Source organism: Staurois parvus, unplaced genomic scaffold (genome assembly GCF_062004578.1).
Source record: "Staurois parvus isolate SC_StPar_1 unplaced genomic scaffold, SC_StPar_1.0 ptg000670l, whole genome shotgun sequence".
Taxonomy (NCBI): Eukaryota; Metazoa; Chordata; class Amphibia; order Anura; family Ranidae; genus Staurois; species Staurois parvus.
This window is the reverse complement of record NW_028318466.1, coordinates 2956924-3101102: the sequence shown is the minus strand read 5'-3', so window position 1 is coordinate 3101102 and position 144179 is coordinate 2956924. Positions and strand designations below refer to the sequence as shown.

Sequence of the window (144179 nt, the reverse complement as noted above, 5' to 3'; positions counted from 1 at the left end):
AATATTCAATTTTTTTTAATTGGTTCATTAACACTCTAATATCATCATATTAACTCCCAATGTCAGTAACAAGCTGGCTGTGTATGATGAGAAGCCAGAATTAAAGGCTAAGATTCTATAGTGAACTTTCCAGATTCCTAAATTTGCACACCTCTTTAATGAAGAAAGCAGAAAGGAAGAAAGTCGCAGTAAAATGAGGACCTGTTGAAATTTAGAGGGTTCATTTACTATTCTGATCTGTGGGCACCTCTTTCATAACATGTTGATTCTGAGCACGGCTTACACAGTCAGAGAACTGAAAGCTGTCATTCCATGGTGAAAGCCGAGTTAGGTTTCCTCCTTTAAACCTACTTAGCTATGCCATGCTGAACAGGAGGTATGGTAAGTCCCAGGAGCCATGCTTGGTGACCAAGACATGGACAGACAATAGTACTACTACTACTCAGCTGCATCTGTTTTCATGTTTTACATCATCATATATAATGATCTTTCTATGTGCTCTTCTGTTTCCTCCAGCTGCATAGATGAATGGTTTGAAGTAAACAGATCTTGTCCGGAGCATCCATCGGACTAGAGCTTGAATGACTCATATGATAGGTAAATTGCTAATAAATGATGGCCTTTTTGTGAATCTGACGTGAGGGATGTTTCCCTGAATGTATACACAATAATAACAGCTTTTGTAATGCTTGTTGTATAAAGACATAGCCTCCTGCAGAAAAAGCATGTTTCTTTACCCCACATCCCAACACCCCAACTCTACCTACCTCCGTCACTATATACAGTGATGCGTCAGGGTGCCCACTCCTCTCAGTTCACCTCCTAGGCCAGTGGTCGGCAAGCCGCGGCTCGCGAGCCACATGCGGCTCTTTACACACTTCAATGCGGCTCTTCTGTGTGCCGGGCGCCCGCTCCCCTCCCTCCTCTCGGGCGGCCGCCCCAAAAGTCAGGACTCTGCAGCTAGGCCAGCAATGGGCAAACTACGGCCCGGCGGACCTTTTAATCCGGCCCGCGGAGCGTGGCAAACATTGGCTGTCAGGATGTAGGCGGGGCAGCGTGACGAACTCCTCTCCTCTCACAGTCCGCCCTGAAGACCGGAACGGCGCGGGAACACGGCGAGAGGAACGCGCGGAGCAAAGGTAAGTGAATTGACACAATATGGGGAATGAATTACTATAGGGGGGATGAATTACTATATGGGGGATGAATTACTATATGGGGGATGAATTACTATATGGGGGATGAATTACTATATGGGGGATGAATTACTATGTGGGGGATGAATTACTATGTGGGGGATGAATTACTATGGGGGATGAATTACTATATGGGGGATGTATTTTCAGTTTTAAAAATGTGGCTCTCAAAATAAATTTCAATCGTGGTTTTGGCGAGATTTGGCTCAGTTGAAAAAAAAGGTTGCCCACCACTGTCCTAGGCAAATTTCATCTCCACATGCAGCAGATTGCCTATGTTGGAATGTATACCTTAATGGAGTTCCTATTGAACTGTTTTGTCCCTTGGGGCTTCTGTACATTTGTGCCCTGTTGGCATTTTTAATTGTTCCTTTTATTAAGGCTGAACTCCAGGCAAACCACTAAATAAATAGGTAAATACATATATGAGAGCTGTTCTATCCATCTAGTCCTGAGATTTACACAGCTCTGCTATACAGCACAGTCAGCCTTGAGACTTGACTTTCTTAATGGTAACCAGTTGGCCTAAAATAATGCATGCCCAATGGTAAAACACAGCAATACTGTGGTGGCACGGGGGGGCTTCATGCAGATCTCCAGAGCCAGGTTTGAGGTCCGATGAACCATAGTAAAACACGTTCCTGAACAGATTAAAAACAAACGTTGAAATATTTTGTAATTGCCTTACCCGCAGATTTCTATGTGCAGTGAAATAGGTACTTGCAGCTTTTTTCCTAGTTGTACTGGGTATCACTAGGCAGTGTTGGTGCTGGCACAGTGTTATTGGGGATGCCCTGGCTTTGCCTGTTTTACAGGAGAGTGGCTATAAAAGGGTCTGATAAATGGGGGACAGAGAGAGGGGGGTGAGAGAGAGGGGGGCTCCCCTATCCCTCTGCCCATTCTACACCAGGAGACCCCCCCCCCCTAAAATTACATCAGGATATTCCCCCCCAAAAAATGTATACTGTATTCTGAAAATCCTATCAGCAGGTTTCCCTGAGCACTACATCAGCCTTGGTTAAGGAGTCAGTGTGCAGTCATGTAAACTAATATTATGGACTCTCACCTTCCTACTGCTTGCTGGCTCCATCACCAGATGCGTGTAGTGAGGCATGACAGCCTGCGACCCTGACCTGCTCTGCCACTACATTAGATATGAGCTACTTCTGGGATCAGGGGCCGCCGCTGCCACCTTCTTCCCTCACCATCACTGGTAGTTCCCTCTTGGTTGGGTCTCTCATGTTTCTCCCTCCTCCTCCTCTGCTCCCATCCTGGACTTTCCTCACCCACCTACCAGGCCCCCCTCTGAGCCACATTCCTGTTTTGAATAATGTGTCTGAATAATGTGTCCACCTGAAACCCAGACAGACCTAAATATACTGCCCTTGTGTGGCTCTTCTCATGGGGCCCCCTACTGACCCTGGGCCCTTGGGCAGTCCGCCAATGTTGCAGGGGTGCACTTTAAGATTGCATGGACCACCATTTAAAAAACTGTTGACCTTTTTGTGGGATCTGCAACTGATCACTTTAAAGTGGTTGTAAAAGATAAAGGTTTTTTAAAACTTTTTTACCTTAAAGCGATTATAACATGTTTGTTATTTTACAATAACAAACCTTTAGTCTTACCTATTGTGTGCCATGGTTTTGCACAGTGAAACCTCGATCCTCCTCTTCTCGGGTTCCCTGCTGGTGATCCTGGCCCCTCATTTCTGTTGGGTGACCCCATAGCAAGAAGCTTGCTGTGGGGGCACCTGAGCAGGGTGTTCCCAAGCCTCTGCGCCGTGTGTCCATTCACACACAGAGCCGTGGCGGGGCTCCGCCCCCCCCCCTCTCTCTCTCTCCTCATTGGCTGACTGGCTCCCGCTTGCTGTCTCAGCCAGTGAGGAGGCAGATACCCAGAACTGCTTAGGCTGTTGTGCACATTGATGGATTGGGATGGAGCTCAGGTAAGTAATGAGGGGGCTGGGGTGATGCTGCACACAGAAGGTTTTTTTACCTTCATTCATAGAATACATGACATTAAAAAACCTTGAGCCTTTACATCCACTTTAATGTATTCTATTCATTGGGGTAAAACACCTTCTGCATGCAGCTCACAGCCCCCCCTTATACTTACCATAGCCTGATCTCGATCTCTGCATGAGAGCAGAAGCTTTTTCCTCTCTCCCCCTCTTCGTTGGCTCAGAGGAAGATTAGGACTTTAAAGCTAAATTTCAGTCTGCAAAACAATAGCTCATTTAATCGTATTTTCTGTTACTAGATTACCGCGGTCTTCTGGGTTGAATGACAACCAGTGTCATTCATCCCACCTCCTCTTAGCCCAGGCTGTCATAGCCCTGCCCCTAGACCCCAAGTACTGCTGCACTGAAAATTACTCACATTTCATTGTGTAAGCTCCACTGAAGGAGAAAACGTAGGACTGGTGACATTATCAAACTGGCCAGAAGACCTTCAGAACAAAACACACAGAACAGAAAAGCTAAATATATTGTTAGATATTTCAATTTGTATTACCCGCATGGATAGGATCACATACAGTACATATAAATGAGCTATCACAACATTTTTGAATATGACCTATTTTAGGTTTATTGCTCCATCAAATCTTTATTGTCTCTCTTTCTTTCTTCTTCTAGCTTTATTTCCCTGCTTGTATAAATGGAGTGACCTGAGGAGCGGACATCTACAGAGGCTATCCTAGGAGGAAGCTTGCGTAGGTCTCACCGCCTTAGACCTTTGTGATGTTGGGACTCAAGATTCAGCAATGATGAATGAAGACAATTTCTTCAAAGTTCTGTGTGCCAAACATTCTCCATAAGGACACACACACAGGGATTTTCAAAATGCTGCACAAAAAACACATTTGTGCCCTGCCATTCCTAATGATGAACATTACATAATCTAGGCCAAAGTCAACTTCAGTCTCCGCATTCATTTTCTAACATGCTTCTAGCCGGGAGCCAATAGAACTTTTTCTTAAGAAGATTCATCTGTAGGATCTTGGACTAGACTGGGATGAGGACATCTCTAAGAAATATTTTTTTTCTTTTAATCTTGATATATATATATTTTTTTCTTTTTAGATGCCAAATTGAAATCAAAACAGTTTATGGTTTTACGGTACAGATCCAGTTTTTGTACTTCGAAAAAAGATAATGTGAAGTTGTACAAGTGTTTCTGCTTCAGTAGTGTAAGAGTTCCCACATCTACCATTTTCTGGTGTCCGTTCAGTGTGTGAATACATGGACAGCCACCGAATGCCTCAACAGAACATATCTTCTTAATGATTAACCCTTTCATCTCAGAGCACCTTATCTGGGAACCATGGCCTGTGACTGAGCGGTGATGTCAGGATTTGACTTGTATAAATGTTTTTCGTTTTTTTTTCACAATCAGTCAGGGAACATAAGCCATCAAAGTGCCATTAAACACGAAGCAGTTGGTCTGTTTACACCAGTTGGCAAAATACAGTATGTAAAACATACATACAAACTCTTAATAGTGAAGCTGTAGGATTAGTAGATGTATTTTAAACTGATTTTGTTTTGTTTGAGGCTGTTGTATTCTGTAACAGTTGACTACTATTTCATGTGACGGTGTCTAAGCCAGGGGTGTAAAACTGGCGGCTCTCCAGCTGTTGCGAAACTACAAGTCCCATCATGCTTTTGGGAGTCATACTTGTAACTGTCAGTCTTGCAATGCCTCATGGGACGTGTAGTTTGGCAACAGCTGGAGGGCTGCCAGTTTGACACCGGTGGTCTAAGCAATGAACATTCAAACATTGACATATACTTAACAAGCAGCATTTGAGCTTTTTATCAAGCCATTTGTGATCATTTTAGCTGTAGGCATTGTGGAGTTATTCATCTTCAAAGTTCATAGCAGAAGCACTGAAGTCAATTCTAGTTTGGTTTCTCAACTCGAACTTTGAGGATGAATTACTCCACTGTGCCTGCAGATAATAAGATATGTGGGGCTTGTTATAAAGCCTGTTTACTACTTGTTAAAATATGTTCAACGCCCACAAGTTCACTTTAACAACGTCAGAATTTTGAGCCCTGACATCCTTGCTCTTAAAAATTGTTTTAAATATATCATATCTTCCTCCTTGTTTTTATGTGAATATCATGATCACACCGCCCCTAGAGGTATACAATAGTTAGCCCTACAGGGGAAGCAATACAGTACCACTTTGTTCAGCATAATTCCGAATAATAAATGTTTCAAGAAGAAGAGGAGAGAATGGTTCTAGACACTTGAGGCTAGAGCACTCCTGTGGAGATAGAAATTTTCCAGCATCCTCTCATAACTTCTCCATGCTATATACTCAAGAATTGGTAAACAATAACCATATGATTAATGGCTGAGTGATTTGTTCAGTTTTATCTTCAACATATACAGGTGATCAATTTTCGTATAATTTTGTTCAGATCTCCACAGAAAGCAATGTTGAGGGAAAGAAAGGCTCAAGTATGCTTGAGTGATCAGAAGTGGTTGTGTGAGTCTTTGTCATTAAGATAAGTCGAAATCAGCTTTTCAAGGGAAACATTAAAGAAAAGATTGATTGATTGAATTTAATCACCTAATCACCTTTATAAAACCATAGATTAGAATAAAAATGGAAATTGGAATAGATAAATATGGAAATCTATATTCTGCAGCATTAGTTGTGGGATCTACATGTCAGCATTGCAGAGCATCAGGATGCTTATTAATAAAATCTAGCGAAAGGGAAACTGAATTACCAGAAACAATCTCTATTTCCAATATGATTATCCCATAGTGTAGGTTAAAAAACCCAACCCCAGTCTGATCGATAAGGGCAACACATCCACCCCTTAGACAAATTGTTTTTCAAAACAACTGCAAAGTGCATCAACCTCAACACAAAGTGCGGCCAAGGAAGATTTCTCCTATTCAACTTTCAAATGTAGATTCCTGTAATATAAAGGGATAAAAATGGGTATTAAATTTCAATTGTAGAACAATACATTGACTTGTTTTCAATTTAGCACTGCAACTTTATGTACAAGCCCAATACCCCAAGTGGCTTTGCTAAAATCCTGCCAACAGCAAAAATGAAATCACTTTTAGTTTGGCTATACAGGTGGTAAAAGCTTATTCCTGATTGGTTGCTGCTGGTTACAGAGGTTCACTGCTTTATACACCTTTAAATTAAAGTTACTGTGTGGCATGATGATTGGAGCAATTTATTATGTAGTGTAATACTGAACCACTCCCCATGATGACACTGCAGGCTGTCCTAGGCCATGGTTTGACTAGACCAGGGGTAGGCAACCTGAGAGCCGCAGGACTACAAGTTTCATCATGCCTCTGCAAGTCATAGCTGTAACTGCCAGTTTTGTAATCTTTGTAATGCCTCATGGGAAATGTAGTTGCACAACAGCTAGAGAGCCACAGGTTGCCTACCACTGGACTAGACAGTCCTCTGTGACTTCATCCATTAAGATCAGGTTGGTGTCATTGACCTACTCCAACCAGTTATAACGCATGATTGCGTCAGATGTCCTTTATTTGAAAAATAAAAACTAGGGTGGACTTGACCATCTTTGCACCATATCTGCAATCCATTTTGAACAAAAAACACAGCTGAAACATACATTTTGCCAGGTTATGAGCACTAGGTGCTCTTTTTTTTAGGCTCCATGCACACTGGCTTAAAACAAACACTGCTCCTAGAGGCATTTTTTTTTATCTCCGTATTTAGAGGCAGGGAAAAAACCCTTCTGTTTTGCATTTTGTAGAGCGTTTTTCTGGAAGAAATAAAAAATGCTAAATGTTAGTACAAAAAAACCCCTCAAAAGTAGTGTGTTTTTTTCCTGCCAAGGGCACTGTCGTTTGCTTAAGCCAGTGTCCATGGAGCTTTCGGTTGTGAATTACAATAATCCTGCAGTGAAGGTTACAAATTTATTCTTCTCCTTTAGAGTTTTTCAGGAATTTGTGGATGGGTGTTGGTTCTTTGTCGTATACAACTGCATTGTGAGCATGAGTCTTGTTGGTGCCTAGAATCTGTAGAAGCAGAATGTTTTCCGGAAAATACACCCTTTCCTTCTTTTCGACTGACGTTAGTGTTTTGATTGGAGTTTAACCTTTTTGCTTTCAACTGAAAAACAAAATGTTCCTTCTTTGTTTACTGAACAGTCTATTGCCAGTGAAGTAGCTGCTAATTTACGTAATTGACGTAATGGCATCAGTCAGCTTGCTTTTAAAAAGCAGCGATTTCATTGTGTTGTAACTTTCCCAGTCCTGTTTGTTGCACCAGCAATTCTCGGCAGCTGGGTGTTCTGTGGTGGAGCTGTATTGCTTTTCATGTACCAGAATATGAAGCAAAGTGATTCTTATACCTTCTCAAAATGTGACCATAAATGCTAAAGATAAATCCTCAATATTATTATTCAGGATTTATATAGCGCTAACAGTTTGCTCAGCGCTTTACAATATAACGGGAGACAATACAGTTCAATACAAGAGGTTAGGAAGGCCCTGCTCCAATACTAATCTATCTCCATAATATAACTAAAAATATATATTTTTGGAATTTAATACATAGCAGAAATATCCTGTTGCTTGCAGTGTACTATACCGTCTTTTGCAGGAACTATCAAGATATTTTTTCACTAAATAATGTAGCATCTCTGAACCAGAGACAACAGCCTGTACTGATTAACCATACTGTCTCTGAACAACAAAGTAATTAGTGTATCATTACAAGTCGAAAGGTTGTTTTTATAAAACCCAATATATGTTTGTCACATTATACAAAACCAGTTAGAGCAAAATGCACGAGCTCATTACTGCATCATACAGTTGGTTTGATTTTAAGGTGATGCAGAGAGTAGTGATAAGGTGCCAAGTGCAATGACCAACAGCAACCAATCCAATCTATTGTAGACCATTTTGAAGGATAAATATATATGTTTTTATTTACCAAGCCCTAAAATGAAACTTTGTGTTCCCTGTGGGGGACAAAGCAACAAGTTCACTTAAATTCCTCCCTCCCCAGAAGCACACATTTACCTTCCCATTCACTCCCCTGTAGTTCTCTTTAGCTGTCAAGAGTGAAGAGAGAAAAACCTGTGGGAGCTCCAAGTCACAAATGGAACTTGTAGAGCATTGAGGACTATGTCCAACTCCATGTGACAGCAGTGGGACAACCAACCATCATTGCTGTCACGTGGGTGAAAGGGAAGTCACAAGCCTCCTAATACCTGGAATTACCATGGGTCTCTCTTTACTCTTGACAACCAACTGGTGTAGGGAAGGGAAGATGAATATGTGCTGCTGGGGATGTTTGTTCCCTTGCCCTGCATGAACACAGCACATGTCAGCATTTGTGATCACGGTTTCATTACTTTTGTTGTTGTGGGGCTATCTAGAATTTTGGTTTGGGCTCTGAATGTCCCATCATTTTTTTTGAAGAGTACATTTTTATTGTGTTAAGGCTACAATGATGTAAGAGTGCAAAAGGTGCCAACAATCAACACTCAAAAGTACATCACAATGTTACATAAATGTTTTTGATGTTGCTATACAGTAACCAGCTAAACTAGACCTAGTAATATTGTCATGTGAGAGGTTAGTGGGCCATTAGGACTGTCAGGAGTGGCATCCCAAGAAAAAGTAATAGAGCCTAAGGAGTGGACGTCCTATTTCTATTATGGCCAGTCATAAAAACAATGGACTGGCAACTCAACAAAAATGCTGGTGTTACAATTATGGTGTGAAGTATGTCCAGCCTTGATCAGTAAAGTTTCAGTTTCTCTGCAATATATAGACATCCTGCAGCTCTTTAAAAAGTCAAAGCAGTTTAGAAATCTTACAGTGCCCTTGGACTAAGCAGCATTTGGTCACATGTAAATGACCTCATATTTATTACGATATCTCAAAGATCTGCATTTGCTGGCACATTTCTAGTAAGTCTTGTGACTTAACTCCCATAGATACAGAGATATGACTATAGCACTGGCTCGGAAAACAAAGATTTACAGCTTCCAATGTATTTGGTGTGTTTACAGAAATTAGATATAAGAAAACTACTGCCTTAATAGTTAGTTAGACATATAAAACAATGTACTTTGTTGAAATCGTTTTGTAATGAAAGTGTAATAAACTAGCAAAAATATTTGAGTTGCTATAAGGAGATATTAGAGAAGTCTGCTTTTGCCTAAATCTTACAATACTTTAATGCAATAATTTCTTGCCTTGCAGCTGTAGTAGTTTAAAATGGCAGTTTAAGTACATCACTGCTTTGTAATGATGTGACTCTGGTCAATTTAACCGCTGACAATGCCGAGCCATATAATGCCTCTAAGCCATCTAGTTTCATAGTGCCACGGCTTGGCAAAAGGAGAGCTCCATTTTAGTATATTACTAGTAAACTGTTGACCCTGAGGCCCTGGTTTACCAATTGAACATATGAAGGCTTCATTATTTACTATTTTTCAATCTTTCCATGTTGGTTAAAGTGAAATCTCCCATTTACCTGGAAGCCTTCTCTCCCTTAGTGCACTGAAGTCTGACCATAACAATACAGAAGTTCTAATAAGAGAGTGTTCAAGCATGGACTGTTGAGTAGCATTTTCTGGAATTACCATGTAATTATTTTATGACCCCCAAAATGTGTTTCTGAATAAAACTTTACTGAAAATAGTTTTAACAACCTGCAAACCCCCAAAAAATGTTTTTGTTACCCCAATTAGCACTGTAAATAGTAACCTATGGTAAGAGCTCCACACCAGATTTCACCAGCAGGTGGCATGCTTTTGCAGTCTGAAAATGATAGATTTGAGTTTGTAAAACCAAAAAAATGTGAAAGATTGGAAAATTGAACACTGGTTTTTCCAGGTTTCCTGGAGCTGCATTGGCCAATTTTTTTTAACAAAAGATATTTTTTAAGCAAAACATATCTTTATCAACAAGTAACCAAAATATTTTACCTTCCATTGTCAATCAAACTTTGTAATCCCAAGGGGGAGAGTAGACATCTCCAAGTGAATCTGTCCATTGTAAGCTGCTGGATGTGATTTTGTAATACAAAATAGACACTGCTCAAAAAAATTAAAGGAACACTTTTTAAGCAGAGTATAGCATCAAGTCAAACTCCTTGTGGGATATTGATCTAGTCAGTTAAGTAGCAGAGGGGTTGTTAATTTCATTAACACCAAAGCAGCTGAAACTGATTAACAACAGGTGCATTAGATGGGCAACAATGAGATGACTCCCGAAACAGGAATGGTTTTACAGGTGGAGGCCACTGACATTTTTTTTCCCCACTCACCCTTTCTGTTTTTCACTAGTTTTGCATTTGGCTAGGGTCAGTGTCACTAATTGTAGCATGAGGCGATACCTGGACCATACAGAGGTTACACAGGCAGTCCAACTCCTCCAGAATGGCACATCAATACATGCCATTGCCAGAAGGTTTGCTGTGTTTCCCAGCACAGTCTCAAGAGCATGGAGGAGATTCCAGGAGACAGGCAGTTACTCTAAGACAGGGCTGTAGTAGGTCCTTAACCCATTAGCAGGACTGGTATCTGCTTCTTTGTGCAAGGTGGAACAGGATGAGCACTGGCAGAGCCCTACAAAATGACCTCCAGCAGGCCACTGGTGTGAATGTCTCAGGCCACCCACATGAAGTCTATTTCTGATTGTTTGGTCAGAGGGCCCGACGTCCTCTAGTGGGCCCTGTGCTCACTGCCCAGCACCATAGAGCTTGATTGGCATTTGCCATTGAACACCAGAATTGGCAGGTCCGCCACTGGCACCTGTGCTTTGCACAGATAAGAGCAGATTCACCCTGAGCACATGTGACAGATGTGAAAGGGTGTGAATAAGCCGTGGAGAACGTTGTGCTGCCTGTAACATTGTTCAGCATGACCGTTTTGGTGTTGGGTCAGTGATGGTCTGGGGAGGCATATCCATGGAGGGATGCACAGACCTCTTAAGGCTAGACAATGGCTCCCTGACGGGCATTAGGTATCGGGATGAAATCCTCAGACCCACTGTCAGACCCTACGCTGGTGCAATGGGTCCTGGGTTCCTCCTGGTGCACGACAATGCCCGGCTTCATGTGGCAAGAGTATGCAGGCAGTTCCTGGAGGATGAAGGAATTGATACCATTGAATGACCCTCAAGCTCGCGTGACCTAATTCCAATAGAACACCTCTGGGATATCATATTCCATCCAGCGCCACCAGGTTGCACCTCAGACTGTCCAGGAGCTCAGTGATGCCCTGGTCCAGATCTGGGGGGAAATATACCAGGACGCCATCTGTCGTCTCATTAGGAGTATGCCCCGATGTTGTCAGGAATGCATACAAGCATGTGGGGGCCATACAAACTACTGAGGACCATTTTCCTGCAATGAAATTTCAGCAAAATGCACTAGCCTGCTGCATAATTTTTTCACTTTGATTTTCAGGGTGTCTTTGATGGAAATGAAAATGATCAATCTACAGAGGACTGAATTCAAACGATGGGGCATCCTTACGTTCCTAACACATTACCCAATCCATATCAGTATAGATATCCAGCATGATATTTTTCCCCATTGAGATCTGATGTGTTTTCAAAGTGTTCCTTTAATTTCTTTGAGCAATGTAGTTATGGATGGGAAACCGACATACTGCAAAACATGCATACCATTGTGAAAGGGAACTGCTATTTCTTGTCAATTCTGCTATCATTACCCTTCTTTCATACATCCAGGAAAACATTTAAAAGCCATAGAAGCAATCCATATTGCTGATTACTAAAAAAATGTCTTTCTAAAGATTAATTTCACACAAAAATGTGTGTTCATTACTTTGAATATGAAGAGCAAGAATTAGGTTTTGCCCCTTTCATTCACTCCCCAAGGATCTTTTTAATCCACTTGCTCCTCTAAATGCTGTTCAGTATGGCGCTTTTTTCAGTGCAGGGACGACATAGGGCTATTACTATATCCTTTCAATACCATCCAATGCTCATACTAAGCCAGAATAAATGCAAATACACCTCAGTGCACTGCAACACATGTAATATAACACGCGCTAGCTTCCACTGTGCTGAAAAAAGTAGGGTGTGTTTTTTTGGATAGTGGACACATGTTGAGGGCCCATTGAAAATACCCTGGCACTCTCAACACAATCTGCAAGTGTGAATGAGGCCTTTGCTTAGGATGGATGCACAACAATGCATTTTTCGCCCACTGTGTTTTCTATGGGAGTCAACAGAAATGCATCAAAACATGTCCATGCGAATTAACTTTTGTTAATGCACTTTTATATTGAACATCAATGCACGTCATAACACACACTGCTTGTCATGATATTCATTTTAATGCATGCATTGACATTCTTTTTGATGCATTTTCATTGATTTCAATGGAAAATGTATTGAGAAAAAGTGCAATGGTGTGATAAGTTTATTGTAAAAAAATGTGCATTTACTATTTTTTGGTTTTTTTTTGAGGATCCTGGAAAGCATTGCACCAGTGATCATAGCTCGCTGGTTCCATGTAGGTCTCCTGCAGACTTGTCAAGTGTGTGGAGATCTTCAACTCAGGAGTAACCTAGAGATTTACTGAAACTTTGTCATTAACACAAAATATTAAACTAACAGTACCTGCAAAAGAAGAGACTGATCACTTACCTTTTCTACTCCCTGTGCCACCAGATTTCCACAGTTCAAAAGAGATACTCTGATGAGAATTTGACTTTATTGGCAGTGTGGATATTCTGTGTCCCCTTACAGCATTCAGTGGTTCCTCCTGTTGACTCCAGATTCACTACTGTGCCTTGTATTGATATGGAGTTTGAAGGTAGGGACCACTGAGCGCTGCAGGGAACCAAGGAGAGCTACACTCCTAAAGTTGACGGGAGGGACCACTGAGCGCTGCAGGGAACCAAGGAGAGCTACACTCCTGAAGTTGACGGGAGGGACCACTGAGCGCTGCAGGGAACCAAGGAGAGCTACACTCCTGAAGTTGACGGGAGGGACCACTGAGCGCTGCAGGGAACCAAGGAGAGCTACACTCCTGAAGTTGACGGGAGGGACCACTGAGCGCTGCAGGGAACCAAGGAGAGCTACACTCCTGAAGTTGACGGGAGGGACCACAGAGCTCTGCAGGGAACCAAGGAGAGCTACACTCCTGAAGTTGACGGGAGGGACCACTGAGCGCTGCAGGGAACCAAGGAGAGCTACCTACCTGAAGTGTCTGTTCCCCAACTGACTTCAGTGATTGATTTCCCTTAAACAACACTGCCCATCAGTTTAAAGGTTTAAAAAAAAAAAACATTCCCGGAATCCCAGAAATGCTAACTCATATTTGCTTGTGCTTTCAGCCAAACTGTGTAGCCATCAAATGACTGGTGTCATAGCTAATCACATGTTCAGCAACATGGCAGTTGCAGATCAAACAAAGGCTAAGATGGTAGCCTCTTTGGCTGAAAATGATAGGAGGGTTTAGTTCCACTTTAAGATCATGCATTTTGTAGCTGCTGGAGCACACTCTGCTCCAAAGCTATTGGGTCATTTTATTCTTAGCTCCTCAGCATCCCCCAATCACTAAAATATTGGCATTGAGTGGACTTCTTAAATACGTTCGTTAAAATGTGATGTATCCCTGTTAGCATTGAAGACATTAACTTTCAGTAGATCCATGGAAAAAAAAGACTAAATGGGGATCAGTTGTCATGGGTCATGTTTTTTTGGACCAGGTTCTCCGATGACATCCATACCCAGGTGTATGCAGAGCAAAGAGGATGTTCTAAGTGTGCCATTGCAAAACCACCAATTGGAATTCAACCTTCATTGACCAAACTCCAGTAAGCTGAACTCTTTTGCTATAGGTTACTTCAGTCTAACACCTTTACACCTCTTTGCACTGCATTGTAGAATATGTTGGATGTTGTTGATACAATGGCCGTTGCATCTTGCACAGAGCAGTCTACAAATGTTTTTTATTTTCTTTAAATAATTTCCTTGAAGTACAGCAATTTAAATGGTGACATGAAATGCTGGTTTCTTTCGTCACTTATGAAGAACAGGCGCACTTTACAACTCAGGGATGAAAGGGTTAATGCAGTCGTGTGTCCTTTGTGTTACAATTTCTGAACAATAAATTCAGCACCATACTGTTGCAGCTATGCAATTCTTTTTTGTTTTTAGAATAAATGTTCAATTTTTTAAAGTGGTAAATTCATTTTAATTTACGGGTAATCAATATCAGCCTTTATGGTACACAAAGTATGCTGTAACTAATGTGTTGTAAAGATGCTATTGTTGTACGTGAATACAGTGGAAGTAAAGGAAACCTGTTTACCAAAAAAAAAAAAAAAATCTGAGTCTGTTAAAGGAAATGCTGACATGTTTTTCCATTAAGCTCATGTCTGTAATGCTTTTTAATTCGATGCAAATGTGTGCATACCACATTTACTGAAATATAGACTAGGGAAGGATTACAACACCTGGAAACTCATTTTTTTTTTGCTGTCTATGTCTTGTTTTTCACTTCCCGTCCTGATGATTCAACAAGAAGTGAGAGGAATTCCCTCTACCGTTGTCATTGGAAGATATATTCTGACTTCAGGTTCTGGTGACAACTGTAACACGTGGGATTTCCCATCACTTTCTGTCGCAGTAATTATTAATATTATTATACAGTATATAGCGCCAAAGGGTTTGCTCACCACTGTACAATAGCAAGGGGGACAGAACATGAGACAAAACAGTAACAGTACAATACACGAGGGGTTCGAGGGCCCTGTTCTTTCGAGCTCACAATCTAGGAGGTATAATGATCACCAGTAAAAGCAGAGAGTGAATCTCTGCAGTGGTGACACAGACATGAGAGGGGTTGTGTAATCACTTCATACTCCAAAACAGGGGTCTCCAAACAAGTGGGTCCAAAAAATTGTTTTAAATGCCCCCCCCTTATATCCAGGTGTGCCCATGAGAGACCCCCTCTTACATCTAGGAGTGTCCAGCATAGTCCCCCCCCCCCCCCCGTATATCCTTGTCTACCCAGTAGGGCCTCCACCAAAACTTTCAGGGGGTCAAGCAGCAGGACAGTGGCTGGGAGGATGGACGAAGAAAGTCTGTTCCTGTAAATGCTGGGGGTGGAACAACAAATCATTAAAGTGATTGTAAAACCTTATACCCAGTGAAATGAGTGACCTCAGGTGATACACAATGATAAAACGAGTCTCCCTACATAAGTTGTACATGTTTATTTGCAGTCTTCTCTACATCCGTTCAAACTGCAAAATTGATAACGTTTATCTGAGTTTTCAGAAAATGGGGAGGAGAGCTGAAATTACACACTGCAGAACTTAATGAGGAGAGCTCTGAGAGCTGATTGGAGGCAATGCACACAGGATCACGTTTCCCACAGCACACAGTAACAGAGCTGAGGCTGTCAGTCGCAGGCTGTGTGCTGGAGATCCCTCCCCATCACCATTTTTCTCTAGGTATTAGGAAAACCTGTCAGGAGTGATTCATTCTGATAGCAGAGGAACAAAGCAGCAGACAGAAATTATACTTAGTGCTCTTAATTGAGACACACTATAGGAGGGATAAGCTTTGTTCATATTTCATGTCTGAGATTTAGAAACACTTTAATTGCTATGTTTTATCAACCAACCATGGCAGAGGGAGGGGGTGCATATCTGTTCTGGGGAATGGCTGGCTGGTACTAGACGTCAGTCCCTGTATTATGATACACAGACCAGCACATCACTGCTAGCAAGGTGGGTTATTCATGGCCAGTTAAAATCTTGTAGCATGCTGGCTGTGGTTCCCGGGCTAGTTTGGAGACCCCTGCTCTCAATCAAACAAAAAAAATGCTGGACTCCTGTCTGTTATTTTTTCCTGAAAATGTGTTAATACTTTACTTTTCATCTCTCATTAAAGGCAGTGGGAGAAACCTGCTTGCTGCACCAGAGTGCTCAGTAGTGTACAGCGGGTCTTTAAAATCACATTTATAAGCAGGGCCGAATTTACATCTCAGGAGCCTATAGGCAGAGAATTCTGAAGCCCCCCAGGGTGAACGGGGTGCGATTCTGATGCGGTGCCCAATTCACACAGAAAACGCTGCAAATTCAGTATGAACCCAGCCTAATTTGACAACAATTCACAACTTAATATGCCACACCTCCCATCCTGTTCCTGGAATAGCAGTGTCTTCCATAATGCACTCCATGGTGTTTCAAGCTATGATCATTGTACTAAAGATAATCGCCGGAGGCGTCCAACAGCCTATCAATGTGCAGCATAGGCTTGCTTGTCACACCTATCAATCCCAGCTGCAGAAATCTGTAGATTCTTACCTCTGGGTTCGCAGAGTGGCTGAACACCCATGCAAATGCAGCTTTACCAAATCAATTATAGACCTGTTAGTTTAACTTCTATAGTTGGGAAGATACTGGAGAGTTTAATAAAAGGCCACATAGAAGTTCTTGCTGGAAAAAAAATAAGCAACAGACAGCATGGATTCATGAAAGAGAAGTTGTCATACAAATCTGATTTCTTTTTATGAGGGGGTGAGCAAAACCTTGGACAGAGGGGTGGTGGTGGACGTGGTATACTTGGTTTTGCAAAGCATTTGATACAGTTCCCCACACACGGCTAATGTGTAAGGTAAAGTCTATGGGCTTGGAAAGATCTGTATGTAAATGGATAGAAAACTGGCTAAAAGATCGTGTTCAGAGAGTAGTGGGTAATGATTCATACTCTGAATGGTCTGGGGTTGTCAGTGGTGTACCCCAAGGTTCAGTGTTGGGACCCTTACTTTTTAATATATTTATAAATGATATAGGGTCTGGGATTATAAATCCCATTTCAGTCTTTGCCGCTGACACCAAGCTGTGCAGTGGAATAACATCCTTACAGGATGTCCTCAATTTACAAGCCGACCTCAATGCACTGTTTAATTGGGCAACTATGTGGCAAATGAAGTTTAATGTTGATAAATGTAATGTTATGCACTTGGGGGCTAAGACTATGCATGCATCATACATACTAGGGGGGGGGTACAACTGGGGGAATCAATGGTGAAGAAGGATCTGGGAGTTCTGGTAGATCACAAGCCTAATAATGGCATGCAATGCCAAGCTGCGGTTTCTAAAGCAAGCAAAATCCTCTCTTGTTTTATAAGAGGTATAGACTCCAGAGAGAGATATCATATTACCCCTGTACATATCATTAGTAAAACCTCATCTGGAATATGCAGTTCAGTTTTGGACACCAATTCACAAAAAGAACATTGGGGAACTGGAGAAAGTGCAGAGAAGGGCAACCAAAGGCATGGAAGAGATCAGCGATGAGGAAAGATTAGAGGAACTGAATTATTCTCTCTTGAGAAGAGGAGATTAAGGGGGGATATGATCAACATGTATAAATACATCAGTGGTTCATGTAGTGAACTCGGTGTAGAGTTATTCACCCTGAGGTCATCATAGAGGACAAGGGGGCACTCTTTACATCTGGAGGAAAAGAAATTTAATCTCCAAAACACAGAAAGGTTTCTTCACAGTGAGAGCTGTGAAAATGTGGAATAGACTCCCTCAAGAGTTGGTTCTGGCCAGCTCAGTGGATTGCTTTAAAAAAGGCCTGGATTCTTTCTTCGATACAAAGAATATAACTGGATACTAACATTTTTAGGGAAAGTTGATCCAGGGAATATCCGATTGCCTCTCGGGGGATCAGGAAAGAATTTGTTTTTCCCAGCAGGTGCAAATTAGATCATGCTTTGCTGGGTTTTTTTTGTCTTCCTCTGGATCAACTGTGCGTAGAGGATTAAAACTTTTTTTTTCTTTCTATGGTTGAACTTTCGTCTTTTTTCAGCCAGACTAACTATGTAGCTTAAGGAAATTCTGTAAACTGAAAAAAACACAAAAGCATAGCATACTATGTTAAAGATTAAAACTCAAAGGCTCATGCATGAAAAGTATGCCATACATAGCAACCAATCAAATCCTTATATCTTGGGGGGGTTGTACCCTGCACTGCAGAAATGACATTTGGAAGGTAACAAAAAATGTTATTGTTGGTGCACATTCTGTCCATAAACCCCCTATGTCATTTACCTTTACAGGAGTCTTCTGTGGCCTACATGTTTTTCTGATGACTTGCTATCAAACTCTTCCACAACCTTACCTTGGCCGATGGCAGACTACACATATAGGCCCAACAGCCTAAATGCTGTGCAGATTCAGGCTCTGTCTGTGTATTGCTCATCCTGGTTTTGCCCCTCTCAGAGATCGGTTCATCTGCAAGTGGCCAAAAAAACCCCAACAATGTGTGTTCCCACATGTATGATGGGCATGTCTTCTTCCTATTAGGCACTTTCTATTAAGGGTGGAGTTGGCTTTATTTGTACAGGAGGTAAGGTGATATGCCTAAGTGGTAAATCGTTTAGATCTATAGCAAAGTCATAAAAAAAAAAAAGAAGTAATAGTCACTATTAGCAAGAAGTGGTACATAAAAACGTAGTTATTACTTAAAGTAGTAAACCACAAAAAAAACCACCAGAAGCCCTCCAGCAGAGCACTGTTTCTACTCCCCGGGGCTTCCAGCTGCACCCGGTCTCCCTTCCGGGTTTGTGGCCTCTGGCCATTTGACTGGCCAAGCTACGATGATGTTGTTCCCACACATGTGCATTGGAGCCAGAGCTGCGGCCCGGCTCTCTCAATGGATGGTACGCCGTCCACTGAGCGCGTAGTGTGCATGCGCCAGTGACATCACTAAAGTAAATATCTCTTAAATAGTGCACGTTTAGGAGATATTTACTGGACCTACGGGTAAACCTTATTATAGGCTTACCTGTAAGTACAAAAGAAAAAAATTACTTTATTACCACTTTAAAATACTCTGTACTGAGACAATGAGAACCAAACCTGAATATAGGCTTTATAGCAGGCACCTTAATGTGTCTGCTCCTACTCAGGGGCATATTTACCACGAGGCAAACAAGGCGTTTGCAATGGGTGGAATTTTTCAGGGGGAGGTGACGTCCCCCGAAAGAAGGGTCACACGTGAGGATGGGGACCCGGTGGGGCACTGCATGAGCTCCGCTCACCCCACATGGGATCCGAACAAGGCTGTGGGCTGCTGGGGGGTGGCAGAGCCTGACTGTCGTTCCCAGGGATGTCCAGATAACTGGCTGAGCTCACCTGGGCATTCCTAATCATGGCTCCAGCTATGAAGATGAGTGCTGTAAGAACTCTCATTGGGGAATGGGGGCGCACAATTTTTGTGTTGCCTATGGCAGCACAAAACCTAAATAACACCACTACTCCTACCCTAACTGTACTATGCTCGCTCCAACACTGATTCTCTGGGACTAGATCTGGCAAATGCAGCTTTGCCTATAGCAGCTCTTCTTCCCTTAAGGCAATAACAAGGACCAGAAAGAAAGAAATGCACGTGGTGCTCAATCCAATCCTAATTCACGGAATCATTTAGCCCCCAAAAAACAGATGAGCACTATCCCTTCCACTGGCACCAAAGACAGGGCACTATTCCTCCCACTGACACCAACAATGGAGCACTATTCCTCCCACTGACATCAATTATGAGGTACTATTACTTCCACTGACACCAGTAATGGGGTACCATTCCTCCCACTGACACCAACAATGAAGCACTATTTCTCCCACTGACACAAACGATGAGACACTATTCCTCCCACTGACACCAATGATGGGGCACTTTTCCTCCCACTGATACCAATGATGGGACACTAGTCCTCCCACTGACACAAATGATCGGGCACTATTCCTCCCACTGACACCAACAGTGGGGCACGATTCCTCCCACTGACACCAATGATGTGGCACCATTCCTCCCAGTGACAGCAATGATGGGACACTATTCCTCCCACAGACACCAATTATGTAAATTTTTTTACCCCCATTTAGTAAACCAAGCCCATGGCATTTGCTTTGCTTGCTTTTATCTGGCCCTTGGAGGCACTATCCCTTCCACTGACACCAAAGACAGGACACTATTCCTCCCACTGACACCAACAATGTGGCACTATTCCTCCCACTGACATCAATTATGGGGTACTATTCCTTCCACTGACATCAGTAATGGGGTACCATTCCTCCCACTGACACCAATGATGGTATACTATTCCTCCCACTGACACCAATGATGGGGCACTATTCCTCCCACTGACACCAATGATGGTATACTATTCCTCCCACTGACACCAATGATGGGATACTATTCCTCTCACGGACACCAATGATGGGGCACTATTCATCCCACCGACACCAATGATTGGGCACTATTCCTCCCACCGACACCAATGATTGGGCACTATTCCTCCCACCGACACCAATGATGGGACGTTATTCCTCCCACCGACACCAATGATGGGACACTATTTCTCCCACTGAAACCAATTATGTAAAATTTTTTAACCCCTATTTAGTAAACCAAGCCCATGGCATTTTCTTCTCCCACTGGCCACAGTCCGCCCCCCTATAGATTGAAGGGCAGTAAACTGGCCCTTTGTTTCAAAAGTGTGGAGACTCCTGTGTAAGAATATACACAACATCAAAACTCACTCTGTCATTGCTAGTTTTAAGTCCTGGTTGAAAGGAGGGGCCACCTGGTAAAAGGTCTGGTCAAAGGCAGTATCTAGGCATGATGGGACAGAATAGGAATCAGATTGGCACTTGGACTGCGCAGCAAGAAAGGATGCCCAAACAATTGCTTATATTAAATGAGAATGGTAATTAACTGTACAGACGAAAGTAACTGGGAGGCTTTCAGACATAGGGGGAAAAAAAGGCTCATGAACAGAACGCATTACAAAAACAGAGTTAAAAGGGTCTTGGGTGTGGTACAGACAATGTCCCAGAAAAGCATGGCGCTGACAAAGTCTCAGGAAACTGTGGCATTGGCAAAGTCTCGGAGGAACACGGCACTGGCAAAGGCTTAGGTGATCGCGGCAATGGCTAAGCCTATGAAGAGTGTGGAGGACCAGTCTTAAATTCAAGCTCAACACATTCTTACCCTGAAAAGACTGCTTTCATAATTGAAGAGACCATCTCACACACAGGTGGGATCAGACTCAGAGGAGGTAGTAACACATACTGGAAATATAGTTTTAAATTTAGAGACTTTTTCAGGCACAAAAAGAGGCTGACTTGGGCCTTTGCAGCTAAAGAGGGTAGCAGTTTGGGGGTAAAAGCACAGCTTATCCGCAGAGACTTAACACCCAACCCCCTTCCCCAACCATTATTTGTGAACAAGCCTTTAAAACAAATATGTAAATATCCACAAAAATATATATATTATTCTAACATTCATGTACTTCATCTAGTGGGAATTGATTCTAATGTCACATGAAAGTGTGCTCACAATAACAAGGAAGGGTAAGTAGAGCCACAAAAACCACAGGCTGGTATTTCACAACAAAATTTCAAAAGGCTGCAGAAGACTGTATGAAAGCATGCCTTCGTTACTGGAACCAGACAAAAAAAGGGAACCATCAATGACAGGTGACACGTGCTCTGTATGTCCCAAGTTAACATTGATTGTATCCATCTATTTCATTGCTTGATGTCAATTTAGAGGAATCTTGTATCAGAGTATTATGAAAGCTGCCATTTCTGACCTGAAAATGCTACTTGTCTAGAGGTCTCTGGTTTCAGGACTTTTCTGCCAACTACCTATAAGCATGCAGCCAGTGAATTCAGATCTCCTGATCACTACATTTGTTCCCAGAAGCGATTCAGAGAGCAGTAAAGCCAATATGGCAGGATAACAGAGGTCAACAACCTATCAGCATGGCTTTCCTTTAAAGCCCAATTCTACCTCTATGTATTTTATACTTTTTCTTTAATACTTTAATGTTTTCCAAGGCTTCAGGTTGGTCACGTAAGGAGGTGGATTCTCTTCCTATTCTCCGGTGCTAGGTAGTCCTTGTTGCAAACAGCCAGCGCCACTCTGTGCACCATTACATTGTGAATGCAGGGAGCCATGATGGCCACCTTAGGGGGCTGGTAATCAACTAGGAAGACCAAGGACATCTAGCAGCAGATAAAAATTACTTTGGAGGGGCGAGTGCTGGAAAGGTAAGTAGTATAGTCTGAGCTACATTTTTTTTTTACAAATCAACTGGGGCATTTAAAAAACAACAAAACGAAAACAACAGAATCAGGCTTAAAAATAAATAGATGCTTTGCTTTTTATCAGAAGTATCTGCAAATTTAACATACAAAATAGACTGATGTGGAAAAATGCAGCATATTTGCAATTTTCTGCAGCGCACTGGATGGCACCACTTGTGGATGACACACACTGGATGGCATCACTCCTGGATGGTACACACTGGATGGCACCACTCCTGGATGGTACACACTGGATGTCACCACTCCTGGATGGTAGATACTGTATGACACCACTTGTGGATGACACCACTCCTGTATGGCACCCACTGGATGGTACATACTGGATGGCACCACTTCTGTATGGCACCATGCCGCTGTGCAGAAACATGAAGTGACACTTCAAATAAAGGTAAAAATAATGAATGTGATGCACTAAAAATGAGCATTGCACTGCTCCCTGCAGTAGCAGACACTGACGGTGGCTTGTGAAACACTATGTTTTACCATGCGGGTTAGTATAAACCTAACCAAAGGACCTGTTCACACCACTTGCTGTATGGAACTGCACCACATAGAAACGACCCTGTAGAGGTATTCTTAATGGCATCTCCACCTATGAAGCAAACGTGTGAGTTTGCAGCTACCAAAATGCATGTTATCTCAGTACCAAGCAATTTGGTGCAGAGTGATTTAAAAAAAAAAAAAAAAACTGTGTATAGAGTAGTTTTTGTGCATTTTCCTGCATTTGCCAGCCTATTAATATTTATGAAAACATTAATGAAATAAATCAATTAAACATTGAAAGATGTAATGTTGTGAGGTTGCTTTGGTGTCTAATGGCTTGGACAGCTTGCAGTCATCGAGGATGCAAGTCAGGACATTCTATAGCAGACGATCATGGAAGCTCAGGATTAAACCAAGTTGCTTAAATTTAATAAAATCTGTATTTTAGAATAACAGACAGATTCCTGACCTCGTTCCTATTGAAATGCTGTGTGATCTATTTATTAGAGGTACTTACAGTTGTGTTCAAAATAATAGCAGTCAGACATCACTAACCTGATCAATCACTGTTTTTGGTAGAAATGATATTTCTACATGGCAAATAATTTACTAGCAGGTGTAGTAGAGTAATAGAAATCCAACAGACCCAACAGTCATGACATGCATGCTTCTGATTCTGTGTAATTGAAAGGGGCATGTTCAAAATAATAGCAGTGTGGAGTTCTATTAGTGAGGTCATTCATTCTTTGAAAAACAGGTGGCAATTATTGCCCTTATTTAAGGAAGGAAGGCAGCAAATATTGTACATGCTGGTTACAGTGCATTTCTCTCTGAAATTCTGAAGAAAATGGGTCGTTCCAGACATTGTTCAGAAGAACAGCGTACCTTGATTAAAAAGTTGATTGGAGAGGGGAAAACATAAAAAAAGTGCAGAAAATGATAGGCTGCTCAACTAAATTGATTGCAAATGCTTTAAAATGGCAACCAAAACCTGAAAGACGTGGAAGAAAGTGAAAAACTACCATTCGAATGGATAAAAGAATAGCCAAAATGGCAAGGACTCAGCCAACAATCAGCTCCAGGAAGATCAAAGAAGGTCTAAAGTTACCTGTGAGTGCTGTTACAATTAGAAGACGCCTATGTGAAGCCAAGCTATCTGCAAGAAGCCCCCGCAAAGTCCCACTGTTGAAAAAAAAGACACGTGCTGAAGAGTTTACAATTTGTCAAAGAGCACATTGATTGGCCTAAAGAGAAATGGCGCAACATTTTGTGGACTGATGAAAGTAAGATTGTTCTTTTTGGGTCTAGTGGCCGGAGACAGTTTGTCAGACGACCCCCAAACACTGAATTCAAGCCACAGTACACTGTGAAGACAGTGAAGCATGGTTGGGCAAGCATCATGATATGGGGATGTTTCTCATACTACAGTGTTGGGCCTATTTATCGCATACCAGGGATCATGGATCAGTTTGAATACATCAGAATACTTGAAGAGGTCATGCTGCCTTATGCTGAAGAGGAAATGCCCTTGAAATGGGTGTTCCAACAAGACAACGACCCCAAACACACCAGTAAATGTGCAACATCTTGGTTCCAGACCAACAAGATTGACGTGATGGAGTGGCCAGCCCAATCCCCGGATCTTAATCCAATAGAAAACTTGTGCGGTGACATCAAAAATGCAGTTTCTGAGGCAAAACCAAGAAATAGAGAAGAACTGTGGAATGTAGTCCAATCATCCTGGGCTGGAATACCTGTTCACAGGTGCCAGAAGTTGGTTGACTCCATGCAACACAGATGTACAGCAGTTCTCAGAAACAGTGCTTATACAACTAAATATTCATTAAGTGATTCAAAGGAAAGCAAAATCTTCAAACATTTTTCAGTTTATATAGTGAATGTTTGAGTTTGTAAAGAAGAATACAAACACTGTTATATTTTTGAACAGTCTAATATTGTTTTCTTCAATTTTTTTTTTTTAAGAGGAACAACACAAATTTGATCTATTTTTCTTCATGTTTTGCTTTGGAATAGAATGTGTAGTGTTCCCAATGCATTTGTGTGTATGGAAATAAAAGCTATTAGAAGGATTTTGAGCTTTATTCACTTTTTTCAACACACTGCTATTATTTTGAACACAACTGTATATAGCACTGACAATTTACACAACACTTTACATCTATATTGTACATTCACATCAGTCCCTACCCTTAAGGAGTTTACAATCTAAGGTCCCTAACATCTATACATACTAGGGCCAGTTTGGACAGGATCCAGTTAACCCTTTGAGGACCGTAAGGTTTTGGAACGCCAAAAGAATCAATTTTTTTGTTTTTAAAGTTCGTATACAGTTGCTGTAACTAAGCCATTTCATGAAATAATTGGCAAAAAGCTAGATCCATTTGTTGTTTGTTGATAAGAACTAATATTTTGACTCAAACCAAAAAAAAAAAAAAAGAGTTTTAAGTTCTTAATCAGATGATACACGCAATTACAAACATGGAACAAATACGTCCCTTGGTCCTCAAAGGGTTAAACCTATCAGCATGTCTTTGGAGTGTGGGAATAAACCCACGCAGGCACAGAGAGAACATGCAAACTCCAGGCAGTCATGGTTGGGATTCAAACCACCAACCCTAGGGTTGCTAGGCAGAAGTGCTAACCACTTAGCCACTGTGCTGCCAAATCTGAAGCAAGACATTGAAAAAAGACCTCCCAAAAATAATCATGAACCAACAATTGTATATAGTAATGGAGGAAATACTTTCTAACCCCAGTGCAGTGTGTAACCAGCAGCTACAGGAAGCATTTGGTTATTAGCAGAAAAGTCTAGTTCCATTGGTTTGTAAACATAAGTGGAGTTATAGTGTTTGGCACCATGATTTTGGCACATAAAATAATTGACGCAAGACTTAGAGCAAATCGAGTTGTTAATCAAGTACCCAACAGTTCAGAATACAGATATAAGTTAAGCATCAGCTGACCATTTTTGAGGTTAGAGTATGGCTCACTTGGTTAAGTTTACGGGTCAAGAGATAGGGACATGTTAAGTACTAAGAGTTCTTTCTAAAGAGACCTGAATCTGGAAGATTTGCCCAGACAAGTCAAGGAGAGGACAAAGGATAGTCACCAATATTTCTGAGGGGTTCCCTGCAGCTAATCCTTACCCTATTACTGTGTTAACATGCCTTACTGTGCACTCTCTGTGTAGAGGAGCAGGCATTTGCTTCTTCATATCAAAAAATGCCCCCTTGATGTTGGTTGATCCAATAACTGGTGTGGAAATATTTAAGAACCAGCAATGGTTCCAGCATTGAGGAAGCACAGATCACAGAATAAAGATGTAAGGAGATAAATGCAGTGCAGGTGCTCGGGAAAAGATTCCACTTCAGCAATCAGCAGTGACGTCTACCCATTAGTGTCGGTGGTCAGGCACTATGGCTCTGTGTTCCTAACTATAGCAGCTCCCTTTCCCATAAGGCAAGCAGGCCTACTGGTACTCCCCCTAGTTGCCCCCAGGTCTTATGCACAATGCCTGGCTACAATGCCAGGGCAGGAGCGAGTCAAGTACAGCAAACAGATACTTGGGGTTGGCAGTCAGGCAAAGTGGTCTACTGGCAATCCAGATTCAGTGCAGGCAACATTCAGAGAGTAGTCAGGGTCAAATACATGATAAAATGGCAGGCAGAGTTCAGAAAGTAGCCTGAAGTCCAATCTGAGGTTGATAACAAGGAAATCCAAAGTAGCTGGTAGAGCGGGGAACGGGCAAAGGTAAAGGTTAAGGCATTGAAACAAGGCAGGTAAATAGGGAGCTTGAAGCACATGTTACAAACACTATCGCAAGCATGACAATAAGGGCTTGGCACGCTTAAAACATGTTTGGATTCTACCCAGAGGCTGTGTCTGCAGCAATCACCCTGCAAGTGGACAGTCAGACAAGGAGAGTACAGCTTAGCTAAAGCTGGATGCTGGAATGAGACCAGCAGTTGCCACAGAACAGGAGAATTCCACGCTCCTGACAGCAGCACATTAGTGACAATACTGGTTAAAATCTGGTGAGACTGGAAATCAAAGGAATCAGAGCATCACACTGAGACTAGTTAGATATTGCTCTGCACCTGGCTTTCTCATTCTAAAGTTTCACAATTGTCATAGTCACCTGACCCTACTACTCATATGTCAGTTGTGATACTTTGCATTCTACTCTTGTTTTTATTAGTACTCCGGCACCTGTTATCTGATTAAAACATGTAAAGGAGCTTGAACCTTGAACTTCTGGCTTGGAAAGAAAATATTAGTCATGTGAGATGTCATATTAAACTGCCAAAAAGTACATTTTGGTTTTTTTTGTTGTTGTTGTATTTGTTATAAGTTCTATCAGTTTTTGGTTGCATTTTATCTGAAAAGGTGATTGCATTCAGAACTATACCTCACTGGTATTGCCTGCTGTAATGTCTGCGCAAATAAACACAATAATCTAGCTTGGAACAGAAATAATGTTGATATATCAACCCTACCTGGACTGTGATCAGGTGGATTCAGATATCCTTTTTGCCTCTATACTCTGGACACCAGACACATATTTTACCTTCAGCTCATGGCTCATGTCAGTAACCTTCAGTAAAATTCAGGGATGGAGGTAATAGTACATATGGGAAGAGGAGGGGGTCAAAAATTATAAAAGCACTTTCTTTCAAAGTATATTATGTTAACCCCTTGACGCTGACGTAACACAAATATGGGGCCTCACAGAATTGAGCTTTTTTCCATGGGGCTGCATACTTGCGTACCTGTCTTTGTGCTGGGAGCGCGCCGCACGGCGCGATCCCAGCACAAAGACTGCGGTGTCAATGAGAGCACCGGGTCCCGTTCTAACAATTGGGACCCGGGACTCTCGATTCCAGATCACATGATCGCTGTGATAGCCTCTGATTGGCTATCACAGTGATTAGTCACTGTACAGCCTGGCACCCTTGTTTTTTCTCTCTCTCTATCAATGGAGAAGAGATATACATTGTATCTCTCTAACTCCTGGCATAGAGAGAAAAAAATGTTTGTAAAAAAAAAATAAAGATAAATAAATATTAAAAAATAAAAGAAAAAATACCTAGATCAAGGTTTAATCTAGTTCACTGCCAGGGTAAGTGTTTGGGACCAGGGCAGGGTCAAGGTCAAAAGGTCAGGGTCAAAGGTCAGGATTTTTTTTTTTTATAAATTGGTGTCAGTGTCAATGTGTTTTAGGTATATAAAAAAAAAAAAAAGACAAAAACACAATGTGCACTATTGTTTCTGAGCTGTACTACGGGTACAAACAACAAACACACATATATGATATCGCTGCGATCGTCAAGAGCTGGAGAATTTATTTTGGGTTGTTCTTTGGAGGTAGGTTATGGTAGTAACAAGAAACACACAGCTAAATGAAAAAAAAATATTTTTTTTTTCTATTTTGGGCCAGTTTTCCTTTGATAATAATAATAATAATAATAATAATAAAAAAAAATCTAGGAGATATCCATTACCATTTACCACCAAATGAAAGCCCAATTTGTCCTGAAAAAAAACAAGGTATAATCCACCTGGATGTACAAAGTAGTTGTGATATGTATGGTTTTACGAACACATGTCAACGTTGCAAAATTGTACTTAGGCATTTAGATTTGTTTTACCCTTAGGTGTGAAGGGGTTAAGCTGGTCATACACTATGAAATTTGCCTTACATGCTTTATGAGAAATTGAAGAAGATGGATAAATATTTTTGAAACTAATTGCGGTAGCATACTATCTGATGCTGCCCTGTTTAGATATTGTGACAACCACCGACAGCGGCTGTAAAAATACAATAGAAGCAGTGCGAGATTATCCATCTATGCTGTATAGTGTGGATGGAAAGTTTTTTTAAAGATTTTTTTCATTCAGACCACAGGCTGAATAAAAAAAAAAACAAGAGCATATGTGCAGCTTCAGGGTAAGTTTAGTTTGTTTGTGTTAAATAATATTGTCTCCTGAAACTTTTAAGTTTATTTTTTTTATTCAGTAATATTATCATTTACTGCTTTGCACAAGCCCTCATTCTTTGTATTGGTTTTATATCGCATTTTCCGGCATATAAGACGACCCCCTACTTTTCCTGTTAAAATATAGGGTTTGGGCTACAGTTGTGTCCAAAATTATTCAACCCCCACTGAAATTGAGTGTTTTGGCCAGTTTGACATTGCTTTTGATCATTCAGTCATCTTGCTTACATTTACATTAAAGAGGCACTTGTAGGTCAGACAAATATAACATAACAGTTATAATGAAATAACCACAAATGTCTTTTCTGTGCTCACAGCATTATCAGTTTTATTCAACCCCCAAGTGACATTCAATCTTAGTACTTAGTACAGCATCCTTTTACAGTTATAACAGCTTTTAAACGTGAAGCATAGCTTGACACAAGTGTCTTGCAGCGATCTACGGGTATCTTCGCCCATTCTTCATGGGCAAAGGCCTCCAGTTCAGTCACATTCTTAGGCTTGCGCACTGCAACTGCTTTCTTTAAGTCCCACCAGAGGTTCTCAATCGGATTTAAGTCTGGTGACTGCGATGGCCACTCCAAAATGTTCCAGCCTTTCCTCTGCAACCATGCTCTAGTGGACTTGGAGGTATGCTTGGGATCATTGTCCTGTTGAAAGGTCCAACGTCTCCCAAGCCTCAGGTGTGTGACGGACTGCATCACGTTTCCATCCAATATCTCCTGGTACTGAAGAGAATTCATGGTACCTTGCACACGCTGAAGCTTCCCTGTACCTGCAGAAGCAAAACAGCCCCAAAGCATGATTGACCCTCCACCATGCTTCACAGTAGGCAAGGTGTTCTTTTCATCATAGGCCTTGTTCTTCCTCCTCCAAACATAGCGTTGATCCATGGGCCCAAACAGTTCTAATTTTGTTTCATCAGTCCACAGAACACTATCCCACAACTTTTGTGGTTTGTCCACATGGCTTTTGGCATACTGCAGTCGACTCTTCTTATTCTTTGGAGACAGCAAGGGGGTACGCCTGGGAGTTCTGGCACGGAGGCCTTCATTACGCAGTGTGCGTCTTATTGTCTGGGCTGAAACTTCTGTACCCACATCTGACAAATCTTTTCTCAGTTCCTCAGCAGTCACACGGGGACTTCTCTCCACTCTACGCTTCAGGTAGCGCACAGCAGTCGAAGTCAGCATCTTCTTTCTGCCACGACCAGGTAGCGTTTCAACAGTGCCCTTTGCCTTGAATTTGCGAATGATGCTTCCTAAGGTGTCTCTTGGTATGTTTAACATCTTTGCAATCTTCTTATAGCCATTGCCCTTCCTGTGAAGAGAAATCACCTCTTCTCTTGTCTTCCTGGACCATTCTCTTGCCTTCACCATGTTTGTAACCACACCAGTAAATGTCTAGAAGGAGCTGAGTATCACAGTCATTTTAAAGCTGCCTAATTGGTGCTTATTATGCTTGATTGCTGCTCGGTGACATCCACAGGTGTTTTCAATACCTGATGGAAAGCACCTGTATGAACCTCTGTTCTTCAGAGTGGTAGTCTTTAAGGGGTTGAATAATTGTGGCAATGAAGAAACCACATAAGAACCATTTACTACTGTATTACATAAACAATTGATGTCATTTTAGTTGCATTTGGGTAGTTACAACGTCCTTGTAGGATTTGATTCTGAATACAATTCCAAATGTACACTATAGTCCCTAAACCCCTTTACAGCATTGGGGGTTGAATAATTTTGGACACAACTGTATACTCGCCGTATAAGACTACCCCATGTCACTGCCCCCGCAAATGTCACTGTCCTCCCATGTCAGGCTCCCCCATGTCACTGTCCTCTCCATGTCAGCGGCCCCCCTCTTGTCACTGTCCTCCCCCATGTCACTGTGCTCCCCATGTCACTGCCCCCCCCCCAATGTCACTGTCCTCCCCATGTCAGGCCCCATGTCACTGACCCCCCCACGTCACTGTCTTCCCCATGGCAGCCCCCCCCCCACGTCACTGTCCTCCCCATGTCAGGCCCCCCCATGTCACTGTCCTCTCCATGTCAGTGCCCCCCCCTCATGGCACTGTCCTCCCCATGTCACTGCCCCCCCCCAATGTCACTGTCCTCCCCATGTCAGACCCCACCATGTCACTGACCCCCCCACATCACTGTCCTCCCCATGGCAGCCCCCCCACTGTCCTCCCATGTCACAGCCCCCCGTGTCACTGACCCCACCACGTCACTGTCCTCCCCATGTCAGGCCCTCCCCCCACATGTCACTGTCCTCCCCATGTCACTATCCTCCCCATGACATCCCCCCCCCCCCCACATGTCACTGTCATCCCATGTCAGTCCCTTCCCCCCCATGCCACTGGCTTCCCACATGTCACTGTCCTCCGCATGTCATTCCCTCCCCATATGTCACTGCCCCCCCACGTTATGGCCACCCATGTCACTGACCCCCCCACATGTTAAGTGTCCTCCCCATGTCACAGCCCCCCCATGTAACTGTCCTCTCTCCGATCGATGATGCTCCCCAATACGCATCTTTGATCCATCTTGCTGGAGCATCGGCGGCGGCTAGTGATCTGTGGGATCAGCGGTGTGTTTAAGTGTGATCAGCGGTGCAGCAGAAAAGGGGTTAACTGTGTCAGCTTGATGATGTTGTTGATCGGCGATCAGCTTCTTATGCCTAAAACTGTGACATGCGCAGTTGCTTCAAGCGCGACAGATCTTCACGGGAGACAGATCTTGCCGCTACACCGGCTCGGACGTACCGGTAAGTTTAGCCAATCAAAGTGCTCTGTTACAGGGGCGCTCAGGGTTGGTCGTGGGGAATGGTCGGCATCTCCAGATCCTCATGCTGTAGAGGGGCAGATGGAAGGTCCTGATGGTGCAGCTGATCAGACATCGGTCATCCCATCTTCCAGCTCGGCGTCGTCCGTCTCTTCCAGTTCAGCGTCCTCGTCTTCCTCCTCCGATACTGGCTTTTAATACGACACCCGGCGTATAAAACGACCCCCGACTTTTGGGAAGATTTTCATGGGTTAAAAAGTCGTCTTATATGCTGGAAAATACGGTATTTTATGCCTATAACAATACAAATAATTATGTTCTCAGTGATATTTAATTACCTTTACATCCTCATTTTCATAAATCTTCCCTTTGCCGTGCTCTCTTGGTTCATCCCACTCTTTTAAATGTAGCTATTGCCATGAAAGATCAAGGGGATACAAGGGGAAAGGAAAGCCTACTGTATGTCTAGAGATCAGCGCACCTACTGTATGAGCTAACTCAGCTTTCAGTGAAAACAGGGAAGTCTTTTTTTAAATAAAATACTAAAGTCATCCACATAACACCACAATCTGAACTGTAGATACAAAAAAATTAGATAGGTTAAATGAAAACAGCTTGACATTTTTTTTGTAAATAAGGTATACAATTAAATAAATATTAGCACATGAGAAATAGGGTTGTGGAGATTGGACTTACATTTTAAAGTGCAAGTCCTGGTACACCACTTCAGGCTGGCCCCTTATGCAAGTACAGCTACATAAAACATTAAAAATAAGTGTCTATACTGTTTAAAATCCAGTAAAATACTGTCTCACCCTTCTCTGCACATGCTCAGTTGCTCTCCATTTTAAGGCACTGCTGAATCTGTAGAGGCCGATCTGCTAACAACTTTGAAGCGGAATTAAACCCTCATATCCTTTACAACCAAGGAAGCTACTTCTGTTGATCTGCAACTGCCATGGTGCTGCACATGTGATCAGTTATAACACCAGTCATTTGCTGGTTTGAAAGTGTGGCTGAGAGCACAAGCAAATGTGGCAGATAGCATTCCAGAAATGTTTTTTAAAACCGTTAAATCAATGGGTTTAGTTCCACTTCTGATTTACTTCTGTTCAGGGGCTCTGGGCTTCAGCAAAATGGCAGCCTCCAGCAAGAAGAAACAGGAACAATTCAGGAGGCAATTTACGGCACACACTAATTTTTGGTAGAATAATTATTAATGTGGAATGTGTGTTCCTTGCTAAACAACATTTTTTTTATCAAGTTGTTATGGGTAAAGTTCCACTTTAAGATTGGTCAAGCAAAATAAATAACTTTAATTTACATTCTTTAACCAGATATGACCTACACTATGGGTCATTAATGATAAACAGTACAGCATGGCAGAATCTTAAAAGTCAAAAGGACAGCAAGTTAAAGGGATCTTAAATTCAAAGAAAACATGACTCAGCTCTAGAATGTGTGTCCTTTTTACTGAGAAAGTTAACTTCCTCTTTACAAGACAGAAAGACAAGACAAAGCCTATAACAAATTATTGGACTTTGGAAGGTACAATTAACCATATTCTAGGAACAAAGCAGAAATATTCCCAGACTATTGAAAACAAAAAACATAACCATATTTTAAATAGTTATTTTCTACATAAAATATACAGTATATGTAAAAACCAATAAATAATATAACAAAGTATATACAAAGTTCTATAAAAGTATAATGAAAAAACATTTTTATTGCTATGTTTTATATATCACAGTATAAGTTCATGAGTGTATGTATGTGTATATCTATCTATATTTAAAATTTGACTTGCCTATTGACCTGGAAAACAACCTTTAACAAGATTCTGCCAGGCATCTGTGGATTAACCCATTTAGTATTTCAAAAACTGTCCAATCGGCTCACACATATATATATATAACCTTTGAGATTAGGAATGTACGGTCTGGAAATGTATGGTCTGGTAGGTAACATTTTTGTTCACCAGCTAGCTAAGGTCATCTTACGATCATTGAAGGGCCATTCACCCAAAGTTGATATTTCAGTTTTTGGTAGATGTTGGAGTTTTACCACCTATTTCCAAAATTTTTTAGGAATTCTAGTGATTGGATATCCGCACGTGAGTTCTTGGGTCTGCACACCTGCCATGTCCTATATGAGTGGAGTTTGGTTCTTTTTGCTGAATTATTTATTTTATAGTATGCAGCATAAAGTACTGGGGCACTCAAACGTGGGCAGGAACACCTAGGTTCACAGGAACAGATAGCAGAAAAATCTCACTGTTGGAATATCTAAGAAATATAAAAAGCCCCGGGGTTGACTCAGCTCACCAGGCTTCACCTAGTACTAATACATAACTTTTGAACAGATTGAGCCTTCAACTGTCAGTCCATAATACAGCTTTCTCAGTGCCCAAGCCTAGTGTGGGTGATAAAGTGTCCATAAACAAAACTGAAATTCACCATTTCCAGAATCAGTCAAGTCAGAATATGCAGCTCAGTGAAGAATACCAATAGACTGTCTAATGATCGTTAGATGCACCTTTTCTTTGCTCTTTTTTGATTTGAACAGCTGTCAGAGCTTGTTTTTTTACACACACACACACACACACACTATTAGGCCCCTTTCAGATGGGATGGACTCCGTCAAGTGGATCCCCGTTGAGCAGGCGTATGACAGCTCTGTGTCCACTCCGCTATGCAGAGTGGACACAGACACAGCCCGCTGTTCTCTATGAGGCGGTTGGATGGAAATGGACCACCTGTCCATTTCCATCCGACTGTCATCCAATCTGATCCGCCGGACGGATTGGGAACGGATCCCCATCTGTCTGTTTTTAGTGAACAGGATCGAATCAGATGCTGGCGGGTGTCAGCAGACACGTCTGCTGACACCCGCCGGTCCATAGAGAGCTATGGATGGCCCAATCGGGTCCGCCTGATAAATTGACAGGCAGATCTAATGGAACCATCAGTGTGAAAGGGGCCTTAGATTCTCAATTTACCACATCCCTCTGCACTTTCCTAGATACTGGCAAAGTTAACAAGAAGCATCTAAGGCTATAGCAGCAAACAACCTGGGAAAATAAATTAGCCTACTGTCTGACGCTGAAGCATCCTCATCTGTTTCCTGCTAATAAAATTATCTCCTAAATGAAAAGAAAATTATAACTATGCCCACACAAAAGAATGTAGCAAATTTCACATTGCTGCAATCCGTCTCCATAAAAAGAGCAAAGGAAACAAGATGATATCACATGAAATTCCATATTCACACACCTGTGTTCTCTTTAGATCTACTGGCATGACATTTCATGACTGATGATAGTGAACATTTCTGACCTCTATTCGTAATGAAGCTGTACCTTTGTTCCTGATTTCCACTAATCACCTATGGATGGTGGATACATTGCTAATCTATTTTCAATTTGCTGCATTATTGCAAATATGATCATCTACCGGTATACTTAACTCTTCTTGGGTACAAAGGTTTTTAAAGCTTAAGACCCTGTACACACCTGTGCAATTTAGGTGTATTGCAATAAAAACAATCCTGCTTGCTGCATCTTCATGAAAATGCATGTTATATGTAGTGAAATGGTAAAACACCTAAAACATGTAAAATGCACCTAAAACACAGAGCACAGATACGAACTAGGCCTAAATGCCCAGACCAAGTTTAGCAGTGTAGTTACGTGAAAATAACTCTAACACTAATGTTCCTGCACAGGGGGTATGAGAATTATGAACACACACAGTTGCACACTCTAATTAACCTTGCAGCAGAGAACTTAACCTTCTCAAGACAAGAGACATTTTACATTTGGCGTAAAAAAAAAAAAAAAAAAAAGTATTTTGGTCATGAAGATATTAAATGAAAATTGTACTGAGAGAATAAGGAAGGTGTCATTTGTCTCACTACAAAAAATGAGCTAAATGAAACCAGTGCACCAGCAAAACAGCCAGTTTAGCATTTTCAGAAGGAAAGAGCAGACATTTCCAGTTTACTTCAAGGTAAAATATACCTTTTGGCAACTGAGCACAACTCTCAGCCACTAAGTGACCTATTTTAATTACTTGTATTCCTGACGAAGCTCTGTTTTTTGGAGCAAAACATGTAGTTTCTTTTTTTCTTTCCGTTGAGAGCACTTTTTGAATGCACATGGTATTCACTCTTCTCCCCCCTTTTTTGGAGTGGTCTGTACTGCGCTTTATAGTGCATCATTTGCATTCCTCAAGATACTGAGCTATTTTTGACTGGATATGGTGATATATGGGACTTGTCCATTAGAGGCTGATATTAAGGCCTGTATGAGTGTACCAGTATTACAGATCTGTAGCAAGACAGATTATACTATCCAATTAGTTCTGTCCATGGGGTAACTTTATCTCCTTAATACAGATTATATATTCCATCTGATAGGCTTATGATCAAACTACAGTGTCTTCTTTATGGCGTAACTTCATCTAAAACAATATGGCATTTCATCTGGTCTGGTGTTATTAGCCATTTGGATGTAAGGTAAATCATTTTAATGGTATCCAGTCATACTGTTATGCACAGTACATTCCACTCCAACAGGCATTTATTGCAGCTTAGCATACATTTTATATATATTTGAATAAAGGTTATATTTCAGATTCATCATTATTTAAGTTATATTTAGATGCACCAGATGGTGAGTAGGGACACGCACACTTGTCCGGAACAGATCTAAAATATACTAAAGGTTTTACAGTTATAAATTTCAGAAAATGTACATGGTCATATGCGTAGATACTCTGGTGTAGTGTAGTGTGTAAACTGAACTCATAGGCCTTGAAGTCCCTTTGTTTACTTCTAACTCTAGTGGTGGAAAGTCAAGTTTTCTTAGATGAAAATGTGATAATCTTTGCCTGATTCTTCAGGGAATAGCTGTATGCCTGCGCACACACACCCCAACCTCCCCAGATATCCACTTGTCTACTTGAATTGAATTTTCCCAGCCAATAAGATTACTACTGTTTTTGCTTGATATGATAAGGCAGCACCAGCAGTGTCTGTTCAGTGCTATCCCCCTCTCTGTCAGAGGAATGAACACACATAATCACGATTACAAATCGACAAAGATCTTTTGGTAGTAACATTGTGCCTACTCATGTATGTGTGCAGCTTGAAGGGAACCTGCTTCAAAATTAAAGTAATACTGCCACCAAATCAATAAATTAGGCCATTTCTCCCTAAGCCTGTCTCTGAAATACCCCTTCAGAAGGCTGATTACAAGGTAAGTTAAATGTAACAGTCCTGGGCTCAGTGGTCCAGCTTCTTATCTCTGCACCCTCTTGAAGATGATGTACTAAAGATCTTGAAGCGCACTGGTCAATTAATGCGTATTCTTGAGTTTCTTTGAAAAGGTTCATTTTCATTTTCACCTGGTGTCAGTGGGTTGCCTTGTAAACTTAAACAGAAAAAAAAACATTAAAGGCCTGATTTACCATTATTTCTAGACATTACACAAATGATTCCAAATAAATGTTTTTTTAAATATTTATAGCTGCCAGTACTGCTTAAATATTAAGCCAATCTCCCTGCAACTTAAATGTTAAAAGAAAACAACCTGAGCTTCTGCAGGATCCAGGTTTTCATGTTATCAGCAACCCTTTGGGAAGCCCTTTCTTCTTGCTTCCCTCTCTTCTGCCAGTGGTGGACAGACAGCTTCAGCATGGAAGGGCCTTATATTACACCCTTTGTAAGACCTACCTTCTGCTTCCCAAAAGGTTTTGAAACTAACAGCCACAAATACATGCATCTATACTACTACCTAAAGGAGAATTGGACACTGGTAAACTAAAAAAACTGCAGCATGTGTTGCTCAATGCACTCCAGGATATCCTATTTTCTTTCTTTTTCCATTGACACAGACACAGGAAGTCTTAAAACTTTGGTAAGTCCATTTAGGGTTGGGCAACAGAGCAAACAATCAATAAAGGGCACCACATAACAGGAAACTGGGGACTGCCTAAATCTCAAAGAGCCGCCAAAAGAATCTGCTGCCTGCAGCTGGCTAGGGTTGCCACCTCATCCCTTTAAAACCGAACACATATTAATTACACAGGTCCTTAGGCTAATTTAATGCACATAAGACACAAAGTGAGTTTAATTACCACCTTAATCAGCCACAGAACCTGTGTAATTAATATGTGTTCGGTTTTAAAGGGATGAGGTGGCAACCCTACAGCTGGCGCAAGATGAGACAAGCATCCCCTTCATAGAACTTAGAGAATATATAAACAGAAAACCAAATGACAGACAAGTCTGGGAAACAGTTGCCTCATTCCAAAAAGCCTAGAAGAAGCTCACAAACCTAGTGGAATACACCTTAACAGGTAAGGAGAACATCTAGGGTTGGTCCGAAAAGATGTCACTCCAAAGGGAATGTAGATCAAACTTTTCTTACAAGAAAACTTTAGCCATAGTGGTAAAAACAAGGTGAATGGCTTTCAGTAAGCCACCACAATTGAAACTCAGTGCTACAGCCATCTGCATTAAACCTTTTAGAAATGGAGGTCCAACAGCAACGGTGTTAAAGTAGTTGTAAAGGCTCAAGGTTTTTCACCTTTATGCATTCTTTTACCAAAGATTTTATTAAGCATGTTGAAAGAAACATACAAACCATGACAAATCATATGATACAAAGCGACAACAAACAATAGAGGATATGGAAACATCATATAACAAAGAAATACACATATAAGGCAGAGGGCCCTAAGGCCCACAACCACATTCAGAAATATAAAAGATACATTTAAAGAAGGCAGCAACAAAAACCACACACACACACGGCAATATTGTCCCTGAGAATCATATATTTGTTAGATAACAATAACAAATGATAAACAATTGATCTAATATAAACAAACCATATGTTGATCCAGAGAGGGCCAAGGGGTCAAAAAACTCCCCAGACCCCCCCAATCCATAGAAAACAGGAAAACAAAAAGGAAGGGGGGAGAGCCGGGAGACAGGATCCCGACATAAAGGGAATGGAGAGGCGAAACCCCACACATCATAGGTTAGTGCGTCTCATGGTAAAATGAGAAACCGGATGATAATCCACCCACGGTTGCCAAACAGAGAGAAACTTATCATGCTTATCCTCCAACACCGCCATCAATTTTTCATTGATAAAGAAGCCTTGGATCCTGGACCTGACCTCCTCAAATTGTAGAGTAGGGGACTTCCAAGAACCGGCAATAGTCTGTTTAGTAGCCATAAAAAAAAATTGACCAGAGAGCAGGGTCTGCAAGGTAGGCCACGAAGTGGCTTAAAAAGTAAGGCCTCAATAGGATCTTTTTTAAGGTTAATGGATGTAACTGAATAAATAAGATTATAAGCTCTAGTCCACAAGCGGTGGGCCACTGGACAGGTCCACCAAATGTGGAGCATCGTACCCTCTAGAAAGCAGCCCCAAAAACATTGAGAGTCAGAATCTGGTATAAATTTAGCTAATTGAGATGAAGCAAAATACCAATCTCGAAATTACTTTATAGGAGTTCTCCAATGCCGGTATGTTACGATAGCATCGGGAAACCCTTTGGCACATAGACCCCCAATCCTCAGCAGAAATTTCCGCCTGAAGCTCCACATTCCATTGCGCACAGTAAGCAGGTAGAAGTTCAGCCATATGATTCCGGATTGATAAATAAATTTCAGATTGGGCATCTTTAGTGGAAGCCAACGCCTTACAAAGCGATTTAAAACCAGAAAAGGTGCGGGGGGAATCCAGTCTACGAATCAAAGGTAGAACAAAATGACGTAATTGCAGATAACGAAATAACTCTGAAGGAGGAATAGCATGACTCTCTCGAAGCAGCGCAAACGTACGCATACCCCGACCCATGATTAACGAGTGAACTGTCATGAAACCATGAGTTATCCACCAATGAAAGACCATCTTATCAGAGTCCCCAAGGGGAAAAAGCAGACAGTCGAATAATTGTAAAAGAGGTAAATGCGGGGAAACTAGACCCGCCGAATACTTACACGAGTTTCAAATTTTTAAAGAGTGAGTCAGGACAGGATTCAACAGTTTAGGCCACGAGGACTGAGGAAGCCAGGGCAAGGCTGAAGGCAAAAGGGGATGTGTCCCCAAAGTATCTATCAGTGCCCACAAGGGTAAGTCCTTGAGAGAAAAAAAGCTGAATAAGGGGAGTAACTTGGGCAGCAATATAGTAATGATGAACATTCGGAAGACCAAGACCACCCTGAATACGTGGGCAGTAAAGCAACTGTTGAGACAAATGAGGATGTCCGAAGCCCATACAAAGCGTAAAATTTGGAGTTGTAAGATACAGAGTATATGGGGTGGAATCCAAACAGGGAGCACCTGAAAAGGATAAAGTAGCTCGGGAAGATAAATAATTTTAATCGCTTGAGCCCTACCAAACCAGGATAACGACATGGACTGCCAAGAAGAGAGCAACTGGGTTAGCTGAGAAAGAGAAGGAATATTCGCTTGATACAACAAATCATAAGAAGATGTAAGTTTGACTCCCAAATAAGGAAAAGAGAAGGTCCACTGAAATGGAAATTGGGATTGAAGATGTGTCACAAGCGGTTGGGGAAGGGAAACATTCATAGCCACTGACTTAGTAGGATTTACATGTAATCCCAAGACATGAGCGAAACCAGTCAGAAGCGACAAGAGATTGGGGAGAGAAACAAGTGGTGAAAAAAGATACATTGGAATATCGTCCGCAAAAATGGCAATCTGATGATGCAAACCTGCCAACTCGAGACCCAAAATGTCCGGATGAAGCCGAATGCCAACAGCGAGGGGTTCAAGGGCCATGATGAAAAGAAAAGGAGACAAGGGACAACCTTGACACGTACCACCCTTAATTGGAAACCGAAAAGATTCAACCCCATGATAACAGCCCGTAGCGGACGGGATACTATAAAGTCAAATCCATTGCAGAAAATAATTTCCCACACCCCACCTCTGCAAGGGCCCTCTGTAAATAAGTCCAGGAAAGAGTATGAAAAGCTTTAGTCATATCCAAAGACAGAAACATAAGACCGTATTAGAGCAAAATTACTAATTAAAATAGAGCGTCGAATATTATCGGCCACCTGGTGCCGAGGCACAAAACCCTCTTGATCCTTATCAATTAAGGTAGGGATTAACACATTCAATCTATTAGCCAGAGTTTTAGTCAGAATTTTCACATCCACATTCAACAGAGAAATAGGGCGATAGTTCGACCATGATTGCTGATCTTTTCCCGGTTTAGGAATCATCACAATCTGAGCCTATAGCATTTCCGAAGTCAGCTGACCATCCCATTTAAGCTGATTGAATACCTGGGCCAAAACAGGAACTACAACATTGCAAATTTTTTATAAAAGAGAGCCATAAAACCATCTGGGCCAGCACGCTTATACACTTTCAATGATTGAATCGTCTGCCGAAGTTCGTCCTGTGTAATATCAGCGTCCAGCATGTCCCTCTGATCGTCTGTTATATGAGGTAAAGGAGTCTCCCAAAGGAACGTGTCAATGACATCAGCTGGGGCATCCCCTGAGCCAGCATAAAGTTTCGAAAGATGAGGAGAACCTCATCCACAATATGCCTGGGATTAGAGGTTCTCAGACACTTCCTAGTTTTCAGAGTATAATGATGTTGTCGAGGGGCAAACAATCGTAACTTATTAGCTACCATAGTCCCTATTTTGCTTCCATTCGCATAAAACATCTGACGAGACCATCTCAAATGGTGCTCAGACTCGTCAGACAAAGACTGAGGCCTGTGCTAAGAAGATCCGCCTTCCGTCGGAGCTCAGCCTTGGAGACCATAATTCTTTCAAGCTCACATTCCAAAGTCTGCTGATGATGGTCCCCTTCTTTACGCCGCCTGGAAGCCAATTGTATGATATGGCCCCTAATAACCACTTTATACGCTTCTCAAAGAGTAACAGACAAAGAGACTGTACCCAAATTATTCCGAAAGTAATCCAAGGAATGGATCCGAACATCCTTAACACCCCATATCTCAGCAATGATTGGGAGGGGTCGCCCGCCCCCATTAGCTGGCCTCTTGTAACAACAGAGACAGAGAACCAATTATGTTTCTAGGCTGAGACTGTGAGCCCTCCGACCCATCCAGAGAAGGACACAGTCAGAAGGCCAAAAGTCAACCAACGCATACCCAATTGGGCTCAATGCAACCATCAACTCGGAGGCCCCCCAAACAAATAAACCAATATAACATCACCCGAACCAACCCAATTGAGGGCTTTGACCTGAATAGAGAGAAAGGGAAAGAAAAAAAAAAACACAGAAAAACCAACCTCGCCAATCACCACTCCCTCCCCCACTCTCCCAGTACCTGCACAAAATCAAAGGAGTAGGCCCACCCAGCTGCCAAACTTCCAAAAAGAGGCCACTGGGACAGCAAAAAGAGAAACAAACCAACAACAAAAGGACATGCAGGTCAGCCCGTTCCAACCAGTTGGAAGTTCTGAGAATGAAGCCGGGCCATGGCTTGGGATCTTCTGTCAGCTTCTCGATTGGAAGACTCTCTCGGGCTGCGAAGTAATCTAGGTAGATGTGCTGATGATTTCGTTGAAGAAGTCTGCAAAGTAGAGTAGGGATCTAGGAGATTAAGCTCTGCCAGACAGCGTTTAAGATCAGGTGGATTATATGATTGTCCTGAAGAATTTGAGATATGGCTTCATAGATCTCCTCTTCAAGATAGTAGTTTGGGAGAGTTCAGAGTAAATCTGACAGGGGTGACTCTAAAACGAAAGGGCCTTCATTTCTCTAGCCATTCGCATCACCTGTTCCTTCGTTTTATAATAATGAAATTTCAAGATGATGTCCCGAGGTGAGCCTGCAGGTGGTCTGCGGCCTAAGGACCTATGTATCCTATCTATCTCCAAACGACCCACCGGAACATCAGGGATCAGTTCTTGAAATAAGGATAACATCGAGCCATTGAAATCTGTAAGAGTGTCACGCAGGCCCATCATACAAATATTACTGCAACAAGCTCTATTCTCCGCCTCTTCGAGTTGATTCTTAAGAGAATGTAATTCTGCTTGTAGATTTTCTATATCACCCTCATGGCCATCCAGAACTGTAGTAACATCATCCACTCTGTGTTCTAGAAGAGCAGCCCTCTCACCCACATTTCTAAGTTCTTTGAGTAAATCTTCTGATAATTTGCGAAAGATCTCGCCAATATCGTCCCGAACAATGCCTAGAATCTTACCAAACAGATCCGAATCTTGATCTGTACGGGATGGCTGCGAGGCAGAGGGGAACTGTAAAGAGCTGTCAACTGAATCCTTTGTTTCTCCTAATGAATGCCTCGTGATCTCATCTGCAGGGGGGCTGACGCCATCTTGGATAGGAGCCGGCGCTGCATCTTAGGATCAGCCTGCTGCTTGGACTGGACCTAATGTGGAAGAGCCATGGCCACCGTTCACTCCCTCACACACTCCAAAACCCACGGGGACTCGGTAGGCTCCTTCTAGCTGGAGGGAGAGGAGGCAGAGTGTCCAGGATGAGCAGAGCTAGCTCAAATCGCGGCCATCTGGGGCTGCTCTGCGCATGCACCACCCACCTTCATGCATTCTATGCATGAAGGTAAAAAACCCTCTGTATGCAGCAGCCCCCCCCCACTCCCATACCTGTCTGAGCCCCACCTCGATCCAGTGATGTGCACAAGAGCCTCAAGGGTCTCTCCCTCCTTATTGGCTGAGATGATCAAGAACACACAGAGCAGCAGCACAGATAACGGACTCATAGAGCTGCAGCTCTGGAGCGAACTTGCTCTTGTGCACCCATAGCAAGCTGCTTGCCGCGGGGGCACTTGGCAGGAGGGAGGGGCCAGGAGTGCTGGCGGGAGACCCAACAAGAGGAGGATCTGTGCTACTCTGTGCAAAATCACTGCACAGAGCAGGTAAATATAACATATTTGTTATTTTTAAAAAAGCTGCCTTTACAATCACTTTAAATCCCTTTTAAGAGCAAAACATTGCTGCCTTATGGGCCTTAAAACTGAGTTAGTTTCAGTCAATTGAGTAATAGTAGTACACTGTTGCTCCTCAGAGGTAAGCTCATTTGACAAAGAGAATCAGAGTCTCTGCAGCCAACGGCTCAGACATCACTATGGCCACAGGCAAAATACATGCAGAATCTACTGAAAAGGGCTCGGAAGCATGCCTAGGGCCTCTGTGATCAGAGTCAGCAAATCAGTAAAATGTCATTAAACCAGTTATATGAGTCAGTAATATGGACCATTAAATCCTGCATGACCATAATAAAAACCTCAGACAAGACAGCAAAGTACCCAGCTACACCCGACAGAACTAAAGAGTACTTTCAAGACAGAAGAGACTCTAATCGCAGTGGACAAATGGCTCCAGGCTGAAGATGTCAGAACCATCAGTAGGCGAACTGCAATCAACCCCATCCTTATGGTGGAAACACAAACTAATAAGGGAAAAATATCACCAATTAAGACCTGAACACAAGAGGCTGGAGGGTGATATAACCAGAGTAAACCCAAAACTGAAACAACAGATATGGTGGAGTTGCCATTTAATGCCATCTGCAATACCGGTATTTACAGCAATGCAAACTTTTCAATTTCAATAGCCAGTCTAGAACTTTAAGTACTGAATTCATAGCTTATTTTTATATAGTTTATACTTCTTTTCACATAAATAGTAACTTTTGGTCATTCTTCTTGCATAAGTTATTACATTGAGTCATGACTTAGCTACACCCAGCAGGATGACAGTAACCAGGGAAATGACTCCTGGTCTATTGAGAATATTCATATCTACGATAGGAGTTCACTGCCCACAAACACACAACAGTTTGACTCTTACCAAATCTCCTCCAGGCTAGTGTTATCATCTAGAGCTTCAGTTAACAGATTGGCTCCATGATTTGTGATGCTGTTTTTTTGTAGCCTGTAAACAGCAGAAAGGTAAAGTTTACCTCGCAACAACAAAGAATTAAATCAGCAAAAAATTAGAAGCTATGCAAAATGCAGTAACTATCAGACGTTTTGCATAAGACAATGCAATATGCAACATACAGCAATAGGCCATGCAATCAACTTAGAAATCATCTCTTACATGAGGTGACTACAGCAAAGGATATCTACAGAGTACTGCACATCTACAGTGAAGGAAATAAGTATTTGCTCCCCTGCTGATTTTGAATTTGCCCACTCACAAAGAAATGATCAGTCTAAAAATCGAATGGTAGGTGTATTGTAACACTGAGACAGAATAGCAACAAAAATTCAAAAGAAATGCATGTCTAACAAATTATGCACTGATTTGCATGTTCATGAGGGAAATAAGTATTTGATTCCCTTCACAAAATATGACTTAGTACTTGGTGGCAAATCCCTTGTTGGCAATCACAGAGGTCAGACGTTTCCTGTAGTTGGCCCCCAGGTTTGCACACATCTCAGGAGGGATTTTGGCCCACTCCTCTTGGCAGATCCTCTCCAAGTGGTGGCTGATGCCTACCATTCGATTTTTAGACTGATCATTTCTTTGTGAGTGGGCAAACATTCAAAATCAGCAGAGGATCAAATACTTATTTCCTTCACTGTATGTCCTCATTTCCAGACAGTCACTTTTCTCCTCCCTGTTTACTGTGCTGACAACACTGCACTGAAAATCTGACTTTTTTATTTACAGCAGTTTTAACTAGTTTAGAACCCTGGGTGTGACACACATACCCAAAAAACATCCCCAAAGTACACAGGGTCTGTGTAGTATGTCCAGTCCTTCTGTCCTGCTGCCATGTCCCTAGGAGATGCTGTCAGGAGTTGATGTACATACAACAGTTCTAGAAGCTGCTGCTATAAAAATAAAAAAAAAAGGCCGCCTGACACCATTGGCTTGATTTACTAAAGGAAAAGACTGATTACATTGCAAGGGAAGTTGCACTTTGCACAGGAATTTTCCCAAGAGCTTAGTGAATGAGTTGAAGCTCTGCTGACTTCCATCATCCAATCATGTGCAAGCAAAATGTGTTTTTTACTTGCCTAACATGTGATTGGGTATTCTTTGCAAACTGGAATCTCAAAAACAAAGATTCCCATCTCACTTACCAGCTAGCATGCAACAAAACCAACTTGACCCTAATTCAAGTTAAAAACAAGGGATTTAAGCTGCAGTGGCTAAGTCAAGTCACCCCAATGTACTGAGGTCCTAACTCTATAATTTTTAGAGTCCCAAGTTGGAAATCACAAACGTGTGCGACTGCACCCTTTGTTTTTAACATGAATTGTTGGACAGGGTCAATCTGGTTTTGTAGCAGGCTGGCAAGTGAGCTGGGAATTTTTGTTTTTTATGTGCGTTGCTCTTCCATGTGCTCCTTGCTACAAAGGCTAATAAGGTTGGGGTGATTGCCTTGTGTTTGTATAGAAAGTGAAATTTCACCACATTTACAAAGCTCTGGGTCAAATTTCCTTGCAATGTAAACAGACTATTTTCCTTTGGTAAATTAACCCAGGTATTTATCAATACTGCTTGGGCATGAAATAGAGAGATACAAAGTATCACCTACTTTTGTAGAAATTTTGTTTCATTCATCTGCAGAACACAGGGATGAGCCAAGAGACTTTCTACATAAAGTTGGCTTCTGCTCTACAACTACAGCTGGCCCAGGGTGCTCGGGTTTTCTACATCCATTTCTACATTGGACTTTTAGTATATGGACTTTCATGGACTAACGATTACATAATCCATGCGCCTTTATTTCCAATTGCATTAGATCAAAGGGATGAGCTTCAATCTGCTGATGCGTTCAGTTAAAGCAATGATAACAAGTGAAAAAAAAGTTTTTTTGTTAAATAAAAAGTGTCTCCATTTAAATAGAACTTTAGGCAACACTGTTTTTTCATTTTGGATAGAACAGTGTTTCTCAACCATTTTTCAGTCAAGGCAGCCTTTAATATTATGCACAATCTTGAGGCACCCCATTCTAAAATGTAAAAAACAACTACGGCAACATCCACACACATAGGACACCCAATGTTAGAGGCGATTTATTCTTCCAAAGCGAATAAAGCTTTGTACACTGGTAATGACTAGTATTCCTATGTTTCCCTTCTCCCTCACTCTGCTAATGTGACCCCAGTGTGTTGGAGTGTGGCAAACAAGACTGCTGTGCAGGCACCCTACATCTTCCTTATCAAAGAGTGAAAACAGGTGGCGCACACACCTAGTGCATTATCCAAGGTTTATTGTAGGAGTGAAATAATAAAAACATACTCACAGACGAAGCATGTATCTAAAAAGCATAGAAAAAGGAGGCATCAACAGCGAGGCTCTTACTTTCCATTCATCATACATCAGCATCAGAGGTTGGTCATCAGCTCTGAGGAAAGGGATTCGTCCCCGAAACGCGTCAGCCATTTGACCGCACTAACAGTGAGAACACCTTGCCTGCCGTTGTGGCCATTGTCATTTTTCTATGCTTTTTAGATACATGCTTCGTATGTGAGTATGTTTTTATTATTTCACTCCTACAATAAACCTTGGATAATGCACTAGGTGTGTGCGCCACCTGTTTTCTCTCTATCCAGTGGCTGATTTCCCCGTCTGAGGAGGGCTGCACCCCTGAAGCATTTCCTTCGGTTGTCGCTGTCCTGGTACCCTTGGCTTCCCTTTTGGCTGTGCATATCCTGAGGCGCTGGAGAGTACATAAGATATCTTCCTTATCAAACAATGATGTAATTGGTTGTTATGACACCGTCAGCTGGAAGGTTGTAATGGTGCACAATGAAAACCTTTTATCTAAAATGGCGTTTATATGATTTTTTGGCAATTTTTAGGCATTTTGCCAAGGCACCCTTGAAGAACCCTGAAGGTATCCTGGTTGAAAAAAACTGGGAAAGAGCAAGGGAGGGTTATAACCCTGTCGGATATTTTTGCCATTTGTGTCCCATTGCGGAGATTTACCTTCACTTCCTGTCCCATAGCCAAAGCAGGAAGTGAGAGGAAATCCCTGCAAATTACGGGAATTCCTTAATTTGAAACTAGTGACCCCATTTTTCCCTCTATTACTTAATTGGGGACAACCCAAAATTTGGGATTTTCTTTTACTTTCACTTTCAATGATAATGGTAAATAGGACAAAGAGAGGGTGAATCTCTCTAATGGGGGCACAGACAGCAATCCTAATCCCTCTCCACTCTATCCAAAACTGAAAAACATCAGCACAAGAGTTACAGTTAGTATATGTCCCTTGTGCCGATTCTTCTTTCAAGAGAAATCTTCACCCATCCCCCCTCACCTCCACCACTGTAATATGCGGTGGGGGTTACTATAACTAAGGGGATTTCAGGAGCTCACATGAGAGCTTGACTATGACTGCCTTTTTCTGTCAGATCCTCCATTCATAGAAGCTGCACTATGACTTTTATAAATGACACAGAATCTATGAAGGGGAAATGATAAGATGACCGATAGCTCTGCCCCCCTCCATTCATAGATCCTATGTCATTCAAAGAAGATATACGATGAGAGCTACGACAGCCCTTACCCAGCTGTATTATCCTCTGCCAAACCAGAACATTACGGCAGTGTGGGTGGGGCATGTTGGGTGGATACGACAAAGATTCTTGTAAAAGAAAAAGAATCATCACAAGGGATACAGCATACTAAGTTATGCCCTTTATGATGATATTTTTGTTTTTCATTTTAGCTACACTTAAGTTTAAAACTCTTATTAACCCTTACCCAATCAGTGCTAATTAGCTCCTTCTTCCCCTTTGCCCTTCAACTATTTTCCCGCTATTATTTTTTTTTTTTTATTTCTACTTTATTAACCATTAATATGTCAACTTTTTTCCATTTTTGTTTTGTTTGTTATTTTCTTTAATATTACATTTAAAAAGTGCAACATTTGTAAAAGTATTTCATTTGTAAAATAAAACATGGTGCACATAACACTTTGCAATGGTTTGTACCATAATCATAATTTTTGTGTAAATTTAAAAAGGACAAATTATAGCTCAAAGTTTTGCATATTATTTTTAATAGTAGTATTGCACAGAACAGCCCCGAACTTCCTCTTCTGGGGTCATACGCCAGCGCTCTAGGCTCTTCTACTTTTGTGTGTCAGCACACGTGTGGGGTTGCTCCCAAAGCAGACTGTGTGTGTTCATTGACACACACAGCGTCCCGCTCCTGGCTCCTTCCTCACTGGATATGACTAACAGCAGCAGGAACTGTTGCTCTCAGCCAAGCCTGTGAGTGAGCAGAAAGGGGAGAGAGCCACTGAAGACGACCAAGCTCTGGATCAATACAGGTCTCAAGTAAAAATTTGGTAGGGGGAAGACACAGCTCTTGAAATGTTTTTCTACCTTAATGCATAGAATGCATTAAGTTAAGATAAAAAAACTTATGATTTTAGAGCCACTTAAAATGTTACTAAACCCACAACAGTAAAATCAGTCTGTATATGCAGTAAAGCATGCTTGTTATACTCACTGTGGAACCTAAGGGGTTAATCACAGGGCAGCATAGTCGCTAAATGGTTAGCACTTCCGCCTGGCAGTACTAGGGGTCATAGGTTCGAATCCCAACCACAGCACTGCATGTTCTCCCTGTGCCTGTGTGGGTTTCCTCCGGGTACTACGGTTTCCTCCCACTCTCCAAAGACATGCTGGTAGGTTAATTGGATCCTGTCTAAATTGGCCCTAGTATGTGTATGTATAAATGTAAGTTAGGAACCTTAGATCATACGCCCCTTGAGGGTTAGGGACTGATGTGACTATACAATATATATGTAAACCACTGCGTAAATTGCTGGCGCTATATAAGCACCTGAAATAAAAATAAAATAATCCTCTGTGCTGTGTAAAAACACTGTTTGAAACGGACGTCTCTGATCCTCCCCTTCTTTCAGTATCCCCCGCTTATCTCCTGATAAGACATATTGTGTGCAGTCACTCTGCACATGCTTAGTTTGGTGTGTATTGCTAGAGAGGTTTTTTTTTTTTTTCTTAGGAGGGTACATGTGATCAGCACAGGGCCAATCAGCACTGTCCAGACAGAGGTCAGGGATTCTGCATCCTCCTAGAGCAGAATGAAAACTCCTCCTACAAGCTTTAACATGTGCTCAGCTGGACACTGATAGAAGTCACAAGACTGTTCTAACTGATAATGAGAAAAGGTAATTAGTGGTTTATATTTCTGAAAATAATTGCACTTCTGTGCAATTCTGTGTTCTGTGTACTGTGGGAAACCAGATATAGTAAATGCAGGGTCCTGGGTTTAGTAACACTTTAAAGCTCGTAAGTGGAAACATGTTGTTGAGTGGTACCCTGGGGACAGGATCTGTGCTGACTCCAGTATATGAGTGGAGCACTTGGAGGGTTGGGGTGGTGCACTTTCCCTTGACTCCACCACCTCTAATGTTGTTTGATGCCTTACCACAAATTTCGAAGTGTCTTGTTCACTCTTAGCATTTGAGCAAAATGTTCAGCTACCTCATCAGTGAATTGGTTCTGCATAATCCTAAAACAAAGAGGATATGTGAAATGCCAACAACAAGTGAAATTGGGAACACAAGATCTTCTACAGTAAAACACCAAAAAAAAGTACATTCCATGATCAGTGTTTGTGTTAGAGCTGCTTTGCCCAGATAAATGTAAAGCTGCTCAATGATTTTGACTCAAAAAAAAGAAAAATACATAGTCCAGTTAAAGGAATTCTATAGTCACAGCATACACTTTAATTTTATAACATCAGCACTGTAATTGCAATACAAACCAAACTTATTTTTGACAATCCAACGTAAGCTTACGTAAAACAATTTTTCTGCCTGTGTGCTGCAAGTCAGCTGGCCGTCTTTTTTTCTCAACTTCTTGGATTCCCTGTATACTTTGTAGTTTCTCCTTTGCTCATTCCTTTGGTTTACTTTACTTTCCAAGTACTGCATATCCAATAGTACACTGCTGCCTGCAAGCAGCGATTCCTCTAACTCCACCTCCTGAAACCCCTCCTCTCAGCAAATTTTGTAGATCATAAGGCAGGCTCTGTGAATGCTGTGACACAGCAGTGCCTACTCACAGGGCATAGTAGACATGTGTCATGGAATTTAAAGTGGTTGTGAATTTTTAAACTTGAAATATGAAGAATATCCCGCTATAGTGTGTACTCTGTGCAGAGCAGACCTGTCAGTATATCTGCTTGCTCGTATAGGATGTACAGACAAGCAGTTATACTGACAGGAAGAATCAATGAACTACCATTGAGAACTACAAGCCAACAGCTGGAAAGGCTGTTGGGACTTGTAGTTCATTTCTTCAAAGAACACCACGAATGAATGACATGGTCAGGTGGGCGGAGTACCGCATGTATGCGGGTTTTTTAAAGTGAGACAGCTAGCAGAGAGAAGATCCCCATCTAGCTGTCAGAATGGGGAGAAGCGGGGGCTGGTCCATTTGGAAAATGTTACATCCTGAATATGGGTGTAACATGTTACGAAAGGTGAACTTATCCTTTAAAGCAGAAGTACAGCCAAAGCTCTTTTGGCTGTACTTCTCCTGTGGATCACAGGAGTGCAGATTGTTCTGCACTCCTGTGACCCGTTTTCAGTTGACAGCTGGCTGCATTGTGAAAATGGTAATTTCCTGTCTGTATCCAGGCCCTTTACTTTCTAAGTTACTGAGCTATCATTTCAAGCCAGCATTTTCACAATTCGTGGTCAGCAATGGCAGACAGCATATTTTCTCACTACAAGTTACCTTTAAAGTCTGGGCGGAGCTTATTGGATGACGTCAGGACGTTCCCTGGAGCTCTCGGCGAGGTGTCCGCGGTGAACGGAGCTCGTCCATTCCGTGTATCTGATCGCTTGTTATACCAGTGTCAGGTGGACACTTAACTTTGTGAGTAAGATGGGATTGTAATAAAAAGTTTAAATGGTTCTTACTTACTGCACCATCATGCCTTTTCTTTATTTTTGAGTGGTATTACTATACATTTGGAGGATGATCGTTATATAAGGAGTCTTGGCCATACCTCAAAGTCACTGCAGAGTATTGCTCCTGATATCTGGAAGTGTCTATACTATAGAGTGCTGCTTCATGATCTACTCACTCTCATCGCTCCCAGAGCAAACACGCTTGTGCTGATTTATAATCTAATCAGTATTGAGCTCTGGTGAGTTTATTCCATTCATTTGGTGGTGGATTAAGCACGGTGGATTTATATGTTTAAAGAAGAATTTTTGTTTGGGGTGTCAGACATTTTTTCTACACACTTTTATACACTAAATTTATGGATTGTTTTCACTGGAGATTTTTTATCTATTGTATTTAATATGTTGGGACTTTTATACACATATTATTTGTGATATTATTTTTGATATATTTAGTGCATTCCGATTATTGATTTTTTTACCTTTAAAGTCTGGCTTCCTGATTCTTGGAATAAGCAGATTGTCTAGTTTATAGCAATGTTATTTAGATCTAAAACAGCCATATATCTCAGCTTGATTGCCCTATGTAAAAGCAACCAAAACCCAAAGGTAAACAGCAAATGAATACATTGGTAGCATTATAATTCTTCTTGTAAAAAGAAGCAATGTTGAAATAAAACAAAGTATCATGGACAGCAAGAAATTAGGAAAAAGCTGACCAAATTGTCAAAATAGATTTTAAACTTTTCGATTTCCTAATTTGCAATAGAAAAGAGACCACTAAGTACAATGTTACTCTATGCCAACCATTAGATTCTTTATAGTTGTTTTCAAGACAGCCTTACTTCTTCCTTGAAGTGTTTTCAAGAAATTAAAAACATATGAAATAAGCACACCCATAAAATATGATGCATGATGTTCAGATACCGTTCTACTTACATTTTTTTAAATGAAACCATGCCCTTAAAAATTGTAAACAAAACAATGTAAGAAAAGTAATAAACAGCATATAATAATTACCATATTATTTTAAGAGATTTGTTTTCTTGTAATGCATCAGCAATGCTTATCCCTCCAGCAGTAGAAATTTCATTGAAGGTCAAACTGCAGGAAAAACACATTTAACGTGGGTTAGAGAACACAGAGAAAGGTATGACTATCGATATGTGATCACGCTCTTACAATGCCCAAAGTATACCTTTGCTGTTTTGACTTTGTGAAAATATGGCCTGTTTTGGGATTTGCATAGCATTCTTTCTCTGACAATACAATCAAGGAAATTGCTAGGACCTTGTGGCTGATCTCTGGGAGAAAAAGCAGCATGTGGCCAGGATTTGGGCATAATTTTAAGGGGAGCTTTTACATAAACAGTGACCTGTTCAGTATCAATCTGTAACAAACACTGTACTGAGACACCAGAGAGCAGAAAAAAACCCTCATTACCAAATTATAGTGCCCTTATAATCAACATAATATGATCCTTCAACATCAGTGTCACAAATTTCAATGTCAATACCGAAAAAACAAAACAAAACACCACGGCAGGTAATAATACCCCCTCCATCCGTACAGTGATTATATTTCCCACAACCAGTATCATAATATCCTTTTCTACCACCACTGCCAAAATAATATCCCCCAGCACTGGCAGCCTAACAATAATCCATGTTACCAGTACTGCAATTATTTTCTCTGACACCTTTATCATAATACTATTCCCCACCAATATTAACATTATAATATTCCCACCACCAATACCAAAAAATATCCCCTACATCAGAACTGTAATAAGATACCCCACTATTAGTACCAATAATAATATCTTCCCTTCATCTGTACCATTATACAATCCTCTACCATTAGTGCTCTAATAACTTTCCCCACCACCAGTGCCATTATAATATCTCTCACCACTACCCCCCATCACCAGTAGCTTAATAAAGTGGAACAAAAGTCTAAATAAAAAAGTTGGGAGCAGGTAGGCTCTATATTGCAGAAGAGACAGGCAATTTATCTACTGCAAAAAAATAAACCTGTCTGCTCTTAGTCTTCAGTAAAATGTACACTGAGCTGTGCATGTGCAGATCAGTTTACATTTTTGTCACGGTGCCGGGATGACTGCGCTCCTGTGCATGCACAGGAGATTTGTCATCCATTTCTGGCCAATCAGGATGGCCAAAGACCAGCACCTTGAAGACTAGATGCCGCTGTGGATCCTCATGGATGTCAGACCACTGGAGCAGAGGTAAGTATTGCTGACATTAGTTATGCTAGAATATCCACCATTATTAGTGCCAGAATATTCTTTACCGAAATCCACCATTATTAGTGCCATAATATTCTTTACCGAAATCCACCATTATTAGTGCCATAATATTCTTTACCAACATATACTCTGCCAATATTATCCGCCAGTACCAGTACTATAATAATATTCCCCACCACCAGTGCTATGATAATATTCCCCACCACTGGTACTATAATATTGCCAACCACCAGCAACTTTACAACATCCCAGATCCTCTTATCATAATAATCTATATCAAGACAGTATACAATTTATACAGTATATAGAAGGGAGATCTCACTGTTAAGAGAATCCAAGGTATACAAGAACTTAGAAACTGACTCAGGCCACCAGTCTATAGTAAAATATCACTTCTGGGTGGGCTGCTGACTCTTTAAAGAAATGTACAGTTATACTTGGAACAATGAGAAATAGAACTGACTTAACCACAATATAAAACATAACAAGATTTGGATAAACCTTAGATCTGTCAGATTTGGGTGATTCCTAAGAGCTTCTGCAAATGCCTGTGCCCCTTCATCTCCAATACGATTCCCCCACATCCTGCAAAGAAAACAGTTTGGTGCCATTGTAAAAAATATTCTGAAAGTCAAACAATTGCACCCATCTCCTCAAATACTATAATGCAGTGGTTCTCAACCTGTGGGTCGCGACCCCTTCGGGGGTCGAACGACCCTTTCACAGGGGTCACCTAAGACCATCGGAAAACACATATTTCTGATGTGTAAAGAGCAGCTACTGCGTAGAAAGCAGCTACGGTGTAGAAAGCAGCTGCTGTGTAGAAAACAGCTGCTGCGTAGAAAGCAGCTACTGCGTAGAAAGCAGCAGTATTAGAGGTAAAACGACACTTCATGAATTATAATTACTGGGTAAATAATTTTATGGTTGGGGGTCACCACAACATGAGGAACTGTATTAAAGGGTCACGGCATTAGGAAGGTTGAGAACCACTGCTATAATGCATAACATATATGTGTTGAAAGACTTCTATTTGGCCTCTTATTTCTGAACCTGACTTTTCAGCTTGGTCAGCACACATCTGACGACAGACAGTTATGCCTAGTATACACAATGAGAAAATCGGACAAAAAAAAAAAAACGCTTTCGGAATGATCGCCCGATAATCTGAACGTTAGTACACATCTTTCGAGAGATGATCATTACAGTTCATGCAAAAATATCTGAAGGGACAAGCACAAACATTTTTCTTGTAAGATAACAGAAGGAACAATTTTCATGTAAGTAGTAAAGTATTTGTAAGAACAAAATTCAGTGACAAAGACCATGCATGCTCTGAATCTAAAGAATACATTATAATACAATACATTCCATCACTTCCGAAGTTGAATTCTGTCTTACGAGAATTTTTGCACCATTAGCAACCTATTTGTTTTCAATATGAAACTAAAGAATACATTATAATACAATACATTCCATCACTTCCGAAGTTGAATTCTGTCTTACGAGAATTTTTGCACCATTAGCAACCTATTTGTTTTCAATATGAGACTATCATGCAAAGAAAATGGATGATCGTTCATCTGATATCCTCACTGTGTGTACTAGGCATTAGCCTTGTTACTGTTTGACCTCAAACATTGTTTCCCAGCTACTGAATGCGCTTAACAGAACAAAATAACAGAGCCCTGTAGTTGCTTACATGATTCTGTTGCTTAAAGAGACAAAGTGGGCTGCATAGTGGCCAAGCGGTTAGCACTTCTGCCTAGCAGCACTAGGGTTGTTGGTTTAAATGTCAACCATGACACTACCTGTCTGGAGTTTGCATTTTCTCCCTCTGCCTGTGTGGTACTCTGGTTAGCTCCCACACCTCTGATGCTGGAAGGCTAATTGAATCCTGTCTAAATTGGCCCTAGTATGTGTATGTAGGAATGTGAGTTAGGGACCTTAGATTGTGAGCTACTTGAGGGTAAAGGACTGATGTGAATGTACAGTATATGTGTACAGCTCTGCGTATATTGACTTCACTATATAAGTACCTGGAATAAAGTCATCTTACCCATGGGGGAGCAAAGTGACTGTGTGTGTGTGTAAGTGTAAAAGTGCCCACCCTCGACCTCTTCCTTTGAAGGAGCTGGCACGAAAATCACCATCCAAACATATGCAAGCAAAAAGGCAGCTTTTTTTTTTTTTTAATTTTCCTTACACCTGATTGGGTATTCTTTACAAAGTGAAGCTTCACAACATTCACTAAGCTCTGGGAAAAAAGAACGGCAACCACACTAGCCAAGTTCACAGTCTAATTGCCTTTAGTAAAGCCCCGTCTCTTTGTCAAATACCATTATGTACACTGAATGTTATGTGTGAGGTCAGCAGATGATGGAACAGCAACTCCCAGACCAAAAAGTCAGATCTAAACAAAGTAATATTCATGTTCGTACATAAGAATCATTCCTGTCCAGTTATCGTTAACAGAAAAACACACTGTACAAGCATTCACATTAAATCAGAACTCCAGTCAAAAGAGTGTTGTCTGCACTAAAGACACATAACAATATCCATCTTTTATATATTTATGTATGAGTGACATTTTGAAGTCATGCGGGACTGTTTACTTACCCAATGTCACAAATATTGGTGTTCTTTTGCAAAGCCCGTCCAATGCATGCACCTCCAACAGCAGTAAACTGATTGTACCCGAGCCTATAAAGAAAGTGAACAAAACATATTTTTGGTATTTCTTTTAAGTAAACGGATCATGACCTTCACAATATACTACGTTTTTTGTTCACCAATAAATTGAAACTGAACAGCCACACTTTATGGACTGGTACAAAACACGTACATCCAAGATCGGTATTGTAGAGTAAACCATAAACAGAAGATTCCAGATAATTGCTCTCAGCAAAAATATTAAAATGCTGACCATTTGTTGGTTTATTCATTTTACTGTGTGCAGCAGATAAATACACATTGCACATCTTTGGAAAAACCCTTGTCAGCCCCACATCTGATGATATAAAGAGTAATGTATTATTCTGTGGCAACTTTAAGAACTATTTCACCTGCATTTATGAAACAAAAAAGGGCATTCACCCCTAAGCTCTTTGAGTCACCCCAACAACTCAAAGAATTATGTTCTGCTATTCATCTTGCTGCAAGCACAGCACATTTTACCCTTTAAATGCATACATGCACTAAGTGACTTTTTTTTAGGTATGTCTTTTTGTCAAAGCAAACAGTGAATCAATCATCTGACTGTAACCTACTAAACAAGGCCTTGACAAATGTCAAATGGTCAGATTGTTCAACCAAACTTTAAATTTAGGACCATGCGGATCTAATCAACTTTAATTGTAAATACATTTTATTGCCAGATATTTTGATTACAGCATCTCAAAAACTGCTAAACTACAGTGATTTTTATATGTTACAGTTTCAGGAATCTATGAATAGTGCAAAAAAAAAAAGAGAAACATCCCGTGAATGGAGATTCTGTGGATGAAAACATCCTAAAAATGAGAATGAACAGAACAGTCAGGCCCTGAATGTTTACAGGAGCCTGCATCTCTTGATAGAAGACTTGTGTGCAGAAGGGTGCGTCCTAACACAGTACATTCCAATCCTCGAGGAGAAAGGGCTACAGCAGCTGCAGATGGTAAGATAAGAATTCATACAGTGTGAATCATTTGGCATGAGGTGCAATGGGATATTTTTTGCATGATGGTTAGCATATCTGGAAAAACTAGTAGACATGTACCAAAATCCCTAAAGAAGGTTTGCCATGCCTTTGAATCAGTGATCTGCAGAACTCAAATTTTGGTAGTAGACAGGTGGTTGTGTGTGGTTATTTGAGCAGCGGTGGACTTTCTGTATGCTGAAACAAGTCTGGTGATTCTCCTCTAACCCATAAGGCAAGATTTGCAGCTGACCTCTCACATAATCAAACCCTGTAAGCACATTGCTGTCTTATCCTCATAATAGAGCTGGTCAAAATGGGACTAATTTCCAGGAGTACACAAGAGAGTCAAACTGCCCAAAGAGAGGAAAAAAAAGACATCAACATAGTAAATATTACAGGATACTTTCAAACCCTGAACTCTGCAGATCACTGATTCAAAAGGCATGGCAAACCTTCTTTAGGGATTTTGGTACATGTTTACTAGTTTTTCCAGATATGCCAACCATCATGCAATAAACCTCCCATTGCACCTCATAGCAAATGATTCACACTGTATGCCGAATTCTCTTTGATAGGGGAAAATGCTGCTGGGGTTCTTTCCTTTAGTGATTCTTTCTGGAAATTATATGCACTTCAGGCTCTGCTCAACCTGAATGTCTCACCTGAACATATCTTTTCTGTCCATCCACAGATATGTTGCTATCTTTATCCACCCAAAACTGACCGTTTATTTTCATTGTCTTTGTTCTTTTTGGTATGTTGCTGCCTACCATCCACCCAAAACCGAAAACTGACTGTATATTTTCACGGTCTTTGTGCTTTTTGGTATGTTGCGGTCTACATCATCTGTTGCCCTGTCTGCATCATAATTTTTATGTTGCTCTGCAAGTGTCTTACCTAAATTATGGCTGGCCTGTTCTCTGCCCTCTTGCAAGCCTGGCTTAGATGTCAAAAGCTTGCTTTGATAAACAGCCATCCTTAGATTAGCTCAGTGTTTCTCAACTCCAGTCCTCATGGACCCCCAACAGGTCATGTTTTCAGGATTTCCATTATTTTGCATAGGTGATTTGATCAGTTTCACTGCCTTAGTAATTACCACAGCTGTTTCATCTGAGGGAAATCCTGAAAACATGACCTGTTGGGGGTCCATGAGGACTGGAGTTGAGAAACACTGGATTAGCTCATGATTAATTAACAACCAACCACCCCAACCTTAATAGTATAAAACTAGAACACCTTTATGGGAATGGCACTTTGCTAGGGGGAACGTTGCTGGGGTTCTTTCCCTTAATGAATCTTTCTAGAAGTGATTCTTTATACAAGTGATATGCACTTCAGGCTCTGCACTTCAGCAATTGCATGAAGTGAACATACATTGCTAACTGCATTGAAAAGCACCAATCAAGCAGCAAGTGACCCTCTCTCTATTCAGCTTTCTTTCCTCTTGGTAGCATGTGCTTTCTACCACTCCTTCTGACAGTTGCATCCTCTCTCCCTAAACTCTCTCTCCTTCACCTCTCTACTCCACACCACAGCTTATATAAAGCATTCTGTCCTCTCCCTATTAATGTACTCACCAACTCCTACTAATTCTAAATCCACACACTAATAAAACCTCCAGGACACTGAGGCATGTCCCCTCATATAAATTTCACGCCCATATTACCTCCTTTACCCTTCTGCTTCTCCTAACCTCTGGAGATTCCCCAAACCTCCTCTGGCAGCAGCCGCAATCCACAGAACATAGTCCATTCTTCTTCTTTCCAAAACCAGCCTCCCCTTTTCCTACACCCTCTGGAATGCCCGTTTGTAACCCACCCGCCTCCACGACCTCTTTATCACAAATTCCTTTAACCTCCATGCCATTACCAAAACTTGGCTTCATGAATCCAACACTGCTTCCCTCTCCCACAGCGGTCTTCTCTGGACTCACTCCACCAGAGCCAATGGACAGAAGGGAGGTGGAGTAGGAATCCTCCCCCAAAGCACCTATCAGGTACTTCACCCACCTCCCACTCTAACACTATCTTCTTTTGAGGCACATTGTATTCGTCTGGTTTCTCTAAGAATTGATGCAATCTACCGGACCCCTGGACCAGTATCAACCTTTCTTGATGACTTCTCTGCCTGGCTACCCTGCTTTCTCTCTCCTGAAATCCCCACAATAATTCTCTGTGACTTTAACATCCCTGTCAATGCCAATACTCCTACTTCTAAACGCCTTATTCTAGCCTCCTCTTTTGACGTGAAGCAATGGATACAGGCTTCTACTCACTCCAATGGCAACACCCTTGACCTTGTATTTTCCCATCTATGCACTCCATGCAACCTCTCCAACAATCCTCTCCCACTTTCTGATCACCACCTTATTAGTTTCACTCTTTTCCACCTCCTCTTCGTCCAACTGCCTAACAGTTAGCCATAGAAACCTTTGCCACCTCAACCCTTCTCTTCTCTAGACTGCTACTGACCACCTCCGTGATAAAAACTCACCCCTGTCCTACCCCAATATAACCACTTCTGTCTACAACAGTTCGCTGTCATCCTTCCTAGACAAGCTTGCCCCCCTCATTACACACACAATCAGACCCTTGGTAAACAGATGACACCAGAAGTTTCGAAAAAAGGTAGCTGCGCTCTTGAGTGTCTGTGGCGGAAGACTAAGTCTCAGAAAGACTTCAAACTGTATAAATCTGCCCTTCAGAAATATGATTCCCACCTCCTCACTGCCAAGCAGACCTATTTCATCACTCTCATTAACACCTTTTCATCCAGTCCCTGTCAACTCTTCTCTACCTTCACCTCTCTCTTCTTTGTCCTCCACCCACCAACTCACTCACTGCCCCAGGAGATCGCCAATCACTTCAAAAAGAAGATTGATAAAATTAGTGAGATCTCAGATGTGCAGATACCTCCCTCACTTAACACTACATGTCCACAGGTACAATCACTACTTCCCTCATTCAACCCCACTACTATAGGTAGGTTGCTAAACTTTTTTATAATGCTCATCTAACCACTTGCCCCCTGGACCCAGTTACGTAGAAAATGCTACGTTCACCCTCTGGCTCTATCCTACACTCTCTTAACTCACATCTTCAATCGTTCCCTCTCCTCCGGCATCTTCCCCAACTCTGTAAAACATGCACTAGTCATGCCTATACTTAAAAAGCCCTCACTAGACCCCTCCAATCTTATTCTACGGCCCATCTCCTTACTCCCCTTTTCCTCCAAACTCCTTGAACACTTGATCTACAACCAACTGAACAACCAGCTCAATGAGAATAACCTTCTTGATCCCCTTCAGTCTGGATTTTTTCCTCAACCCTCCACAGAAACTGCTTTCCTTAAACTCACAAACAATCTAACAGCTAAAACCAATGGACACAATTCTATACTCCTACACCTGGACCTCTCTGCTGCTTTGACACAGTGGACCACTCCTTCCTCCTCAAAAACTCTACTTCTTTGGTCTTCTTCACTGTACTCTTCACAGGTTCTCATCATACCTATCCCACCGCACATTCATTATTTCTTACAATTCTACTTCCTCTTCCTTTCTCCGCTGGGGTATCCCAAGGTTCTGTTCTTGAACCCCTCCTATTCTCAATCTACACCTCCTCCTTGGGTCAGTTGATAGCATCCCATAGCTTTCAATAGCATTTCTATGCTGATGACACCCAAATATATTTCTCTACCCCTCATCTCACTCCATCAGTTTCCACACGCATCACTAATCTACTGAAAAACATATCAGACTGGATGTCACACCACTTCCTGAAAATCAATCCATTCAAAACCGAGCTCATATTTCCTCCCCAACGTGCCCCTTCCCCTGACTTCTTTGTCAAAATCAACGGCTCAACCATCAACCCATTCCCGCATATCAAATTTCTAGGTGTAATCCTGGACTTTGAACTATCCTTTCGGTCCCACAGCCAATCGCTGTCCAGAGCTTACCACCTCTGTAACATCTCCAAGATACGCCCCTTTCTAACCAATGACACCACAAAGCTTCTAACTCACTCCTTTGTCATCTCCCGCCATGACTACTGCAACTCCCTCCTCACTGGCTTATTTTTACATAGTCTATTCCCTCCTCCAGTCCTTCACGAATGCTGCTGACAGGCTCATCCACCTTACCAATCATTCAGTGTCTGCCATCCCTCTCTGCCAATCTTTCCACTGGCTTACGCTCACCCAACGAACTAAATTCAAAATACAACAACTTATAAACCCATCCACAACTCAGCCCCCAGTTGCATCACTAACCTTGTCTCAAAATACTGACCAAATTGTTCTCTTTGTTCCTCCCAAGAACTCTTGCTCTCTAGCTCCCTTGTCACCTCCTCCCAGGACTTCTCCAGAGCTGCTCCCATCCTCTGGAACTCCCTTCCCTGGAACTCCCTCTGATCCCTCCAGTATTAATTGTAAAGTCTGCCCTTATGCTGGAAAGTGCTGCGTAAACTGTTAGCGTTATAAAAATCCTGTATAATAATCATAATATTGAAAATTTTAAATTTTAGGAACTGAGACACTTCACTGATTAACAATGGGCTTTTTTTGTGTACTCACTTGATGTGTTTCAGACTGGGGCATTCTTCCATGATTCGTGCCACATGCCTAGCTCCAAAATCAGTAATGAGATTTTTGTACAAACTACAGGAGAGAAAAAAAATTACTCAACATGCAAATATTTTTGGGGTCAATACCCACAAATTGCCTCCTTTAATCCCCTGTACAGAAAAACTTGATGTGGAAAGAGTAGTTACAGCACTATGTATGCACATGCATTGATCTTGAACACTGACAGCAAGTAAAGACTCCAATTATCCAGTCATGCAAAAAGCATATTCCTGTTCATTTATTTCATCTTTAAGTGATTGAGTATTCCAAGTGAACACAACTACAATTTATTGAATAAAGATTCTCAACTGACGGCCATGAGTCTTTAGGCATTGTATGTTATTGTGGAGGAACTTTATCTATTGCCTGATTGATGTCTTTTAACCCCTTGTTTGTGCACGCTTAATATATTGCTGTTGACGGTTATTATTGAGAACAGACTGTCATGTCACACTACATGGACTTGTTGCATACAAAAAAAAAAAAAGTAAAAAAGAAGATTCTCAACTCCTTTATTAAATCAGCATAAATGTACATCAGTATAATGCAAACAAATGATGTGAATGAGGCAGTAAGTATCCTAAGGACAGATTTCATCCTTCTCATAATCTGCTGGCTTAAAGCAGAAGTGTAGCCAAAGCTTTTTTGGCTTTACTTCTCCTATGGATCACAGGAGTGCACTCTGTTCTGCACTCTTGTGACCCATTTTCAGCCTTCAGTGGGCTAAAGCTCACTGTCAGCTGAAATCACAGTGCCGGTCCAGGCTCTGAAAAGATCCCAACCACGTGGTCGGGATCCACCCAGAAGTCTAGATTTGACATCTGGCTCATCTTCTGAGTAGTACGTGGAGAGCTGCTCTCTCCCCCTCCACAGTCCAGCACTCTAGTAAGCACTGGAGGAGCGGAGCAGAGAGTCGGTGACCGATAGTCACCGTTCTCTGCTCAGAGTGGAAGTGGAGAACTAAGCAATCAGCCGTGTTCAGTGCAGAGCTGCTGGAGGACAGATGCAGCAATGGATCAATGTTGCATCCACCTAGATGAGTATAATGTTTTTTTTTTAATGCCCATACTTCTCTTTTAAGTCTTTTCTTTTCTCACACTTCTGTAAAACTCTTTCCTATCTAAAGACAGAACTAGCAGAAATCTAAACTGGATACATAATTTCTTGTTGGGTTGACTTATATATACTGTATATTTGAGACTCCTATGCTAAAATTTCTGCATATTGCTTTGGGTTTATGCTCATAGTAAAAAGGTGCCACACTTCTGAAGAAAGACTTCGTAAGTAAATGTTTTTTCCACAGTGCACAGAACCCAACAGGGGAACAATTTCATAGAAATAGAAGTCTACAAGACCACATACCTCTAAAACCAATTAAAAATAGCATAAATAGTATCCAACTACTCATGCATGCGCAGTGGGCACCCAGCTATGAAGCTGCAAGTTGTCACAGCTGGATGCCCACACTGAAGATGCTGGTGCCGAGGCCACAGGATGGCTGGCGAAAAGTTAGCAGCTACAGTTTATGCAGGTCCAATGGCATACATTAATTACCTAAGAACTAAATCTGGTTGCTTTCCTATTGTGAGGTAACCATCAATGTTGCCCCTTGTACCCCGTACTTTCTGTCCTTACATTTGTTCCAGTAGCAATCCTCATCTGCAATAATCCCAATATTAGAGGGCTGGAACTGACAGGAATAGAATGTAAGGCCAGTCTCTTCACAAATGATCTTTTACTTGCAATTACTCAAACTTACACTTCTACCCCTAACCTGCTACAGACCTTGGATGCATTTTCCTCCCTCTCAGGTCTCACTGTCTACTAAAGTAACTCCTCTGCCCTAAATGTAACCTTGCTTAAATCCTCACTGGAATTTTTCAAAACAATCTTTCTTTCGCTTGTTCTTCCACCTGCATGCTCTACCTTGGAGTTAGAATTACATCATCATACGATGTGTTATATTGGACTAATAATATACCTAGATTTCATTCTTTAAAATCTTTGCGGAGCACATGGTGCCTGGCTTATTCATGCCTAAATCACATCCCCCAGTGAGTTATAAGGTACATCATCTTTTTACACCCTCCTCCATTATTTCCTGGTCATACTTAAATGAAAATAAAAAACCCACTGCCAGAATTATATGGATATCTGAGATAACTTAGCAAAGTGTTCACTTAATGTAATACATTCACACAGACACAGAGCCCTGTACAGAATAAAGAGCCATTTGTTTATTTTTTTGAACTAGTGCACTCACCCCTGTGTGCCTGACAAACTTGGCTATGGTGGCGAGTCTGTACATCCGATGTGCATCTATTCACGTATACAAGCTACCTGCACACAGCTACGTGCTAGTACACATAAAGTAAATGTTTCTGTATGCTGTATAGGGCTCTGCGTTCATGTGAATGAGCTCTAGTACAGAGGTGGCATGGTATATGATTTTCTTTTGAATGTCTCATTCTGGCTATTCTGACATATGTTTTCATGGTTGTGAAGCAGCTTACGACAAGTTTCATATTTGGTGAACCTGCCAATTAGAATTGCCTTTTTTTGGTTTACAAGCATTTGTTTAATCTTCTGGAGGATAAAGAAAATACATTTCTATGTGTTTGAGAGCTCTGGATGCAACTACACTGCCCAGAGATGGATATTACTGGACTTTAAATGGATGGTTGTATCTTAACTTGAAATCCAAAAAATAAAAAAAAAAGAGAAAGGGATTCTTGATTCAGTTATACTGTAATATATGTTTAAGATGGTCAGCAGCATCAAAGTTATCCCTCTCTGACCAGTCCCTACTCTACTGTGCAACATGCCAAATGTTTACATTCTGATACTTTACTTTTACTAGACATATAGTGCTGATATGGAGCAGGCAGACACAGTTGGAGGTGAACTACAGACTTCCGCACACTTCTATGTACCCTTATTTCTAGCAGAGGACTAAAATGAGTAGCAAAGGAAGGCAAAGGAGCATAGCTTATTGGCTAGCATTGTGCTTAATTTGTGACCAATGACGTAGACTTTTTTGATGTGCCCATTTCTAAGTTCGTTCTTCCTTGTTGGTAAGAGATCAGGTCATTGTAGAATCACTTAATTGTTTAATAGGGGTGAATGGGCAGGATTTAAATAGCTCTGACAGCTTGTTGAGTTCAGCTTCAAGACACTTAATATGGGTTGTTCATTACTTTTTGTGTCCAAAAGAGTGTTGGGTAATATGGCCAAGGAAAGCAGATTTGTAGGCTTCTCAGAGGGTGGTGCAAGATTTCTACCAATTAAGTTGTAAGTAGTCAACAGATCTGGATTTACAGTCTTTCAATTAATTTAGAAGAGAAAGAAAGAAGAAAATCATTCAGACTGCAAGAGTAAGTTTGGGGAGTGTATACTATATAGATTTGCAAGACAGCAGAATGGGGTCATGATCTGTCCATGAGAATAGAGGCTAATGTTATTTGTGGAAAAAAATGACAGTGGATAAAAACATTATCGATTTGTGAGTGACTGGAGTGAATGTAAAGAGGACACCACCAGGGCCAGTGCTAGACTATTTTGTGCCCTAGGCAAGACCAGCTACTTGCCCCACCCACCCAGAAAAAAAAAACCCATAAACTTCACCTACAGCTCTACTTCACCCTTCCTAGAATAACCCCCCCCCCCCAAATCCCTCCTCCCAGCATCACTCTTCCTTTAATCCACCCACTCAGGACAAATTCTCCCAAATTCCTCCTCTAGTTAAACCCCCTCCAAATTATCCTTCCCAGCATAAGATCCTCCTACCTTACCCAAATCCCCCCAAAGTTCAACCCAGCACCCCCCTAGTTCCGGCCATGGCGTAAAGTAGGGAAACCAGTGGCCGTGGCTGTGCCCCTAGACGGCAGTGTGCCCTAGGTGGCTGCCTAGTTTGCCTAGTGTTAGCGCCGGCCCTGGACACCGCACACCTAAACAGCTGGAACTATAAATTAATGAAAAGCAGTTTTAGCCTTTCTACTCCCAGGTCATGCTTGCTGATGTGATTTGCCATGCCTACAGGGGTGGGAGTGTGAAGCAGGCACTGGGTTTTATGTATCATGAGCCTCTATGAACGAACAGAAGACAATCATATTAATCAAAAAATAAACAGTAGATGAACCAAGGAACACAACAGCGTCTGTTTAACCAACACTGATTCAAAACAGAGCACATGTAACATCTACTATGACCTGCTTGTGGTGGGCTGTGGCATCTTTGGAAATATATTTAATAGAGAAGAGAATTCTTTTCTCTGCTTCTTTTGAAGAAGAGGAGGAAGATTTCAAAGCACAATGGACAAGTATATTAGATGAGGCATCCAATGGTTTGATCATCAGTCATAAAAAGGAAAGGTTAGAATCCTTGAATAAGGATAATAGATTCATACTACTAGATATGTTTCGCCATTTGCCCAATTTTCAGCTAAGAGAAAATTGATCAAAACCTTGGATGCCCTTGTGGATGAAATCCCTAAAGTTAAGAGATCAAATTTTTAAAGAGACAAATCTGAGTAGAAGGAGGTGCGTGATGTATAGCTGAAGTCCCAACCTTTGCAATAGGATTGGTGAATGTGGTAAATCAAAATACTTTATACTTTTGACATCGTCTAAACCAAAAACACTACTTTTCAGATATGGAAATGGAAACCTCTGAACCCTCTCCTTCCTCTACGACATCAAGTGCAAAAAAAAAAAGGAAACCGGAAACTTAAGGACTCCTTTTTGGATTTAAAAATACACAAGGGAACCTGGTTGAGAACTAGTGCCATAGGTGCACATGCCATGTTTTGGCAGTGTAGTGCAAAATTTAACACCACACTGCAAAATGTGCTAAATAAGAAGAATAAATGTAGACAATGGAAAAATTATACATGTATTTCTCAATGTGTTTCTCAATAACTAAAGACTTAGGGTTTCGTAAGTATGAGTAAATCCTGAGCTATATCTTTACTTTTAAATGTTCCTTTGCAGTTTTCCCAAATTCTAAATAACTGCATAATATCTTGGTGTTATAAATTAGGAATAAAAACATGATCCCACTTACCCAAGATATCTAATGATCTTATACTTAGTTAATTCTTCAGCTAATACTTTTACACCCTCATCTCCAATCTGATTGACACTGAGCCTGTGGCAGAAACAACAGAGAACTAATTAAAGGTTCATGTACTTCAAACCATATCATATTTTTCAAAACAGTATAATTAAAAGTACAGTATACAGAAATATATACAGTATAAAACAATTACAGTTTTAAAGAAGACACAGTTTTCCCTCATTCACATCACATATACTGTAGCACTAGATACAGACAAGGCCCAGAATTTACTTATAAATAATGGTATGACATAACTTTGCTTCTCCTGCAAGATCATTCGTACTCGATACTGCAGATTATATTATCCCTTTATACACACACTGCTCAAAAAAATTAAAGGAACACTTTTTAATCAAAGTATAGCATATTATATTAGACTCATGGGATATTGATCTGGTCAGTTAAGTAGCAGAGGGGGTTGTTAATCAGTTTCAGTTGCTTTGGTGTTAATGAAATTAACAACAGGTGTACTAGATGGGCAACAATGAGATGACCCCCTGACTTTTCTGACTGTTTTTCACTAGTTTTGAATTTGGCTAATGTCAGTGTCACTACTGGCAGCATGAGGCGATACCTGGACCCTACAGAGGTTGCACAGACAGTCCAACACCTCCAGGATGGCACATCAATACAAGCCATTGCCAGAAGGTTTGCTGTGTCTCCCAGCACAGTCTCAAAAGCATGGAGGAGATTTTAGGAGACAGGCAGTTACTCTAGGAGAGCTGGACAGGGCCATAGAAGGTCCTTAACCCATCAGCAGGACCGGTATCTTCTCCTTTGTGCAAGGAGCAACAGGATGAGCATTGCCAGAGCATTACAAAATCTCCAGCAGGCCACTGGTGTGAATGTCTCTGACCAAGCAATCAGAAACAGACTTCATGAGAGTGGCCTGAGGGCCCGATGTGCTCTAGTGGGCCCTGTGCTCACTGCCATAGCGCTCAATTGGCATTTGCCATTGAACAATTGGCATTTGCCATTGAAGGTCCACCACTGGTGCCCTGTGCTTTTCTCATGAGAGCAGGTTCGCCCTGAGCACATGTGACAGGCATGAAAGGGTCTGGAGAATTTGTGGAGAACATTATGCTGCATGTAACATCGATCAGCATGACCGTTTTGGTGGTGGGACAGTGATGGTCTGGGGAGGCATATCAATGGACATACAGACTGCTACAGGCTAGACAATGGCACCCTGACTGTTATTCGGTATCAAGATGAAATCCTTGGACCCACTGTCACACCCTACGCTGGTGCAGTGGATCCTGGGTTTCTCCTGGTGCACGACAATGCCAGGCCTCATGTGGCAAGAGTATGCAGGCAGTTCCTGGAGGATGAAGGAATTGATATTATTGAATGGCCCCCACGCTCGCATTACCTAACTCCAATAGAACGCCTCCGGGATATCATATTTTGGTCCATCTGACACCGCCAGGTTGCACCTCAGACTGTCCAGGAGCTCAGTCATGCCCTGGTCCAGATCTGGGAGGAAATACCCCAGGACACCATCCGACATCTCATTAGGAGCATGCCCCGACGTTGTCAGGCATGCATACAAGCACGTGGGGGGCCATACAAACTACTGAGGACCAATTTGAGTTGCTGCAATAAAATTTCAGCAAAATGGACTAGCCTGCTGCATCATTTTTTCACTTTGATTTTCAGGATGTCTTTGAATTCAGTGCTCTTTAGGTTGATGATTTTAATTTCCATCAAACGATGGGGCATCCTTACGTTCCTAACACATTACCCAGTCCATATCAGTATAGATATCCAGCATGATATTTTTCCCCATTGAGATCTGACGTGTTTTCAAAGTGTTCCTTTAAATTCTTTGAGCAGTGTATATCTGTTATTTGTAAGGCACTGGACTGTTTTGTGTATGCCATTCTGCTGTCTTTTTTCCTGGCTTGCAATACGTACTGAGTAAGTGAACTCAAGTAGGGACACAGATGGAAAAAAAACGACGGGGTTTTACCACTCTACCAATCCAAACAAGTTATTAGCAACCCTCTTACTAGGAAAGCGTGGTGGTAAGGCACTTTTTATTTTGGATCACATGCTAAACTAGCCAAAATGAAAAAAGTTTTGGCTTTTGATAAACTATACCTTAAACTCCCTAGCGGTCTGATTATGTCAATATTTCTGTGCTCAAAGCAGTACATATTTTTGCATGGAAATCTGTCATTTTCTTATTGTAGGCCTGTAATTTTTAGGAATAACTCACTGAAATCTGTCCGAACAAGAGTCTAGTAAACATCCCGGCTATGATAAAATTTGAAACACGAAATCATAAATTATAATCATAAAAATATTAATACAATAATAATACATTTAATTCAATAATAATACATTTAATTCAATAATATAATCAAACCAAAAACACTGAAATTTGAAATAGAGCGCCAAGTTCGCATATCACTGAGCTTAGTTGCAAAATCGTTTTCAGTGTCTGATGACGAATGGATGCCATGAAGGCTTCTCAGTTTCAAGACAGAAAGAACAGTAAAAATGCAGGCAGGGCACAGGACAAAGCACTCAGGACAAAATGTATGTGAAATGGTTTGATACAGTAATGTTATACTATGTGATTTTAGTGTATTTAGTGAATGTAATTTTTTAACATTTTTAAACTTCCCGCACGTTTCGTACCCAGTACGTCCCGACGTTCGCAGGGACAGGAACCCGGAAAACGGATGCCGGCATCGGCCAGAGGAGATGGCCCGGGGACACTGCAGGGGGGACATCGTGGGAGCGAAGGACAAGTGGGATCCCAGAGCAATGCTGCAGGGTAATCCCGAGTGTAGCTCGAGGTTACAGCTTTTGGTACTGAAAGTTAACCCCGGGCTACGCTCGGGAATGCCACCAGGGAGGTTAAGTAAGACTGAGAGATCAGCCACGTGAAGCCACAGTCACCCACAATAATCCATCAAAAAATTGTCTGTTGCAAACTATGTGAAATCTGCCTACTTATGGTGTGTTATTTTACATGTGATTGTAAAATGACTAGTTTTGGAGGAAGGATCAATTGAACAGATTTGAAAGCCTTCTCCAAATACAAACCTTTCCCCAAATATAAGCTTTCTGCAAGATGTTAGCCAGCGAAAGACATACTTAATACTTAAAGACTTAATGATTGTGCCTTTGGCAAGCTATAGACATTACAAAATTAAAATGGTATTAAACCATACAAACACACACACACACCCACCAGTCACTTTATTAGGTACACCCTGCTAGTACCGGGTTGGACCCCCTTTTGCCTTCAGAACTGCCATAATTCTTCGTGGCATAGATTCAACAAGGTAAACATTCCCCAGAGATTTCGGTTCATATTGACATAATAGCATCACGCAGTTGCTGCAGATTTGTCAACTGCACATCCATGATGCGAATATCCCGTTCCACCACATCCCAAGGGTGCTCTATTGGATTGAGACCTGGTGACTGTGGAGGTCATTGGAGTACAGTGAACTCATTGTCATGTTAAAAAAAACAGTTTGAGATGATTTGAGCTTTGTGACATGGTGCATTTTCCTGCTGGAAGTAGTCATTAGAAGATGGGTACACTGTAGTCATAAAGGGATAACCATGGGCAGCAACAATACTCAGGTAGGCTGTGGAGTTTAACCACTTCCCGACCGGCCGTTGTATATAAACGGCCGGACGGTGGCACTGCAGGGTCAGGTGGCCGTCTATAAACGGCCTCCCTGCACCCTGCTTGTGCGCGCTCCCTGGGAGCGCGCAGCACCGCGCTCCGGTGCCCGCTGTGTCCTCCGGACACAGTGAAACACCGATCGTCGGACGGGACCTCTGTACGAGGTCCCGATCATGTGATCACTGATTGGCCAATCAGTGATCACATGCAAAGTAGTAAGCAAGATGTCACTTCTGACATCATTGCTTACTATGTGTGAAATCTGTGAATGATCACAGAGGTCACATGGTACAAGGCTATTCACAAAAAGCCTTGTACCATGTGACAAGCTGTGACCAATCACAGCTCACTCAGTTCTTCTCAATGAGTGCAAGAATGCACACAGAGAGAAAGAGAAATGATTGCTTTTACATCCTATATGGGTGTAAAAGCAATCAGTGTAAAAAAAAAAAAAAAAATTCTTCATCACCCCTCACAAGTAGTACAGTGTCATCATGGTGACACTGTACTGCTAGGGTGACAGTATGTAAAAAAAAAAATTAAATAAAAAATAATAATATAAAAAATAAAATAAAAATGTAAAAAAAATGTTTAAAAGTTATAATTTTTGCTTATAAACTAATTTGGATTTTTTTTTTTTTACTAAAAAGATAACGGAATAAATTTTGGCTAAGATTTATGATGAAATATTATTTATTTGCAAAATTTTATAAAAAAACCACTTTTTTTCAAATTTTTTGGACATTTCATTTACATAGCAAAAAAAATACAAATCCCAGTGGTGAATAAGTACCACCAAAATAAAGCTTTATCTATCTCAAAAAAATGGTAAAAAATTCATTTGGGTACAGTGTTGCATGACCTCGCAATTGTCATTCAAAGTGTGATAGCGCTAAAAGCTGAAAATTGCCCTGGTCAGGAAGGGGGTAAAAGTGTCCGGTCTGGAAGTGGTTAAACGATGCTCAGTTGGTAATAAAGGGTCCAAAGTGTGCCAAGAAAGTATACCCCACACTATTACACCACCACCACCAGCCTAAATCATTGATACAAGGCAGGATGGATCCCTGCTTTCATGTTGTTTAAGCAAAATTCTTACCCTATCATCTAAATGTTGTAGCTGAAATAGAGAATCATCATCAGACCAGGTAATGTTTTTCCAATCATCTATTGTCCAATTTTGGTGATCCTGTACAAGCTGTAGCCTCCATTTCCTGGTCTTAGCTGACAGGGGTAGCAGCTGGTGTGGTCTTCTGCTACTGTAGCACATCTGCTTCAAGGATTGACGTGCTGTGCATTCAGAGGTGGTTTTCTGCATACCTTGGTAGCAACGAGTGGCTATTTGAGTTACTGTTGTCTATCATCTCAAACCAATCTGACCATTCTCCTCTAACATCAACAAGGCATTTTTGTCCACACAACTACCACTCACTGAATATATTCTCTTTTTCGAACCATTCTCTGTAAACCCTAGAGATGGTTGTACATGAAAATCCCAGTAGATCAGCAGTTTTTGAAATACTCAGACAAGCCCCGTCTGGCACCAACAACCATGCCACGTTCAAAGTCACTTAAATCCTTCCCCATTCTGATACTCAGTTTGAACTTCAGAAAGTTGTCTTCACCACGTGTAATTGCCTAAATGCATCTACACTGGCTGGCTGTCCTGATATCACTGTATTTGAGTGTCGCCAGCCATTATCTTTGATCACCACAGCAGAACAATGTCACCAGACGAGTGCTGTCAGTCAGTATCTCTATTCACCGCCACCCACTCACAGTGTCCCTAATCACCACCACACCAGTTATAGTGCCTCTGATCACCACCACACCAGTCTTATTTTCTCTAATCATAGCTACACCAGTTACAGTGTCCCTGATCACTACCACACTAGTCATATTATCTCTAATCCCAGCCACATCAGTTACAGTGTCTCTGATCATGGCGACACCAGTCATATTATCTCTAATCACAGCCACTCCAGTTACTCTGTCTCTGATCACCGCCACACCAGTTACAGTGTCCCTGATCACTGCTACACCAGTCATATTGTCTCTAATCACAGCCACGTCAGTTACAGTGTCCCTGATCCTCGCCACACCAGTTATTGTGTCCCTGATTACTGTCACACCAGTTACGGTGGCCATCATCATCGTAACACCAGTCATATTGTTCCTAATCACAACCACACAAGTCATATTGTTTCTAATCACCTAATCATTAATGACATTTTCAAATGACTCATTATGCCTTTCAGAAAATACCTTGGAGTGTTTGCTTTCCAAAATGGGGTCATTCTATGGGTATCCACTGCCCTGGTGCTCCAGGGCCTCCAAGGATGTTTTAGGTAGTCAGGAATTTGGATGTGTACTTTATGTTCCTTGAAAACCCAAAAAGTGGTCCTTGGATTATGGGCCCCTCTGTGCATATAAAAGTCTCACACATGCAGTATCCCCATACCCAGGAGGCATTGCAGAATGTATCTGGGGTGTACTTGATAACTATCCCTATGCTGTGTGTGAGAAATAACTTTTAAAAAATGGCAACTTTGTGAGAAAAAAAACTATATGCAATTTCCTTAATTTCTTCCAAAAAATTGTGCCAAAAAATTGTGACAAAAAAAACCAAAAAACAAAAAGTGGTCATCTGGGGGGTATTTGTACCGTACTGGCATTTTAGGGCAAGGACTGATCAATTTTCAAATATATGTACCACAGTTTGTAAGCAGCATAACTTTCACACAGACTAAATATTATACACTGATTTGGGTTATTTTTTACCAAAGAAATGCCGCAGAATAAATTATGGCCCAAATGTATAAAGAATTATTTGCAAAATTTTCCTTTTATATAAAAAAATAACAAAAATCAGTGGTGATTAAATGCCACCAAAAAAGTTCTCACAATATGATAAAAATTTCATTTGGGCACAGTGTTGCATGATTGAGTAATTGTCATACAAAATGAGGGGGGAAAAGTGTCCAGTACTGAGGTGGTTATATGAATGTCATTGATGCTCTATTTTCTACTAAATTTTCTTTTCATGCCTTTTATATTGTTAAATTTAAAGATTATTACGGAAAAAAAACTTTATTACACTAATGCAACTTTTATGTAATTTTTTTGTGAAATGGTAAAGTTCAAAGTGAAGTATGCTTTTTACTTTATATGTACTTCATTCCCCTACAGAGGCACTTACTTAGGTGTTATCAATAGCGTGGACAGGAGTGGCTCTGCCCTTTCTTCTTCCTGCAAACACTACAATTTACATAAACAGGTTCACATTTATGGCTAGAAGCAGAATAAGAAGAAATACTTGCTGTTGGTTTTCCTTTTCGGCTTCTAGAATGATCTGGAGTTTGAAAAAATCATATATGAAAGTATCATATAGAAGAAAAAAGAAAAACTTACCAACCATCAAAGTTGGTATATAGTTTCTCAGAAGCCATTGCCATATTTTTTTTTCAATTAGAGAAAACGTCTTACCTAACAACAAGAAGTTTATTGAAGCAGGGTATAAGCTCTTTGACTCCATAGTCATTTATATTGTTATTATCCAGCTCCAAAGCAATCTGTTTCTTGTAGTGGTTCAACACAAAGCAGACTGCTCCACAATCCGATGAAGATGCATCACAAAAACTGAGTTTAATGTAATCTGCACATATTCCTTTGGCAGCCAGCTTCCCCACCTTCTCATTCTGTGTCTCACTTATGCATCTCACCATCCAGATGAAGTGAGGCAGTGCGTGAACCCGATTGTACCCCATAATAGATGCTCTGGGCAGGCTTTTCAGGTGAGATTTGACACTTTTGAAAAGGTGTTGTTTTAGAGCTTTTCTCTTCACTTTTAAGGCAGATGCTGGCACTAAGCACTTTAGAAGGTTTTCTTTTGGTTTTGAAAGCAGTCCACAGAGAAAAAGATTAACAAACTGGAAGTGGTCCTTATTTGTAAATGGATCAGTCCGATTTTTTTTACTTGCACAAACACAGGAAAGCAGGGAAGGACTGTCTTCTTCAATTTCTTGGTGTTTACAATGATGGAAATATTTTAGAAGATCTGGAGTACTACTTTGATCATCAATGACAAGAAATAAGGCAGTAAAAAAGGACTGCAGTGTCATATGAAAAAATTCAAATGAAGTATTGTCACCACATCCACTATACTGTTCCACAGGTCTAAGGAAGCCCAGCTGAAGATCATTCTCAATAATGCGATGAAAAGTAATATAATCTTGGTCAAAAACAAAGACTGAATTTTCCATTCCATTGTAGGCAAGCCGTCCAATAGACAACAAAGTGTCCTTACCAACTGTAAAAGCTTCAGGTTGGCTTGCTGTTTTTCCTTTAGTTGAGGCATTCAAATAAACTGCAATTATGCGTAAAAAGATGTCCGTAAGCGTTACTGAATTGCCCGAAAACTCATGATCCTCATTCATGGAATGAAAGTGTTGATAAGACTTAAATATTATCCAGCAAAATAAAGGGATTGAACATAAGCTGCTGAAATTGTGGTTGGCCTGTAAATGGTTTAACACACACTGCCGAACACTGACATCTTTGAAAAACAAGCCAGTGTACTCAACTAGGTTATTGGCAGAAAAGCCCCGCAGCATGATTTTCTTACGGACAAAATTTGCAGATATCTGACAGCCTGTCCTTGCTGTCAGGACTTTCTTTGATCCTTTTAACAACTTGCCACTTAGTAAGTGCACGAGTAATGCAACAGGGTGGGTAGCATCAATGGGTGATGAAACTTCAGGGACACTGTTTATATCAAAACTTGAATGAATCTCATCGAAGCCATCAAATGTGAACAATACACTCTCTGGAAACCTACAAATATATCTAAACACTTCTTCTGAATCATAGTCTGGCCTACAACAATATCTAAAGATCAAGTCACTCAAACACAGCTCAGTGCTGGATGTAAAAAAGTAAAATGTCCGGCATCGAAACCTAAAAAAGAATTTTATATCGCTATAGGACTGTCCTTTGGCCCACATGTTTTGCATTTTCTGGATCAAAAGAGTCTTCCCCATACCAGCATCACCAAAGATGAAAATTGTTTCACCGAGCTCATTAATCATCCCAGTGTCATCAAACAATGAAGTTAAGCCTCCCACACGACCCATAGTTTCATCCTTGTCATTTATTAGTTCCATGACTCCATCAACATATGTTTCCTGAAGCATCATCTCCTCTTTCTGAGTGTAAGACTTTATGAACTTTGAATCACAGCACAATTCCTGTTTGAGCTTTCTGCTGTACAGTGATACTGAAAAAACAACCAAAAGTGCTGATTAAAGCAAGTACTTTGTTATAGTTCATACATCTGATATATAATAAACCCTGCTATCTGTGACCCTATAGAAAGTTAGGGCACACAAACAGCCACATGTATAAACACAGATCTTTAAAAATACTGTTCTTTTTACCCTCGGTCATGTGATCTCCATCCCTATTTTCATTTAAGCATGTCCTGAGATGGGGCAGAGCTATAAAAAAGCAAGTCACATATACAGTGACATCACAATAGCTAATCCATGCCCTCCCTTCCAGTCCATTCAGAATGGAGTGAACTGTCAAGTCAGGCATGCTCCCCACCCCCTAGGTCAGGCCTTGAAATTTCCACTCGCCTGCTCGCATTTTGCTAGTGGAAATAACATGGGGGTGAGGGCCAGATCGATCAAACAGCCGATGGATATAGAGCGGGGTGCCGGCACCAGAGGCGGAATAAGCTTTCAGGCATTACGCACTCACACACTACCCAAGGGCCCAGAGTCCTTAGGAGGTCCTATGACAGGCTCCGAGTCCGGTCCGGTGAGAGGAGAGAGTGACTGACAGAGCCCAAGCAGGAAAATCCACAGACTGGTGAGAACTCAGCATGTAACAGCGGGAGGAAGGGGGTGAAATGTCTGTAATAGGAGTGCTTAGAAACGGAGTGTGACAAGCTGAGAGAGCCAGAGGGCAGGTGTGTGTGTGTGTGTGTGTGTGTGTATGTGTGTGTGTGTGTGGTGGTGGGGGCTCTGTATTCACTTTATGTAGTAGGGGGCCCTGTGTGTGTTCTGGGGGGGCGCATTGTACTATAATGGAGACCATGTGTTCTAAGAGGGGGTTGTGTGCTCATAACCTCAAATTATGGGGGGACGGTGCCATAATTGTGAGTATCAGAAATACCAATCACCCCCCCCCTTTTTGCCCCCCTTCCCCCCTCTTTTTCTCTCACCCCCTTCTCTCTCTCTCACCCCCCTTTCTTTTTTTAAAAGGGGGTAGAGGACATGGCTATGGGGGGGGGGGGGGGTGAAGGAGGGTATATATTTCTGTAACTGTATTCTGCATAAAACATTTAACAGTGTCATTTAATGAGAATTTAATGAGGGCGTGTTTAGGGAAGGGATTAGGGGCGTGGCAGGGTAGCGGTTGGGTGGGGAAACTGGTAGCGGGTAACTGTTAAGGCCTGCTAGTAGCTCAGGACTTGAATTTTAAGCCTTGCCCTAGGTGGATCAGAAGGTTGACTAACAGCAGACTCCGCATAGTATGGAAGGGAGTATAATAGCTCGGATCGTAGTAGGATAAAAATAGCAGTTGGACAGGACATATATAAAAGGTCTAAGAGTACTCATAGGATACACAATCCTTTAGCCATTAGCTAGCCTTTAGCCCTCCCCTTCCATATCATTCAAAGCAGACTCCATTTCCAGTCAAGCATATGATCCGCCTAGGAGGTGGAGCACATAATTGACTGAAAGTGCACACCATTCTGAATAGCCTGGAAAGAACTGATTTGGAAGAATAGAGATTACATGACCTAGTAAGATAGCCCTGTATAGTAGCATGTGGCTTACTTTGTTAAAAGGGGATACTGTGATGGCAACCATGTGTAGGCTCTATGAGAATCACCAGGTATTTTTTTGTTATAGTAAACATGTATATTAAAATGTAAGAGCACAAACAGTTAACAAATGTAATCAGGAAGGTATAGTCACCAAAAACTCAAGCTGAAAGTTTCCTGTAGCAGAAAAGTTCTCACACTCCAGTCCAGGGCTACAGCCAGGACTCAGCAGTGACAGAGAGGAGGGAATATAATTTTACTGCAGAGAACACAGTTAGCCTACTCCTAAAAATGTCAGGTTCTGCAGAGATTGTCGCATTATAATCAAGTATGGCCATGAGTTTTCACTCATGATAACCCTCTCAGCAACAACTTGGCTGAAAATTCTGGGGAAGATCTATCTTATCATTACATTTCATAAGCCATATAAGGACCCTGTATTTCATAATGTAATTTTGCATGTATATTGTTTAAGGACATAGTGAGAAGGGACTAAAGGAATCAAAAAGCTCTCTGACCAAATCTGTACATAGCACAGTAGAGCCTTCTTGGAACAGAAGGTATTCATCTTTCTTATTACACCATATGTCCCAAACATAATGTTAATATTTCTCATATTAGGGCAGTGGGCAAAGCAATGCAGATTATTTCTGTACACCCCAACTGGCCAATGCACACTGAAACCATTTGTGTACAGTGCAAAAAAGCCCAATATTATAGAGCCATTTCTTCTGCATAGGAATAAATATGATACCTTACTGAATCACATAGAATGTTATAAGATGGCTGTATACTCCATTTTGTTTATGTTTTTAGAACTTAATATTTTTAATTATACATATACATATACATATATATATATATATATATATATATATATATATATATATATATATAATATATAGCGCTGAGCAAACTGTTGGCGCTATATAAATCCTGTATAATAATAATATTTCAAGTTGTTCACTGCAATAATTTAATCCTAAGATTCTTGTAGAAGTCTGTAGCTCTGCTTGCACAAAAAAAAGTAAACTTTCATACCAGGGTCATTGTTCTTAATATGTAAACACTTGACTTGTTCTGAAGCTTGAAAATCAATTTCTTTTAGCCAAGGAATAAGATCAAAGTAAGCCTCTGCGACCTTCTGAAGGATGTATATAAAAAACTCGGCTGCTTCCTCCCCCTTTTTCTCCACAAGATCAAGAATCTGACGAACCTGCAACAATGAGAGGGTATGGTATGTATCTTTACATGTTCCCAAATGTTAAAAGTCCCCAACCAGAGAAATGTGGCTCTTAATTTTCTTTGATACTGCTCATAGCCGCCTGTAAGGTTGCTGTGTTACCCTTTCTCTTTAGATAGTTTTGTGTGTTTACAATGTAGACATATCTGTGGTACATTACAGCACATTTGTAAACATGTTTATTGGTTGCACATATGATGCAAATCCAACCACGTGCTGCAATTTCAGTATATACACATTGTGAGAAACAGAAGTAAAGTACATTCTCATTGATTGTTCCTTTCATGTAACAATAAAGATTTTTTTATTACTGATATTATAAATTGTCTCTGCAAGATATTCATTTATATCCTGTACTATGTGTCCGCAAAGCCCTTAGACATCATAGAATACAGTCCAAAAGTCCTGCTTTTTGAGACCTTGAAGAATAAAAGTATTTTAAGAACAGCAGGTGATAAACATGTCCAATGGTATCTACATAGATATTGAATTGTATATGATTACCAGGAAAAAGAAAGAAGGGAGAGTATAGTATTACACCACCAGATAAAGTTTCTTTTATCCATCAGTCTCCCCTTCCATATAGCCCCTGCTATGTCCAACTTCAAATTTCCTTAGGGTGCATTCACACCTGCGAATGAATGCACCAGAAATCTGATTAGATGTGAGAACCCCAGTGGAGCATCCATACCCTAATAATTATTAGCTGTGGGAGGCAGCTCCATTGAAAGCAATGGAAGGCTGCCAACTCCTGCAGCCAATCGCTGCCACTTGCTCATGCAAACTGCCTGCGTCCAGGGCTGATAACCTGCATGTGATCGCTGAATGAGGGAGTACATGTGTGTGGCCATGGGAGCTGGCAGCCTCCCATTGCTTTCAATGAGGCTGCCTCCTGCAGCCAATCGTTGGAACCCCCTCTGGTGTTCTCGCACCAGAGTGAGGGTGCATTCTCAGGTATGAATGCAACCTTAACCACCTTAATACCACATCATTGTAAAAAAAAGTGGAATGGTGGGTGCAAATTTCTGGAGCATCATTTATATATAGTGTTAAAAAACACAGATCAAAGGCAAAATGAAAAAACAATCAGACCCTTGCTTTCTGTGTGAAAGCAGTGATCTAATTACATTCTCTTTCTGGAGTGAGATCTATAGTTCTGCAATCAGTGAAGCTCATGCTCCTGATTGGAGAGCTGTGGCTCGGACTCAGTAGGGTGAGTGTTGGACCTCTGCTGTCAGGGGACAGGCTTCTCTATTCAAGCTCTGGCTTGAAAAGAAAAAAAAAGTGTCCATTGTGCATGGGGGTGGGGCGGTGCACAACACAAGGCACGGTTTACTTTTTGTTTTGAAATGTTACAAAATTACATTTCATAAATTTCTATGCAATGCAGTTCCCCTGCAGTGTAAAATGCAGCAGTGCATATTTATGCAACCTACCTTAAGGTAGTGTGTAAGAACAGAGCACATAGAAAACAATTGTTTTCTGTGTCTTGGCTTTAAGCCAGTATTGATGTTTACAGATTAAAATGATTTGTAAAGCGTTACATTTTTTAATTAAAATAATAAACATGTAATACAATGGTTTTGCACAGAGCTTCCTGATCCTCCTCTTCTGGGGTCCCCCGCTTGTGCTCCTAGCTCCTCCCCCCTGCTGAGTGCCCCCATAGAAAACTGCTTCCCATGGGGGCACTCCTGTGTGCGCTATTCTGAGCTGGGCTGTTTGCTTAGATTCAGACACACAGTCTGGTTCAGCCCCGCCACCCCACTCTCTGCTCACAGGTTTTAAACTGACAGCAGCAGAAGCCAATGGCTCTGGCTGCTCTCAGCCAAGCTTGTGAGAGCGGGGAGAGGGGAGAAGAGCTGTTGCATACCTGCACATCGCTGAACCGAGATCAGGCTCAAGTGAGTATTTAGGGGGGCTTTGGAGTGTACTGCTATTAAAAGGCTTTATTTTAGCCTCAATGCAGAGAATCCAATAAGGTATAAAACCTTTTACATTTAGAACCACTTTAAAGGTGCTTATGTGAACTGATGTGAATAAGTACTTACACTGAAGGTTCAATTTGACTTTAAAATAGCTCTAACACATTTTACAAATTACCTTATCTGCCTGTGTGCCACACAGCAGCACAAATTCAGCATCTTCTTCTGAAAAGTATCCATGGTTTTTCAAATTTTCCAGCAAGCAGTTGATGTTTTTTATAGATTTAACCAATGTTTCCCGACTTTTAAGAAGTAACTGAATAGAAGACCTAGGTTGGTGTTTCTTTGTTTCCATAATTGGTGATCAAAATAAACGCATGCTGACAAAACTCGATGACAGTCATTTGAAGGTCTCTTAAGAAAATTTAGTCTCTGTGAAGAAATAAAATGGGAAAGTTGCAACAATGTAACAAAAACACAAGATTTAGAGAACAAAAAGAAAACACACCAAAGCTGTATACATATATATTTAAAGACAACTTGATTTTTCATGCCATTTTTAAACAAAAACAAAATGTATGGATAGTGACAGAAGAGCGCACTGAACACATGTCTGTGCTCCATACCACAAGTGCATGCCAAGGCAATAGGAAGGGTAGATCAGGGACATTGCCTACAGTTCCTGGTCATATAGCTCACTGATTACCAATTTATACCAATGCAAGACTATACAACTAAGCTCTGATTTATACCAATGCAAGACTATACAACTAAGCTCTGATTTATACCAATGCAAGACTATACAACTAGGCTCTATTACAATTTTTTTAAAAGCTTATCTCTTATCAAATTTTAAAATTATATATTAATTTCAACATTTCAATTATTTCTACCCTACTCCTATTAATCTGAAGGATCTTTATGTTTGTAAACTTACTTTGTGAAGATCTCACACATTTATGTCCTTGATATCTGTGACACATAATTATTATACCCTGTAAGTAGGCACTACTGTGTCACACATTTCACAGAGCCTGCCTTCTGAAGTACAGAGGTGCTGAGAGGAGGAGTTAGAGGAGGTGGAGTCAGTACAGGAATCACTGCTTGCAGCAGCAAGGTGCCATGGGATATGTAGTTCTTAGAAAATGTAGGTGAACATTAGAGTAAAATCTGTAAAACATGCAGGGAATCCTGGAAGTTGTGAAAATAGATGGCTAGCAGACAGGTAGAACTCACATGAAAGGAGATTTTTTAAGCAAGCTTATATTGAATTATCAAAATAACTATTTGCTATTACAATGGTAATGTTACAAAATTAAAGTGTATGCCTTGATTATAGAACTCCTTTAGCCTAGGTTCACACTAGTACTGCTGAATATTCAAGCGTTTTTCAGTGCATTTTTGCATTTTTGTAGCATGTCTTACGTGCGTTTTTATGCTTTTTTTTTTTTAAGGAGACTGGTTGTTAAGCATAAAACCCTGCCAAAAACATGCCAAAAAAAGCAAATATATGCTTTTTTTCATGCACTCCAAATGAGGTCTATGGGGACAAAAACACACTATGTTGTATGACTTTTTTTCAAAAATTGCACAGCACACCATGTTGCATTGATGTGACATAGAGAATAATGCGATTACCTATGTCATGCACTGCATTGTGATGGCAGACGCAGGAGAAATTGCAGGATTGTGGCCAGAAAGGAAATGTATTTATACTTCTTGCAAAGGCTGTTTATCCAACACTAATCAGTCCTTTAAAACACATTATGCTTTTTAAGATGGCCATAGATGGATCAAATCTTGGCTGGTTCAGCAAGGACCAAACAAAATTCAATCCATGTATGGGCAGGCTGGTTGTACTGAAGTCTATCCAATCGATAGACTTCAGTACAACCAGTTTGTCGGATTTTTTTGCATGTGATTACTGCCCACGGCTATAGCCATAATCATTGTGTTCCATCGGCAGGGAAGGCTCCCCGCACAGAAAACAATAGAGCTGCAAGAGGGATTAACCCATCAACACTGATTGTGTTGATGTGGGAATCAAGCACTTTTCTTACCTTCCACTTGTCATGGAAGGAAAGAAATTTGTATAATCTATGGCTTTCTTTAGTTACATTTAAAAAACAAAAACATAACGAAGGCAGTAAAGACAGTTTTGCAGAAAAACTTAAAGAAACAAAAAGTTGTATGGCCCTCTAAGTATTTTCTTCTTCCTCTACCCCTCTCCAATCCTATTGAGGGCTCAATTTAAGCAATGTACACATAACCTCTAGATCATAACATATCAATCAATATCCATTTGTGGACATTTCTAGACATGGATTATAGATGTTAAAAATGTAGCTAGACATGCTCAGATTGTTTATATTTAGGAAGTGCATTTTATACCAATTGGACATAAAACTGAAAAGATGATGCCTGTGCATTTTTCCAGTGTGACATAAAAGCTTTCCTTGCAAGCTAGAGTTGGTACTTAGCTTGTGCCGCGTGCCGGATGTGGCCCTTTGCTTGCTTTTATCCACTTCTTGGGGCACTTTTCCTTCCAAGGATATGAAGCACTATTCCTTCCATTGACACCAACGATTGGGCGCTATTCCTCCCACTGACACCAACATTGGGGCACTGTTCCTCCCACTGACCCCTGTGATGGGACACTGTTCCTCCCACTAACACCAGTGACGGGGCACTGTTCCTCCCACTAACACCAGTGACGGGGCACTGTTCCTCCCACTAACACCAGTGACGGGGCACTGTTCCTCCCACTGACACCTGCGACGGGGCACTGTTCCTCCCACTGACACCTGCGACGGGGCACTGTTCCTCCCACTGACACCTGCGACAGGGCACTGTTCCTCCCACTGACACCTGCGACGGGGCACTGTTCCTCCCACTGACACCTGCGACAGGGCACTGTTCCTCCCACTGACACCTGCGACAGGGCACTGTTCCTCCCACTTTCACCTGCGACGGGGCACTGTACCTCCCACTGATACCAGAAATGGGGAACTAATTATCCCACTGACACAAATGATGTGGCACTGTTCCTCCTATTGACCACCAAGCCTAGGGTATTGTTTACTCCCACTGATGCCAGGGCATTTTCTACTCCCAGTGGCCACAATCTGCCCCCCCCCTAAAGTTTGAAGGGCAGTAAACTGGCCCTTTGTGTCAAAAGTTTGGAGATCCCTGTCCTAGACCAATACAAACATGTCTTTAGAAAGAATACAAGGTGAAAATACAAGTTAGATGTAAGAAAACGATGTATTTGTTTCCACTACTTTACTATTTGAGCACAGGATCAGAAAACATGTAAACGTTGCACTGCATCTCTTACAATTGGCTATTCTTATTGCAGTGTACTGTGTCTGAAGTGTATTATAATAACCTGCAGTAAATGTTACCCTATAAACAGACCAGGTTTTTCCAATCTTTTCAGTATGAGGGCCACACTATATATTTTACAAATTTTCTCGGGCCACAAAAATTAACAAATGATTCAAACTGAAATGAATGAATAATTCACCAAGAAATAACCACATCAGACTCCCTTTTTGCATCAGACCATCTGCCATCACATCAGAGCCCCCCTTTCATCAGACTCCCCTTTCAAATCAGAAGATCCCCATTTCACATCAGAGGCCCCCCTTTAACATCAGTTTTCCCCTCCTTTACATCAGAAGCCATCCCTTCACATCAGCGTTAGTGCAGAGCAAATCTCACAGTGGGATAGATGTGGCCCTTGGGCCATAGATTAGAAACCCCTGAAATAGACCAAACCTTTAGTAAAATGTAAGATTGAAAGAGGATATACTCCCCTCCTCTTCTTCGCTCCCTGCCTATACACTTGTTCACGGAGGCCTCTCCTCAATGCAAAACACATGAAAGCCCACTTGGAGTTTTCAAAAGTTTTTTTTGCAAATTCCAAGTGGACTTTTATGTGTCTTGCACTGCCACTTCCTTCTAGCCACTCTGTCATGAAGTCCAAATCGGTGGAGGGCTGCAGTAATGGTTGTCCTACTGGAACTTTGTCCCATCCCTACACAGGATCTCTGCAGCTCATTCAGAGTGACCATTGGGTTCTTGGTCACCTCTCTTACTAAGGCCAGTCTTCCCCAATTGCTCAGTTTGGTCAGGCGACCAGCTCTTGGAAGAGTCCATGTTGTGCCAAACTTCTTCCATTTGAGAATTATGGAAGCTGCTGTGCTCTTGGGAACCTTCACTGCAGCAGAATTTGTTTTGTAGTATTCCCCAGATCTGTGCCTTGCAATAATGTTTCTGAGCCCCGCAAGCATTTTCTTTTGACCTCATGGCTTTTGCTCTGATGCATTATCAGCTGTGAGACCTTTCATATAAAGGTGTGTGCCTTTCCAAATCATGTGTAATAAACTTAATTTACCACAGTTGGACTCCAATCAAAGTGTAGAAACATCTCAGCAACCATCAAGAGAAATGGGAGGCACCTGAGCAAAATTTCAATTTATTGCAAAGGATCTGAATACTTATACCAATCTGATATTTCAGGTTTTCCTTTTTCATAAAGGTTGGTGTAGGGATATTAGAGCGTGCAGTGTTAATCAAGCATCTAACAACCGATCGTTTGTATACCTTTAGTGGGATGTCAGAGTGATGTAGAAGAAAGGATTTTAGCGTGTAAGTTATGGGTCAGTTGTTGGACTTCTGTACAATGGACTGGACTTGCTTTCAAAAAGTTTGATGAGTCGGCAAGACCAGAAGATGTGGATCATGTTGCTTTTGTCTGTGCCACAGTGCCAACAGGTGTCAAGCATAGAAGGGTACAATTGATCATTCTATAAAGCTCAAATGGTAAAACTTTAATAAAGCTGCAAAATAACCAACTATAGATATTTTACCAAATCTAATTGTATTTAATCATATGCTTGTTGAAATTCATTATTGAAACAAATAGTTCTTTATGCTTTTAGTTATTTCTGCAGTGTATGGTGATGTAGTCCTCACTCCACTAACTAAAACAATTTAGATAATTCATTACTTGTTAAACATTAACTACCTTTTGAAGAATTCAGGGCATAACACATGTCCAAACACAGGGAGCACATAGTGTAGCTTAGAAAAAATGTAATTGATTTATGGAGTTGAACAATGGTAAACAACAAGTCCAGCTGGATTTATTCACACTATATTCCTTTTTCCTGCTAGGTTTACATGTATGGAAATTGTGGTTGATGCATTTTCCTTGCATTTTTTTTTTTTTTTGCATTTTTTTAATACATTTTGAATTTTGTGTGACTTTGCTGATTGCCAAGGAGGGGGCAGCAGCCAGCGTCCTTAACAACCTGTAAACAACATGGTCGTTAAGGAGTGAGTGGCCACCCTGTCCTCAACAACCGATGAGTCATCAGCTGTCAGCGGCATTTCCTGCTGGCAGCTGAATATAAAAAGACCTATTACTGGCAATAAAAAAAGAGAAAAAAAAAATCCCTCCATGATCCCTCCATGCAGTCTGCCAGGTCAAGAAAGGGGGGGGGGGAACCATATCAGGCTACATGCCCTCAACATGAGGGAGTACTTTGATGTTGATTAGGACAAGGGCTTCTTGGGTTGTGGTTGTGGGTCTGCGAGGGGGGGGTGACTCATTGGGATCTGGAAGACTCCATTAGCAGAGGGGTCCCCAGATCCCATCTCCCCTATCTGAATGAGTATGGGGTACCCCTATTCATTCACCGAAAAAGTGTCAAAAGCAAAAAAAACAAAGTTTTTTTCAAGTCCTTTGTTAAAAAATGTTTTAAAAAACTGTCCCCTGAAGTAGATCCAATGTCAAATATAATGAACGCCACCGCCACTGCTGACCCGAATAAAAAAAAACAAAAAAAAAAAAACAAAAAAAACTTTGCTCCCAATGAAGCTCCAACCGTCTGCATGCCCAGGTCGATGATATCACAAGGGGGCGGGTCAATAACATTAAGAATGTGGCGGCGGCTGCCCACTCCTTAGCAACTATGTTGTTTACTGGTTGTTAACCACTTGACCTCCAGAAGATTTACCCGCCTTTATGACCGGGCCATTTTTTGTGATACGGCACTGCATTACTTTAACTGACAATTGTGCAGTCATGCAATGTTGTACACAAATGAAATTTATGTAATTTTTTACCCCACAAATAGTGCTTTCTTTCAGTGGTATTTGATCACCTCTGGGTATTTTTGCGCTATTAAAAAAATAAATAAATAAATAAAAAAAAATAAAAAAAAATTATATATATATATATATATATATATATATATATTTTTGTTTTGTTTTTTTTTTTACTTTCTGCTATAAAACATATCCAATAACAAAATATAAAAAAGATCAAAATTCTAAATAAAATTTAGGCCAAAATGTATTCTGCTACATATCTTTGGTAAAAAAACATCCCAATAAGCATATATTGGTTTGTGCAAAAGTTACGTCTACAAATGGCGGTATATATACTGGAATTTTTTTTTTATATACTAGTAATAGCAGCGATCAGCAACTCATAATGGGACTGCGATATGGTGGCGGACAGTCTGATACTATCTGACACTGATACTTTGTGGGAATGAGTGACACTAATACAGTGGTCAGTGCTAAAACATACACTGTCACTGTATTAATGACGCTAGCTAGAAAGGGGTTAAACACCTAGGGCGATCAAAGGGTTGTGTGCCTAGCCAGTGTTTAAGTGTACTGTTTTTACTAGGTAATCTGCTAGATTTTATTTCCTGAATAAAATCTAGCAGATTGCTGGTGACATAACATAGCTCTGCTTTGTTTACATAGGCAGAGTTGTGTTATGTCAGTCACCTCGTGATCAACAGGTGCCGACACTCATCCATTGGCCAGCACCTGTTGATCAGCTTCTGCTGTGTCCAATCACAGCAGAAGCGGCGCTCCGGCGGGAGTCAAGGGCCGAAGCACAAAATCACGTTTATATATGTGACTCTGCACAGAACATCCGCCCTGTAGCAGTAAATCTGCTGTAGGGCAGATGTCAAGTGGTTAGGGACTCCGGCGGCCACCCGCTCCTTAACAACAAGCTCACCCCCAACTCACACAAAACGTGCAAAATGCATAAAAAAAGTATCCAAAACACATTACTTGCATTTTGCAACGGTTCTATTGAAGTCTTAAACACGCAAAACGCAATCTGCCGCAGGAAAAAAAAAGTTCCTGACCCTTTCAAAAATCTGCACTGCCTCAAAACACACAGATGTGACCTAGATCAGGGCTCAAAAAGTCCTGAGCTACTAGCCAGGTCTTAGGAGTTACTCGCCACTAGTTGCCCCACCAAACTCTTACCCTGCCATGCCCCTAATCCCTCCCCTAAACACGCCCTCATAAACTTTCTCATTAAATGACACTGTTAAATGTTTTATGCAGAATAAAGTTACAAAAATAAATATATACCCCCCTGCACCCCCTCCCCCCCACAGCCATGTCCTCTACCTCCTTTTCACCCCCCTTCCCCAGCCATGGGAGGGTGAAGGAAAAAGAAAGGGGGATGAGAGAGAGAAGGGGGTGAGAGAAAAGAGGGGGGTGAGGGGGGGGGGGGGAGGAGGGGGTGTGATCAGTATTTCTGCTGCTCACAATTATGGCACCGTCCCCCCATAGTGTGAGGTTATGAGCACACAGCCCCCCTCTTAAAACACATGGTCTCCATTATGGTACAATGTGTCCCCCCCAGAACACACACAGGGCCCACCTACTACATAAAGTGAATACAGAGCCCCCATCACCACACACATCTCCCCTCTGGCTCTTTCAATCTGTCTGAGTTCTCACCAGTCTGTGAAGTGTCCTCCTCCTTGGGCTCTGTCAGTCTCTCTCTCCTCTCAACAGACCGGACTCGAGGCACGCTTGCACAATCCACCCTGCGGCCCTCCCCATCCTTTCAGGAGCCTGTCATAGGACTTCCTAAGGACACACGGTCCTCGGATACTGTGCGAGTGCCTGAATTCCTGAAAGCTTAGTCCGGCCCTGGAGCTGGCACCCTGCTCCATATCCATCAGCTGTCTGTTCAATCTGGTTGTCACCCCCACGTTATTTCCACTCGCCAATGCGAGCAGAAATTTCGAGCCCTGACCTAAATCCATAGGAAATCATGTTAAATGAACTGTAGTGTGTTTCTGCAAACTGGAAAATGCACTGAAATCCGCTTAAGTGTGAACAAAGTAAATGCACATTCTAAAGGAATGGAGGGTGGAAACTGAATATATTTATCGGATATGTGCACTTTAAATATATATTTTACCTAGAACTATCAAATGTACCTTTATTTGTCTTCATATTCACACTTGTAATGCTTGGCACAGTTGGAGATTGAGTGTCAAAAGGGCAGCAAAGTGTATAAAATACATGTGAATTTGCTTACAGTTGAGGAGAGCAGAAGGATCAAATATTGCTTGTCCACCATTGTCCAATCACAGATGGGAGCAAATCCTTGATTGTTAATCTAGTGTATTTAGCAGAGAGATCCAACGCCGGGCTGTGTAATGTGTCAGGTGTGCCTGGACTCAAGTTTTAGGTAGGTTAAAAAGTAAAATAATTGTGCATGATTCACAAGAGAGTGCCAATCACTAGACAGTGTTAACCTTAGATTGTACGCCCCTTGAGGGTTAGGGACTGATGTGAATGTACATTATACAGTGAGGAACAGAAGTATTTGAACACCCTGCGATTTTGCAAGTTCTCCCACTTAGAAATCATGGAGGGGTCTGAAATTCACATTGCAGGTATATTCCCACTCAGATACAGAATTTAAAAAAAAAAATTCAGGAAATCACATTGTATGATTTTTAAAGAATTTATTTGTCTTACACTGCTGAGCATAAGTATTTGAACACCTGAGAAAATCAGTGTTAATATTTGGTACAGAAGCCTTTGTTTGCAATTACAGAGGTCAAAGGTTTCCTGTAGTTCCTGACCAGGTTTGCACACACTGCAACAGGGATTTTGGCCCACTCCTCCACACAGATCTCCTCTAGATCTGTCAGGTTTCGGGGCTGTCACTGAACAACACAGAGTTTCAGCTCCCTCCAAAGATGTTCTATTGGATTTAGGTCTGGAGACTGGCTAGGCCACTCCAGAACCTTGATATTCTTCTTACGGAGCCACTCCTTGGTTATCCTGGCTGTGTGCTTAGGGTCGCTGTCATATTGGAAGACCCAGCCACGACCTATCTTCAATGCTCTGACTGAAGGAAGGAGGTTGTTGCTCAAAATCTCACAATAAATGGCCCCATTCATCTTCTCCTTAATACAGTGCAGTCGTCCTGTCCCCTTTGCACAAAAGCACCCCCAAAGCATGATGTTACCACCCCATGCTTCACAGTAGGGATGGTGTTCTTGGGATGCAACTCATCCTTCTTTTTCCTCCAAACACGACAAGTGAAGTTTAGACCAAAAAGTTCTACTTTGGTCTCATCTGATCACATGACTTTCTCCCATGCCTCCACTGGATCATCCAGATGATCATTGGCAAACTTCAGACGGGCCTGAACATGTGATGACTTGAGCAGGGGAACCTTCCGTGCAATGCATGATTTGAAACCATGAGAGTGTAGTGTTCTACCGACAGTGACCTTTGAAACTGTGGTCCCAGCTCTCTTCATGTCATTGACCAGCTCCTCCTTTGTAGTTCTGGGCTGATTTCCCACCTTTCTTATCAGTGATACCCCACGAGGTGAGATCTTGCATGGAGCCCCAGTCCGAGGTAGACTGACAGTCGTCTTTAGCCTCTTCCATTTTCTAACAATTGCTCCAACAGTTGATCTATTTTCACTAAGCTGCTTGGCAATTGCCCCGTAGACCTTTCCAGCCTTGTGGAGGTCCACAATTTTCTCCCTGGTGTCTTTTGACAGTCTTGCCCATGGTAGTAGTTGGCGTCTGACTGACTGTGGGGTGGACAGGTGTCTTTAAAGAGCTCAGACATGTGCTACTAAGTTAGATTGAGTGGAGTAGAGGTGGACTTTTTAAAGGCACAGTAACAGGTCTTTGAGAGCCAGAATTCTTGCTGTTTCTTAGGTGTTCAAATACTTATGTTCAGCAGTGCAAGACAAATAAATTCTTTAAAAATCATACAATGTGATTTCCTGAAATTTTTTTTAAATTATGTCTCTCAGAGTGGGAATGCACCTACAATGTGAATTTCAGAAGCCTCCATGATTTCTAAGTGGGAGAACTTGCAAAATCGCAGGGTGTTCAAATACTTCTGTTCCTCACTGTATATGTAAAGCACTGTGTACATTGACAGCGCTATATAAGTACCTGTAATAATAACCTGCAGAAGAAGCCTCACATTCTCTTACATTGATACATTCCTGTATCAGACTATACTGCCAGACAGAAAAGGGACTCTGAGGGCAGATTCATATCCATCAAGAAAAAGGTCATGCTGACAGAGCATGTAAAGTGCCAGAAGCTGCATGCACTGTACACTCATGTGTTAAAAAATCCTTTCCTCCAAAGATCACACAAGATCAGGCACAGGTGCAAGTTTGCTTTAGACTAATAGATTTTCTAATGAAAATTCTCAGTACACTTGATAGAATGTTGTTCGAAAATAGATAAGAATTTTGTTTGCTTTTAACATTTGATTTTCGATCTTGTTCCTTCAAATTTTCTTGCCTCTGCAAGTCATAGACTCTGAACAATGTCAAATTGCCATTTATTTTTCTTTTAGGATAGGACAGATCAAAGAACAGCGATAATTTCTGACTAATTATATTACTGTCTGGGTCCTTATCTGGGAGATTTCTCCTCACTTTCTATTTGATGCATGCCAGACAAAACAGGAAGACAGGAAAACCTTCCCACTTCCACTTTATTTCATGTGTGCCACACAAGGCAGGAAATGATGGGAATCCCCCAACTGGAACTGAGACTGCAATTAAAATATATATTATAGGCAGCACCACATCCTTGCTTTTTAGAAAATACAAATGATACCAAAACACGGTTCTACTCATTCTTTGCAACAAACTGAAACAGTGTTTCTGCTGAGTAACATTTCTATCAAAGATCCATCTGATTTGGTTTGCAATCTGCATATTATGATTGATGTTGAAATAAGTTGTAAACAGTCACACTACAGAATATTTTACTTCTTTAGGGTTTTTGTGATTGACCAGAGTTCAAGACTGTGGTCTCATGAACACATAGTTATTAACCACTTCCAGTCCGGGTCAATTCTGACATTCCTCTCCTACATGTAAAAAAAAAAACATTTTTATGCTAGAAAACTACATAGAACCCCAAACATCTTATATTTTTAAGCAGAGGTCCTGAAGAATAAAATGGTGGGTGTTGCATATTTTTATGTCACACAGTATTTGTACAGAGGTTTTTCAATTGAAATTTAAAAAAAAAAAAAAACACGCTTTAATTAATTTTAATGCACAAAAAACACAATATAATTCGCAATTTTTTTGTAAAATAGAAAAGATAATATTACACCGAGTAAATAGATACCAAAGATGTTATGCTTAAAACTGCATACGCCTATGGAATGGCACCAAACTACAGCAGCTAAACATCTCCATAGGTGACTCTTTAAAAGCCTTTAGAGGTTACCAGTTTAGAGGTATACAGGGGAACTGGTGCTGGAATTTTTGCTCTCGCTCTGACACTGGTGGCAATACCTCAAATGTGTGATACGATCATTTACAAATGCATGTGGAACTGATGCATGCATTCGCCTTTGCGCATGAGCACTTTATAAAATGTATTTTTTACGCTATTTATTTTTTTAGATTTTTTTAAAACTGTAACTTTAATTTTTTATCTGAATTTTTTATTTGTCTCAGGAACAGGATGCCACCGGTTGCCTTCCTGTAAAAGGAATCCAGTGGCTATTTAGCCGCTTGGACTACTTTTACAACACACATAATTGCCGGCTGTACAGAATGATATCTTGGTCAAAACTGCAGCAGTAGCGATGGTTGTGATATCACCCTTTCCATCCAAGGATGTTCGGGTACGTCCAATGGACGGGAAGTAGTTAAAGCTGTAGTGAACCTTATAAAAAGGAGGATCTATTCATTAGGTGGTTTAACAAAAATCAGACTAATTCCGCAGGCAGGTAACAATCAAAGATGGTGTATGAAGTGCAGATCACTATAACAAAAAGATTTTTGTTTACTGCAGTCAGATGACTGGCTGCACATCCCCACTGTTCTTTACACTCCATGCTGAAACAAACCTCAGTTCCTTTTCTGTGAAAATAATACATGTGGAAATCAAGCTGTCATCACTATTCTGAGGAAAAACCTGTTACACAAGTACAAGATACAGCAATGTGGTAGAGTAAATAGTAGGAACCATTTCTACATTTTTTGCATTCCAGATACACAAGCACACTATACCAAAGAGGTCAATATAGACCAAACAGAAATCAATAATATAAAGAACTCCAATGAGCATTAATAATTACTAAAATTGATACAAAGTTTATACTTTTAGGACTCTTGCACACATGTGCCAAAAATGCCACATTTTTAGGCAATTAGGCATTTTGCTGATGTAAATGCAGCCTACTGTTTTTACTGAGGCAGTACACACAGGCACATAAACTAGTGCCGCATATCGATCAGTAAAAAAAAAAACAAAAAAAAAAAAAAAAACTACTGTTCAGCATTTTATGCATGTACACACAAATACATGCATATACAGTGCCTTGAAAAAATATTCATACTCCTTGAAATTTCCCACCAAAAATGTAAATGTATTTTATTGAGGTTTTATGTGATAGGCCAACACAAACTGGCACATAATTGAAAAAGTAGAAGGAAAACGATAAATGGTTTTTAATATTTTTTACAAATATCTAAAAAGTGTGGCTTGCATTTGTATTCAGCCCCCCTGAGTCAATACTTTGTAGAACCACCTTTCACTGCAATTACAGCTGCAAGTCTTTTTGGGGATGTCTCTACCAGCTTCGCACATCTAGGAGGGTGAAATCTTTGCCCATTCTTCTTTGCAAAATAGCTCAAGCTCTGTCACGTTGGATGGAGAGTATCTGTGAACAGCAATTTTCAAGTCTTGTCACAGATTCTCAATTGGATTTAGGTCTGGACTTTGACTGGGGCATCCTAACACATAAATATGCTTTGATCTAAACCAATGGTCTCCAAACTGCGGCCTGGGGGCTGGATGTGGCCTTTTGCTTGCCTTTATCTGGCCCTCAGGGCACTTTTCCTCCCACTGATACAAGACACTATTCATTTCCTCCCACCAACAATGGGGCATAATTACTGCTACTGACGTCAACAATGAGGCACTATTTCTCCCATTGACACCAATGATGGGGCACTATTCCTTCCACTGACACCAATGATGGGGCACTATTTCCCCCACTGACACCAACAATAGGACACTATTCCTCCCACTGACACCAATGATTGGGCACCATTCCTGCCACCGACACCAACGGTGGGGCACAATTTCACCCCAATGACACCAACAATAGGACACTATTCCTCAAACTGCCACCAATGATGGGGCACTATTCCTCCCACTGACACCAATTAAGGGGCGCTATTCCTCCCCCTAATAACAAAGATGAGCTGTTTACTCCCACTGATGCTGGGACAATTTCTACTATCAATGGCCACAGTCTGGCCCCGAAAGTCTGATGGACAGTAAACTGGCTATGTTTTGAAAGTTTGTAGACCCCTGATCTAAACCATTCCATTGTAGCTCTGGCAGTATGTTTAGGGTCATTATCCTGCTGGAAGGTGAACCTTGGCCTCAGTTTCAAGTCTTTTGAAGATTCTTAACAGGTTTTCTTCTAAGATTGCCCTGTATTTGGCTCAATCCATCTTCCCATCAACTCTGACCAGCTTCCCTGTCCTTGCTAAAGAAAAGCATCCCCACAACATGATGCTGCTACCACCATGTTTCACGGGGGGATGGTGTGTTTTGTTTTTAGGCCAAAAAATTAAATCTTGGTTTCACGTGACCAGAGCACTTTCTTCCACGTTTCCTGTGTCCCCCACATGACTTCTTGCAAATGGGATTTCTAATGGCTTTCTTTCAACAATGGCTTTTTCCCACTCTTCCATAAAGGCCAGATTTGTGGAGGAGAGAGAGAGAGAGAGAGCGAGAGAGAGAGAGAGAAGTGCTGTGAAAATGCCCCCTTCCCGATTTTTTGCTTTTTTGTATATGTCACGCTTAAAATGGAGTTCTAGCTGTTTTTTGTGTTTATTAAAAGTCAGCAGCTACAAAAACTATAGCTGCTGACTTTTAATAAACACACACTTACCTGTCCCAGGGTCCAGCGATCTTCTCACCCGCGTCCCTTCTCTCCTTCACGGTGCAGGCATCTCTACTCTGGGCACCAGGCTGTGACAGCTTGCGGCTTCACAGCCTGGTTCCCACTGCGCATGCGCGAGTCGCGCCACACCTCCTGACTGGTCCGGCAGTCTCCTGGGACCTGTGAAAGTTCCCAGGATGCTGCAGGAGCAAGGAGGGGGCTGAACCTCCGCCTCACTTCACTGCGGCAAACTGAGCCGGAAGTGGGAGCGGGTACCTGTCAAAACCAGGTACCCACTCCTGCCCGCCCCCCCTTTTAGAGTGCTTCTCGGTTGTATTTTGCACATACCACCTTGGCTGTTTATATTTCTTTACTTCATGTGGGTTAAGTCCCTTCATTGTGTTTGAATCCATATTATAATTGGAGCTCCGATCCTGTGTGTAATAATGTGGGACGAGCTGCCCCCCTGTTGATAAGCCGGCTTCCTTGCCGCTATATGGCCGCTTGCCGGACCTATCACTGACTTAAAAAAGCGCATGCATGCAAAACATGTTATCCTGGCAACCGGCCTCCTCTTCCTAAGCTGCAGCATGGGTTCCTCCCCTCCGTCTCCTTGACATCGCGGTGATGCTGCCATGTAGCAGTATTTTGGTTAAGGGAAAAAGCGGTCCAAACCTGCCTGGCCCTATGTGAAAACGTAATTGTCACCTAAACCTAGTAACTGGTTGTGCCACCCTTGGCTGACAATCAAGCGTTGGTGATAACTGGTAATGAGTCTCTATCATTACTGTGGAGGAATTTTGGCCCACTCTTTACATTTTTTTTTAAACTCAGCCACATTGGAGGGTTTTTGAGCATGAACAGTCTGTTTAACCACTTACCTACGGAGCACTTAAACCCCCTTCGTGCCCATGCCAATTTTCAGCTTTCAGCGCTTTCACACTTTGATTGACAATTGCGCAGTCATGCAACATTGTACCCATATTACATTTTTATAATTGTTTTCACACAAACAGAGCTTTCTTTTGGTGGTATTTAGTTACCACTGGGTATTTTATTTTTTGCACTATTAACAAAAAAAGCAAAAAATGTTAAAAAAAAAGTTTATCTTTGTTTCTATTACAAAATTTTGCAAACAGGCACGTTTTCTCCTTTATTGATGTGTGTTGATGAGACTGCACTGATAGGCAGCACTGATGGGCACTGATGAGGTGGCACGGATAGGCAGCAGTGATGAGCGTCGGCAGGCTGCACTGATGAGGTGGCACTGATGAGTTGGCACTGATGATGCTGCACTGATATGCAGAAATGATGGTCACTGATAGGCAGCACTGATGGGCGACACTGACTGGCAACACTGACTGACAGCACTGACTGGTGGCATTGATGAGCGCAACTGATGGGCAGGACTGCTGGGCACTGGTGGATGGCACTGCAGGGCACGGATCATCAGGGCACTAGTCATCATACAACACCCTCCCAGAAACTGGGTAACCACGTTGTAGCCCTCATTCGGCTATAGTGCGGTTACCAAGTAGTTAAGGTCATATATGATAATTTATACAAAGTGGTGTAGAGCTTAAAAAACACAATCCATAATACATAAATGTGACAATGGGTGCTCAAAAACACACAGGGTCTGAAAAACCTATTAAGTGACCTGTAAATGTAGTGAACCCAATCCCATTAAGGGATACAAAGTAAGTGACCCTTTGTACTCACAGATGGGACTCAAAACTAAAAGCAAGTGAATCCCTGTGGAGGGATAAAGATAAAATGACATTGACCATATAAACAGCAATGGTGTAACAAAGTCCAACAAATGTGAACACAACAGCGGTACTCCAATCTTCTCGGTCATGCAAAACGCACACTGTGAATGCACAACACCGGTTGGTGCTCCCAAGAATAGCTGCAATGGCCTCTCACCTGCACTCAGCGACCCCAAGGGGCCAAAGAGCCTTGCAGATCCCTCCTGGAGCCTTCCTGAATAAGTACTCCTGTTGGTCTGATACCTGGGATGCAAAGGACCCTCTGCTGTACCGTGTCTTCACAGGGAAACCCCTGGGTCGATGGGTAGGCAGGCAGATGGATACTTTCAAATGCTTAATTCAATGGCCCAAACAACAGAAGAACACATCTTCCATAGTGTAAAACCGCTTTCTTAGGTGATAGAATAAGCTAAAATATGCCGGAAGTACGTCACCACGCTGTGCCGTCGACGCGTTGCGTCACACTACCACGTGACTTCATCCGTTAAGGTCATGCCATAGCATCTCAATTGGATTTAAGTCTGTACTTTGACTAGGCCACTCCGGAAACCTTAAATTAGTTTTTTTTAACCATTAAGAGGTGGACTTGCTGGTGTGTTTCGGATCATTGCCCTGCTGCATAACCCAAATGCGCTTGAGATCACAAACTGAAGACCGGACATTCTCCTTTAGGGTTTTCTAGCAGAGCGCAGAATTCATGGTTCCATCAATTATGGCAAGTTGTCCAGGTGCTGAAGCTGCAGAGCAGCCCCAGACCATCACACTACCACCACGTTTTACTGTCGGTATGATTTTCTTTTTATGAAATGCTGTGTTCGTTTTACGACAGATGTAACGGGACACCCACCTTCCAAAAACTTAAACTTTTGTCTCATCAGTTCACAGAATATTAGCCCAAAAGGCTTGGAGATAATCAAGATGATTTTTGGCAAAAGTGAGACAAGCCTTTGTGTTCTTTTTGGTCAGCAGTGGCTTTTTCCTTTGGAACTCTCCCATGGATGTCCTTTTTCCCCCAGTTTCTTTCCTTTTGTTGAATCATGAACACTGTTCACCACTGTTCCAAGTTTTCTCCATTTGTGGATAATGACTCTCACTGTGGTTCACTGAAGCCCAAAATCTTTAGAAATGGCTTTGTAACCATTTTCAAACTGATATATGTCAATTACTTTGTTAATCATCTGTTCTTGAATTTCTTTAAATCGCGGCATGATGTGTTGCTTTTTTAGATCTTTTAGCGTGCTTCACTTTCTCAGACAGCTTCTATTTAAGTGATTTCTTGATTCAACAGGTCTGGCAGTAATCAGGCCAGGGTGTTTCAAGTGAAATTTAACTCAGCTTTTCAAAAAATGTGGTTAATCACAGTTCACTCATGATTTACAAGCTGGAGGGGCAGGCGATTTACTCGGGTGGGCATTTTGTATTTACTTGGTTATCTTTGTGTAACAGTAACGTTTAGGGATGCAGCGATACTGATATTGGTGCTGATTCTGAGTATTTTCACAAGTACTCTTACTTATGAAAATGCTCCTGATACCGGAAACTTATACTTTGCGGTGCCATTTGTGTCAATACAAATTCCACCGCAAAGATTAGCATGTGATTTAAACAGGAATGTGATTCCTGTCCAAATCGCATGCAGTTTCCCTACTGCTCCTGTGTGAACCCAGGCTTGTCATAGCCTGCGTTCACACAGGAGTGGTGCGGGAAACCTCCCTGCAGGCATCCCATGCTGAGCAGAGAGTGGTCCTGTGGGGATATTTACTATGAAAGCAGATGGTCGATAATCTAAGCGGTAGGAAAGGAGAGAAATCCCGCCCCCTCTCCTCTCCTTGCAGGGATGACAGTTCGGGCTTTTAATTGGTGAGCATCACATGGACGGTGCTGACCAGTCAGATGCCATCTAGCCCGTACTGTCATCCCTGCAAAGAGAGGAGAGAAAGGTCTGGGGATGAGAAATTCCTGCGCTTTCTCTCATCTCCTTCCAGGAATGACAGGGCTTTTGATTGGTCAGCACCATCACAAAAAAAAAAAAGTCTAAAAAGGTGTGTTTGGGGGGAGGGCAGTGTCACAATCATGCCCACAGGTGCCAGGTGTAGTTCTCCATTTTGCTTCAAACTTATACATTTTGGGTATTTCTCTTCAACGCCTATGTGAGCACCTGGAGGTTTCATGCATCTCCTCATTCCCCTCCCTCAGGAATGCAAGCAGCATATGACGCTGAGCCTGCCTAACAATCCTTTTACCAAATAAGGTATTGGTTTGGCCGTGATAGGAAAATTCCAGTGTGATTGTCTTAGATAAGGAGAGCTTTCTCTCTTCTTGAGGTTAGTTAGAGAGATATAACGGTCTGCGAAACAAGATCTGCAGACAGAAAGCAAAGTCTCCTGCGATGAGTCAACGGAATTGGCAGTAGAGACAAGAAGCAAATCAACCTGAAGCTCATGAAACTTGAAGCTTCTTAACCCCAGGCATTTATTTGGCAAGTACTTACTTACCTGAACTGCTTTCTGTTATCTGTGCTGTATTGCTCTGTATATATATATATATATATATATATATATATATATATATATATATATATATATATATCTTATTTACATCTTCTCTGTAAATATTTTTACTGCACCTGTTTGACCCTTTTAGTAATAAATCTTTCTTCTAAAAGTGTTGAATTGCTTCTATAACTCTTAATTGCAATTTACGAATCCCTGCCTTTAAAGAGACGCTACTGCTGGTTTAACTCTCTGTATAACCGGCCTGTGTCAATGACCGGGTTATGCGGACGATTATTTCAATTGTTATAGTGTTATAGCGATATTGCGAGTTTCCTCTTTCTCTGAGCCAAAAGGAGGTGGTGGCAGTGTGAAGGGGTTAATTGCGTAATTAACCTGACCCAGTAACAATCGATTCAGGCTGCTGGCACATCGATCGGTACCCATTAGCTGGAAAATCGTTGTGCAGGGTGCAGCTGGGTGTGGCATTATTATGCACGTCACATCGCGGTTTTAGATCGGCCAGTCTTTCGGTCACGAGTTTGGGGAGAAGGTCTGGGGCCTGACGCCGCGATCGTCACAGGCAGTTTGTGGAAAAGCAGAACTTCCCCTTTTGGGTGAAGTTCTGCTTTAAGTAGTCTAAATTCACTCCTGATATCTGCCCTGTTTGAGGATTCCAGTGCCACTTTGAAACTAAAGCCAGAAGTGCATTGGACCAACTCCAAATTGTCATTAATAGCAGTGATTGTATGCCTGGCATACAGTCCTTGTTTAATAGTAGTTTGTGTTCCCGCAAGGTGTGAATTCCAACAACTGTTAAAGGAATTTGGACTTTCCTGTATATTGTGATCCTTAGAGTTGGTGACAGCTACTATTGCTGTTGGTGTAAGCGGTTTTTGATAAAAAAAATATCGGATAGTTTTACGCTATGAGGGCTTTTTTCTTCTGGGCCCTCTCTTCTTATTTCCTGCCATTGAATGAATACGGAGAGATTGCTTATGAAAGCTTGGATGAGGTTTTCCCTATACTGCACCGAAGGGCACATTTGCACACATATGCACTTATGCTGGTTTTTTAAACATACCAGCAATAAATTCGGGTGGGTGTTTAGCAACCTTGGTGGTGGAAGTTATCTCACGGATGGTGGAGAATGTGATTATATAGTGGGACTTTATTGCACATTTTGTGGAGGTCACAGTTCTCTGTTCCATGGTACACTTTTTTAGCAAGAAAAAAGATGTTCACTATGGACATTGGATTGATTTAGGACACTGCATAGTTTAATATTTATCTTGCAGTTTTTGTTTTCTTTTGTTTGTCATATGTCATAGTTGTATGGTAATTGTTTTATTGATTTTTATACACTTAGGGTGATAGCGCCATCTAATATATTTCATTTACATATCAGGATTGTTGGGTTTATATATTCTTTAATTGTGATAAAAAACTGTGTCCACAAAAAACATCGATCGAGTAGATATCCTGAAAGGAGAACAGCAGCAGAAGTGCGGAGAGGAGGGAGGTGCGGAGAGCTGCACGGGCAGAGGTCACAGTGCAGACATGATATTTTAAGGTGAAGAATTGACTAGGTGGTACCCCACCACTGACTAAGAGATTGATGTGCCTGCTTTTAATTTTCCTTTTGTTAGTGCAATTCTGAAGTGGCTTAATAAATACTATTCAAAACAGACAGCACTAGATGCCCCTATCTGTTTCATTTATGAGGAATATCAATCTCCACTGAAAAGAGAGAGAGTAAAGTGGAGGTGGTATTAAAGGAGAAAGGCTGTAGGAAATCCTACACTAGGCTTGGTTTACACTAGTCCAGGCTATGCGGCCTACATTTGCGCATTCATTTAAATTGGCTGCTGTGCCCACGTTTCATAAATGCATCCGCTGCGGGCTGAGATGCATTGGGGTGCCATTCACAATGAATGGCAGCCCTGTATGTCTTGCAAGAGCAATGCGATTTGGCTGTGGGTGGTTGCTAGTGTGGGAACAGGTGAGATTCCTGCACCCACAACCAGCCTGCAGGCTCGTGTTAACTAGGCCTTCCAGTGGCTCACACGCTGGGAAATGATGCTATCCTCAATATGCTGTGTCTGACCCTCTGAAATTTACCTGGTAAGCATACAATGTATTATTTGTTTGATACATTTGTTTTATCACAATTAAGGATTCACTGAGACACACATAACTTGTGTTGTGATATATCTCTTTATGCAGTTTGATATTTGCATAACTCCTCCCAAGAGCCAGCCCACTGTTTGCATAAGGACTGAGGGCTAGAGTACTATAGCAACCTGTTGTCCCCTCCCACCAGCCATGATCTGCCTGAACTGCATAGTGAAGCACAGACACATAGCGAAGTCATCACTATGTTGGAAATAAGGTATTTAATGCAAACAGAAAGGTTGATTAAAAAATTGAATTAACATGTTGAGGGGGGAAATGGGGAACCAAAATATAAGCAGATTAAACTTCGACTTTAATTCTATTGATCCTGTTCATTCAGAAAATACTTGGTTTAATGGGATCCTAAAAAAATATTCAAGTCTGTAATGTGTACGTGAAAAATTGTAAAACTGGTTCAGTCACCTGGGATGCAATGCAATAAGGGGGGGGGGACCCCCATAAGCAAACGAGTTTAATGTCTTTCACTGAATTGTCAAATGTGCTCACTCACTGACTGAAACTTGTTCTTTTCCTCTTTCCTTTACTTTTCCTATAGTTGATCAATACTCAAATGTTATAAAAAAAATATTTGTTAATCCTGATGGAATGAATAAATAAATGCAAGGACAAGAATTCTTGCCTTCCCTGGAGTAAATGCTACTCCAAACTATTGCCTGTGCTGGGCAAGTCTAAAAAAAATTGGTATTTAATCTGCTTAAGTGGAAGATTAGTCAATCTGAACTCTAATCCTACATATCCGCGGAAATCATATGATCTAGCTTCCTAATCAGGAAAGTGAGTAATTCAACTATTACATTGCTCATTGTGTAACCAGAGTTAGGCTGGCCATACACTATACAATTTTCTGTCCAATTTTCTTTAGATTTTCCTTCAACTATGTAGTGCAAGGGCCTGCCTAAGTGGATACAACTGAAAGCGTTGTTTAGGTTTGACCTCATATTATATGGTTTTTGAACATTGTATAGTGTATGGCCAGCCTATCTGGCAACACAGGTTTATGATAACACTTGAGAATATGTGCATATAATTTACTCTGAGTGGGCTGCTGTACCTGCGGGAAACACAGGGAAAATGCCTCTGCATCTTTTCTAAAACTACAGACACGGAATAATGCTACGTCTTTCTACACATGGGAAAATGGCAAATGCAGTTTCCAATGTGTAAGGGTGCCACTTATGTTCAGCCCTGGTTCACACTGATGCTGTGCGGAATTTGCAGCGTTTTCAGCGCGAATTCCGCACCGCATTAGAATCGCACCCCGTTCATGCGAACCACTGCGGGTGGTATGTTAAGTTAACAACACCCTGAAAGCGGTGTGAATACCCATGCGGTCCGATTCTAGTGCGGACCAAAAAAAAAAAAAAAAGGTCCTGCAAGTTTTTGGTGCAGGTGCGTTGTGAACATTTTGTATGGCTCCAATCGCACCGCACACAAATCGCATGCAATTGGCACAGGAATGCGGTTCTTGTGCGAATCACATGCGATGTACCGCACCGCATGTATGTGAACCCAGGCTTAATGGCATCCCTGTGCCTCTGTTAAACAGCAGCACGTTTTTGCTGTTGATGAAGGAACGTGTGCAATTTACACACAGTTCCTCACCCGCATAGATATGAACCTAGCCTAAGGCCTCATTGACACTGGCATGCTTGTGTTTAGATGTTCCTGCTTTAAAGCTGGTTTAGTCATGTTTACATGTGGGTAGTCTCCAGTCTAATCAGATCCTAGACGCACAGAATTATAGTTTTAGTTTACACCGGAATAAGTGCGTTTTGCTTCTTGTCCTGTATTTGATAGCCCATTCATTTCAATGGGCTAGCAAATGCACAGCAACACAAAAATAGGGCAGGTGTGACACAAAAATCGCACTGCACCAAACTGCATGGTAATGAGGTACCATGCAGTTTGGTGGCTGCAAACTTGCCGCGCTGCTAGCTGCGCTTGGGGTGCCATTACTAATTAATGGCACCCATGACCATTTAGCAAGGATAGTGCATTCCCAGTGTGGGGAATGAACACAGAAATGCGCTTTTCCCACACCATGTTCTGGCATGAACAGGCCCTAAACACAGCTAAACTGACTGCACCTAAACACAGGTACATGCACAGTGTGGAAATCACAACATGCATTTATATGCATTTAGAAATTATTGGAGAAGGGTGGATCTATGTATGACTGTTGTAGTATATAGGTGAAGGGGTAGGAAAGGACTATATCTGGCTATGGTCCATGTACATGACTGGATATTGATGGCTGCTGTGCATATACACTGGCCACTTTATTAGGTACACCTTGCTAGTGCCAAGAACATACAGTGGGGAAAATAATTATTTGATCCCCTGCAGATTTTGTACGTTTTCCCACTGGAATTTAAATGATAGAGACAGAATATCAACCAAAAATCCAGAAAAAACACAATACAAATATTATAAATGAGTTGCAGGTCAGTGAGTAAAATAAGTGTTTGATCCCCACCAACCAACAATAATTCTGGCTCCCACAGGATAGCTGTGTGCTCATGTGGTACACAGATTAGTCCTGTCAATTTCAGAAGGTGCTCCTAACGACAACTCGTTATGATTATGAAAGACACCGGTTCACAGAATCTCTTTCTTCCATCCAAACCTCACCATCAATGGTAAGAGCGGTCAAAGGAAGTCAGGGACAAGATTGTAGAGCTGCACAAGGCTGGAATGGACTACAAGATCATCAGCAAGAAGCTTGGTGAGAAGGAGACAACTGTTGGAGCGATTATTCGCAAATGGAAGAAATACAAAAAAACCCCAAAACTATAAAATCGCCCTTGGTCTTGAGCTCTATGCAAGATTTCGCCTCATGGGGTACAGATGATCATGAGAAAAATGAAGGATAAGCCCAGAAATACATGGGAGGAGCTTGTGAATGATCTCAAGGCAGTTGGTACCACAGTCACCAAACAAACCACTGGTAACACAATACTCTACCATGGATTGAAATCCTGCAGCACCCACAAGGTCCCCCTACTCAAGAAAACACATGTACACTTTGCCAATGAACATCTAAATGATTAAGAGAAGGATTGGGAGAATGTGCTATGATCAGATGAGACCAAAACGGAGCTCTCTGGCACTAACTTGACTTGCCATGTTTGGAGGAATAAAAATGCTGACTATGACCCTAAGAACATTATCCCTACAATCAAGCACGGAGGTGGAAACATTATGCTTTGGGGCTATTTCTCTGCTAAAGGTATAAGCTGACTTTGCCACATTGAGGGGCCAATGAACGGGGCCATGTATTGCAAACTCTTGGATAAGACCCTTCTTCCCTCAGCCAGAACACTGAAGATGGGTCTTCCAGCATGACAATGACCCAAGGCAACAAAAGGAGTGGCTCAAGAAGAAGCACATTAAGGCCATGGAGTGGCCTAGCCAGTCTCCAGACCTTATTCCTATAGGATATTTAGGGAAGGAGCTGAAACTTCAAGCTGCCAAGCAACAGCCAAGAAACCTTAATGATATAGAGAAGATCTATAAAGAAGAGTGGACCAAAACCCCTCCTGAGATGTGTGCAAACCTGGTAACCAACTACAAAAATCGTCTTACCTCTTACCTTCCTAACAAAGGTTTCTCCGCCAACTACTAAGTCATGTTTTGCTTAAGGATCAAATACTTATTTTACTCACTGAGCTGCAACTCAATTTGTAACATTCGTATCATCTGTTTTTCTGGATTTTTGGTTAATCTATCTCTATCATTTAAAATACATCTATAATAAAAATTATAGACACTTCATTTCTTTGTAAGTGGGGAAACTTACAAAATCTACAGGGGATAAAAAAATGATTTTCCCCAATGTATCTCCAACACCATTACACTACCACCACCAGCCTGAACCATTGATACAACGCAGGTTATATCCATGCTTTCATGTTGTTTATGCCAAATTCTGACCCTACTATCTGAATGTCACAGCAATTAATCTGCCCATTCTATTCTGACCTCTGACATCAACAAGGTATTTTCGTCCACACAACTGCCGGCGATTAGATATTTTCTCTTTTTCGGACCATTCTCTGTGAACCCTAGAGATGATTGTGCGTGAAAATCCCAGTAGATTAGTAGTTTTTGAAATACTCAGACCAACCTGTCTGGCACCAACAACCATGCTACGTTCAAAGTCACTTAAATCCCCTTTCCTCGTCATTCTGATGCTCAGTTTGAACTTCAGCAAGTTGTCTTCACCACATCTACATGCCTAAAAGCATTGAGTTGCTGTCATGTGATTGGCTGATTAACAATTTGTGTTACCAAGCAATTGAAGCAGGTGTACCTAATAAATTGGCCACTGAGTGTACATGTGTGCTGGGGGTGGTGGTTGTCAAGGGTTGGGACTGTATATATGACTGTTGTGCATGTTTTCTTTGAGGAAGGGGGGGGGTGTTTATATGGCCAAAATGTGTATATGTGTGTGCCTGTATACATGGCTGCTGTAAATGGAAGTTATATATGAACACATATATATTATTTATGGGGATAGGGACATGCAGGATAGGATATGTAAGGTATAGATATCAATATCAAACCTCCTTGATAATCAAGCTATTTATAGCTGTACACACCAACATGCCTTCTTTAATGTTGTACATCTTGTGTTTCCTTCAATAAAATCTAATTTGCAAGAATGTATGGTTTAACCTAATCTCAAAATATACCTTAAAAGAATTGAAACTTTTGCCCACCTCCTACTATACAGCTTGCAGTACCTAAGCAGCCATTTACCAGGTCTGAGCATTGTTATATGAGGGCACAGGAGAATGCATAGACCAAAGCAAACCAGCTAGTGACATTTTCCCCACAAAGGCCATGCCCATCACACTATTTCCTCACCATGTGGAAGTGAAATTCATGATGTGATCATCTGACCAGTTCAACATTACTGATGTCTACGCAGATACAAATTTACATGTTTATACTTGCCTCTATGAACTATATGAAAAACAAAAGAAAGGAATTACAAAATTAATGGACCATATTACAAAATAAAAAAAAAACTTTCCTGACACCAACATGGCAGCATACAGCCGCATGTATGCTACCGTAGATTAGAGCCAGGAAAGGAACATTATGGTAAGTATTTGATACAATTTTTTGTTTTCCTGGTGCCTACATGGCAGCATACATGTGATAGTATGCTGCCACGGATTGGCGCCAATAAAGAAAAATTATTATTAAAAATTATTATTTGACATAATTTTCTGAATTTTTGAAATTTAGAATTTTTTGATGTAAAACTGTCAACACAAATAAAAACAAAGCAAGATGAAAGGCCTGAAACCATCTATCCTATTTTTTAATCTGAGCGTTTTGGGGGTTTTTTTTGGCAGGAGGCAAACTGTAAATACTATAACTATGCTATCCAAAATGTCAGACAAAGGCACAAAACTCGTGTAAGGTCCATGCATAACTGCTTGTATTTGTCAGTGTCCTAAACACACCCTGGAATTGATAAATGGATATGCACTGTCCATGCGTTGTGCTGAAAAATGATATTTAATCACCAACAAAATGATCCAGTTGTAAAATATTCAATTTCCAACTAAATGATTCTGTAAAAGAGCGCCTGAAGTTGAATATTGGCCAAATACTTTGAAAAGCCCTCCACAGCTTTCAACCACAAAAATCTGCACCCAAACTTTCATTTGTTTACTAGGTTATGGGAGTAAGGGGTGGTGGGTTGTGAATATCCTGGGGTTGAGCTGTAAATTATGAGTGGCGTTCAAGTCAAACCAGGACTTTTAACTTTACAGGTATAAAAAGGGAAGCTAGCTTGGTGGTACTACAGTAGTTAGTGACAAGTTGTCCTATTACTGATAGACAGCGCACATGTCGCAGGCCAGTCCAGAAGCCATCAGTCAAGATTATTATTATTACGGAGTATTTATATAGCGCCAAAGGGTTTGCTCAGCGCTGTACATTAGAATGGGGGACAAGACATGAGACAATACAGTAGCAAAACAATACACAATACAGGAGGGTTAGAGGGCCCTGCCCTTTCGAGCTTACAGTCTAGGAGGGAGGGGATGGTGGGACAGGAGGAGATGGCTGTGGGGGATGACATTCGGCCTCTGTGTACGGTAGCCGATCCGACAGAAGCCAGACATTCGTCCAGCTTGTGTCGAAGGTGCATGACTGAAAAAGGTCTGCCGATTGGCTGAACAGTGTGTCCTGGCATAGGGTGGGGGGCAGTCACCCTGTCAGAACACAATAGCACAGCGGGGGGAGATCGATATACTAACACCGCTTGTGTTAGTACAGGGATCTGTCAGTTTGTTTTCGTTCAGCCCCTCGGGCTGAAAAAACAAAAAACTGATAGCGTGTATGGGGCTTTACTCTACCAAAAAAAAAAAGTTTTGCATTTAGTTCTACCGTTTGCCTTTAGTTCTACTTTAAAAATAAAACAAATACACTGCTTTTGTTTGCTCTAAAGAACACACAAATCTAAAGAGACTGTTTTGTGTGTAGTTGTACTGTCTCTTCACTGCCTACAAGCTCAGATGGAAGTCAATGCTAATCTTTGCAATATTGCATCATGCCGCTGCACCCTCATGTTCTCAGCCAATGCATTGATTGGCAGAGAACAACACGGCCAATCTGATTGCATGAGGATTCGTTTCAGTGAAGAGACTGTAAGCTTGTGTTCTAACACTAACACGTGACATTACCTGGTTCAGCTAACCTGCTAACCTGTGTGGTCTGCAGAGATTTGTATGCCAATCAGCTTGAGCAGCACAGAGTGTACTTACTGGAGGTGTCAGGAGCAAGTTTCCTCCTAGGCCTTTACCGTGGTGACCCTTACATAAACCCAATGAAGTGAGTAGCCTTAGGTGATAAAGAGATGAAACAACTCCTCCTTCATAAGCTGTACCAGTCTTCTCTGCAGCCGTTAAAGGTCCAGAATTTATACAGCTTGTCTGAGCTGTCAGAAAACAGGAGGCGGGGAGCTGAATTTACACTCTGCAGTGCTCAGTGAGAGCTGATTGAAACGAAGGGACACACCCCCTTCACACAGAAAGAGAGCTGAGGCTGTCAATCACAGGCTGTGTGCTGGACCTCCATCCCCTGTCACCGTTTCTCACATGGTGTCAGGAAAACTTGTCAGAAGTGACTGGTGCTGATAGAGGAATAGGGCAGCAGATAGAAATGAAACTCAGGCCGGTTCATACCATGCTCACATATGAATCGTACAGGAACGTGCTGTGCAATCCACACCACATGCAAACGCACTCCATTTGTAATCTGCAGCAGGTGTCAATAGAATGCTGACAACACCCCAAACCTAGGTTGGAAATGCGATGTGTTTGCCCACATCCGGACTTCATGGCACTTTTGTACCATGCTATTCAGCCGCAGTGTGTTTTAAAAAGTATGCATGCACTACTTTTGGAGGTGCAATTTCAGCCCATTCAAAATGAACAGAACAGAATGTAAATTGCACAGGAATGCACAGCACGTTCCTGTTCGATTCATGTGATTCATGTGCGGGCATGGTGTGGACCGGGCCTCAGTGCTCTGGACTGAGACAAGTACACACTATAGAGAGAAATGTTTTGTTCATATTTCATGTCAGAAGTTTACAACCACTTTAAATTGTGAGTGACGGCAGCTTCGATATTAGTGTGTGCCTGTTGATTATGGCCACTACTTGGGTATGGATTGGGGTGCTTGGCCTGCTGGCCAAAAACACTTTGTGCATTGTCCAGCTCCTCCCTGTACCCAGATCAACCCCAATCTGTGACACCAAGAATTAAAGGCCAATTCCAACTCTTGAAAAGAATAATAAATAACCAATAAAAAATGATGCTTTCTGTCCTCTAGCAAACAGTGAGGCAAAGCAGGTAACAGGGGAAGTGAGATTTAGATAGAAAGGTTATAACAATCACATCCACAAGACTGGTCACACTGACAGGTTTACATCAGTGCCACATCAGTTGGAACTACATGGCAGTGGTGAGGGGAAGGTAAAAAGAGGGACAATGGGTCCCTAGCACAGGAAATTATGATTATTATTTATTATTATTATACAGGATTTATATAGCGCCAACGGTTTGCTCAGCGCTTTACATTATAGTGGGAGACAATACAGTAACAATACAGTTCAATACAAGAGGGAGTTGAGAGCCCTACTCCTTGGAGCTTTAAATCTAAGAGGGAGGGGTGAGTGGTACAATAGGTAAAACTGTGGGGGGTGGAGTGGTTGGAAGTGTAGAGGATACCAGTATTAGCAGAGGGCGGGATAGGCTTCCCTGAAGAGATAGGTTTTCAATGATCGCCTAAAGGTAAGTAGAGTAGATGATAGTCCAGCGGTGGGCAAACTTTTTGACTTGAGGGCCGCAATGGGTTCATATATTGGACCCGGGGGCCGGACCAAGAGTAGATGAATGATGTGTATGTGTCATCCATAGTAAGTATAGTAATATTCCCCCATAGTAATTCATCCCCCATATAGTAATTCATCCCCCATAGAGTAATTCATCCCCCATAGAGTAATTCATGCCCCATATAGTAATTCATCCCCCATATAGTAATTCATCCCCCATATAGTAATTCATCCCCCATAGTAATTCATCCCCCATATTAATTTATCCCTCATATAGTATTTCATCCCCCAAGGTACTATTCCCCCCCAAGTAGTAAGCCAAGTCCCCCCTGTGTCAATTCACTTACCTTTGCTCCGCGCGTTCCTCTCGCCATGTTCCCGCGCCGTTCCGGTCTTCAGGGCGGACTGTGAGAGGAGCCTAGCTCCCCTCACTTTCGTCACGCTGCCCCGCCTACACACATCCTGACAGCCAATGTATCACGCTCCGCGGGCCGGATTAAAGGGTCTGCCGGGCCGTAGTTTGCCCATTGCTGTGATAGTCTGATAGATTGGGGTAAGGAGTTCCAGAGGATGGGTGACAACCTTGGAGAAGTCTTGGAGATGAGAATGGGAGGAGGAGATAAGGGAGCTAGAGAGTAGGAGGTCTTGCGAGGAGCGGAGTGTACAGTTAGGGTGATATTTAGAGATAAGATTGGATATGTAAATTGGGGCAGTGTTGTCGATGGCTTTATATGTCATTGTTAGTGTTTTGAATTTTATCCGTTGGGCAACTGGGAATCAGTGGAGAGATTGGCAGAGGGGTGGCAGATACAGAACGGTTAGTAAGGTGGATGAGTCTGGCAGCAGCGTTCATGATAGACTGGATGGGGGATAGCCTGCGATGAGGTAGGCCAATGAGGAGGGAGTTACAATAGTCGAGGCGTGATATGACAAGGGAATGAATAAGTAGCTTAGTGGTTTCCGGTGTTAGGAATGGGCATATCTTGGAGATGTTGCGGAGGTGTAATCTATATGATTTTGTTAGCGATTGGATCTGGGGCTGGAAGGACAGATGGGAGTCTAGGATTACACCTAGTACTCTGGCATGAGGGGATGGACTTGCGATTGTGTTACCGATATTTATGGTGAGGTCGGTGGAGGTGGCGCGGGCAGGGGGGAATACTAAGAGCTCAGTTTTGGAGAGGTTGAGTTTGAGGAAGTGGAGTGACATCCAAGCCGATATGTCACTTAGTAGGTTAGTAATGCGAGAGGAGACTGAAGGGGTGAGGTGAGGGGTAGACAAATAGATTTGCGTGTCATCAGCATAGAGATGGTACTTGAAGCCGTGGGAGTTAATCAAGTGACCAAGGGAGGAGGTGTAGATGGAGAAGAGAAGGGGTCTAAGGACAGAACCTTGAGTGAACCCTACAGAAAGAGGGAGTGAAGAGGAGGTGGCAGTGTTATAGGTAACACTGAAGGAATGCTGCGATAGATAAGAGGAGAACCAGGAGAGAGCGGAGTCTCTGAGGCCAAGAGAGTGTAGTTTTTTGAGGCGGAGGGGATGGTCAACCGTGGCAAAAGCCGCAGAGAGGTCGAGTAGTAGGAGTATTGAATAGTGGCCGTTGGTTTTTGCAGTTAGTAGGTCATTAGAGAGTTTTAGTAGGGCCGTTTCAGTGGAGTGTAGAGGGCGAAAGCCAGACTGTAAAGGGTCGAGAAGGTTGTTGTCAGTGAGGTGGGAGCTCAGACGATTGTAGACTAAGCATTCTAGGAGTTTAGAGGTAAATGGCAGTATGGAGATGGGTCTTAGGTTGTTTAGGTTGGTGGGGTCTAGGGAGTGTTTTTTTTAAGTATGGGAGTGATGTGCGCGTGCTTTAGGAGGGGTGGGGAAGGCACCCGTAGAGAGGGAAAGATTGAAGATGTGAGTGAGGATGCATAGGATGGAGGAGGAGGGTGACCGAAGGAGTTGTGAGGGGACAGGGTCCAGGGGGCAGGTGGTGAGGCGGGCTTCAGACAAGACCTTAAGGACCTCTTTGGTGGTAGCAAGGTCAAAGGAGGAGAGTGTTGAGGGAGGTATGGTATGAGGAATGCTAAGTGGGGTGGGTGTCTGTGTAGTGGCGATGTCCCTACGAATTGCGTCAATCTTGTTTTGGAAGTGGTTTGCAATCTCGTGGGCAGTGAGTGAGGCACTGGGTAGCGGTGGGGGTGGAGAAAGTAGAGAGTTGAAGGTAGAGAAGAGCCAACGATGAAAGTGAAAAGAAAAAAATAGGCTTTCCCCTTCTGTGTAATGTTACAGAGGGGGGTTGGGAGTAAGGTGCACCATAATTAACCCCATCTCTACTTTGCTAAATCTCATTATCAGTTGTAAACTAGATGTGCATACTGTGTGTCCTAAGGCTGGCCATACACTATACAATTTTCTGTCCAATTTCCTTTAGATTTATCTTCAACTATGTAGTGCAAGGGCCTGCCTAATTGGATACAATCGAAAGTGTTGTTTAGGTTTGACCTCATATTATATAGTTTTTGGTAAATCTAAAGCAAAATTCTCAAGAAAATTGTATAGTGTATGGCCAGACTAAGAAAGAATCAAATCGAAACTCTAGGTATGATTTGTATTGCACAGTTATGTTTCAACGTGGATCAATGTAAATGTGCATAACTCATATGTGACTGATCCCTGTGTAAGCTGCAAATCACTGTAGAAATTGCCGCTACTACAATGATAGCAGCATCTTCTTGCTCCAGTAGACATAGGAGGTCACCTGCTTGGCAGTGCTGCCCTTTACAGAACGTCTTGTATTTTTTTCAATGAATATGGGGTATCCTTTTGTGGACACAGTTGAGAGGTGGGGTGGTGATATCACACTCTCCACCTTTTTCATTCAGAGATCACCTTGTTTTCATTAAAAAAAAAAATACAAAGCTTTCTGAAAAGTAGCAGTGCCGAGCAAGCAACTCCCTTTGGTTACTATGCAGAAGGACAGATGCTTGGCATGAGACCTGGAAGACTGCTGATATAACTGCAGTAGTGGCGACTACTACAATAATATGCAGCTTACAAAGGGGTACTTCCATTGGTCGTAGCAAAACTTCGCCTTTAAAGAATATGTAAACCCAACATTTCATATTCCTGATATGTGCCTGCTGTACCATGTACTTGTGTGAAAAAGTATACTGTTCTCTTTGTATTGCTTCCTTTGTGCGAAATCCCTGGTAGTCCTGCTAGTTCCTCTGCTTTCCTATTAAAAACTGACCACAACAAGCAGAAGAGCACAGCGCGTTCAGTTCTCTTGCTGTTCTGGAACTCAGTCTGCACTCCTCCAATCATCATGTTTGTGCTGACATGCTCCCCCTGCACAGCTATTTACTGGAAAGATCTGTGTGCTGCTGTTTCTCCTCCCCCAGCTCTCTAAGATCCTTATGCAGCTGAAAACAGAGGGAACGTGATCACATAAAAAAAAACCAAATACTATTTTCTTTTTTTTTTTTATATCTATACATAAATGTTTTGCCATTCATTTCAATTTTAAACTGAATGGGTTGTTTTACAAGGTGAAGGTTTATATATTCTTTAAAGATCTCAAATCTTGGGTGATACGTTGTACTTTAATTCACTAAATTAAAGTCCCTAAAGACTGCAACTGGAATCTGTTCTAAGCAACAGAAGCTGCGTATAGGATATGTATAAACATTCTCCAAAGACACAACTAGAAAGGTAAGAAATATTTTTCAGGTATGCTGAGAGAAGGACTGAAGCCAGGCACAGTGCTGGATTAACCCCTGGTTCACATATATGCAGCCGTGCGGGCCGCGTTTTGCGCAGGCACGAGAGCCCATTCACTTGAATGGACTCCCGTGCCCCATTACACGCAGGGAAGAAGTCCCTGCACTTCTTCTGAAAACGCAGCCCGCACGGGAACCTCGATTCCCAGTCAGGTTGAATATCCCAGTGCGAGTGGCGTGCCATAAGAAATAATGGCACCCGCCTGTGAGTCCGCATTGCTCTGTGCGGGTGGTGCGGCTGCAAGGATTTTCGCACCACTCACACATGTGAACCTAGCCTGACACAGGACTAATTAGGCCCTCCTGCTAAGCCCCATTCACATCTGGGAATTTGCAATCCCATTTAGAATTGCCGCGATTCCAAAGTGCTCTGCAAAAATGGCAAATCGCACCAAACATGTTCGGGTGTCATTCATTTTTAACGACACCTAAATGCTGTGCGGTTCTGCCACGATTGTCACGCAGCAAATCGCGCTGCAATTGCAGCAAACCGCACTGCGCAAAGCTTGTTGCCCCAAAAGGAGCAAGGGCTTCCTTTTGAGCTTCGTGCGATGCTGTTTGTCAAGATTGCAGCGTGACAATGAATGGCGTCCACACACACACGTGGTGAGATTTGTCATTTTGCAGAGCGCTTTGGGATTGTGCGCACAATCGCAGCAATTCTGTATGAGATCACAAACCCCCAGATGTGAATGGGGCCTTATGGAGGGGTACTAAGGGGCACTGCAGTTGGAAAGTTTTTTACCTTAATGCAGAGCATGCATTAAGGTAAAAAAACGTTTTTGCCTTTACAACCACTTTAACCTCCCTAGCGGTCTGATTATGTCCATATTTCTGTGCTCAAAGCAGTACATTTTTTTTGCATGGAAATATGTCGTTTTTTTTATTGTAGGCCTGTCATTTTTAGGAATAAGTCACCGAAATCTGTCCAAACAAGAGTCTAGTAAACATCCCGGGTATGATAAAATTTGAAACACGAAATTATAATATAATAAATAATCATAAAAAATAATATAATACATTTAATTCAATAATATAATCAAACCAAAAACACTGAAATTTGAAATATAGCACCAAGTTCACACATCACTGAGCAAAATCGTAAAATCGTTTTCAGTGTCTGATGACGAATTTCCCCACGAATCATCACTCAATTCTGCAAGTGGTTCTAATTTACTATCGCTGTTCTCTAGCTGGTCTAAAACCGCTTTTGACCTAAAGGGACGCTTTTTGGACGCCATGGACGTTTCTCAGTTTCCAGGCAGAAAGAACAGTAAAAATGCAGGCAGGGCACAGGACAAAGCAGTAGGGACAAAATGTATGTGAAATGGTTTGATACAGTAATGTTTTACTATGTGATTTTAGTGTATTTAGTGAATGTCACTTATTGACATTTTCAAATTTCCCGCCAGTTCCGTCCCGACGTTGCAGGGAATGGAACCCGGAAGACAGATGCTGCCATCAGCCACATGAGATGGCCGGGGACACTGCAGGGGGGACATCGCGGGAGCACAGGACAAGGTAAGTGCAGAAGAGATCCCTGAGCAACGCTGCAGGGTATTCCTGAGTGTAGCTCTGGGTTACCGCATGTGGTGCTGAAACTTTACCCCGAGCTACACTCGGGAATACCGCCAGGGAGGTTAAAGTATAACTAAAGGCAAAACTGCCTAGTTTTGGATAGATTAGAGAGGGATTAGACCACCTGTCAGATTTTTTTTTTCATTGCTGTCTGTGTCTCCGACATAAATTCTGGTAACCCTGGTGACAACCAAGCATTTCTTCACTTTGGATGGATTTTCTCTCACTTCCTTTTCTGGCTATGGGACAGGAAGTGAAGGAAGATATGTCCAATGGGACACAGATGGCAAAAAAAAAAAAAAAAAAAAGAAAATGATAGAAGCTTTAACCTTGCTTTAGGGCTCATGTACACTGCAGCTGATAAACTCACGTTTAGGAGCTGTTCAGCGTTTTTTTCAGCAGCCCCTGAACTCACCCTAATGTATTCCTATGTGTCCATGTACACATCTTCGTTTACATGCATTTGAGTTTACAGTCGTTTTTTTCAACGCAGAAAACTTGCGTGCAGCAGTAGATTTTATCAGCATTTCAAACGCAAAATGCTTGTCAACGTGGCAATTCACGTTTATAAGCGTTTGCGTCTGAACATTTTTTTTTTTTTTAACTCTTCCAGTTGCCGATGCTGTCCAGAGCCTTTTTTCATCATGAAAAGTACATGTAAAGCGTTGTCAAGGTACTCAAATGGACAAAACACTGAACACAGGATGTTCCTACCAAGCTTGTCACACATTGTAATGACCAATTCATACCCTTGGAAACAAAAGATATGTTAATGACCATTCACACCTCAAATTCCTCATGAAGACCCCCTGCCAGGTGGCCTTAATGACTCACTCCACCAGACACTTTTCCCACCCTTGGAAACAAAAGAAGTATCAATGAGCAACTCACACCTAAGCTAATCTCAACACATACTTCTGTCTCTGCTTCTACTCTCTGTATTTCTCTGAAACAGTCTGAAATAGTTAATAATTTACCACTTTTCAGTGCACTCTGGGCATTTGGGAGGTCTCCTGTGCATCTCTTTAAAAAACGCTTCTAAGCGCAAACACACATAAACGCGGTATGCAAACGCGGCTAAACAGACGTTTTTTTAACCTACATTTTCCAGCAGTCAGTTTCCATCGTTAGGTGTACATGGGGCCTTACTCTAACCAAAATAAAAAAAAAAGTTTGTCTTTAGTTCTTCTTTTGTGCCTGATGATCCAAAGCTACATGAGCTACTTTTGAGGAAGATTTGGGCATCTTTGGCCCTACATACCTAATGTAAACACTTCAGTCAAGTGTTTGAGCATTTTTTCAGGTGTATTTCAGCCTGTAAGAACTGGTCTTTTTCCCCTAGTGCTTTCCATTGGCTAAAACAAAAGCACCTGAAGCTGGAATGCACACATTGAGTCCTCATGCACACGGGGTGTTTTGATAATGTGGGTAATGTTAGCTGTGTAAAGTCACGTTAAAAACGTGAGTTTTTCAGTATTTATTAGCATTTTTACACTAGCGTTTAGCCACGATTAGTGGCATTTTCCCGCGTTTGCGGTTTTTTACAAAAAAAAATGTTTTTACGTCAAAAAAAGGTCCATAAATGCCGGTTTGCGGCGTTTTCCCACATTAGAGCATTTTTACAGTTAAAAAATTCCTCTAGAAACCCACTAGTCCTGGGTTTTTTTTCCAGCCAAAAAACGTTGATTACAGTCTGTGTGTGCATAGACACATAGGATAACATGCTGGGGGGTTTACTAGCTGTCGAAAAAAAACATCAAAAGCCAAAAACAGCCGCTATAAAAACGTCCAGTGTGCATGAGGACTGAACAGCTTGTATACACTCACAGATGCTCAGATAAAATCATCTGAAAATGTCCTGAAATCACTCTGCTCAGGTGAGAATGCAGCCTCTTCAGATATGTTTATATATGTTATTTCTTAGGTGGCGCGGACTATTGGTTTCACACGGACCTTCTGTTTTTTCATCAGTTCAGTCACGTTTTTTCCAAAAGAAAAAACGGATCAGTTCACATCAGTTTTTCATCCATTTACATCCGTTTTTCACATCCTTTACCAATGCAAAAATGAACCGTATGTCCGTTTACTTTAATTACGATTAAAAACCAATAATATAAATATTGACAAATTATTTTAAAAAAATTAATATGAATAAAATAGTATTAAAAAAAATATATATATATAATTATTAACGAAATATTAGAAAAACAATATAAATATTATGAAGTATCGCAGAAATATGAAATATTATTAATAATATAAATATTATTGACACATTAAAAACAATACTATGAATAAAATATAGCATAAATATGATTATTAATAATCAATTGCATACATATCGATGAATTATTAATAAAATATAATTATGATTTATTCATAAATAATATCAATATTATTGATTATTAACCACTATAGCTGAATGATGGCTACAGTGCGGTCGTCCAGTTCTGGGAGGGCGTCTATTGATGTCCACCTAGAACCGTGCACCCAGCACATTCTCTGATCACTTTGTCCTTTGGACACAGCTGATCACAAATCATGTTAAAGGGCTAATCACAGCAGGCCTTTACCACGTGATCAGCTGTGTCCAATCACAGCTGATCACAATGTAAACACACTTGCTGGTTATCAGCAGTAGTTTCCTCACGCTGTGAAAGTACTGCCAATTATCAGCAAGCGTGAAAGGGAACATCTACACTGATAATCCGTGCCCTGATTATCAGTGCAGCCCCAAAAGTGCCCATCAGTGCTGCCTATCAATGCCAGTCAGTGCCCATCACGGCTGCCAGTGTTCACCAGTGCTGCCAGTCAGTGCCCATCAGTGATGCCAGTGCCACCTATCAGTGCTGCCTATTACTGCCCATTATTGCCACCTCATCAGTGTCCACCAGTGCCGCCTCATCAATGCCCATCAGTGAAGGAGAAAAATTACCTGTTTGCAAAATTTTGTAATAGAAACTAAGAAAACTTTTTTTCAAAACTTGTCTTTTTTTCTAGAAAATTAAATAAATATGAAATATGAATATATATATATATATTTGAAAACTTTTTTTTCAAAATGTTTTTTTTTCTAGAAATGTAAATAAATATTAAATAATATTTTATATATATATATATACATATATATTATTATACAGGATTTATATAGCACCAACAGTTTGCTCAGAGCTTTACAATATAACGGGAGACAATACAGCAACAGTACAGTTCAATACAAGAGAGATGAGGGCCCTGCTCCTTGGAAATTACAATCTAGGAGAGATGAATATATATATATATATTTATTTTTATTTTTTTTCCTATTTGAAAACTTCTTTTTCAAAATGTTTTGTCTTTTTTTCTAGAAAATAAATATATGTATAAAAAAAACCATATACATATATATTATATATATAATAAAAATTTCATATGGGTACAATGTTGCATGACAGTGCAATTGTCCAAGTGTGAGCGCTGAAAGCTGAAAATTGGCCCGGGCAGGAAGGGGGTAACAGTGCCGATTAGTAAAATAATAATATAAGTATTCTGAATAAAATATAGTATAAATATGAAATTTTAATAAACGATAATATACATATTATTGCTGAATTTAATAATGAAACAATAATATAAATATCATGAATAAATGAAATATAATATACATATTCTGAATATACAATTATTACAATACATAAATGATTAATACAAATATTAGAAATGTTCTTAATCAATTATGATGAATAAATCACATCTAATGATAGCAATGTTACCCATGAATTCTGGTTGGTGGTTATGGGCAGACCTTGCAGCTGTGTGATGCATTTCCTCAGCTCAGGGTGAGTTCTGTGTGAAGAAGCTCCTTCCAGTACTCCTGGTCCCCCCACACATCATCCACCGTACAGAAGCGGCCACACACCAATGTCCCCCCGAGTTCTGCTAAGAGGCGACCACTCCTCTCTCGCTCCGGAATCAGCCACCCAACCTGTCCGACAACCCTCATCCGTCACCACCCCAAACTTTCTGTCCCCGCCCACTCTCTACACATGGTCACTACGTGGGCGGGGCGGGCACGCTGCTGAGGAGAAACGCTCTCGCGCGTGCGTAGAGAAGTCTTCGTAGTATGTTCTGAGTCTGGAATCCTTTGGTGTAAATTCTCCATTATCTCCCATGAATAAAGCACAGAGAAGGTGAATTTTGCGGCTTCTGCGTTTTTGGAGCGTGCTCATAGCGCCTGGTGTAATACACCACTGCAACGTCCTTTAGTATTCCTTCTGCTAGAATTGGTGTGTGATTTTATTTTTACCCACTAGATGGCAATAGTCTATCTCCATTTGTATAACTATAATGGTTTATGGATTATTTTGGTGACAGAAAAAAAAATCTGAATAATGCATTCTAAAATAGAAGGAAAATGTTTTATTTTTTTAAAAAAACAGTGTCATGTCATACCTCACTGTCATCCTCCTTAGACAAGCTCGCCCCCCTCAATACACACACAATGAGGCCCCAGTCTCTACTGCCATGGCAAACAGATGACACCAGAAGTCTCACGAAACGTACCAGGGGCGGACTGACCATTTGAGCACTCGGCACTGCCTGAGGGCCCAGGGTCAGTAGGGGGCCCCATGAGATGCCCCTGGTACCTTTCATTGTCTTCTTTCATAGGCTTTTTTGGGTGTGGGCAAGGACACGGGACCCATGATCCCCTATTGCCGGGGGCCCCATGAGTTGTCAGGCCGCCCCTGAAACGTAGCCATGCTCTTGAGCGTCTGTGGCGGAAGATTAGGTCTCCGAAAGATTTCTACCTAAATAAATCTGCCCTCCAGAAATACTATTCCTGCCTCAAAACTGCCAAGCAGACCAATTTAATCATTCTCATTAACATCTTCTCATCCAGTCCTTGTAAACTCTTCTCTACCTTCAACTCTCTTCTTCATCCTGCACTGCCTCCAACCACTAACTCACTCACTGCCCAGGAGATCGCCAATCACTTCAAAAAGAAAACTGATACAATTCGTGAGGAGATCTCAGATGCAGGGGCGGATTGACCATTTGGAAACTCGGGCACTGCCCGAGGGCCCGGGGTCAGTAGGGGGCCCCATGAGATGCCCCTGGTACCTTTTTCATAGGCTTTTTTGAGTTTGGGCAAGGACACAGGGGCCCCATGATCCCCTATTGCCCGAGGACCCCATGAGTTGTCAGTCCACCCCTGCTCCGATGCACAGATACCTCCCCTACTTAACACTCCATGTCCACGGGGACAATCACTACTTCCCGCATTCAACCCCATTACTATAGACAAGGTTGCCAAACTTTTTTCTAACGCCCACCTAACCATGTGCCCCCTGGACCCTGTTCCGTCACAAATGCTACGGTCACCCTCTGGCTCTATCCTACACTCTCTAATTCATATCTTCAATCTCTCCCTCTCTTCCAGCATCTTCCCCAACTCTCCAAAACATGCACTAGTTGCCTCCATACTTAAAAAGCCCTCATTAGACCCCACCAATCTTAACAACCTACGACCCATCTCCTTACTCCCCTTTTCCTCTAAACTCCTTGAACGCCTAGTCTACAACCAACTGAGCGACCATCTCACTGAGAACAACCTTCTTGATCCCCTTCAATCTGGATTTCACTCTCAGCACTCCACAGAAGATGCTCTCCTTAACCTCACAAATGACCTAATACCAGAACCAATAGACGCTATGCTGTACTCCTACTGCTGGACCTCTCTGTTGCCTTTGACACAGTGAACCACTCCTTCTTCCTCAAAAAATTCTACTCCTCTGGTCTTCATGACTGTGCCCTTCGTTGGTTCTCATCCTACCTATCTCACCGCACTTTCACTGTCGCTTTTAATTCTACTTCCTCTTCTCTTCCTTTCTCCATTGGGGTTCGCTAAGGTTCTGTTCTTGGGCCCCTCCTATTCTCAATCTTAACCTTATCCCTAGGTCAGTTGATTGCCTCTCATGGCTTTCAATACCATTTCTATGCTGATGACAACCAAATCTATCTACCTCTCAGCTCACTCCACTAGTCTCCTCACGCATCACTGATCTACTAATAGACATATAAGTCTGGATGTCACACCACTTCCTGAAAATCAATCTATATATATTTCCTCTACCATGTGCCCCTTCCCCTGACTTCATCAAAATCAGCGGCTCAGCTATCAACCCATCTCCACAAGCCAAGGTTCTAGGTGTAATCCTGGACTCTGAACTATCCTTTTTGCCCCATATTCAATCACTGTCCAAAGCTTGCTGCCTCAAGCTCCACAACATCTCCAAGATACGCCCCTTCCTAACCAATGACACCACAAAGCTTCTAACTCACTTTCTGGTTATCTCCTACCTCAACTACTGCAACTCCCTCCTCACTGTATTGAAATTGTATTTGTTGGTAACTTGCGAGCCACTGATATAAGGTTAGTTGGATCGCTGACATAAATCACATCCTCATACTATATGTGTCAAAAATCAATAAAGCATAGTATGTCGCGCTCCCAATATAAGCCAATGTTATGTAAATCATGCAGTGATATATCAATTCCCACAATATTATAAAGAATATATATAATATATAAAAAATATATGACTAGATAAAAGTGCCACCTAATAAATATTGATATGACTAATATATGTGAATAAAAAACTCATGATAATCCCAGAACAACTTAAATATAAAATTTAAATAAAAATAAACATAAATAAAATACATAAAGTCTCTTTGATCAAACAATAATAGTCCCAAAAGAATATATATGGTGCTTGTGTGATCCAAAAATGATAATTGTGACTTTTTGTGAATCCTTATATTGGTAAAGTTGTGCACTCACCTCCTTGAAAGCCTAACAGATAGGCTTACTGCGCTTTTTATTCACAATAGGAACCTGCTAGAATTTATTGCAGCATGAGATAGGTGGTGGGTATCTCCTGCTTACTCCACAGTACTCCTCTCCTTATACACTTGTTATGCCTGCAGGGATCTCTCCCTCCTTCAGCTGCTATAAATCTCCTCCTTAATCCTCTCCCAGATATTCCTCGATGTGGTATAGCAAAGAAAGAAATATGGAAATAGTACTTTATCCTTTTAAAATTAAACCTATATTAAGGTGCCAAAATATTGCACTCACATTGTTTAAAAACATATAGTGCTTTGTATTGTATAGCTCTCTGTCTGTATGCTCCGCACAGCGTGTATACTTGCCATTATCCTCTGGTGCTGAGTGACATCGTAGCCCCTCCCCTACGTGTTACGCCACCGGTCACATGGCCTCATCAGTGGGGTTATAATTCCAATTCCAGGAGACACCCACCACCTATGTCACAATTATCATTTTGGATCACACAAGCACCATATTTATTCTTTATGTACTATTATTTTTTGATCAAAGAGACTTTCTTTATGTATTTTATTTATGTTTATTTTAATTTAAATTTTATATTTAAGTTGTTCTGGGATTATCATGAGTTTTTTTATTCACATATATTATGCATATCAATATTTATTAGGTGGCACTTTTATATATTCATATATTTTTTTATATATTATATATATTTTTTATTATATTGTGGGAATTGATTTATCCCTCCTCACTGGCTTACCTTTACATAGGCTATTCCCCCTTCAGCCCATCATGAATGCTGCTGTTAGGCTCATCCATCTTACCAAGCATTCAGTGTCTGCCACCCCTCTCTGCCAATCTCTCCACTAGCTTCTGATTGCCCAAGGAATTAAATTCAAGATACTTACAACTTACAAAGCCATCCACAACTTGACCCCCAGTTACATCACTACCCTAGTCTAGTCTCAAAATGCCAACCAAATCATTCTCTTCATTTATCCCAAGACCTCCTGCTCTCTAGTTCCCTTGTCACCTCCTCCCATGCTCACCTCCAGGACTTCTCCAGAGCCTCTCCCATCCTCTGGAACTCCCTGCCCCAATGTGTCTATCTCCTACTATGTCCACTTTTACATGATCACTGAAAACTCATCTTCTTCATCAGCCTATCCCCCACAGTTGGTACCTCTTGTATCTCTTGTACCTCCCTCTTAGATTGTAAGTTCTAATGAGCAGGGCCCTCTGATTCCTCCTGTATTAAATTGTATTGTAATTGTACTGGCTTCCTTTATGTTGTAAAGCACTCCGTAAACTGTTGGTGCTATTTAAATCCCAGATAATAATAAAAATACCCGCTCTATGTAATCAGTTTGTGCAAAGCAGCCCCAGTCCTCTTCTCAGGTCTCTCGCTGGTTCCTGCCCTCTTCCGAATGCCTCCATAGCAAGCCTCTTGATTAGGGTTGCCACCTCATCCCTTTAAAACTGAACACATACTAATTATGTAGGTTCTGAGGCTAATTTAAAGCAGATAAAGGCACTAAGTGAGTTTAATTACCACTCTAATCAGCCAAAGAACCTGTGTAAATAATTTGTGTTTGGTTTTAAAGGGATGAAGTGGTAACCCTATTCTTGATATGGGGGCACTCATGCAGGCTTGATCCTGCGCTGGGCTCTGTCTGTCTATTGACACACACAGCGTGGCTCAGTCCCATCCCTCACTCTCTTCTCTGAGGCTGTTATTGACAGTGGCAGAAGCCAATGGCTCCCTCTGCGGCTTCCATGGCCAGAGAGAGGAGAGATTGGAGAGAGATGCAGTGCTTGGGCACAGCACAAGATTACAATCAGGCTCAGGTATGTATATGGAGGGGGGAGGAATGAATACCTTTTTACCATAATGCATTCTGCTTTTAGAACCACTTTAGTTTTAAGAAATTCCTTTTTTATTTTTTTTTTTTGCTGTTGTGATCTGGCTCCCCTTAGAGGCTGGCTACATTCATCCTCTATGGTCTTACTGTATGTAGAAATGTAGTACTGCCAAGCAATAAAATGTGTCCTCTAGACCCAAGGTCCCCAACTATAAAGGAAAAAAAAAATACAATTATTGACCTGAAGGAACCACCGGTGTGTATCCTATGGAACAAAACAAAGATGATAAAAAACTTGTCTATGGCTCAACCTCATGTATCCAAATATGTGGTATGTGGTAACCCAAATAACTAACACTTATATAGGAAGTCCAAAGGTCAACTCAACACATATATATGTATGAAAACAATCCTTTATTAGAAATGTACCTAAAACATCCAAAACCAACTACCACACCCATAAAATCATAACTGGCCAATTGTCAACAATAGCAGCAGAAATATTGTTTCCTGAGATAGACCATGGATTATGAGATTTGTAGAGTGCATACAGCAGTGCATGTGATTGCAACTAACGTACACTGCTTGTTCCAAACAAACAAAAGTAGGGAAGAAGATGGAAAAGGAGACGATCAGGAGCTCAAGCTACAAGCAGCAGATAGAAAACAATTTAATGAAAAATAGATTACAAGGCCTTCAAGTAGTGGATTATAGTAGTGGAGTAGTATGAATTATTTTTGGAGGCAAGAAATATTTTTATATACAAACTTGTGCATTGTAATATACAACACACACACACTCAAAATATATATTTTAATTGCTTATTTTTATCAATTTACAAAATGCATAGTAGGGAAACAGAAGAAAAATCTACATCAAATAATCATTTGGTGTGACTACCCTTTGGCTTCAAACCAGCATCAATTCTTACACTTGCACATTTTGTACACTTGGAAAATGTCAGGGATTTTTTAAGGTTCGAGTCAGGTGTATGGTTAACCAATTAGACCAAGCAGGTGCTAATGATCAACAGTTTCATATGTAGGTTGAAACACAGCCATTAACTGTAACAGAAACAGCTGTGTAGGAGGCTTAAAACTGGGTGAGGAACAGCCAAACTATGCTACTAAGGTGAGGTTGTGGAAGACAGTTTCATGTCACAGGTCATACACCATATTAGGAGTGAGTACAGCAGCAAAACACAAAGTAGTTATATTGCATCATCAAGGTCTCTCCCAAAGATTTCAAAGCAGACTGAGGTTTCAAGGTGTGCTGTTCAAGCTCTTTTGAAGAAGCGGGCAACATCATGGACCGTAGACTCAGTGGCCGACCAAGGGTACTTAATGCAGCAGATGAAAGACACATCATGCTTACTTTCCTTTGACATCGGAAGATCTCCAGCAGTGCCATCAGCCCAGAACTGGCAGAAACCAGTGGAACCCAGGTACACCCACCTACTGTCCACAGAAGTCTGGCCAGAAGTGTTCTTCATGGATGAGTTGCTGCTAAAAACTGAAGCAAAGCTAAGCGACTCAACTATGCACGACAAAAATGGCAGCAGGTGCTCTGGACTGATGAGTCAAAATCTGAAATATTTGGCTGTAGCAGGAGACAGTTTGTTTGCCAAAGAGCAGTACAATACTGGGTGTCTGCAGGCATAAGTGAAGCATGGTGGAGGTTCCTTGCAAGTCTGGGGTTGCATTTCTACAAATGGAGTTGGAGTGGTCAGGATCAATGGTGTCCTCAATGCTGAGAATACAGGCAGATACTTATCCATCATGCTATACCATCAGGGTCACGTGTGAATGACCCCAAATTTATTCTGCAGCAGGACAACAACCCCAAACATACAGCCAATGTCATTAAAGTGTTACTAAACCCACAACAGTAAAATCAGTCTGTACATGCAGTAAAGCATGCTTGTTATACTCACTGTGGAACCTAAGGGTTAATCCTCTGCATTGTATAAAAAGGTTTTGATCCTATCTTCTCTGATCCTCCCCTTCTCCCACTGTCCCCAATCCATCTGCTGATCGAACAGAGCCTTGGGGGCAAGCTGCACATGCTCAGTTTGGAATGTATTGCTAGAGAGTTTTTTTTTCCCTTGGGAGAGTGCATGTGATAAGCACAGGGCCAATCAGCGCTGTCCAGACAGAGGGTCAGGGGTCCTGCAGCCTCATAGGACAATCAGGGGGGAATGAAAACTCCTCCTACAAGCTTTAACCAGTGCTTTGCTGGACACTGATAGAAGTCACAAGACTGCTGATGGGACAAGGTATTTAGCAGTTTATATTCACTAAAATAATTGCATTTCCATGTTCTGTGTACTGTGTGTTACCAGATATAGTGAATGCAGGGTCCTGGGTTTAGTAACACTTTAAGAGCTACAGTATCTTCAGTGTAAAGAGAACAAGGATTCCTTGAAGTGATGGTTTGGCCCCCACAGAGCCCTGATCTCAACAACATTGACTCTGGGATTACATGAAGAGACAGAAGGATTTGAGGCAGCCTACATCCACAGAAGATCTGTGGTTAGTTTTCCAAGATGTCTGGAACAACCTAAATGCAGAGTTCCTTCAAAAACTAGAAGAATTTATGCTATTTTGAAGACAAAGAGTGGTCACACCAAATATTGATTAGATGTGGCTTTCTGTTCTGTTTATTTACTTTCCATTTAGTAATTGATTAAAAAAAAAAACTACTATGTCTGAAAGCATTCTTAATTTACAGCATTTTTACACCTGCCTAAACATTTAGCACAGATATATATATATATATATATATATATATATATATATATATATATATATATATATATATATATACACACACACAGTATATATAAATATATATATTTGTTTTCCATTAAAATGTGCATAGTCAAGGCTTTATAATATGGACATTTGCCATTGTCCTTGGCTTGTACCCACACAATATGCTTTAATTACTGTGCCACATGTGTGATTTCAACAGACACATACAACACTTAGCACGTTCATTTTGTAAAATAGGAAAATCTTCCCATACATGTGTTTTATTTTCAGCCTAGCTTAACCACTTGCCTACTGGGCACTTATACCCCCTTCCTACCCAGGCTAATTTTCAGCTTTCAATGTTCTCACATTTTGAATGACAATTACTCAGTTGTGCAACACTGTACTCAAATTAAATGTACGTAATTTTTTTCACACAAATAGAGCTTTCTATTGGTGGTATTTAATCACCACTGGGGTTTTTTGTCCCCGTTATAAACAAAAACAGACTGACAATTTAGAAAAAAAGAGTTTTACTTAGTTTCTGTCATAAAATTTTGCAAGTAAGTCATTTTTCTTGACCAAAATTTATACTGCTACATTTCTTTGGTAAATATAACCCAAATCAGCGTATATTATTTGGTCTGTGTGAAAGCTATAGGGTCTACAAGTTATGAAAATTGATCACACCTGATCACACCTGATGTACTGACGGCCTATCTCATTTCTTGAGGCCCTAAAATATTAACAGGTTATTTCTCACACACAGCAGGCATACTCATAACTACACCCCAAAACACATTCTGCTTCTCCTCCTGAGTATGGCAATACCACATGTGAGACTTTCCACAGCCTGGCCACATACAGAGGCCCAACATGCAAGGAGCACCGTCAGGCGTTCTAGGGACATAAATTAAACATCCATATCTTGACTACCTGTTACACTTTTTAAGGCCCGGAAGCACCAGGACAATGGAATTACCCACAAAATGACCCCATTTTGAGAAGCAGTTCTTTTGAACATGTAATTGTTTTCCACACGTTTTTTGGAAAATGTGCAAAGAAAATGAAAACTTATTTTCTTTTACACAAAGTTGTCTATTATAAGATACTTCTAACACATAGCATGTAAATACCAAAAAATACACCACAAAATACATTCTACTACTCCTCCTGAGTATAGTGATAGCACATGTATGAGACTTTTCCACAGCCTGGGCATACACAGAGGCCCAGCATCCACTTATCACCTGGGTGCTGATGAGGGTGCACTGATGGGTGCTGATGAGGGTGCACTGATGGGTGCTAATGAGGGTGCACTGATGGGTGCTAATGAGGGTGCACTGATAAGTGCTGATGAGGCTGCACTGCTGGGTGCTGATGAGGATGCACTGCTGGGTGCTGATGAGGATGCACTGCTGGGTGCTGATGAGGATGCACTGATAAGGCTGCACTGCTGGATGCTGATGAGGCTGCACTGCTGGGTGCTGATGAGGATGCACTGATGGGTGCTGATAAGGCTGCACTGCTGGATGCTGATGAGGCTGCACTGCTGGGTGCTGATGAGGGTGCACTTATGGGTGCTGATGAGGCTGCACTGCTGGGTGCTGATGAGGGTGCACTTATGGGTGCTGATGAGGATGCTCTGCTGGGTGTTGATGAGTGTGCAATGATGGGTGCTGATGAGGGTGCACTAGTAGGTGCTGATGAGGGTGCACTGATGGGTGCTTGCGAGGCTGCTCTGATGTGCACTGATAAGGCTGCACTGATCAGGTGGTCACTGATGAGGTTGCACTGATGTGTACTGATGAGGTTGAACTGATAAGCTGACACTGATATGCACTGATGAGGTGGCATTGTTGATGATCCACTGATAGGGCGGCACTGATGTACACTGATACGCTGAATTGATGGGCAGCACTGGTGGACACTGTAGGGCACTGGTGAGCACTGGTGGTCACTGATGAGCACTGTAGGGCACTGATGAGCACTATAGGGCAACGCTGGGCACTGATAAGGCATTGTTGGGCTGTGATTGGCCCCTTACCTCGATCCGTGATGCGCTGTGTCCATGGGACACAGCAATCACGGACACTTGCCGATGTTTTTGCCGATGTATATGTTTTTTCTTTTTTTGGACCGCGGAGGAATTCATATGAGGAGTGAGTGGAATCATCTAGCCTTGCAAAGCGATTTAGGAGTTCTGGAGGATATAGAGGGGGTTTAGGATCCCTTAAATTCTAAAAGGCACATAACTCACCAACATCTGGTGAGTGCGGTTGATTTTGATTTCACACTGGTGGATGGTGGAAGCACTGTTTTTTTGGGAGAAATCATTATACTTATGTTTTTTCTGGGATAAAAGGACTTTATGCATATATTTTTTGTGGACACTAACATAATATTTTTGGCACTTTATTTAAATTGATTATTTTCACTACAATTTTATTTGTAATACCGTATTTTTCGCTCCATAAGACGCACCTGACCATAAGACGCACCCTAGGTTTTAGAGGCAGAAAACAGGAAAAAAAATTCTGAACTAATGGACTGCGGACACAGTTCAGCAGATGACCAGAGACTGCGGACAGCACAGGGATGACCAGAGACTGCGGACAGCACAGGGATGACCAGAGACTGCGGACAGCACAGGGATGACCAGAGACTGCGGACAGCACAGGGATGACCAGAGACTGCGGACAGTACAGGAGATGACCAGAGACTGCGGACAGTACAGATGACTGCTGACCTTTGGGGAGGGAGGGGGAGCGGGTACCTGAATTTGACAGGTACCTGCTCTTACTTCCGCAGAGTTTTTTTTTTTTGTATCTTACCTGTTCCTCTATCCAGCCGCGCGCTGTCTTCCCGGCTTCTGTAGTGTGGGCGCTCGTCGGACAGCCGGTTGCCCAGTGCGCATGCGCGAGAAGCGCTGCGCTTTGTGATTGGTCCGACGGCTTCTGGGATCTGTCATGTGTCCCAGGTACCGCCTTACCATTCACAAAGAGCACTGCTTCTTGCTCATGCGCACTTGGGACCCGGCTGTCACGCACACTACAGAAGCCAGGAAGACAGCGCGCCACTGGATAGAGGGACAGGTAAGGTCCCACTGCAGAGCTGAGCGGCCGGCCCGGTATTCTGACAGGGCGGCGGTGGAAATACCGGACCGGCCGCTCTATATTCACTCCATAAGACGCACTGACATTTTCCCCCCTTTTTTGGGGGAAAAAAAGTGCGTCTTATGGAGCGAAAAATACGGTATGTACTGAATGCGTTGTTTGATTTGCTCTGTTTATTTATTTATATTTCTCGGAGGACTTTACAGTTGTTCTGTAGCATGGAGAGTCTGTCCTGTACTGCGGGTACCGAAGCTTCAGGAATGGTGTCAGGTATGGAGGAAGGGTGGAATTCATAATTGGCCCAAAATGGCGACTGGCTTGTAGCAGAATGGACTGAATTGTTGTAGGCAAATTCTGCCAATGGGAGTAGGGATGTCCAATCATCCCGAGAAAAAGCAGAGAAACAGCGTAAATATTGCTCCAAAGTCTGGTTCGTTCGCTCCGTTTGCTCGTTACTCTGGGGATGGTAGGCAGACGATAAGCAGAGTTCCACCTTCAGGGCTTTGCAGAGGGCTCTCCAGAACCTGGACGTAAACTGCACCCCTCGGTCTGAGACGATATTACTGGGCAGACCATCTAACTTGACAATCTCTTTGATGAAGGTTAGTGCAGTCTCTGGTGCGGATGGAGTACCCACCATTGGTAAAAAGTGGACCATCTTGGATAGCCGATCCACTACTACCAGAATGGTAGTAAACCCCTCCGAGGGCGGCAAATCCACAATGAAGTCCATTGCGACCATCTCCCAGGGACGATCAGGAATTGGCAGGGGCCTCAGCAACGCCCAGTCCTTGGCTTTGTCTCCCTTGTTCCGTAGACACACTGTGCATGACTTCACATAAGCACTACAGTCCTGATTCAAGTTGGGCCACCAGGAGGATCACTGGATTAGTTCCATTGTCTTATGAGCTCCTAAGTGTCTAGCCAGTTGATGGTCATGGAAAGCCTTGAAAACTTGAGACCTCACTTCTTGGGGTACAAAGATTTTATCCTTGTGCCACAGAAGACCATCCTGCCTTCTATGCGAATCTTGTTCAGGTTCAGGACATAGTGCAGAGGCTTGCTTGATTGAAGACTTTAGGCTGGGTTGGATCAGCAAAAAATTTTGGTCCAACAAAATGGTGTTGGGGGGAGAAGGCTCCTCTGGGTCTGGGAACATGCATCTGCCTTCCCGTTCTTGGATCCTGGGCGGTAGGTTATGTGGAAGTTAAACCTGGAGAAATATAAAGCCCATCTAGTCTGTCGAGGTCTTATGCGCTTGGCGGACTTTAGATACTCCAGATTTTTATGATCTGTGAAAATCATAATTGGGTGGCTGGTTCCTTCCAGGCGATATCTCCATTCTTCGGAGGCTATCTTATTCGCTAAAAGCTCCCTATCACCCACATCATAGTTTTTTTCGGCTTGCCTCAGTTTTCTAGAACAAAAGGCTATTCGTTGAAGCACAGCCTTTGGGCCCTGGCGTTGGGAGAGTACGGCTCCTGTAGCAACTTCAGATGCATCCACCTCCAGGATGAAGGGGAGTGTTGGCTTTGGATGCTGTAACAGGAGCGGAGGTGAATTGATCTTTTAATTGCTCAAATGCTTTTTGAGCTTCCTGGCTCCAGCAAAATTGTGTATGCTGGTGGGTGAGTTGAGTAATAGGGGCAATGACTGTGGAAAAGCCCTTAATGAATTTCCGATAAAAGCTGGCGAAACCCAGAAATCTTTGGACCCCTTTCCTGTCTGAAGGTGCAGGCCAATCCAGGATAACAGATACTTTCTGAGGGTCCATGGAGATTCCCTCGGTGGAAATTATGAGCCACAGGAACTGGATGGACTGCTTCTCAAACTCACACTTCCAAGCCATGCATCCTTAGAGTGTTTAGCACTTTCCTAACGTGATCACGATGGAGTTCCGGTGAGGTAGAGAAAATTAGGATATCATCCAGGTAGACGATCACAAAAACGTCAAGGTATTCTCTAAAGATGTCATTCACAAAATGTTGAAACGTAGCAGGGGCATTACATAGCCAAAACGGCATCACTAAATATTCAAAATGTCCGAAGCGTGTTCTGAAGGCGGTCTTCCACTCATCGTCCTCTCTTATACGGACTAAATTGTAGGCCCTCCGTAATTCCAATTTAGTGAACACTGGGGCTGTTCAAAAGCTCTGAAACAACTCGGGCACCAGAAGAAGAGGATACTGGTTTTTAATGGTAATTTTATTAAGTTCCCTGTAGTCAATGCAAGGTCTAAGAGACCGATTCTTTTTTTCTACAAAGAAAATACCAGGCCCGGCAGGAGAGGAAGAGGGGTGGTTGAATCCTTTAACAAGATCCTCGTCTAGATAGTGCTAGAGGGCTTCCAGTTCAAGTTCGGACAATGGGAAAATTCGCCCAAATGGTATTTCTGCCTCTGGGAGTAACTCAATTGGGCAATCGTAAGACCGATGAGAAGGCAATGGCCTTCTTATCAAACACATCAAAGAAGTAGTGGTAGGGAGAGGGAACTGACTGACTGGCCTCTGGTGGAGGTTGGACTGAGAGACATACAGAAAAATTGGTGAGAGCCAGGGCACCACAGTGTTGTAGACAATATTCTGAAGAAGAGGTGATTTCCTTCTTGGGCCAATTGATCTGTGGGTTGTGGGCTTGCAACCAGGGTATTCCTAGGATGCCTGGGAACACGGGGGATCTGATCAAAATAAATAAACTCCTGATAGCCGGAGTCGGTGGTTGCAAGAATAGGAATGGTTTCCTGGGTAACAGGTCCGGAACTCGGAGTAGTGCCATCCGCAAGTAAAATGTCAAGTCTCTGGTTCTTAGGCAAAAGAGGGATGTGTAAGTCCTTGGTCAATTGGATGTCTAAATAACAGCTACAAGCTCCTGAGTTAACGACTGCCCGCAACTTTACGTGCCTTCCACCACCTGCAATGACATGGTGAGGATGGCATGGTTGGTTAAAGATAGCTGAAGGTACGAAGGATGGGCCTGGTTGGACTTACTTGGTCGTACTGGACAGTTACGCAGGAAGTGGCCCGTGGCCCCACAGTATGGACAGAGGTACGCTCTCTGCGTAGCCTTTCTTCTGGAGTTAGGGCAGGTCAGAGAAGGCCGATTTGCATAGGTTCTACCTCCGAAGTGTTGATGGGTAGTGGAGCAAGGGCAGGAGCCAATGGTCCTGGAACTTTTGGCAGAACCCAAGTGGGCTGAAAGGTCTGAGTACGCTCTGTGCGGCTTTCCCATAGAAGCCGATCCAACTGAGTAGTGAGCAGGATAAGGTTCTCCAAGAAGGAGGGAGCTTCCACCCTAGCTAACTCGTCCTTGAGGGACTCAGACAGGCCTAGGCGAAACTGGTATTTCAATGCTGCATCGTTCCAACTGGTGTCTGCAAACCATTTACGGAACTCCACTTTGTAGTCCTCCACAGGCTGCTGACCCTGTAGTGGAGCATGGAGGGTGGACGCAGCAGTGGTGGTCCTCTGGGGATCGTTGTAGAGGGCAGCCATGTCTTCAAAGAATTCACTTACTGAATTAAGTGCTGGGCTCTTTTCTTCCAGAAGACCATGTGCCCAAGACTGAGGTTCTTCAGACAAGAAGGAAATGATGAACCCGACCTTGACTGCTTCCAGAGAAAAGGTCCTGGGTTGCAGAGCAAAATATAATTCACAGGCATTCTTGAAAGCTCTGAACTTACGTTGATCCCTGAGAAAACGTTCAGGAGTAGGAACTCTGGGTTCTGGAGGTGGTAACACTATAGCAGGAGTGGTGGCAGGAGACTGACTGGCAGGTGCGGCTACTGGATTGGAACTGGCGGAAGGATCCTGGTCCACAGAAGTATAGAGGGAGTGAAGACGCCCTTCTAGCTGGAAGTGTTCTTGCTGTAGATCCTTCACTGCTTGGGTAAGTGCCGTAATGTGTTGGCACAGGGCCTCTATTGCAGAAGTGCCTCTCTCGGCTTCGGACATACTGGCTGGATGATACTATCACGTACCTGGTAATGGAGGCCAATAGAGAAAGGGCTTCCCTTGTGGCTAAGTTCCGGACTCCCCTGAGAGTGGGACAGCGGGAGTCTGGCCCAAAGTTGCACAGGTCGCCTGTAGGAGTGCTGGTTGGTGGTCCACTCAGAAGCACAGCTGGTGCATGGAGATAGGTCTGCAGACAGGAGGCGCCTGTGCGTGGTATGTAAGCCCTTCCGGGATTTAGATGTTTACTTGGTAGTCGGTTCAAGCCAAAGTCAGGTACCAGGTGGGAATCAGAGCAGAGGTAGTCAGATGGGATAGCTGAGGTCATACACAGAGGAGAGAGAGAGAGAGAGAAAGCCAAGCCGAGGTCAGATCAGGGGTAAAGCAGAGTAGACAGGTCCAGGAGCAAGCCGAGTTGGTAACAGGAAATCACAGGTCAGAATCACAAGAAACAGGAACCAGGAACATGGCACAGGGAGCTAGAGATCATCCAGCAACTTGAGAAAGTGATAAGCCTCCTTATAAAGGCCTCTGGCACCAAAATGAGGCTGACGTGTACTTCAGTTTTGTACATGTACTTCTGCGGCCACATACTGCTGCATACAGGGGATCAGTTCCTCTAATTACCCCCCCCCCCCCCCCCCCGCTGCAAAATCTAATGTGCATATCGCTTAGCAGGCCAGTGTACTACCAAAAATTATATATGCCACTGCCCTCATCCTCTCGAATTTGAGAGTGTAAATCAAGTGAGGATGGTCCATGGGTCCATCGCCAGTGGGAGGCAGTCAAGCATCTCACAGCTGTTAACATGTGCAATGTCAACCTTTTGGCATTCTTAGGTACATTGGGTGGTGTAAGTCTGAGCAAACATATGGCTTCGTCAAGCTTGATGTTGATTTGTAGAAGAGTATGTAGAAGGGCTGTTACTTCTAGTCAGAATGGGCTTATCTTAGGGCAAGTCTAATATATATGGAACAGTGTCCCCAAGTGCTTCCAGCATCTCCAGCAATAGTCAGTGGTGTAGTACCAAGGCTAGAGAATATTGTATTAATTCACTTTGTAATTAAGTTGTAAAAAAAAGAAGATTTGTGTACATGGTCCAAGAATTTGCCTCATTCCCCTGGTGTAAACTCTTTATTTAAAATCTGTTCCCATTTGGTCAAAGAGTTGTGCCTTGTTAATGTATCAGCTTGGGGTAATCAAAATATTGTATATGTCAGAGACAAGGCCACTGCATGTTGCACCCATAATGCAAAGCTTTTCAATGGTGGTATACACTTATTTTTTATGTATGTATGACCTACCATCATATCATTGATTTTTATTTTTGCAAAATTTTCTATAATTTGCACATGAATACAGTAGCCTGTTTTTTTTTTTTGTAAATGGAAGAATTCTAATAAAATACATGTTTGATGTATAAATGGGTTTTCTGCATTAGGGAATAATAAAGCTCTGACAATTCACTGAATATATTCAGCTGCAAATCCCAAACCTCTAATTTCCTGACAGTACTTGAATATGTATTATCGTAAAAAGAAAATACCCATTAATTATGTAAAAAGTAGCATGAAAGGAATGCATTTTCACAAATAAACATTGGGTTTATATAACTGTGAGATGCTCTAGAGGCATTGTTTGTGATGAATGTAATGAAGCTGGAGAAATGTTAAGAGTAAAATCAATGTATTTCAGTTGATTTGTGCAGTAGTTCACAGCCCCGTGATGTGCTCAAATTTTAGAAAGATTTAGATGTAAATTATTGTAGGATGAACTTCAGAGGAATTAGAACCCACCTAATTATGTAGTTCTTTTAGGCTATGTCATAAGTAGACATTTCACCCCTTGTAGTTTCAAGAGGAGTTAAGGTCAATATATAAAAAAAATAAAAGTCAGCAACTACAAAAACTGTAGCTGCTGACTTTTAAAAGACAGACACTCACCTGTCCTTTGATCCAGCGATGTCTTCATCGCAGCCATCCTCTCTCCCCAGTGCTGACATCTTAAGTGTGGGCACCCGGCTTCACAGTTGGGTGCCACTGCACATGCGTGAGTAGCGCTGCGCCTTGTGAATGGTCCGGTAGTCTTCTGGGACCTGTCACATGTCCCAGAAGACTATGGGGATGGAGGGAGGGGGGGGACAACTTCTGATTCCAATCAACTAGGCCAGGGGTCTCCAAACTTTGCAAACAATAGGCCAGTTTACTGCACTTCAGACTTTAGGAGGGCCAGACTGAGTAGAAAATATCCTGGCATCGGTGGAAGTAAACAATGCCCATCTTTGGTATCAGTGGATGGAATTTTATCCTATCATTGGTGTCAGTGGGAGGAATAGTGCCCCATCATTGGTATCAATAGGAGGAATAGTTCCCCATTGTTGGTGTCATTGGGAGAAATAGTGCCTTATCATTGGCGTCGGTGGGAGAAATTGTGCCCCATCATTGTTGTCAATGGAAGGAATTTTGCCCCATCATTGGTGTCAATGGATGGAATTATGCCCCATCGCTGGTGTCATTGGAAGGAATTGTGCCCTTTCATTGGTATCAGTGGGAGGAATAGTGCCTCATTGTTGGTGTCAATGGAAGAAATTGCGCTCCATCGTTGGTGTCAATAGAAGGAATAGTGCTCCATCGTTGGTGTCCATGGAGGGAATAGTGCCCTATTGTTGGTGTCAGTGGGAGGAATTGTGCCCCATTATTGGTGTCAGTAGATGGAATAGGGCTTTAAGGGTTGGATAAAGGCAAGCAAAGGGCCACATCTGGAGTTTGGAGACCACTGGCCTCGGCAATCGCAGAGGAAGTGGGAGTAGGTACCTGCTGTCAAAATCGGATACCTGCTCCTCCCCAAAGGTGCCAATCCTTAACAGGGAGTGGGGGATGAGACCTTAAATCAGAACTTCCCCTTTTGGGTGCAGCTCCGCTTTAATCTTTTTTTTCACTCCTAAGCAAAAATGTAGCTGAGGTACAGTCAGCTAATAAAAATCATCTTTTTTGCAGCTCCCTCCACCCCCACCCACAGTATAATAAGCCTCTAATGCTCGTTTCCCCTAGGGAAATATAACCAAGAGAAATACTTACATCTGCTACCAAAAGTGGAATTTTATTAGCTAACTGGAGTTCAGCTCTAAAGCCTAATTTCCCTTTGTGGTTACATGTTTTCAAGCACTCAGCTATCCTGGCATGTGATGGTGAGTCACAGTGATGTTACCCACCCCTTCTAGAAGCATTGAAAGCCAGGTTTTAAGTTTTGGCTGTGTGCTATATACTGTATATTTTCTTACAAAGGTGGTGCAGATTTTAATTTATGTGGAAGGGGCTATCATTTAAAGAATATGTTAACCCAACATTTAGTGGTGCACCGAAATAAAAATTCTGGTGCCGAAATGGAAACCGAAAATTAAAAATGCACTTGGCCGAAAACCGAAACTGAAATGTGCAGTTTTTAAAAATGAATATATATTTTTTGGAAAAAAATACACTTTGATTAAAAAAAAAACAAAAAACCCCCACAATATATACCCAATTTTTTTTGTAAAATATGAAAGAGGATGTTACGTCGCGTAAATAGATACCCAACATGTTATGCTTTAAAATTGTACAAGCTCGTGGAATGGCTTGAAACTGCGGTACTTAAAAATCTCCATGGGTGATGCTTTAAAAATTTCTACAGGTTAGTAGTGTAAAGTTACAGAGGAGGTATAGTGTGGGAATTTCACAAGTGTAATAAAAGCACCACACCCTTAATACTTTAAAGCAGCAATTCCACCTCAAAGAAACCAAATACATTTCTTAGTGCTATAACCTAAATAAAGGAATGCGCTAAAACCACAAACTATTCCTAATTTAGTGTAGAAACATTAGTGCAAAAGATATATATATCTATTCTCAATTAATATAAAAAAATATCAAAATTATGTGCAAAACTATTTTTTAGTGCATAAGTAATTTAAATAATTAAATTTGTGAATATAAAAAAAATGTCCAATTCTGAATTTCTTCAAATGTCCAAACAAATCCTTTTCAAATTCAGGTGCAAAGAAATTGTGCCAAAATCCACCACCAAAAATAAAGTTGGGTAACTCACCAGAGCTCCATGCTGATCAATCTCTAGATCAGCAAAAAACGCTTTTTGCTCTGGGAGCAGATGCAATGAATCAACTTCTCAGGTGTGATGATCAATAGCTACACAATCATCCATAAGGTAGGTATCCACCACTCAATATAATGGTTCCAGGAGCATTATATCACTCTCTCTTTTTATATCTCTCCACGGAGGTCATGTTTGGGAATGAAAGAGAAAATCATGGTGCAGCCAGTTTTTTTATCAAAGTATCCAACAATTTAATAAAGATTTACACTCACAAAAAGGGTGTCTTCACCGACACCAGTATAACAGCATAAAACAGCAAATGGTATAACAGTCTCCTGTTCCCCGTACACTCACTACAGCGCTCGTGACTCAATTTTCTCCACAAACGTCAGCATCCGGCAAGCCCTACTAGTTTCGTCATGAATGACGTCTTCAAGGGGCGGTCATATTTTTTGATATTAATTGAGAATAGATATATATATCTTTTGCACTAATGTTTCTACACTAAATTAGGAATAGTTTGTGGTTTTAGCGCATTCCTTTATTTAAGTTATAGTGTGGGAATTATTGCTTTTGCTCTGATGTTCATGGCGATACCTCACCTGTGTGGTTTGAACACCGTTTACATATGTGGGCATGGCCTACGTATGCATTCACCACTACGTGCAAGCACGGGGGGGCGGGGCACTTTAAACTTTTTTTAAAATTTATTTAATGATTTTTGGGGTTTTTTTTGCACTGTCCCTTTAAAAATCACTTTTATTCTTATCACAAGGAATGCATGCATCCCTTGTGATAGAAATATTTAGTTACAGGTCCATTGATCTAGTGGTTTAGAAAAAAAAATGGCCAGAACCGGAAGTGACATCGCTCCAGTCCTCCAAGGACATATAGATGAGTTGAGGCCATCTTTCCTTCACTAATCTCTATGCCCAGTGCCCGGATCGTTCAATGGTTTCTCAGGTAAGGCTAATGCAGGCCATAGATGGGTCGAAAATCGGCCGATTTTTCTTTTAAAAAAACGAACAATCGGTCGTTCAAGTGGCCGACGTTACCACCAATGGTAAAAAAAATCGGCCGATTTTCATCCCGTCTACAGCCGGCAAAAAGTGTCCCTGCAGAGAGCTCCGCTATTTCTGACAGTTCTCTGACAGTTCCTTCACATTTACAGCGGTTGAAACATTGTATCTATTTGTTTCCATTTAGGATACAGATGTTTTTATTCGGAAACAAATAGATACAATGTTTCAACCGCTGTAAATGTGAAGGAACTGTCAGAGAACTGTCAGAAATAGCGGAGCTCTCTGCAGAGACACTTTTTGCTGGACTGGAATTCTTCTTATTTTCATCCTACTTCTTCTTCTTCATCCTCATCCTCTTCTTCTTATTATTCATCCTCATCCTCTTCTTCTTCTTCATCCTCATCCTCTTCTTCATCCTCATCCTCTTCTTCTTCCTCATCCTCTTCTTCTTCATCCTCATCCTCTTCTTCTTCTTCTTCTTCATCCTCATCCTCTTCTTCTTCTTCACCCTCTTCTTCTTCTTCTTCATCCTCATCCTCTTCTTCTTCTTCTTCTTCTTCTTCATCTTCTTCTTCTTCATCCTCATCCTCTTCTTCTTCTTCTTCTTCTTCATCTTCTTCTTCTTCTTCTTCATCCTCATCATCCTCTTCTTCTTCATCTTCTTCTTCATCTTCTTCTTCTTCCTCATCCTCATCCTCTTCTTCTTCTTCTTCCTCATCCTCATCCTCTTCTTCTTCCTCATCCTCTTCTTCATCCTCATCCTCATCTTCTTCTTCTTCTTCCTCATCCTCTTCTTCTTCTTCTTCTTCATCCTCATCCTCTTCTTCTTCATCATCCTCATCCTCTTCTTCTTCATCCTCATCCTCTTCTTCTTCATCCTCATCCTCTTCATCCTCATCCTCTTCTTCTTCTTCCTCATCCTCTTCTTCATCCTCATCTTCTTCTTCCTCTTCTTCATCCTCTTCTTCATCCTCTTCCTCTTCTTCTTTTTCTTCTTTTTGTCTTCCTCTTGCAGGTCACTGCTCATGCGCAGATTTTTTATCGGTAAAAAATCGGCCGATTGCCCCATTAATGCCGCGAAAATCGGCCGATCGGCCGATTTTTTTCCAACTTTACCAAAAAAAAAAACGGCCAAAATCCCGAAAAACGGCCAACCAAATCGCCCACTAACGATCCAAAAATCGGCCGATTTTATTTTCGGCCGACAAATCGGACGATTTTCGACCCATCTATGGCCTGCATAAGAACTACCAAGCGGTGGCTGGTGGCGACGAGGGGCGGCAGCGGCGGGCGGGCGTGTGCGCAGAGGCGAGGGGCAGGGTTTTTTCAGCACCTGTATTGGTGCTTTTTTTCATACTGGTCGATGGCCGAAAGGGGTATTTTCGGCCAAAACGTTTCGGCCACCGAAACCTACTTGATGTACTATGTACTTGTATAAAAAAGTATCCTGTTCTCTTTGTATTGCTTCCTTCATGTGCCAGCCCCCGTGATCAATTAAAAACTGACCAGAGTAGGCAGGAGAGCCCAGCGTGGTCAGTGTTCTAGCTCTGCTAAAACTGAGCCTACTCTCCTCTAATGATCAAACTTGTGCTGACACCCCCCTTGCATAACCATTCACTGGGAAGTTCAGTGTGATGCTGCTTCTCCTCCCCCAGCTCTCTGTGCTCCTTATGCAGCTGACGTTACCACCAATGGTAAAAAAAATCGGCCGATTTTCATCCCGTCTACAGCCGGCAAAAAGTGTCCCTGCAGAGAGCTCCGCTATTTCTGACAGTTCTCTGACAGTTCCTTCACATTTACAGCGGTTGAAACATTGTATCTATTTGTTTCCATTTAGGATACAGATGTTTTTATTCGGAAACAAATAGATACAATGTTTCAACCGCTGTAAATGTGAAGGAACTGTCAGAGAACTGTCAGAAATAGCGGAGCTCTCTGCAGAGACACTTTTTGCTGGACTGGAATTCTTCTTATTTTCATCCTACTTCTTCTTCTTCTTCTTCATCCTCATCCTCTTCTTCTTCTTATTCATCCTCATCCTCTTCTTCTTCTTCATCCTCATCCTCTTCTTCATCCTCATCCTCTTCTTCTTCCTCATCCTCTTCTTCTTCATCCTCATCCTCTTCTTCTTCATCCTCATCCTCTTCTTCTTCTTCTTCTTCTTCTTCACCCTCTTCTTCTTCTTCTTCATCCTCATCCTCTTCTTCTTCTTCTTCATCTTCTTCTTCTTCATCCTCATCCTCTTCTTCTTCTTCTTCATCTTCTTCTTCTTCTTCATCCTCATCATCCTCTTCTTCTTCATCTTCTTCTTCATCTTCTTCTTCTTCTTCCTCATCCTCATCCTCTTCTTCTTCCTCATCCTCTTCTTCTTCCTCATCCTCTTCTTCATCCTCATCCTCATCTTCTTCCTCATCCTCTTCTTCTTCTTCTTCTTCATCCTCATCCTCTTCTTCTTCATCATCCTCATCCTCTTCTTCTTCATCCTCATCCTCTTCTTCTTCATCCTCATCCTCTTCATCCTCATCCTCTTCTTCTTCTTCCTCATCCTCTTCTTCATCCTCATCTTCTTCTTCCTCTTCTTCATCCTCTTCTTCATCCTCTTCCTCTTCTTCTTTTTCTTCTTTTTGTCTTCCTCTTGCAGGTCACTGCTCATGCGCAGATTTTTTATCGGTAAAAAATCGGCCGATTGCCCCATTAATGCCGCGAAAATCGGCCGATCGGCCGATTTTTTTCCAACTTTACCAGAAAAAACAAACGGCCAAAATCCCGAAAAACGGCCAACCAAATCGCCCACTAACGATCCGAAAATCGGCCGATTTTATTTTCGGCCGACAAATCGGACGATTTTCGACCCATCTATGGCCTGCATAAGAACTACCAAGCGGTGGCTGGTGGCAACGAGGGGCGGCAGCGGCGGGCGGGCGTGTGCGCAGAGGCGAGGGGCAGGGTTTTTTCAGCACCTGTATTGGTGCTTTTTTTCATACTGGTCGATGGCCGAAAGGGGTATTTTCGGCCAAAACGTTTCGGCCACCGAAACCTACTTGATGTACTATGTACTTGTATAAAAAAGTATCCTGTTCTCTTTGTATTGCTTCCTTCATGTGCCAGCCCCCGTGATCAATTAAAAACTGACCAGAGTAGGCAGGAGAGCCCAGCGTGGTCAGTGTTCTAGCTATGCTAAAACTGAGCCTACTCTCCTCTAATGATCAAACTTGTGCTGACACCCCCCTTGCATAACCATTCACTGGGAAGTTCAGTGTGATGCTGCTTCTCCTCCCCCAGCTCTCTGTGCTCCTTATGCAGCTGAGAACAGGGGTATTGGATCACTTATAAAAAAGGAAAAAAATAAGTATTTTGTATATACACAAATCTTTTGCCTTTCATTTCTATTTTAAACTGAATAGGTTGTTTTACAAGGTGAGAGTTCACATATACTTTAAGTGGGGGCTCTAATTTTCATGGAAGGTCTGCTTTCACATTTATAAAGTTCCACTTAAGCATAGTCACTGCAAGGTGCCAGCCATTACCTTTGAAAGCCAAAAGTATATTCTGTGTTTTAAATTGCTCTTTGTTTCACTATGTTACTATTATTATTATAATAATACAGGTTTTATATAGTATATATAATTGTCAGTTACAGTAATGCAGCTCCATATCGCAAAAAAATGGCCTGGTCAGGAAGGGGGGTAAATCCTCTAAAGGGCAAGTGGTTAATCTCCTCTTCTCAAGAAAGAATAAATTAAATTCCTTTATCTTTCCTCATAACTGAGCTTCTCCATGCCTGTTATCAGTTTGGTTACATGAACTCTGCTGTCCGTTGCTTAAAATATTTTTTGTGGTCTTTTATTAAACTCTCCGGTATCTTCCCAACTATAGATGTTAAACTCACAGGTCTATAATTACTTGGTAAAGATTTTGATCCCTTTTTTAAATATAGGCACCACATTGGCCTTACACCAATCCAGTGGTACTATGCCAGTTATTAAACGTCCCTACAAATGAGAAACAATGGCTTTGAAATGACAGAGCTCAATTCTTTAAGGACGCGTGGGTGTTTGCCATCTGGTCCAGGTTCTTTAGTCACCTTTCTTCTGTCTAAATATTTCTGGATCATATCAGCTGTGAGCCAACGAGGATCATCTGCAGTTGTGTCAATATGATGCCCATTAAGGACAAGAGCTCCCCCGTGCTCCTTTGTATACACAGAGCTGAAGAAGGTATTTAATTATTAAGTGTTCTTGTATGGCAAGACCACTTACTGTTATCTCACATATATATTGTTATTATTATAGCCAAATTTACCACCCTAACTCCTGCACAGTTTTACACTACATAGTAATATACTGAAACGTGTGGATTGTTCCCGATTGGTGTGCTATTACTTTGTGGAACGTTTCACCGAATGGTTCACGAAATATCTGCGTTTTTGTGGTGAAATTGGTCCCATAGGAATGAATGGCGGAATGTTCAAAACTAGAGTGGGAGCTGACAAAAGCTAGAGTGTGAGCTGAAAAATCAGGACATGATTTCTAAACTGCCATCACTCCCTCATTTTTAAGCCCACCTACACAAATCTTATATCAAAACGTTCAGCTATCCCTGCTACAACTAAAAATGTCCAGGGCTAAGCCATAGTCCTGATAGTTTTCATAATATGACCATTTGTTTGCAACTCACACCGCCCATTGACATTCATTGAAACTCCACTCTAGCCACCTCAAATTTGAAGGGCAATTTCTAAACTGCAACTGTGTCTTCATTTTTAATATTTCAAAGACATACTATGCATCAAAATGTAGGTCTGGGTGTTGTGATTCTCACAATATAAAGCTCTTCGTTGTAGGATTTATAATTTTTAAACTAAAACAGTTTGATGTGCTATGTAAATAATTAAAAGTTGAAATGCATTTCTCACTCTATCAAGCTTGCCATGTGCACTTTTTAAATTTGATCAATCAATTGGTTAGTGTAATGTTTACTATCTTTACTCACTCCAAACACTCCACACAGTTACTGTGCACACTCCATAAAGTTACTTTGCCCAGTCCAACCTTTTCACAGTTACTCCAGCCACTCCACCCAGTTACTCCGCCCACTCCAGTTGTTGACTACTGGTGGAGGCAAGAACACTTCACACAATTTCCCCAGAAATTGTAGCTTTTCTAGTTATTATTATACTGTCACAAGTTAGCCTGCAGCCTCTTGTTTGTTTATTCTTACCTCCTTGCTGCTCCTG

At 41.7% G+C, this 144179-nt stretch overlaps 2 protein-coding genes across 3 annotated transcripts in view; one reads left to right on the top strand and one right to left on the bottom strand.

The window, feature by feature from the left end:
• The window catches only part of ZNRF2 (zinc and ring finger 2), a 178362-nt gene extending 163700 nt beyond the window's left edge, over positions 1-14662 (top strand). Inside the window, exons 4-5 of the mRNA XM_089652069.1 lie at positions 517-597; positions 3833-14662. Coding sequence (XP_089508195.1) covers positions 517-574 — 58 coding nt within the window. The 3' untranslated portion in view covers positions 575-597; positions 3833-14662. The remainder of the gene's footprint in view (positions 1-516; positions 598-3832) is intronic.
• An 18422-nt stretch (positions 14663-33084) lies between these two features.
• Positions 33085-119516, bottom strand: NOD1 (nucleotide binding oligomerization domain containing 1). Of its 2 annotated transcripts, none has more exons than XM_089652066.1 (12): positions 119075-119516; positions 81086-81339; positions 78784-78958; positions 74397-76185; positions 67208-67291; positions 62096-62179; positions 56458-56541; positions 54340-54423; positions 52593-52676; positions 50084-50167; positions 44507-44590; positions 33085-37065 (listed from the first exon to the last, which is right to left on the bottom strand). In XM_089652066.1, the coding sequence occupies exons 2-12, from the start codon at positions 81260-81262 to the stop codon at positions 36987-36989; spliced, it is 2808 nt and encodes a 935-aa protein (XP_089508192.1). In that variant the 5' UTR covers positions 81263-81339; positions 119075-119516; the 3' UTR covers positions 33085-36986. The 2 variants fall into 2 exon arrangements, with proteins under 2 accessions (XP_089508192.1, XP_089508194.1); XM_089652068.1 differs by having other exon boundaries at positions 119107-119516.
• Positions 119517-144179: the final 24663 nt, after the last annotated feature.

What these genes read in the sequence shown, in the direction of transcription:
- NOD1 (XM_089652066.1), bottom strand. Translation starts at nt 81,262, where the DNA reads ATGGAAACAAAGAAACACCAACCTAGGTCTTCTATTCAGTTACTTCTT. An exon ending in AAATCTCTTAAAATAATATG is followed by an intron (nt 50,168 to 52,592) that starts GTAATTATTATA and finishes TCTTTGTTTTAG; the next exon opens with GATTATGCAGAACCAATTCA. An exon ending in AAGACACTTCGAAATTTGTG is followed by an intron (nt 44,591 to 50,083) that starts GTAAGGCATCAA and finishes TGCTGTTTACAG; the next exon opens with GCTACAAAAAAACAGCATCA.